This window comes from Ictidomys tridecemlineatus, chromosome 5 (assembly GCF_052094955.1).
Source record: "Ictidomys tridecemlineatus isolate mIctTri1 chromosome 5, mIctTri1.hap1, whole genome shotgun sequence".
In the NCBI taxonomy this organism is placed as follows: domain Eukaryota; kingdom Metazoa; phylum Chordata; class Mammalia; order Rodentia; family Sciuridae; genus Ictidomys; species Ictidomys tridecemlineatus.
In genome coordinates, this window is record NC_135481.1 from 76,232,457 (window position 1) to 76,376,635 (window position 144,179).

Below are 144,179 nucleotides of genomic sequence, written 5' to 3' on the forward strand. Positions count from 1 at the left end.
CTAAGTCAGACCTAATAAAGCTAAATGCAAAGGTTGGCTCTGTGTTTTCTATACCTTTAAGCAACCCTGTTAGTCTCAAGTATTAATGCATATAAGAGTCATATGAAATAAATTGTAAAAAGCTTAGTTCATAATTATATCCTTTCTCTATTTTTTTCCCCAGTACTAGGGATGAAACCCACGGAAACTCTATCTCTGAGCCATATCTTCAACTTTTCTTATTTTTATTTATTTATTTAAAATTTTGAGACAGGTCCTTGATAAGTTGTTTAGGGCATTGCTAATTGTTGTGGTTGGCCTGGAACTTGTGAGCCTCCTGCCTCAGCCTCCCAACTTTCTGGGATTACATGTGTGTGTCACCACTCTATTTTTGTTGTGCTTGGAGTCTAGTGGACAGGGAGACATGTTTTTGTTGATTTTTTAAAAAAAATTTTGGTACTGGAGATTGAACTCAGGGGTACTTAACCACTGAGCCACATCCCTATCCCTTTTTATATTTTATTTAGAGACAGGGGTCTCGCTAAATTGCTGAGCTGGCTCCAAACCTGCACTCCTCCTGCCTCAGCCTCTGGAAGCTGCTGAGATTACAGGTGTGAGCCACTACATCTGGCTGGGGAAACATTTTAAACATTAACTGGGGAAAGTACCACTACAGAAAGGTTCAAGAGGGTCTTTCTGCATAGAAAATAAATGAAAACCATATGAGAAAAAAGACTATTCAGAGCTTCCTATAAGGAGTCAATCACTACTACCATGTACTGTTTAGTAGAAATCAAAAACAGATAGGGGAATAGGAAAAACTTGTAGTGGAAAAAGGAAAAGTTTCATGAAGAAGCCATAGGTTGGCACTATGGTTTGAATGTACCCCCTGACATGTGTTGGAAACTACCCCAAATTCATTTTAATGGTATTTGGAGGTGGACCCCCATAGTGATATTTACTTATTTATTATTATTATTATTTTTGGTTGTTCTGGGAATTGAACCCAGGGCCTTGTGCGTGTGAGGCAAGCATTCTACCAACTGAGCTATATCCTCAGTCCTCCATAGCGATATTAACGTCTTTATAAAAAGAGAGATGTTTGGGCTGGGTTGTGGCTCAGTGGTAGAGTGCTTGCCTGGCATGTGTGAGGTCCTGGGCTCCATCCTCAGCACTGCATGCATATAAATAAATTTTTAAAAAGACCCATTGAAAATAAAAAAAAAAAATTTTAAAGAAAAAGAAAAAGAAATGTTTTACTCAGTTTTTTCACTGCTGTGACTAAAGGACTCGACCACCAAAACCTTAAAGGTGGAAAGTTCATTTGAGGGCTCACAGTTTCAGAGGTCTTAGTTCAAAGAAGTCCCGAACCAGGCCTCCAGGCTCCAGGTGAGGCTGAGCTTCACAGAAGTGTGTGACAGAGGGAAAAGGCTCACATAATGATCAGAAAGCATGGTCTCTCTCTCTCTCTCTCTCTCTCTCTCTCTCTCTCTCTCTCTCTCTGTCTTTCTCTCTATCTATGAATCCCATAGTCAAGCCCCCAATGAACCACTTTCAATAGTCACACCCCCACGGCCTTTAGCTACCACGCCTCCAACCACCAATCAGGGAATCAATCCATTGATTAGATTAAGACTATAATTATTTCTCTTCCAAAACTTCTTGCATTGTCTCACATGAACTTTGGAGGGACACCACCTCTAAACCATATCAAGCAGCCTGAGCTAACATATTTGCTCAAACTTGCCATGTTGAAGCCAGAATTAGGCAGGTAGGCAAGGGTTGGATCTGAGAGAATGGAGGAATTGAAATATTAATTTCTTCAGAGCCCTTCTTCCACCCTAATCAAGATAACCTGCCCCTGCTCCAACCTGCTGCTAAGGTAACCTGTCCCAGGGATTGTTCCTCTCTATAGGGAGTTGTTAATTACACCCCCTTCCTTTCTGGATTACTCCTCTCTGGCTCCTTCAGCCCACCTGTTTCCCACCTTTTGGCAATCCCATTCAAGTATTGCCTGGGCCTAGTCACATAGGCTGGATGGAGAAAGATAAGGGGAAGAGAGCAGGTGAACAAAGGAAAGATACGGGGAAGAGAGCAGGTGAGCAAAGCAAACCTATAAAAGACTTCTTGGGATGCAAGGATACCAGCTATGGTTCCCTTCTCCCTCCTGGGACAAGTCTGTGTTAACCCTTTTTAAATAAATCCTGCTTATATGCTTGCTTCCTTGTGCTTCTCTAATGTTATAATTCAACATGTGAGGAAGCAGGACCAGTAACCGGCAGTATCAATGTGATGCTCTCTGCTGTTTTATAAAGCAGAAAGAAGATCCACACTAAAAACTGAACAGACGCTAGCAGCATGGCCTTGGACTTCCCAGACTCTAGAACTTCTATTATTTATAAATTACACAGTCTGTAGTATTTTGTTGTGGCAACAGACAATAGATTAGGACAGCAGGCTAACTACATATAGGACATCCTGTATGATCGGTTAAGGGTGCATATTTGGCTTTAGTTAGTTAGTTAGTTCTAAATTGGAATTGCAGAAAAATTAGGAAAACTATCAAATATTAATCAAATCCAAGATATTTTGTACTGATTATTATATATATATATGTATATATATATATATATATATATTTTTTTTTTTTTTTAAACTTTCTGGGTTGTTGCTAGAGTTAGTATTCTAACTTGCTATAGTCTATCTTATAGCAGGCTGTTTTCCCAGGTTGGTTATTGTAGATGACAGATTGGGATTATGGTTTGGATATGAAGTAGCCCCCAAAGACTCTTGTGTTGAAGGCTTTGTCTCCAACTCAGCAATGTTCAGAGGTGTAGGACCTTTGGGAAGTGATTGGAGCATGAGGATTTTAATTTCATTGATGCCAATGATGGAATCATATCTAAATGGATTATTGGGACGTGGTGGAAACTGTAGGAGGTGGAACCTATAATACTGCCGGTTGCTGGTGATAGTGAGTTCCATTTCCCCAGATGTTCAAGATTGAACACTGGAGAAATGGGAGAAACGAAGAGACTAGCATAGAAACAAGTTTACTTAAAGACTAGAAACAGACTGCTGGGCTGGAGGCGGGGAAGAAGAAGGCCATATCTAGTATCCAAGGAAGTGGGAGTGTCCTGCCCCTTTTATACATCTCAGATTTTCTTTGTTCTCATGCCCTCCTTCCCATCTTGCCTACATGACCAGTGGCCAGGGTAAGCAAAATGGTGAAAGCCAAATGGGCAAGGGAAGGGCCAAATGGTGGAGTGATCCATGCAGTATGGTAATATCCAGGAGATATTACTTAATAACTCTTACAACTTCCTGCAGAGAGGAACAATTCCTGGGGCAGATTACCTTAGCAACAGGTTGGAGCAGGAGCAGGGGGAAGGGCTTTGGAAGGAGGCAGGGGAAAGGACAGCATTTGATTTTCTTTCTAACTAGCCACCACCTTCCTGATCAGACCCAATTATTTGTTACCTATATTGACTGTCTTTTTGTCCCCCAGCTTCACCTAGTTGAAAGGAGTGGGTCCTTGGGGGTGTGCTTTTGGGGACTATATCTTGTTTTCTGTCCTTCTACTCTTGCTCTTTGCTTCTGGCCACCATGAAGTAAGCAGCTTTGCTCTGCCATGCGTTTCTGCCATGATATTCTGTCTCACCACAGGTTGATCATAACAATGGCCAGCTGGCATCAACTGAAACATCTGGAATTGTGAGGCAAAATAAACTTTTCTACCCTTATTTTTTAATTTTTTCCAGGTATTTTGTTATAGAAAAACTCCAAAGCAACAAATTCCAGGGAAAGTTCTGTGAGCTTTTAATGACCCACTGGTAAAAAAAATCAGAGATAGTCGATGAAGATATATGCAGAGAGCTCTAATTTGCTTCCTAGAGCACATGTGCTCTGAGTATGAGCAATCTTGTTATTCTTGCTGAGAGTGCTGTCCTCAGGCTCTAGGTGCAGATCTAAAGAGGGATTGAAAGCTGACCTGATGTCTGAAAATCAAGGTAATGTCTAATTTAATCACAGAATCCCAAACAAAAACTTTAATCCTCTTTCAAAGTAAAAATACAAATCTAGTTTTTTTTCTTTAAGTGAGATTTATTTCCTTTGCTGTATAGCTTCTATAAATTCTGTGTTCTTTGCCAGGCATGGTGGTTCATGCCTGTAATCCTGGTGACTTGGGAAATTGAGGCAGAATTGCAAGTTTGAGGCCAGCCTTGGTAGCTTAGTGAAGCTCTAAGCAGTTTAGGGAGACCCCATTTCAAAATAAAAAATGGTAGGGGGTGGCTGGGGATGTAGTTCAGTGGTTAAGTGTTCCTAGGTAGTTAAATCCATGTAACACATACACACACACACAAAAAAAAAACCTATGTTCTTTTAAAAATCAAACATTAGATAAAAACAACAACAACAAAAAACTTCTGCCAGTAGATCATGTTTTGCTTCATTGGGATACTGTAAATGGTGTAAGAGATTAAAGGAACTCTTACTAATAATTCTAGAATTGGTCAATGTGGCACAACAAAGAGTCATTGGAATATTGGACACTCTGGAATAAAAACAGTTGCTATTTTAGAATTATAATTTTTTTTAAAAAAAAATATTTATTTATTTTTTTAGTTTTCGGCAGACACAACATCTTTGTATGTGGTGCTGAGGATCGAACCGGGCCGCACGCCTGCCAGGCGAGCGCACTACCGCTTGAGCCACATCCTCAGCCGTAGAATTATAATTTTTTTGATACTGAGTGTAAGCAAAAATAATGAAAAGTGGGAGTAGACCTGGGATCAGAAGCTGTCTTTATTAAGCAGCAGTGGGATGGCACATTTTCAGAGAAAATGGTGAATGGTTATAAGAAGGGTCTGTGTTTTTATAGGTCTTAATGAGAGTTAATCATAGCAGAATGTTTAGAGTGACTTAATCAATAAAGACTGAATATGTACTGGCTGGAAAGTCAGGAAACTAGTTGTGCAAGTTAAAAATCTAACTCAGAGCCATGTGCTGTGGCATACATCTGTACTCCCAGCAGCTCAGGAGGCTGAGGTGGGAGGATTTCAAATTTAAAGCCAGCCTTAGCAAAAGCGAGGCACTAAACAACTCAGTGGGACCCTGTTTCTAAATAAAATACAAAATAGGGCTGGGGATATGGTTTAGTAGTTGAGTGCCGCTGAATTCAATGCCTGGTTAACCCCCCCCCCCAAAAAAAAAAAATCTAACTCAGGAAAGCAGTTGTAAAAGCTTGAAATTCAATGCTACTGGGATAAAAGTCCAGAGCCCAGAGCCCATTGTTTGCCTTCCCCTCCTAGTCTCCTGGATCACACTGTCCTCCTTTTCTTCCTGGGGGCTGTCACTTTCCTTTCCATGGGGACGTTATTTTCCATATCCTTCCTTTCAGACTCTGAAAGGGGATAATGAATTGGGATGTGGATATCACATCTGGTTATTTCCTGCTTAGAAGGAAGAAGTATGGGGGACCCTTCCTTTCAGAGTCCTGGAAGAGAACATGGAGACCTCAGTTGCTAGGGCTGAAGAGGGGTGTATATGAAGGATCCTTGAGGTCATCATAGGCAAAGTCCCCTTTATGTGGTTTCAGAAAGTCAGATTGTGAACACAGGAGGAAAATGGCTTTGACGTGCTTCCAGGAGGCAATTTGAGCTGAGCAGATCACCTTAAAGAAACTGTTTTTGTACAAAATTAAGAATATGGGAGAAAAAAAGGTTATTACAGGAAAAATTAGTATTAGAGGGGTTAAAAGAGAGAAAAGCCAAGTAGTCCACTATTTTAGGAATCAGCTAGTTCTCACCTCCATGGTTCCAATCAGTCCTATAGTTATTTAACTTTATCCCTTACTAGTCCTGATTGATTAATATAGAAGCAACATTCTTCTCTGAAGAAGGGGGCACAGGCCATCTAATATGGCAGTAAGGAGATCTAGCCCAGATGATTCTGCAGGATGATGGATGTCAGGGATTTCTGACAGATGTTTTTTGTAAAGTCAGTACCTAATTGGTGACCTGTTGGATATTTTCAATAACCTGTGCTGACAATTTTTATAGTGAGTAGAGGTTCCTAACCCCACTGCTCCTGTGCTGATCTCAGTGGATATCTCTAGCTCTGTGAGTAAGGAAATAAAGTGAAAGGATCCCTTGTGTCTGGTGTGCATCATTATTGGGATAGATAAATTTTTGGTCCTAAGGTAAAATGTCAATTTGAGGAGTAAGGGAAGCCAAGGTACAGAGACCAGTCCAATTTTGGTAGGCAGAGGTGAATATGAGTCTCACAAAAGAAAAAAAATGCCTTAAAATTTGGGGGGCATCAGGGATGTAGGACTGAAAAAAAGTATATATCTTAAATTCTATTAAAAGAACTATTGACTTTTTCTTTTATATGTCCAGGTATGGTTGTACTTTGGTTATAACTGTTTTTGCCAAGTGTTTAAGACCAAGCTGGTCAAATTGACTATGTCCTATCTGTTATTAAGAGTCAGCTAAGTTCCCTCAGGGGTCCTTCTTGGGGGAACTTGTGAGCAGCCTCTTAGGTCCACTAGTGCCATTTGCCAAGATAGGTCAAGGTCTCGCTGACCATGTGGCTTCCTTTGGAAGCATGAGTGTTGTATTTCTTCTCCAATGACTTTCTTTTGCAACATGTGCAGTGTTGGCTTTCTTTTTCCAGGGTCCCAGTGATCTCCCTGATCGGTAGGTCATGTGACCCAGAGTTGCATATCTCTTAAAGAAGTTCCTGTGTTCCCTGAGTTCAAACTGACTCAGAGGGCAAGAACCAAATATTGGTTTTCTTGACCCTTTTATTTTAACTTTAATTTTTAAGCCTTTGACTTAAACATCCAGCAAGCCAGTCTCACCAGTCTTAAAGTAAGAGTACTGGGCCTTAACTTCAGTGTCTTTATCTTTACAGTCACTTATCCCTTTTATTTAATTGGGGTCTATATTAGTAATGGAAGTTAGCCTTATATCCTGTCTGTCTATAGATGATGGCCCATTATTTAAATTAATTTAGGTTGTTATATTGAAAGTTGTACTTCTGTAAGACCGTAACAGAGGACATTGAAAGTGGACAAAGAAAACACAAAATGAAATTTACAAGAGTTGAAACATTTTGAGTTTGTGTAATAGCTTTGAATCAAGAAATATAACTTTTTATAATTTTAAATCTTTGTAACAAAAATTTATCCTTTGAACTTTAGATGAGGTTAAGCCTAGCCTACTTTGAAATTATCTTAACATGAGTAAGGTGAAAGGCATCTTAACTCAGGCAAGGTGGGGTTCTTGATGAATCTTAGGTAAAATATTATATTTCTGAAGCTAATCTTTGCCTCTTTCTTAAATGTCATTTTATAAAGTTTACATATATTGCTTCCTGAATCTATATGAATGTTAGCTAATAATATGACATTACATCAGAAACATGAGTCAAACGAAAGCTAAGAAAGCCTTGAACTTCCTTCTGTGAGAAAGTGGCAAAATGTTTTTATGTTTCACATATTAACTTTTTAACAGATCAGGCTCTCATTATCTTTTAGAAATACATTTACATTTCTACCCCAATGTAAAAGTAGAATAAAATTCAGGTCAAGTTATGGAACATTAAATGATATAAATAAATCTCCCCAATTAAATTTATTATTTTAAAAGTCTAAAATTACCATTACTGACAACTTATATTTTGGAGAACACTAGCTTGACACAATGCTGTTTTTTTAAAGAAAATATTTTATTTATTTTTATGTGGTGTTAAGGATCGAACCCAGTGCCTCACATGTGCTAGGCAAGCACTCTACCACCAAGCCACAACCTCAGTCCCATAAAATGCTTAAACCACCTACTTTAAAATATTTGTATATCTAGAAGATATGAACACACTTAGAATGCAAAAAAGACAGTAATAGTACCACAATTACATTGATGTTTTTATATTAACCAAGTTTAGTTTTTTTAAGAAAATCTAGATTCTGTAATGTAGTATTATACTCTAAAATAACAGTTGTTGTTTATATAAATCCCAATTCCTTTAAAACCATTTGCTTTAATATTTAATCTTAGGAAAAAGCCTCGAATAGCTGTGATTAATCATGCTCTAACCACTTTAGTCACAAGCTTTTTGAAATTTACCCTTCACAAACTTTCTGCAGCTTACTTAGACATTCTACTTTACCACACAAATGACATTCTTATCCAGAAATATTTCTTATTCCTTCTACTAAAATATATTTCCATACCTAGGACCTTCTTTTTCTCTTTCCTAGTTTTTGACCACTTTTCTTAATTCACAGATCTTATGAAATTTTTGAAGGGGCTGGGGATGTGGCTCAACCGGTAGCGCGCTTGGCTGGCATGCGTGTGGACCGGGTTTGATCCTCAGCACCACATACAAACAAAGATGTTGTGTCCGCTGATAACTAAAAAATAAATATTAAAAATCTTTTTTTTTTTTTTAAACAGAGAGTAGAGAGAGTTTTAATATTTATTTTTTAGTTATCGGCGGATACAATGTCTTTGTTTTATATGTGGTGCTGAGGATCGAACCCGGGCCGCACGCATGCCAGGTGAGCGCGCTACCGCTTGATCCACATCCCCAGCCCCTTGATCCACATCCCCAGCCCCAAAAAATAAATATTAAAAATCTAAAAAAAAAAAAAAAAAAGAAATTTTTGAATTTAGGCAAAATATTTTATTTAATAAGATGAAATACTTTTATGTTTTTATGTTACTTTAATCAAAACCCAAATGAAACCTCTTACACTCTTTGTATATAAATTATACCTGATAGAATATTGACTCTTAGTAACCGTGTTTTAGTTAAGGCATAGACATAGCAATCTTAAACCTTTTTCCATTTACAAATTCATGAAAATATGCATAATGTTTAAGTGTATTACCCTGAATTCAATAAGTCAAGAATATTTGATTGTATATTTAGCAGTTAGCACTTTAACTTTATAAGTTAACCAGATGTCTCCTTAACACATTTACAAAAATTAAACCCACAGATATTAAAACCTAATTTAGTTTAACTTTATAAACCAAGATATCAAACAAGTGTATTGAATAACATTAACCATCTCTTCCTTGTTAAAGAAAAATCTTAGAAACAATGGATTTAGATAGCAACATTTTATTAGTTGTTTGACCACCTCGAAAAAAGTATGAGTTAGTCATTTAAAAATGTCTTTACTCTCATTTGTTTAGTCAATTTAAATTGAACTTTTAAAATCATGTGAATTAAAGGCATTTGGATCCATTTTTAAAATTTTAATTTATGTCACTCATTTATCTATAATGCCATGGACACAGACACATGTAGACATAACAATATACAGGTGCACACATACACAAAACAAACAAAAAAAGGCCTTGTAGCTTTTTGTAGGTAGGTCTCCATTGCAATGCTACGGATGAGAGCTAACTAACCTTTGTAAATTGGCCTTTGAACAAAACAGAGTAAAAAAAAAAAAAGCCTGTATAATTGGATAAAAATAGGACTGATCATAAAAACATATTAGTCTAGGCACACAGGACCAAAATATGAATTTCACCATAAAACCATGAGCTGAAAAATATAGAATTAAAAAAGAGAGTCCTAGGAAAAAGTGACATAGCCATTAATTATTTTAATAAAGCACCATACAGTTTACTTTTTGACTCAGGCTAGTGTGAGTTCAGGTATTGAAAGAAGGAGAAAGAAAGAAAGGGAGAGAGAGAGCCTTGAAATTATTTTTTTCTCCCTGTGCTGTAGCCAGTTGTTTTAGATCTGCCAAGGGGGCTGTTGGGATTTAGAAAGCACTTTTTCTTTTTCTTTTTTTTTTTTTCCTTCCATCTCAGATTGGTCCCCTGCTGAGCCTGCAAGCTCCTGTCATTTACATTTCATGGCAAGCCTTGGTGAGATCTGGCTGGAGCTGAGGTAAATTGCTGTTTTGAGCAGAAACATCATGCCTAGGGCATTTTAACCATTTTTTCAGCAGTTGGTAATCAGGCCAAGTTTGGATGCAGAAAATTATGAAACATCATTTCCCATTACTTTTGAGGATGAGGCTCCCCTTTTTTTGGAGGCGGGTGGCTACCAGGGATTGAACTCAGGGGCACTCAATCACTGAGTCACAGCTCCAGCCCTATCTTGTGTTTTACTTAGAGATAGAGACTCACTGAGTTTCTTAGTGCCTTGCCGTTGCTGAGGCTGGCTTCAAACTCTATCCTCCTGCCCCATCCTCCAGAGCCACTGGAATTACGGGCATGCACCACTGCGCTCAGTGAAGTTCCCCTTTTAATAAATAAAAAGAGATCAGAAATATGGGTGCCTATGATGAGGAAATTTTTTTTTTTTTTGGCTAGGGTGCAGCTCCCCAATCCCAGAGCCTCTAGGGATCAGCAATTTCTATCTTTCCTTCCATTACCTTTGCCTGGAACCTCACTCAGCGTGGAGGATACAAATTAACCTTTTTTTTTCCTTTTTCTTTTTAAAAATTTATTTATTTGTTCTAATTTGACATATATGACAGCAGAATGCATTTTATTTCATAGTACACAAATGGAGCACGATTTTTTATTTCTCTGGCTGTACACAAAGTAGAGTCATACTATTTGTGTCTTCATACATGTATACAAATCAACCTTTTGATAATTATTTTAATTTAAGGGAGGACTTTTGCCAGCCAGTTATCCCTTAAAATTTCTTACATGTTATGAACTATGATTTCATAGTTCACTTTTTTGCTCCTCAATCTGAAGTGGGAGGCAAGCTTGTTAGTGCTCTGGGTTAAGTATCCATTAGAGAAAATAAATGATTTGAATTTCTGAATTAGTACAGATGGTGGATAGTTTTACTCTAATTAAATGAGACAGTTTTTTTTTTTTTTCTTTTCCCCCACTGCCAGATGAGGATTATCTGGTCACAAAAGATTCCTCCTTCAGGGAAATTAGGTTCCTCTGATCAACAATATTTTGGGCCTGCATTTTCTCCTGCAGTGAACAGGTGGTTTGCTAAGGAATGTGACATATCCTGTCCTCAGAGGCCAGACAGGGCTGCAGGTAAATCTGGAAAATAAAGCATGTGGGGTCTTTCAGTTGGATATGAACAGGGGAATGGTGTTTAGCAATGATGGGTTGAGAGATAAGCCAGATGGTGGAGTTAATCCCAGTGAGCAAGGAATAATCAGGAGACATAAGGGGTGCAGACACTAGTTCTAGGTTAGAATGTAATATAAAGATGGTAGTGGACCTTAAAGGAGGAATGGTGATGGAGACTTGATTTGTGGAGGAGATCTCAGCCTAATAGGGGAACAGGGCAACTTGGCATGACTATAAAAGAATGAGATAATGAGAGGGATACAAATGTGCAAAAGGGGGGGGGGATAGCTTTAGTTCCAGAGATTCCCTTTAATAGTGGTTTTTGCTTTGAAAGTGAGTCCATGTCATTGAGTCAGAAGGGAAATACCCCAGTGTTGACCACAAAAGAAACTGCTTGGTTGTTCACCATCCCTATAATCTGGGAGCAGTGGAGCCCAGGTCCCCTCATTCCAGTAACTCAGTGCATGAGACTTGGGAAGTAGGCTGCACAAGCGGAGGAGTGTCATTCCCTGGGGACATCCATCTTCCAGTCCCCATCACCCATATTTCGGGAGGAAGTGGGGAGCTCAGATTAGGACAGGCTTTTTGCCCAGTGTCTAGTCTGCCCATATCAGAAACAGGATCTGGTGTGGCCACAAGCAGCAGGGGCTCTTTTAGACTATGGATGACTGAGACCAAGAGCTGATATTTAGCTTTAAGATGGTTTTCTTTCTGCTTTTTGGACTCATCTTCCCTATTGTTAAAGACCTTGAAAGCAGCATCTAGAAGTTGCTGCTGAGGAGTCTTGGGACTCTTTTCTAACTAAGTTTTTTTTTTACAGCTATCAAGTGCAGATCTGCAGATTAATTGGATATGGAGAAAGAGAGCACCAGCAGAAGTACCAAGATCAAGGGTGGTATATTTGGTAATAATTTCAGTAAATCGAGCCAAAAAGAGGACAGGGTTTTCATCAGGTCCTTGGGTGAGTTCCCTAATCTTGTCCTAATTAACCTGGGTATGAGAATTTTTTTTGTCATGCCATCAAGGAGGCAAGTAGTCATGTGTTGGATTTTAGTGAAGCCTGGCATCTTGAGATTGGTATGTCCATTAGGTTCAGCTGTAGGGATGGCAGCACATGCTGCAGGATTGGTAAAGGGGTTTTGAGTATTGGAGGAGGTCGGCATGGTCTTTAGCTGCTTGCCAGATTCAGGCACATTTATCAGGGGTCAGGGTGGAAGTTAGGATATAGTAATATATATTTGACATACTTTTGAAGCTGAAATTTCAAAATTAGAAGAATCTGAGCATTTTTTTCTAGTGAATACCTGAGAAATAATTGGCCAGTGCCTTGTTCTGTCCCCATGTAAACAAATGGAAAAGAATCCATGTTAGACAAATACTTCAAGTGCTTTATGTGTATTAGAAAACAATAAACCAAAAAGGAGAGGTGAAAGCTCCATCTGGTGGTTAACACAAAATTCCAAGAATTCACATTATCATACTTCACTTGACTGAGCAGTACTGGAATTTTCAGTTTAGAAAAAAATCTGTGTGTTCTGAAGTAGAAAGGAAACTACCAGCTGTTACATAGTATCTAATATTTAGGGTAATTAATGGTGGAAGACAAAGTCTTTCATAGGGTATTTAGAATACTTGTTCCAAGATAATTCCTGCAAAAAGTTAGAAGATCAAATATCTTTTGATAGTATACTTAAATCCCTTATTTGAAGACTCATGGGTATTAACATTAAAATCTGTGACAAGTCAAGAGCCTTATTTTATATAATTTAACTTGATGTTTCCTGACTTTATTTGACCATGGAATCTCTCCCCCCCCTTTTTTTTTTTTAATCTCTAATTTTGAAAAATGCTAGTTTGAGAACGTAATGATCTTAAGGGCATTTGCTTTATTAAAAAAAAAACTTTTTAAAAGAAGGGTCTTGAACAGACACTTCTCAGAAGATGATATACAATCAATCAACAAATATATGAAAAAATGTGGGGCTGTGGTTGTGGCTCACCGGTAGAGCGCTTGCCTAGCATGTGCAAGGTCCTGGGTTTGATCCTCAGCACCACATAAAAATAAAATAAAGATATTAAAAAAAATTAAAAAATGTTCATCATCACTAGCAATTAGAAGAATGCAAATCAAAACCACTCTAAGTTTTCATCTTACTCCAATAAGAATGGCAGCTTTTATGAAGACAAACAACAATAAGTGTTGGTGAGGATGTGGAGAAAAAGGTACACTCATACATTGTTGGTGGGACTGCAAATTGGTGCAACCAATATGGAAAGCAGTATGGAGATTTCTTGGAAAATTGGGAATGGAACCACCACTTGACCCAGCTACCGTGCTTCTTGGTTTCTAATCAAAGGACTTAAAAACAGCATACTACAGGGACACAGCCACATCAATGTTTATAGCAGCACAATTCACAATTGCTAGGCTATTGTGAATTGTGCTGCTATAAACATTGAATGGATAAAAAAAATGTGATATATATATATATATATATATATATATATATATATATATATACATACAACGGAATATTACTCAGCAATGAAAGAGAATAAAATCATGGTATTTGCAGGTAAATGGATGGTATTGGAGAAGATAATGCTAAGTGAAGTTAGCCAATCCCCCCCCCCCCCAAAAAATGCCAAATGTTTTGTCTGATATAAGGTGGCTGATTCATAGTGGGGTAGGGAGGGGGAGCATAGGAGGAGTAGACAAATTCTAGATAGGGCAGAGGGGTGGGAGGGGAAAGGAGGGGGCAGGGGGTTAGCAATTATAGTAGAATGTGATGGACATCATTATCCAAAGTACATGTATGAAGAAATGAATTGGTGTGAACATACTTTATATACAACCAGAGATATGAAAAACTGTGCTGTATATGTGTAATAAGAATTGTAATGCATTCTGTTGTCATTTATTTTTTAAAAAAATCAATTTAAAAAATGTAACAGAAAAAAAAATAAAAGAGACCTCAGAGAGTTAGCTTGCCCCTTCCATCATGTGAAGACATAGCTAGAAGGCCCTCACCACACACCTCATTATCTTGTATTTTGATCTTGTATTTCTCAATCTCCAGACTATGAGAAGTAAATTTTTGTAGTTTATGAAGTGTCCTGTTAATGATTTTTGATATAATAGGCTGAGTAGACCCAGATGTGTATCTATTTACCCTATTTATTCTTGGATCTTATTTTTTTGGGTGAACCCCCTTATTTCAACCTTATGACATTGCCCATTGTTATTTACATGTTGTATTCAATCAAGAATCATTCTTAAATTGGTACTCTGAATCCACTTTATTTGCAGGCTTAAACTGAATTTTGGCTTTTGATTTCATTCCCTTTTTAGGCTTGTATTAAAATTTGTTAAGCAAATGTATCCTTTCCCATTTTCTAAAACACTCTTAACATGTACATTATATTTGGTTCTATCCCCTCACTCTATTACTGGGATTAAATTCAGGTCTTCACACTTGCTAGGTAAGCATTCTACTACTGAGTTATATTCCCAGCTCTGTTTGATGTTATTTCTCATGAATATAAGAATTAAAGAACTTTGATTTCTATTTTTCTAGTCCATAAAATGCTGAAAGGTCTGAGCTTTGTAGAATTTTATTGTAATCATATCTGGAACTAATTTCATGAGCAGGCCCTCATGGAAAGATGAGGTGTGCCTGATACCACCAAAATTGAATGTTTTCCCAACCTTTTCTGTCTCATTTTTTTCAGAATTTTTTTTTGAAAAAAAAGTAGCAAACTTTTCAAGAATAATCAGCCAAAGATTGTAGTGTGTGTGTGTGTGTGTGTGTGTTTGAGGCTATGGGGTAGGTGGAGATAGGTGGTAGAACTAGGAGGAAAAGAGAGATACATAGTGTGTAAATTCTGCCAGATCAGGGATTTAGGCTTATTTTGCTTCCATCATATTATCAGCATCTCAACTGGTGCGCTGCACATAGATGTTCAGTAAATATTTGTTGCATCAAGTAAAGAAGGAACTTTTCACTTTTTTTTTTTTTCCAGATGTGTGGTTTCTGGCTTTCAGAATCAATCAGGGTCCTAGAGGAGAGGATGCTCTAAAGGACGTCTTCATTTCGGTCGCCGAGGTGTCTGGAGTGCCTAGTACAGTTATCCACCCTTCCTGCGACCTGCAGGGAGTGGGCATGCCGCGGCTCCTACTTGCCCGCCCCACTCCCTTGCTCCCTTGCCAGGGTTGTTCTGGTCGACCCGCCCCTAAGGCTCCGTTCCGGTCCCCTTTCCCATTCATCCCTTTTCGTCGGGTTCCCAGCCGCACATCATTTTAACCTTTAGCTCCCGGGTCCGTGTCGCCGGGTCCCTTCAGCTCGGTACCGGCCCACTGACGCCTTTTAGCCCCGCCCCGCCGCCCCGCCCCTTCCCTGACTACTCCCCCCGCCCCCGCCTTCTTGACGTGGCAGAGGCGGCACCAGCCATGTTGGCGGGGCCGAGGTCCTCCAGGAGGTCGGGGGCGGGGCGGCGCCGGCCCTGATTGTAGTGCCACGGCTGGTCCTGCCGGGTGTAGGGGACTGACTTTGCCCGGACAAGGCTGCGACAAGCGCGGGTCTCGTAGGAGGGATAGTGTGGTAAGGACCGACTTCAAGGCCCCCCCTCCCCTCAGGTCCCCGGGGATCCGCGGGAGCTTAGCGGGAAGCCGGAGCCAGGCGGTGGCGGCAGGCCTGCGGGCGGGGGTCTCGGGATGGTCCCAGCTCTGTTTCCTGGGTGCCCCGCGTCTGGCTAGGCGCGCCGGAGGCTGCGGCCGAGTACGAGAGAGGGAGCGCTGATCCCTGAACCTGTCATCCTCACCCACCGCCCTCTGCTTCGTTCTCCTGGGGCCTGGCGACCCGGCCCGCTCACCCAGCTTCCCTGGATTAGGTGGGAAGAGGGGAGTCGGGTGAAGAGTGGCAGTTCGAGTATCTGGCCCTGCACCCACCCCCACTTCCTGGGCGACCCGCCTTCCCTACCCCAGCGCCACGCTTGCGGGCTCTGGGGCCCTTGGGTTCATTGCTGGCTGATCTGATGTGCCCTAGACTTTGAACCGAGGTGACTTTATCACCTGTAAATCGGCCTTGTTGTTAAATAGGTTTAGGAGAAAAGTGCCAGGTAAAGCTAATGCCTTGGGCCTTGATTACTAATAGAGTTCAGTTTTCAGACCGGACCGTCCTATACCGTTGGGCTTCCAAGCTGCCAGTTTTGTCTTTCCTTTCGGGTGGGAAAGGAAAAGTCTTGGTAAATCTACAAATAATCACTGCGGCGAGATGTTCAGTTCATGTTCTCTTATGAACTTCCTTGACACCTACCCACCCGGTCCCCCAAAGCCATGAGTAATTAGCTAATTTGGTTAAAGAAGTTTTACATTTAAATATAGATGTAAACCTAAATGTTTAAACCTTCTGCTTTTCTCCAGTAGTATAATTAACATCATTTCAGAAGTTCATCCATTTTTAATCAATTCATTATAATATGGTGTGTGAATGATTTTATTTGGTTTTATGTTTTTCTGTAAATATGTTAATATTTATGGGATAGAGTGCTTGACAAATAATGCTGTTTTGTGGAAAGCTAGTTTGTAAAAGGACTTTTGTATTAAAATTAGTGATTAAAATTTTTTTTTTTTAGTTGTAAACGGGTCTTTTATTTTATTTATGTGTTTATATGTGGTGCTGAGGATGGAACCCAGGGCCTCACAAAGGCCAGGCAAGTGCTCTACCACTGAGCCACAACTCCAGTCCCTCAAATTAGTGATTTTTTTTTTAAGAGAGAGATAATTTTTTAATATATATATATATTTTTTAGTTCTTGGCAGACACAACATCTTTGTTTGTATGTGATGCTGAGGATCGAACCTGGGATGCAGGCATGCCAGGCGAGTGCCCTACCGCTTGAGCCACATCCCCAGCCCCAAATTAGTGATTTTTAAGATTGAACAGTTCCTCCTTTTGAGGGAGGTGTGGTGGATGACTATATAATTTGACCAATTAAGAAAAAACAGGTGGGACTTCAAACTTTGCTGTGAAGTGAGAATCTAAGAAATATAATGGATGTGACTTAGCAAACTAAGAATCTTAGATGCGAGATTAAGAGAAAAAAATGTGAGAAAGAAGAGGGTTTGTGCTCAGATATCACTCAGATGTTATTTAATATGTTTTAATAAAAAAAGTAATGCTGTGAAGTTATAATCCAGCCTCTTACCTGTTACAGAAACTTAAACCTGCTTATAGCCTGTATGTGAATGTCTTCCTGCTAAAACTCTTAGACCTTTCTCAGTGATGTTACATAGTAGTCCTAAAATGGTGGTGCTGAGAACCCCATTGTACTCTTAAACTTTATTGAGAATCCAAAGAAAAACAACTTTCTTAATAAAAGGCAGCTAGGTTTTCATATATACTTCTGCAGTCTGTTGAGATGTTTTGGTTGAGTTGTATGAAGGAAATCTAGCTTCATATAGGTAGTTAGAAGAAGAGATACCTTAATAATGTTTTCAGATAATTATGTGTATTCTTCTTTGAGACTACATAAAAACTCAATAGTTTTAGTTAAGAAATTAAAGGTTAATTCCAGTACAGAATCTGAAACCTTAGAAGTGTGTGTGTTTTTTTTTTTTTAATTCTTAAAACCCATTGGTTTAACTTTCACTTTGAATGAGTCATCTACCATGCACAATATTGTAATATCATGAATTGACCATTTAGGAGGACTGACCATTGGAAGTAATATATATCTTCCAAATGTTGAAATGTTTTATTATACAATGCCAAAGAAAATTACTTTAATATGATTGCTGGTCTTATCAGATTTGTTTTTCATGTTTTAGGAAGCTCTCAAACTTCTGATATGGATATACATTTAAAAAAATTTTAACATTTGTTTGCAAGCTCAAGTTTTATCATTGGCAACAAATATTGTCATGTTGTTTTCCATGAAATATAGCCTCAAGCTCATTTTATCTTTTTATTTCTTCTTTTTTTTTAGACTAGGGACTGAACAGAGGACTTTGTGAATGCTATGCAAGTGCTCTACCACTGAGCTACATCCTCAGCCCTTTTTAAAATTTTTATTTTGATCCAGTTGGTCTTGAACATGTGATCTTCCTGCCTCAACCTTCCTGGTAGGAGGGATTGCAAATAAGCACATGCCACCATCCCCAGATCATTTTTACATTTTTAAGAAAATGTCTGGCCGGGCACAGTGTCATACACCTGTAATCCCAGTGGGTCGGGAGGCTGAGACAGGAGGATCATGGGTTCAAAGCCACCTCAGCAATGGTGAGTCTCCTAGCAACTCAGTGAGATCCTATCTCTAAATAAAATACAAAACAGGGCTGGGAATGTGGCTCATTGGTTGAGTGCCTCTGAGTTCAATTCCCAGTATCAAAAAAAAAGTTATGTACTATCCTTGAGAGAACTGAGAAGAGTAGTCACTCAAAGCAGTATTAGGGGGTTGGGGATTTAGCTCAGTGTAAGAGTGTGTACCTAGAATATGTTAAGCCCTGGTTTCAATTCATAGAGCTGCAAAAACAAAAGCCATTTTTATGCTTTATGTTTCAGAGAAACGGCCATGATTGGTGTCTGGGGTGTTTTAGTTATTTTAATGCTTTTTGGAGATTTGTTTTAAATTATAGGCATAATTAAGTAATAAACAGATAACATCATTTGCTTCCATATTTTATAAAAATAATGCAAAGATAGTATAGTCCTAGAATGCAAATTAACAAATGTATGTGAATACATTTGTAACCTGGAAGATGTTTTTAAAACTGGATTTCTGGGGCTGGGGATGTGGCTCAAGCGGTAGCGCGCTCGCCCGGGTTCGATCCTCAGCATCACATACAAACAAAGATGTTGTGTCCGCCAAAAACTAAAAAATAAATATTAAAAAAATTCTCTCTCTCTCTCTCTCTCTCTCTCTCTCTCTTAAAAAAACAAAAACAAAAACTGGATTTCTCCTGGAGGGGGTTGTTTTTCTCTTATTGTTGCTTATTGTTAGAAGCATCTTCTAATTCCCATCTCACTATCCCAGATCTTTGTTTTATCATTATCTTTCAATAGCCATGTTTCCGTGAAAACTCAAAACCATCCTCTCAAAACTGTTTCCTGTATTTACCTTCAAGATAGTTTAATCTTATTTTAGGATTACTCTTTACTCTTTATACATGTTTGAAAATCCACATCTCTTTTGATTAGCATAATATTCTCAAGTTGTCTCCCAACTTTTGGGCATGATAGGAGGAAGTACAGTTTTTCTTTAATTTTTATTATTTGTGTGTGTGTGTGTGTGTGTGTGTGTGTGTGAGAGAGAGAGAGAGAGAGAGAGAGAGAGAGAGAGAGAGAGACTGGGGATTGTACCACTGAGATATATCCCCAGCCGTTTTTTTTTTTTTTTTTTTGTACCAGGGATCAAGGATTGAACCCAGGGGCTTTTTACCCACTGAACTGCATCCCCAGCCTTTTAAAAAAATTTTATTTAGAGACAGGTTCTTACTGAGTTGCTTATTAGGGCCTTACTAAGTTGCTGAGGCTGGCCTTGAACTTGTGATCCTCCTACCTCAGCCTCCTGAGCCACTGGAATTCAGGTGTGTGCCACAGCACCTGGCCCCATCCCCTGACCCCATCCCTAGCCTTTTTTACTTTAAGACAGAGTCTTGGTAAGTTTCCCAGTCTGTCCTTGAATTTACAGTCCTCTCACCTCAGCCTTGCAAGTCACTGGGATTACAGGCATGTGCCACTGTGCTTGGTTTATTTTATTTCTTTTTAAGAGAAAAAGAGTTTTTAGCTGCTTGAAACACTTAGGTTGTTAAGCTTCACTTTTTGTAATTTGTATTATCAAAGTTTATTTGAAAAATTTTCTAAAATTAATCTTGTTATATCTAATAGATTTATATTTAAATTATATGTCCCTTTCCCTCTCTTATTTTAGAATAAATTTCTTGTCCCACTATCTTTCTTAGCAACTTTAACATCCATATTGGTTCTTCTGATACCTTAGGATCATAATTCTTCAGTTCTTTTAACTTGTCTTCATCTCTGCCACAGAGCACTTCAGTCTCTTTATCCTTCTGCATTCTTTTAAGTTTATCAACTTCTTTGCATGAATAACTGTTGTGCAGCTTGATAACATGAGATAGAATAGAACTGATGGATAGGTAAGAAAACTGGCACAGTAGGTAGGCAATTAGAGAATAATGAAATGGAGATATCTTCTGACACTGGATCCTCCCTAATTGCATCCTCTTCTTCCTAGAAATAAACTTAAATTATTATATTGAAAAAATATATCTCAAATTAGAGTGTAAAATGCTTCCATAAGTTAGAATGTTAAAAATTTTCTCAAGTTTCAGCAAGAGGTTATATCATCTGTCAATCATAGGAAACACCATTTAACAAGTGTTTTGCTTGTTGTGCCATGATATCCTGGATTTGCACAATAAAAATTACCTGTCTAATTCAGAAGTATCTAGTTTTATTTTTTATTTTTTTGAGAATGGGGGGGGGGGGAGAGAGAGAGAGAGAGAGAGAATTTTATTATTTATTTTTTAGTTATTGGCGGACACAACATCTTTGTTTTGTATGTGGTGCTGAGGAACCAACCCGGGCCGCATGCATGCCAGGCAAGCGCGCTACCACTTGAGCCACATCCCCAGCCCAAGTATCTAGTTTTAGAAAAATTTTTTTTAATGTGCTATTAACACATTTGCTTTTATAAAGTTTAGTAGGAAGCTGTCATTTTATAGATAGAAAATGATGTGAGTTTTAGAATTTTATAATTTTGGTGTCTTTTTGTTGTGACAATATATAATTTACAAAACTGATACAGAAACCATAGGATTTAGATTTAGCACCCCTCCAACTTGTTCCTTTTCTATATGCTTTTAAATAAGTAGAAAGACAATGTTTTTTTTTTTTTTGGCCATAGTTTTTAAAAGGGTGAATAAAAAGAGAACAAAATATCTCTTACTGGGCATTGGGGTCTGTAGAGCCTTATTTTGTAATAAGTAGTTGTTGTTGCTTGTTAATTCTTTACTGAGATAAATACTTTTATTTGGTCATGATTTGTAATGTGTTAATATTGCTGAATGTGGGAAAAACACACTTATTTTGAATCTTCATAAAAGGATAAAAATTTTTAATTTTGTTACAGCAATAACAATCAAGCTTTACAATGACAACCTATTTGGAATTCATCCAACAAAATGAAGAACGAGATGGAGTTCGATTTAGTTGGAATGTTTGGCCATCAAGTCGACTGGAAGCTACAAGAATGGTTGTTCCAGTTGCAGCCCTCTTTACACCACTGAAGGAAAGGCCTGATTTACCACCCATTCAATATGAACCTGTTCTGTGTAGTAGGACTACTTGCCGTGCAGTTTTGAATCCTTTATGGTAATTAAAATATATTGACAGAACTAATGTAGTAGTACAATTCAAACACGTAGTTTCTTTATGTTCACTTTTGTAAAAATGTCTTTGTTTTGTTCATAGTAATTTTTTCAGACTCCAGTAGTTCAAGAAATCCAAAGAACTGTTAAGTTTTACGATCATTCTAGTTGTAGTGAGTTAATCATATAAAGATATCAGATATAAAAGTATCACCATAAAAACTGTTAAAGCCTATCAGTGTTTTCTGGATACTGATGCTGGCTGTATATCAAGGCATCTTTTGTCATTGGAAAAGTCATAATTGAATACTATGGTATTTTAAAAAAATGTTATGATACATAGCTTTTTAGGGGTAGAGGGTGGGTACCTGGGATTAAACTCAGGGGCACTTGGTCACTGAGCCACAACCCTAGCCCATTTTTGTATTTTCTTTAGAGACAGGGGTCTCACTGAGTTGCTTACCACCTCACTTTTTGCTGAGGCTGGCTCTGAACTTTCGATCTTCCTGCCTTAGCCTCCCAAGCTGCTGGGGTTACAGGCATGTGCCACCATGCCCTGCTTATTATGTTTTTTAATTAATTTATTTTTTTAAGAATCTTCCCATTTCATGTCAGTCCAAATCACATTTTTTTGTGTGTGTACTGGGGATTGACTCCAGGGTGTTTTTACCTCTGAGTTACATCCCCAGACCTTTTTTATTTTTAATTTTGGGACAGGGTCTCACTGAGTTGCTTAGCGCCTTGCTTTTGCTGAGGCTGGCTTTGAACTTGCAATCCTCCTGCCTCAGTCTTCCAAGCTGCTGGGATTACAGGCATGCACCACCATGCCCACATAGCTTTTTTTAAAAAAATTTTTTAGTTGTAGAAGAACACAATACTTTTATTTTGTTTATTTATTTTTATGTGGTGCTGAGGATCGAACCCAGTGCCTCACACATGCTAGGCAAGTGCTCTACCACTGAGCTACAACCTCAGCCCCCAAAATACATAGGTTTTAAAGATCATTTTGACTATTAATTTGAATGCATTCGTTTTATAGAGATAAATTAATTTTATTGAAATTAGGATCTTTATAAAATTGAACTGAAATATAAACTGATATATCTTTTCTTAAAACAGTCAAGTGGATTATCGAGCAAAACTCTGGGCTTGCAACTTTTGTTATCAAAGGAATCAGGTAAGAAAATCCCCGTTATAGATATTAATGCTATAATACAAGTCACATAGAAAAATGAATATTTAAGAAAGATAAAATATGGGCTGGGGTTGTGGCTCAGTGGTAGAGCACTTGCCTAGCATGTGTGAGGCACTGGGTTCCATCCTCAGCACCGCATATAAATAAATGAATAAAATAAAGGTCCATCAGCATCTAAAAAAATTTTTTTTTAAAGAAGAAGATAAAATAGTTATCTTTCATGTAATGAAATGTCTTTTTTACTAATTAAATAATTAAAAAGTAATTATTTTTTGAGTTTAAAATTTTATTGATTTTTCTTGCAAATAATTTGTTAAAAATTTTTATGTATTTCTCTCTATAGTTTCCACCTACTTATGCTGGGATATCTGAACTGAATCAGCCTGCTGAACTTTTACCTCAGTTTTCTAGCATTGAATATGTAGTTCTGGTAAGAACATAAGAACAAATATTTAAGAAAATTTTAAATATCCAGTTTGTTATATTAGGATAATTGTTAATTTGAGATAACTTAAAAGGGATCATCACACATTAAGTTGGTGGGGCATTTCAATGGTAAGAGCTGTTAGAGTCAATTTGAGAAAGGTAATTTCTTTATTATAGTTATTTGTTGGGTGGTCAGGTACTGGGTAGGGTGGGGTGATTTGCTATGTTGAGTAAAACAATCAAAAATAAAGTATCAATCTTGTTTTGTAATTGGAACATCAGTTTACAAATAGTTGGCCAATATAACTCTGAGGTCTGCTAATTTATCCCCATGTCTAATTAATAAAAATATTTTTGCTTTGGAAAATAATTTTTCTTCCCTTTCTGGACAGTTTTACATAGTTATTTATAAGTTTAAGTGTGGAAATGATAATATGAATATTGTAGAGAAAATGGAATTATGGTTCATTTGAGCCAGTCAGTAATTTGTTTAGCTTGGCTCATTTTTGGGTCTCTGAAAATCCACTTCAAGTCTGGATAGTTGTTTTATTTATTTATTTATTTATTTATTTTTAAAAGACAGAGGGGGTGGGAGGGAGAGGAAGAGAGAATTTTTTTAATATTTATTTTTTAGTTATTGGCAGACACAACACCTTTGTTGGTATGTGGTGCTGAGGATCGAACCTAGGCCGCACGCATGCCAGGCGAGAGAGCTACCACTTGAGCCACATCCCCAGCCCCGGATAGTTGTTTTATAAAAATCACTTCACTTTGTTTTTAAACTCTATATTTGTTATTTTATTATTTTAAAATTAATAAGTACTTATTATTAGCAAAATAAGCCAGACTTAGAAAGTCAAGGTTGAGTTAGGTGTGAGTTGGACATAGTGTAATTTGGTAGATTTCATTTCAAGTACTTTCCCATTTCCTCCCCTCCTTCTCAATCCCTTTTCTCTACTCTATTGGTCTCCCTTCTGTTTTCATGAGATTCCTTTCTTAGCTCTTTTTTTCCCCCTTTAACTTCCACCTATGAGAGAAAACATTCAATCTTGACTTTCTTTTTTATTGTCATTTTTGGTACTAGGAATTGAACCCAGGGATGGGTTCGACTGAGCTATATCACAGCCCTTTTTATTTGTCGTTTTGAGACAGGGTCTCACTAAGTTGTTTAGGGCCTCACTAAATTGCTAAATATGTCCTTGAACTTTTGATCAGAAGGATCTTAGTCTCCCAAGTTGCTGAGATTATAGGTATGTGCCACCATGCCCAGCTGAATCCCACATTTGTGATTAATTATAATGTTCTGATTAAAATAATAATAATAATAATAATGATAGATGGAAGATCAGTAGAGCAGAGCAAGTGGATTGGGGGGAGAGAGGAGGGGAGGGTAAGGAAAAGTACTAGGAAATGAAGTTGATCAAATTATGTGCATGTATGAATATGACATAATGAATCCATTATTATGTATAGTTATAATGCATCAATTAAAATGTAGTATAGAAAGCAAAAAACAAGAGAAATGAACCCTCCTGTAATGAAATAAAATGGAAATTGAAAGTGCCCTCCAAGAAACTATGTAGAATGTTTTTAAACTTAATTTTTCCCTTGATGCTGTGTCTTGGATGGCTCTTCATGACATATATATAACCTGTTTCATTTCTGTAATGGCTATAATAGAACTCTATCATATGCATGTATTAGGATTCCATTGTATGCATTATTTAATTAGTCCCTTATCGACTGTCTTAAAATTTGTGCTGAAGTGTTAATACTTTTAAAAAACCTTATTTTTCTTACTACTGCAAAATTATTTTAAAAGCGTGGTCCACAGATGCCTTTGATATTCCTCTATGTGGTTGATACTTGCATGGAAGATGAAGATTTACAAGCCTTGAAAGAATCAATGCAGATGTCATTAAGTCTCTTACCACCTACAGCTTTGGTTGGACTTATTACTTTTGGGAGGATGGTGCAGGTTCATGAACTTGGATGTGAAGGCATTTCAAAAAGCTATGTCTTTAGGGGAACAAAAGATCTCTCTGCCAAACAACTGCAGGTAAGTAAGAATAGTAGTTTTCAACTTGTGAATGTTATTTCATGTAAGGCATATGCCTTTGGATATGTTTCTAAAAAAATTATGAATGATTAATATAAATGTGTTACAACAAAAGTTTTAAATTTAGTGTTGTCATCACTTTTTTTTTTCATATTCCTTAAATTGCTGTTAGGCAGATTAAAGATCTTTTACTTTTAACTGTATTCTTTTGTTTTTTAATTCCATATGTGTTAGGGATCAAACTGAGACACTTGCACATGCTAAGCAAATATTGTACCTTTGAAACACATCCCCAGCCCCTAAATGTATCTTTAAAATTTAAAGTGAAACTGAAGATATTTTACTAGAGATTTGAAGGGCTTATAGAAGAGAAATGCTGAAGGCTAGGAGAGAGCAATCACACAATATTAGCTTTTTTTCCCCTCCCTCTTCCTCCTCCTTTACCTTTTTTTTTTTTTTTTAAAGCAATACTAGCTTTTGCTTCTAGACATTTCACTTAGAGATTTTGATAGCCCATAAAAAAGTAAGTGAATGTTTATTTGTATTGGGAGATGACTGGGTTGTTCATGTATGTATTTTGAAAAAAATTTCTAAGTGATTCTAGTACAATTCCATTTGAAAACATTTCCTCTGGAAGATAATAGATAAACCTGGAATAAAGCCAACACGCATGAAGTCAAACTTTGGAAGCATCCAGGTTAACCCAAATGAAAAAGAAAGGAAGAAAAGATTTTTGAGGATGACTCTTAATCTGAAGCTTGGCAGATTGGTATAGTGGTACTAAAGTTAATTGAAAACATTCTAGAGGAGCTTGCAGGTTTGGATAAATAAATAGGATTTGAGGAAGTAAAGAAAAGTCTGTTTTGGGGAGGAGGGGTGGAATAATACCCTGTGGCACTCTGTTGCTGTACCACATCCCAGCCCTTTTTTTTTTTTTTCTTTTTAATTTTGAGGCTGGGTTTCATTAAGTTGCTAAGACTGGTCTTGAACTTGCTGTCCTCCTGCCTCAAGCTTTCTGCATTTCAGGGATTCCACCAATAGGCTACGTTTATTGTTTTAAGAGGTTTGTTGTTGAAAATAAGAAAGGAGACAATCTGGGAATTTGAGCAAGAACCAAATTTAAGATGATTACTTTAGGAGGAGAGACACTGTATACACAGAAGGGAAAGACATTGAAGAGTGAATGCAAGCAAGAATTAGATGAGCAGAGTGAGGTTTCAAAAGACATGACAGGAATTTTTTAGGAAGCAGAATGTCTTGGAAGGGGGGATCATCTGTTTCCATGAGACAGGAGATAAAGTGGTCAAGTTTTAACCTCTCTGTGCTTTTCATCTGTAGAATGGAGATACAGGGTGAGTTCCTTTATCCAAAATTCTTGGTGCCAATGAAGTAGTAAAAATGTATAACAGGCAATCAAAAATTCTGAAAACCTGATGACTGAATTAATTCCTTTCTCTTTCTGGAGTTAAATTTCCATGAATGCAGGGACTATTCATTTTTTCACCATTTTATTCCTGGTACATAGTAGGTATTTAATATATAGTTACTGAAAGGGATGAATGAATATGTTATTTATTTTGACTATTAAATTAGAAATAATGTATTTGAGTTAATATCCTTTCTCTTTGCTCCCATAAAATCTTGTCCTTTGCTTCCTCATGACGATTATTTCACTGGACTGTTAATGTTTTTCTGAAACTCTTAAATTGGACTCTTGCCCACAAGCAAAAAAGAGATCTTGCTTGTGCCCTTTATTTTTTTGAACCTACTTTCTAGCATAGCACCTTTCACATTATAAATAGTTGACAAGTTTTTGTAGAATTAAGTGCATGTTACTCAACTAATCTTTTTACAGGAGATGCTGGGACTCTCTAAAGTACCAGTCACCCAAGCAACACGAGGTCCTCAGGTACAGCAGCCACCTCCTTCCAATAGGTAATATTCAAATATGACAATCAGAATTTTGCAATTTATGCAGCTATTTTAAGCATCTCATACCCTTGAGCCTTTTTTTTTCTTCATTGTGGTACTAATGGTCGAATCTAAGGCCTCATGCTTTCATGCTAGGAAAGCACTCTACCTACCACTGAGCTACGCTTCGGCCCAGCTCATATCCTTAACTTGAACATAGGCATTCAACAATACTATATTGTTAAATATTTTTAGGAATTTAATGGGTTTAATTAGACTACTTGTATTTTTTATTTTATTTTATTTTGATATAGAGTTTTATTAAGTTGCTTAGGGTCTTTCTAAGTTGCTAAAGCTGGCCTCAAATTCGTTATCCTCCTTCATCCCGAGTTACTGGGATCACAGGTGTGCACCACCATGCTTGACATGATTATACTTTTTAAAGAATTGAGACAGAATCATATCACTGAAAATTTTTTTAATCACTACAATGTAAAGAGTTTAGTTTTTATATATTGTTGATTTTCTATTTTTAAGTTCATATAAATTTAATTTTTGTGGTTTGAGGGCAATCCAACAAAAGTAGGACCTCAAAAACTTTTTATTTTGTTTTTTTCAACTTTAGAGGTAGCTTTTTCTCTTGAATTTTATAATTTTTATAACTGGATGTGATATTACTTTTTTTTAGGGGGGATACCAGGGATTGAACTCAGGGGTGCTTGACCATTCAGCCACATCCCCACTGTATTTTGTATTTTGTTTAGAGACAGGGTCTCACTGAGTTGCTTAGCATCTCACCAATGCTGAGGCTGGCTTTGAACTCAGGATCCTTCTGTCTCAGCCTCCCAAGCAGCTGGGATTACAGGTGTGAGCCACTGCTCCCAGCCCTGGAAGTGATAAAGTGATATTACTAAAATTGAGTTGATGTTGCTTCTCATAATTATTTCAATAACTTAAAACTTACTAGATGAAAAATGAAAAATCTTGATGAAGTGCTTGGTTTGAGTGTTTTGTTTATAGCAGTTATATTATACTGGACCATTAACATAAGTAGCATCTGGGATCTTGTATGAAATGTAAATTTTTGGCTCACCTCTGCTTTCTACTGAAATGAACTTTAGAATTGGGGCCCAGTAATCTGTTTTAAAAAAAAAAAATTCTGATGCCTGGGAAATTATTATTATTATTTTTTTTAAAGAGAGAATGTGTGAGAGAGAGAGAGGGAGAGAGGGAGAATTTTTTTTTTAATATTTATTTTTTAGTTTTCGGCGGACACAATATCTTTGTTTGTATGTGCTGCTGAGGATCGAACCTGGGCCGCACCGCACGCATGCCAGGCGAGCGCTACCGCTTGAGCCACATCCCCAGCCCCAACCTGGGAAAATTTTAAAACTGTTGGTTTACTGTATATTCAAAGTAATGGTTTCTCTATTTTTAGGAAAGTTTCTTAAACTCTCAATAACCCAAATGACTTAAATTTTTTTTTTGGCAGATTTTTACAGCCAGTACAGAAAATAGACATGAATCTCACAGATCTCCTGGGAGAACTTCAGCGAGACCCTTGGCCTGTGCCACAGGGAAAGAGACCTTTGCGTTCCTCGGGAGTGGCACTTTCCATAGCTGTAGGACTACTTGAGGTAGTGATGATGAATTTTTTTTTTTTTTAAATGTAAATGTGGGTGTGTCTGTGAGGGTATGGAATTACAAGGGTATAGGGAAAAAAACAAAAACAAACCAAAGTGCTTTTCCTTATTCTGTCACTCAGTAATCAATAGATAATACTTCTGTTACCTTAGGGGAGTGTGTTTGTGTTTTAACCTACATAGCAATCAAGCAGTCCTGCAGTGGACGCCAGCTAGATGTTCTTTAATTCAATTGAATTTTTTTTAAATATTTATTTTTTAGTTGTAGTTGCACACAATACCTTTATTTTATTTATTTATATCTATGTGGTGCTGAGGATTGAACCCAGTGCCTCGCATGTGCAAGGCGAGTGCTCTACCGCTGAGCCACAACCCCGGCCCATAATTCAATTTAATTCTGACACTGTCTACCTATAGGTAGCATCACATCTTATGGATTAAGGGCTTGATTTCACAAGACTGCTCCCCCATTTCAGATACCAATTGCAGGTATTAAGTTGTTACTTGTAATTTTGACTGACCAGCTCTAAATTGGGGGTTTTCACAACTCCATTTCAGGTTTGATTAATTTGCTAGAGGGGCTCACAGAACTTGGGGAAAACACTTTACTTAGGTTTACCTATTTTATTACATTTTGAGACAGGGTTTTGCTAAGTTGCTTAGGGCCTGGCTAAGTTGAATTTTGTGATCCTCCTATGTCAACTTTCTGAGCCACTGGGGTTATAGGCATGTGTCACCATGCCCGGCTTATCTCTTTACTTCTTTATTTCATTTTCATTCTCTTGGTTATCTTCTAGTTCTTCTTTAATGTTCCTTATTAAGTTTTTATTTGAATCCGGCTGTTCTAGGTCTGTTGTTGGCTTCCTTCTTTTTTCTTCCTGTTTTTACCCATTTCTCCAAATTACCTTTGCTCTTTGTGAATACTGCAGTGAAAGGATGTAATGATCAGTGGAATTTACTGCCTTTTTTTTTTAATTTATAGGAATTTTGAAGTTTGAATGTTATTTGTGCTTTAGTTTTATAAAAGTGTTTGTGTGTATTTTAATTTGTTCTTGTTCTTCCTTTTTTCATTTTTATATGACTGTTTTTATTTTAGATTACCAAAATGAAAATTACTTTTGTTTATTAGTTTGAGAAAGTTATGGAAGTAACAAACATGATTTCATTCAAATAATATCTAAGAATGCATAAAAATGAAAACTAAAAAGTAGTTTTAGCTACATCCTCAGCCCTTTACTTTTGTTTTCTGTGGGGCTGGGGCTGGGGCTGTAATTTTATAGTAGAACACTTGCCTACCATGTACGAGGCCCTGGGTTTGATCCCCTGCACTGGGTTGGACAGAAAAGATATGTCTTCTGTGTTTCTTTCTACTTCTCTGGGACTAGTTAAGCAGGTGAAATGTATTTGTTAATAGGCATTAGGGTTATAGGTTATTTTAAAATTAGTAATGCACTACTATTTAGAAGAGAATTTCAAAAGAAACTTCAAACATCTGGTTTTTAATTTCATTTTAAACATTATTTTACTTCTTAGAAAATACATTCTTCCCACTTTTCTTTAAATAACATCAGAATTTGTATATCTATATCTTTCTCATTTTCCTTTAAACTCTTTTGATGAGTTTCTCTTTTCCAATAGTGTACTTTCCCCAACACTGGTGCTCGTATCATGATGTTCATTGGTGGTCCTGCTACTCAGGGACCTGGAATGGTGGTTGGAGACGAATTGAAGACACCTATAAGATCATGGCATGACATTGAAAAAGACAATGCCAAATATGTTAAAAAGGGAACCAAGGTAATTTTTGTTTTTAAGTTTTATTACCTTATTAGAAGGTACTAAGTTGTTTTGATGTATTGTTTTGATGATTTCTGTAGAAATCTTATGTCATGAAGTCTGATATTATAACTGCTATTCAGAACTGAGGAAATAGTCTTTTTTTTTTTTTTTTTTGCCTTGAAAGTTGTAACAGTTTTTCTGGTTTTAAATATTTAAAATTTAATTGTAGCCAGGCATGGTGGTGTACACCTGTAATCCTAGTAAATCTGGAGGTTGAGACAGGAGGATCACAAGTTTTTGGCCACCTTGGGCAAATTAGTGAGACTGTCTCAAAATTAAAAAAAATGATTTTTAAAATTTTGAGACAGGGTCTTGCTCAGTTGTTTGGGCCTTGAAAAGTTTCTGAGGCTGACCTCAAACTTGGACTCCTTCTGACTCAGAGAAGTCTGGGATTATAGGCATGTGCCACCACGACTGACCGAAATGTTTCCTCTTGATAAGTACATTGTTTGTAGTTTGAATGTTTCATATTTTCTTGTGAGTTACTTTTTGTTCATCTGACTTCATTTTGTTTTTTGATTTTGTGCAAATCCCCAGGCCTTTTACTTTAGTTTTTTGAGACAGGGTCTGGACTCTGTTATATTGCCTTTTTTTTTTTTTTTTTCAATTCTCTAGAGTTCAGTTTTAGCTTAGTTGTGTTGTATTATCTCATATTTTTTGGATAGTCACTGTTAATTTTTTTTTGGGGGGGTACAGGGATGGAACACAGGGGCTCTTGACCACTGAGCCATATCCCCAGTCCTATTTTGTATTTTTAATTTAGAGACAGATGTCTGTCTCATTGAGTTGCTTAGTGCCTCACTTTTGCTGAAGCTGGCTTTGAATTCCTGATCCTCCTGCCTTAGCTTCTTGAGCTGCTGGGATTACAGGCGTGTGCCACCACGCCCACCAACTTTTTTTTTTTTAATTTCTAGTTGTATGTGGGCACAATACCTTTATTTATTTATTATATGGTGCTAGGATTGAACCCAGTGCCTCACATGTGCTAGGCAAATGCTCTACCACTGAGCCACAACCCCAGCCCTTGGCCAAATTTATAAAAGTAACTAATGACATTATTTTTGTCATTGTTAATAGATTTTTTTTTCCTGACAACTAATTTTCTTTCTTTCTTTCTTTTTTTTTTTTTTTTAAATGTTTCTGTACTGGGGATTGAATCCAGGGGCACTTTACCACTGAGCTACATCCCCAGGCCTTTTTACTTTATTTTTTGAGACAGGGTCTTGTGAAGTTGTCCAGGCTGCTGTCAAACCTAAGATCCTCCTGCCTTGGCCTCTTGAGTAGCCGGGATTACAGCTGTATGACAACTGTACCCAGCCCAATTTCCCTTTTGAGCTTCCAAGTTTTCTTGGTTAGAGCTACAAAAAATGTTTTCTTTATCTTTTTGCTTTTGGAATTGTCTATTTTCGTTACTTGCATGTGAACTTAACCAGGAAAAAGAATTAAAGAATCTGTCTTATTCTACTCTTTTTTTTTTTTTTTTTTGTGGTGTCAGGGATTGAACCCAGTTCCTTATGTATGCAAGGCAAACACATCTACCAACTGAGCTATGTCCCCAGCCCTTGTCCTACTCTTTTGACAGATGAATAGCAAGATGTTTGGTATACCTTTCTTTAAATTTTGCTTCATTTAGGGATTTATTTAGAACTAGTGGCTTTTAAATAAAATAATATGAAAATGTCAGACTTCTAGAAGTTATTGTATCATTTTTGTGAGATATTCTAGAAAAGTAAGAATAAATCATACTTAAATTATGAATTCTTTTAATCTTAAAATCATTTTGATTTGGTAATAGAAAAATATTTGTAGAATGACTAATTTTGTATGTTAGATTTCATTCAAAAATCTTTTATAGCATTTTGAAGCACTGGCTAATCGAGCTGCTACAACTGGTCATGTTATTGACATCTACGCGTGTGCATTAGATCAGACAGGTCTCCTGGAGATGAAATGCTGTCCCAACCTTACTGGGTATGAATTTAAATTTGTATATTTTTTGAAATTCTAAATTCATGATGACAGTTTACAAATACAAACCAAATAATGACTATTTAGGAAAATAAAAGAATCATTGTCTTATCACTTCAGGGCAATATCTTAACAGTTTCGATGTTTCTTATGTAAATACACTTTACATTTTTGTCTAAAATATAATGTTGTTATATGCAATAGTTCTGTCTGTTGAACTCTACTATTGAAAGGGCCTATGAGCAATCATGGTCCAGTAGCAGTGAGAACACCCAGTACCCAGATCTTCGTGTCTACTAAAAGTAATCAAGGGTTCTAATAGAATTGGCTGATTCTAGAATTTGGACAGAGAAAATACAAGGTGAGCCTGAAGCTATGAATCTGTGTTGGTTCCTCACTGTCACAGTGTGCCACAATAATGTGGATTGTTAACAGCAGAGGAAATTGGGTACAAGTTATACAGAACTCTCTTTGCAACTTCTCTGTAAATATAAAACTATTCTAACATAAATTTTTTTTTTAGTTTTATTGATTTTATTTTTTTAAATACATGACAGTGGAGTGCATTACAATTCTTATTATACATATAGAGTTCAATTTTTTATCTTTGTATATAGAGTGTGTTCACGCCAATTCATGCCTTTATACATGTACTTTGGTTATTTTTTTTTTGCATTACAATTCTTATTACACAAGTATACCACAATTTTTCATAACTCTGTTTATATGTAAAGTATGTTGACACCCAATTCGATTCTTCATACATGTACTTTGGATAATGATCTCCATCACACTCCACAGCCCTTGCTAATCTTCTTCTCCCTCCCCCCTTCCCTATCTAGAATTCATCTAATCCTCCCATGCTCCCCCTTCCTACCTCACTATGAGTCAGCCTCCTTATATCAGAGAAAACATTAAGTATTTGATTTTTTTGGGATTGGCTAACTTCACTTGGCATTATCTTCTCCAACACCATCCACTTGCCTGCAAATGCCATAATTTTATTCTCTTTTAATGCTGAGTAAAATTCCATTGTATATATATGCCCCATTTTTTTTTTTATCCATTCATCCACTGAAGGACATCTATGTTGGTTCCACAGTTTACCTATTGTGAATTGTGCTGCTATAAACATTGATGTGGCTATGTCCCTGGAGTATGCTGTTTTTAAGTCCTTTGGGTATAGTCCGAGGAGAGGGTCTAACATAAATTTGTTATAAAAAACTGTAAACAAGTATGGCAATTCAAATAAATTTTCACCATTGAAAACATAAGTAATAATGTCTTCTAAAATTATAAACATGTATTTAATATTATATATAATTAAATAATATGTAAAATAATAAATATAAACATACAATTATGTTGAATTGTATATAATTAAAATATACAACAATAATAACATTAAAAGAGGTGGTAAAGGAATTAAGATACTTTTAAATCCTTGCATTATCTGGGAAATTATAAAAATGTTCACTTATATTACATTTTCATGAATCAGGAAAAAAATTAAAAAAAATATAGTGTTATAAAGTTGCCAGTTCTGTTTAAGAATCTCATTTTGATATCTTGAAATCATTATTTTGTTATTTTAGCAGTGTTTTCATACATAATTCACATTACCATAAAACTATTTAAAATGTACAGTGGTGGTTTTTTATGTTTACACATTGCACAGCCATTGCCATAATTTAATTTTAGAACATTTGCATTACTCTAGAGACACTACCCATTAGAGGTCCCCCGTTTCTTCTTCCTTCTCATTCTCACCTACTTTCTGAGCCTTAGGCAGCCATGAATTGCATATTCTGAATAATTTATATAAATGAAATAATATAATATGTCGTCTTCATTTAGCATAATGTTTCAAGTTTCATATTTATGATGTAACAGTATTTTTTTGGCAGTACTGGGGATTGAACCAAGGACCTCACACATCTTGGCAAGAACTCTACTACAGAGCTACATCTCTAATCCTTTTTCTAAATTTTATTTTGGTTTTGAAACAAGGTCTTGCTAAGTTGTCTAGGCTATCTTCAAATTTGAGATGCTTATTCTTCAGCCTATTAGCATGTACCACCACATCCAGCTTTATTTCCTTATTATTGTATAATAAAAAGGGAAGAAGGAGGTTCAACTTCATTTAACAATATTCCATTGTATGGATATACCACATTTTATCAATCTACATTGAACATTTCATTGCCATTTTTTGATTATTATGGATCATGCTAATTTGAACATTGTGGGAACATTGGGTAAATATTGTGCTTTGAAGTTTCTCTTAGATACATATGTAGGAGTGAAGTTGATTTTGTTAGCTTTTTGAATTCTTGATACATTCTGGAACTTAACCCCTTGTCAGAGGAATAGCTGGCAAAGATTTTCTTCTATTCTGCAGGCTTTGTCTTCAAACTCTTAATTGTTTACTTTGCTGTGCAGAAGCTTTTAATTTGGTGCCATTCCACTTATTGATTCTTGGTTTTATTTCTTGAGCTTTAGGAGTCTTGTTAAGGAAGTTTTGGTGCCTGCAGCTGTATGATGGAGTGCTGACCTTGTGTTTTCTTCTAGCAGTTGCAGGATTTCTAGTCTAATTCCTAAGCCTTTGATCCACTTTAATTTGATATTGTACAGGGTGAGAGAGGGGGATCCAGTTTCATTCTTCTACATATATATATCCAGTTTTCCCAGCACCATTTCTTAAAAAGACTGTCTTTTCACCAACATGTATTTTTGGCACCTTTGTCAAGTACTAGGTGGCTGTAAGTATATGGGTTTGTCTCTGTGTCTTCTATTCTATTCCACTGGTCTTCATGTTTGTGTGAATGCCAATACCTTGCTGTTTTTGTTCCTATAGCTCTGTAGTATAATTTGAGATCTGGTATTGTGATCCCTCTTGTATCACTCTTCTTGCTCAGGATTGCTTTGGATATTCTGGGTCTTTAATTTATCCAAATGAATTTAAGGACTGTTGTTTTTCTTTTCCTAGTTCTGTGAAGAATGTCATTGGTATTTTGATGGGGCTGCATTGAATCTGTATATTGCTTTTGGTAGTATGGCCATTTTGAAAGTATTAATTCTGCCTGTCCAAGAACATGAGAGATCTTTTCATCTTCTAAAGTGTTCTTCAATTTTTTTTCTTCAGTGTTCTGTAATTTTTTTTTATATCTTTATTTTATTTTTATGTGGTGTTGAGGATTGAACCCAGCGCCCCATGCATGTCAGGTGAGCACGCTACCGCTTGTAGTGTTCTATAATTTTAATTGCAGAGATCTTTACATCCCCAGCCCGTAGTGTTCTATAATTTTAATTGCAGAGATCTTTATTTCCTTGGTTAGATTGATTCCCAAGTTGTTTTTCTTTCTTTCTTTCTTTTTTTTTTTTGAGGTTATTGTGAATGGGATGATTTTCCTGATTTCTTTTTCAACAGAATCACTGTTGGAGTACAGGAAAGCTATTGATTTATGAGTATTGATCTTGCTTCTTTGCTGAATTTATTTATCAGCTCTAGAAGTCTTCTGGTACAGTTTTTTGGGTCTTGTAGATATAGGATTTTGTCATCAGCAAACAGATAATATAACTTCTTTTCCTATTTGTGTTCCTTTAATTTCTTTGAGAGTACTGTTAGCTTAAATATTGTTTTACCTGTGAACATAGAATGTCTTTCTATTTTTTTAAGATCTTTTAAAATTTCTTTGAAGTATTCTATAGGTTTCAGTGAACCAGTTTTATAGTTTTGTTAAATTTATATTCTTAAATATTTTATTTTTTAATATTATTATAAATGGAATCAATTTCTTAATTCTGTTCTCATGTTGTTTATTCAGTTTTTCTTTTTAAATAAATTTTTTAGTTGTAGATAGACACAGTACCTTTATTTATGGTGGTGCTGAGGATTGAATCCAGTGCCTGACACCTGCTAGGCAAGCACTGTACCACTGAGCCATTATCCCAGCCCATAATCAGTTTTTTTTTTTTTAAATATTTTTTAGTTGTCAATGAACCTTTATTTTATTCATTTGTATGTGGTGCTGAGAATCGAGCCAGTCCCCCACAATCTTGTGTATGACAGTCTTGCTGAACCTTTGTATTAGTTTTAATTTTTTTTGTGGATTTCTTAGAAATTCCTATATGTAAGACCATGTCACTTCTTCCTATCTAATCACTCTGGATAGAATGTACAACACAATGTTGAATAAAAAAAGTGATAGTGGACTTCTTGTGTTGTTTTTAATCTTAGAGGGAAATAATTTAATCTTTTCATAATATGATGAAGATGTATTTTCATACTAGATGAAAATCATAATATGAAAAGATTAAATTTCTCCCACCAGTCTCCCTCCTCCTCTACTCTACTAACATCATCAAATCCAGGGCCTTATGCATAGTAGGCATGCACTTTACTACTGAGCTATAACTTCATCCCCTGATGTTTGTTTGTTAAGTCTACCTTACATTCCTGGGTTGAACCTCATGTGGTCATGGTCACATAACCCTTTTAATAGTCAGATTCAATTTCTAGTATTTTCTTGAGGATTCTTGTATCTATCTTCATAGGGCATATTAAGCTATAGATTTCTTATGATGTCTTTTGTTTTGTGTTAGCTTCATAGGATAAATTGGGACATGTTTCCTCTTCTTCCATTAGAGGTTATTACTTTTGAAATAATTTTATTAAGTTTTAAGAAACTCAGGTATATCAATTTATTTTTCAGGTTTATTTAATTAGTTCATCTAATAAATATTAATGAGCACCAACTTTGTAGCAAACAGTTTTTTTTTTTTTGTTTTCATTGCAGTGCTAGGGATTGAACCTGGGGCTTTGTGTATGCTAGGCAAGTGTTTCACTGACCTCTATCCTGGCAAACTGTTCAAGGAACTAGAAATACAGCAATGAACGAAACATAAAATATCTGTTGTCATGGAACTTATCTTCTGTGTGGGGCTCTTAAGTATAATTTTCCAACTTATATTCTGTGTTCTATGTGCTACCAAAGTGAGAAATTTAAACAATGCCTAAGTGTATAAAGTGAAAATGTTCCATTAATACTTCCTTCTATTTTTAAGAATGAGAATGCCTTGGGCGTGGTGGTACATGTGTGTAATCCCAGCAATTTGGGAGACTGAGGCAGGAGGATCACAAGTTCAAGACCAGCCTGGGCAATTTAGCAAGACCCTGTCTTAAACAAAGAAAAGGCTGGGCATATAACTCAGTGGTTAAGCGCTGCTGGGTTCTATTCCCAGTACTGCCAAACAAACAAACAAATAAACAAACAAACAAAAGAATGAAAATGTATGCTATAAAATGTCAGGTATTTTCACCAATATGCAGAATTGAGAGGCAGGGCCAGTAGAAACACATTTGTCACTGTATAGCATTTGTGTGTGTGTGTGTGTGTGTGTGTGTGTGTGTGTGTGTGTGTGTGTGTGGTGCTGGGGATTGAACCCAGGGCCTTGGGCATGCGAGACAAGCACCAAGCACTCTACTAACTGAGCTACATCCCCAGCTCCACTTAATAGCATGTTGTGCCTTTTGAATTTTTAATGTTTGAATGTGTTGCTATTTAAGGCAAAATTTTTTAAAAAATTGCTGAGGACAGATTGTAAGTGTTGGGGGCATGCAGATACACTCAGAATTAAGATTATTTGTAGAGTGAGGATATTTTCATATATATATCAGTCTTAAACACTAACGGTAGTAATACAGCACATTTTGGGAGATATCTTTAAAATTTATTGGTAGTCTTGAGAGGTATTCATTTTCTGGTAACACATGAACCCATTTTAATGTACCTCATGCATTGTTTCGTTTTTTCCATGCAGTGGATACATGGTCATGGGTGATTCTTTCAACACTTCTTTATTCAAACAAACTTTTCAAAGAGTCTTTACCAAAGATATGCATGGACAGTTTAAAATGGGCTTTGGTGGTACATTAGAAATAAAGGTAAGAACCAAAACTTCCCGTGTATGATATGTTTATCAAGAGAGAAATTGTAGGCTTGATCATAATTTTAAAATATCATTAATAAAATTCAATGTATGCTTTAAAAATAGTGAAATAGTGGTTATTTTATATTGAATTTTTTTTTTGTTTTCATTTTGTTTTTGTGGTGCTGGGGATAGAATCCAGGGCCTTATATATGCTAGTCAAATGCTCTGCCAATGAACTACATCCCTAGCTCTTCTATCGAAATCTCGAATTAGAGATTTTGTTCACTTGAAGAGATTGAGCATTTTTGAACAATTATTAGAAAGTAGAATTATGTGAGTAAATTTCTTTTACCTTTCTATTGTTTCTATATGTTTTAATTTTTAAAGTATGGTTTATCTTTTTAGTGCTAAATTTATTTATTTTAGTGCCAGAATTTTTAATGGAGCAATTATCTAACTTAAGATAAACTATTTTGTGTTATTTAAGATTTGACATAGAATAATTTTGTGGTTAGTTGTTATAAAATTCTATTATTCATTTCAAATTTGCATTTAAAAAACCTAAAGGGTTTGTTAGTTACATGTATATTATAAGCATGATTTTGAATATTAATTAAAGATTAATATTGTTATTATATTGAGTTCTTGCTGTATATCCAGCATAATGCTAGAAAATTATAGAGATGTTGAGAGATGGTTTGGGGATTTAGCTCAGTGGCAGAGTCCTTGCCTAGTATGCACAAGGCAAGTTTGTTCTTTACTCTGAAAAAAAAAAAAAGTGAGGTGTCAAGAATATCTAAGGTGTAGTCTTGTCATAAGGATAGAAAGACAAGACTAACTAATTAAAGACAAGACTAACTAATTAACTAACTAAAGACAAGACTAATTCTAATGTGATAGAATTGAATAGCAGATACAGAGTTTAGGGAAGAAAAATGAATGCATGTAGGGCACAATGTATCCTAGGGGAGTGTCATAGTTTTTGAAAGATGGGAGGAGAATGCATTTTACTCAGGAGCCCAGTGAGGAGAGAGGCAGAGAGGTGAGAATCAATATGAAATATTTGAGAAAAATGTCCAGTGAGAGTATATGATTTGTATTGGAATATAGGAGAAATAATTTTAATTATGTGGGTTGGTTGTAGTTTGGAGAGGCTTTTGTCTGCAAAAGTCATTGTAGTATAGTGAATAACTGTGTTAGGTAAAATTTGTCTATTTAGGATAAGTCATGAAAAAGAAGCTCAAGTAAGAAAATAAATAGGCTTTCTATTTTTTTTTAGATAGAAGATAATGTGATAGGTTAAATTTGGTGACAGTAGAGATTAGAGAGAGTCCATCTGGACAGATTTTTTTTTTTTTTTTTTTTTTTAGTACTGGGAATTGAACTCAGAGGCAGTCAACCACTGAAACACATCCCAGCCCCGGGCTATTTTGTATTTAGAGATAGGTCTCATTGAGTTGCTTAGTGCCTCACTAAGTTGCTGATGCTGGCTTTGAACTTGGGATCCTGTCTCAGCCTCCCTAGCCGCTGAGATTATAGGCCTGCATCCCCACGCCTGGCTGAACAAGATTTTTATGTGGGAGGAAAACTATGGTTTTGGATTAATGCGTATTAATTTTGGGCATGGTGTAAGTTTCTATTCAGGGTAATATTTCCAAAGGGAGACCTCCTATAGGTTGATAGAAAAGAGAAATAAAATTAAGTTTGAGCTGTATTTTATTTATTTATTTTTTTTTTTATTTTTTTTTTTTAAAGAGAGAGTGAGAGAGAGAGGGGGACAGAGAGAGAGAGAGAGAGAGAGAATTTTAACATTTATTTATTTTTTCTTAGTTCTTGGCGGACACAACATCTTTGTTGGTATGTGGTGCTGCTGAGGATCGAACCCGGGCCGCACGCATGCTAGGCGAGCGCGCTACCGCTTGAGCCACATCCCCAGCCCCCTGAGCTGTATTTTAAATATGGGAGTTATCAGCATTAAAGTACTCAGTGCTGAATTATTTTTAATGTTAGTGTATTTTTGTTGGGTTTTTAGTTTTAAATATGAAGAATATCTTAACATTCTTATATACTTTGAAATTAACATATAAGCTTATCTTTGAGGAAACCAGACTGTATTCTTGTTTTGCAGACTTCAAGGGAAATAAAGATTTCAGGAGCAATTGGACCCTGTGTGTCTCTCAATTCCAAAGGACCTTGTGTATCTGAAAATGTAAGTCACTTTTGTTCTTTTTTTCTTCTAAAATTTTTTTTTTTTTAGTTGTCAATGGACCTTTATTGTACTTTATTTATATGCAGTGCTGAGAATTGAAACCAGTGCTTCACACATGCTAGGCTAGCTCTCTACTACTGAGCTACAACCAACACTTTAAAAAATTTTTTTAGTTGTAGATGGACACATCACCTTTATTTTATTTATTTTTATGTTGTGCCCGGGAGTGAACCCAGTGCCTCATGCATGCTAGGCAAGTGCTCTACCACTGAGCCACAACCTCTGCCTGAGCCCAGTCACTTTTATTCTTAAAAAGAAATACAGTTGATTCTTGGGCAGCAAGATTTGGTGTGACATTCCTTTTTAAATTATTGTATGCTCTGTTTTATGTGGTTTATTTTCTTCTGATATGCTTCTGTTTATGTTCTGTGCTCTTTTCACATACCCTTTCCCATCCATTCTTAAGTTAAAACTTTTTTTTTTTTCGTACTGGGAATTGAACTCAGGAGCAATTAACCACTGAGCCATATCTCCAGCTCTTTTTTGTATTTTATTTAGAGACAGGATCTCACTGAATTGCTTAGTGCCTCTCTTTTGCTGAGGCTGGCTTTGAATTTATAATCCTCCTGCCTCAGCCTCCCAGACTGCTGGGATTACAGGTGTGTGTGCGCCCACTCATGATATGGTCTTAAAAAATTCTTGAGCTTTTTTTTTTTTTTAAATTTTGATATAGGATCTTGCTAAATTTAAGTTGCTGGCCTTGAATTTGTGAACCTCCTGTTTTAGCCTCCTGAGTCACTAGGATTACAGGTCCAGCAACTCTTAAGTTTTTAACATGCAGTGAGTTGGTTTGAAAATTGAAATATTTTTTCTTACTGGAGATTTTTTTGTCCTTACTTTATATTAATAAATTATGTTCTCTGGCTTTCAAGCATACTATATTTTGTTTTTACAGGAGATAGGAACGGGTGGCACTTGTCAATGGAAGATATGTGGACTCAGTCCCACTACAACCTTAGCTATATATTTTGAGGTTGTTAATCAGGTATGACTTTCTGTATTTGAATATTTAAAAGTGTGTTTAATTTAGGTCATGAATATTTTATATGAATTTTAGGATTTTTTTTTCTAGTTCTGTGAAGGATATTATTGGTATTTTGAGGAATTGAAATGGATCTGTAGATAGCCTTGGGTAGCATGGACATTTTAATGATATTAGTTCTTCTAGTCCAGGAACACAGTTGTCTTTCCATTTGTTTTAGCTTGTTTAATTTCTTTCATCAACATTTTATGGTTTTCATTGTAAAAATCTTTCACCTCTTTGATAAAATGAATTCATAAGTATTTTATTTTCTTTGTAGCTGTTATTGTAAATGGAATTGCTTTCTACTTCTTTTTATTTATTTTTTTATGCTGCTGGGGATTGAAACCAGGGCCTTGTGCATGCTAGAAAAGTACTCTACCATGAGCTACATCCCTAGCCCTTGATTTCTATAATCTGCCATTGATGTATAGCAGTGCTACTGAATTTTGCATTTTAATTTTGTATCCTGCAACTTTGCTGAATTTGTTTATTATTTCTAATCGTTTTTTAGTGGAGTAATTAGGATTTTCTGCACTTGAGAAAGATTGTGGTGTTTGTTGAAAGTTACACTTTGATTCCTCATTTCCAATTTGAATGCCCTTGATTTCCTTATCTTGCCTAATTGCTTCTAGGTAGTACTTCTAATATTGTGTTGAATAAAAATGTGAAAGTGGGCATCCTTATCTCATTATAGATCTTAGAAAACTTTTACCTTTCCCCCTTTATGTTGAAGTATGTTCCTTCTATATCTAACTTGTTTAGTGTTTTTACTATAAAGGGATTAAAATTTTTTTTGGTTGTACATAGACAAAATACCTTTATTTTATTTTATTTTTTTATATTATTAGTTGTTCAAAACATTACATAGCTCTTAACATATCATATTTCATACATTTGATTCAAGTGGGTTATGAACTCCCATTTTTACCCTGTATACAGATTGCAGAATCACATTGGTTACACATCCATGTTTTTACATACTGCCTTACTAGTGTCTGTTGTATTCTGCTGCCTTTCCTATCCTCTACTATCCCCCTTCCCCTCCCCTCCCCTCCCATCTTCTCTCTCTACCCCATCTACTGTAATTCATTTCTCCCCCTTGTTTTTTTCCCTTTCCTCTCACTTCCTCTTATATGTAATTTTGTATAACGATGAGGGTCTCCTTCCATTTCCATGCAATTTCCCTTCTCTCTCCCTTTCCCTCCCACCTCTGGTCCCTGTTTAATGTTAATCTTCTTCTCATACTCTTCCTCCCTGCTCTGTTCTTAGTTGCTCTCCTTATATCAAAGAAGACATTTGGCATTTGTTTTTTAGGGATTGGCTAGCTTCACTTAGCATAATCTGCTCTAGTACCATCCATTTCCCTGCAAATGCCATGATTTTGTCATTTTTTAGTGCTGAGTAATACTCCATTGTGTATACATGCTACTTTTTTTTTTTATCCATTCATCTATTGAAGGGCATCTAGGTTGGTTCCACAGTCTAGCTATTGTGAATTGTGTTGCTATGAACATCGATGTAGCAGTATCCCTATAGTACGCTCTTTTAAGGTCTTTAGGGAATAGACCAGAAGGGGAATAACTGGGTCAAATGGTGGTTCCATTCCCAGCTTTCCAAGGAATCTCCATACTGCTTTCCAAATTGGCCACACCAATGTACAAGTGTACCCTTTCCCCACATCCTTGCAAGCACTTGTTGTTGTTTGACTTCATAATGGCTGCCAATCTTACTGGAGTGAGATGGTATCTTAGGGTGATTTTGATTTGCATTTCTCTGACTGCTAGAGATGATGAGCATTTTTTCATGTACTTGTTGATTGATTGTATATCCTCCTCTGAGAAGTGTCTGTTCAGGTCCTTGGCCCTTTTATTGATTGTGTTATTTGTTTTCTTTTATTTATTTACTTGTGGTGCTGGGGATTGAACCCAGTGCCTGTGCATGTGAGGCAAGTACTCTACCAACTGAGCTATGTCCCCAGCCCTATAAATGGATTTTCAGTTTTATCAAATTGCCTTTTCTTCATCTATCAAGATGATCATATAGTTTTTAATTATTCATTCTATTGATTACATTTATTTATTTGTTTATGTTGAGCCAGTTCATGCATTTCTGAGAAGAATTCTACTTGATCATGGTGAATAATCTTTTTAATTTGCTTTTTTTTCTTTTTGGTACTGGGGTTTGAACGTAAGGGCAGTCAACCACTGAGCCACATTCCCATCCCTTTTTTAATACTTTATTTAGAGACAGAGTTTTGCCCAGTTGTTTAGGGCCTCGCTAAGTTGCTAAGGTTGGCTTTGAACTTGTGATCTTCCTGCCTTAGCCTCCTTAGCTGCTAGGATTGTAAGTGTGTGCCATCATGCTTGGCTTTACTTTGTTCTTGAATTTGGTTTGCTGTTATTTTGTTTAGAATTTTTGCATCAGTGTTCATTATGGACATTGACCTATAGTTATCTATTTTTGTTGCAACCTTGTTTGGTTTTGTTATCAGGGCAATGTTGGTCTCAGTTTGGAAGAGTTCTTTCCTCTTTAGTTTTTTGGAATATTTTGAGAAGAATTGGTTAATACTAGTAGTTCTTCTTTAGATGTTTGTTAGGATTGAGCAGTGAAGCTGTCTGGTCCTGGCTTTTGCTTGATGGGAGACTTTTTAATTTTTGAATGAATTTTATTTGAATTTTATTACTACTAGAGAATATGTAGTCTATGATAATAACATAGTAAATTTTGTTTAGTTTTTACTCATTTGTTTTTACATAGCATAATGCTCCAATTCCTCAAGGAGGACGTGGTGCAATCCAGTTTGTGACCCAGTATCAGCATTCAAGTGGGCAGAGGCGCATCCGGGTGACTACCATTGCTAGGAAGTAAGTTATGTACATTTTTTTTTTTTTTTGTGGTGCTAGGATCAAACCTAGGGCCTTGGGTGTGCTAAGCAAGTGCTCTACTACTGAGCTATATTCCTAGCCTGTAAATTTTATTTGTTAGAGATTTCATTTACATATCAAAACTATTATAGGTCATAATTCCAAATTGGATTCCCATTTTGGGAGACACAAGTAGAAAGTGAACATTTACAATTAACAGCATTTTATTTTTTTCAAACCCACTTTGTTTGTTAGACTATTGATTGATAATAACTGTAATCTATTTTTAAAAAGTATTCCTGAGATCCACTCTTCAAAATATTTTTATTTACCTCATAACAATGAAAGAGGAGAGGGAAAAATCAAACATTTTCCTTTAATAGGCAGTAATATCTATATCTTTATATAAAATCTATATCTTTCTATGTACCTATATACATATATAAATTAGTATATATTATATATATATATATACACACACACACACAACATACACATACATGTGTATATATATATATATATATATATATATATATACATGTGTATACCTTATATATAATGTAGTGAATTAGTAGCATTATTTTTCAGTGGATGATAAAATTCTTAACTGTTTTTTTCAAGTGTTATTAGTTATTTAATTCATTTTTTACATCTTTGTTCAGCTTCTGTTTTGTGGAACTGTTAGAGGAGAGTGTGAATGAAAGAGACTTGAATATACTTGGTCTTTATATGATGGTGGAGGCTCATCATCATATGGGCTGGTCTTTAAATAATCTATGCTAAAAGGCCAGTTGTGTTTTTTGTCTTCGAATCCTTTGGGAATGAATGCTTTTATTAAATATAATAAAATTGAATTACTAGGAAAAGTAGATTTTAAAAAGCCATTCAAAACACAGTTTCTATTTTTTATTAGTAGATTCATTAGACATAAAATTATTTTGTTGAGTTGCTCAAAATTTTCTGAAATTTTTAGTTTGTATTCTTATCTCATGGGAAATGAGACCTGGTTCATATACCACACTTTGACTAGCACCTATTAAGACCACACAAGGTAAAGTCTCTAGTAGTTTAGATTATAGGATAGTGTTTGGGTAACATGATCTTGTCTGATTGTATTGATGCAGGCAAAATCTTCAGAGGGGAATAGTTAGGCATAACATGGGGAGGCGGCCAGTGCCAACTTAAGCTCAAGGGGATTCTTCTTCCTGCTAAGGAGGGTGTAAGCTACCTAAGAAATTAGTCTAGAATAATTAGTCAAAACAAAAAGACAAAGTTGGAAAGACAGTTTCAAAAAGGTGGAGCCCTGTAGATTCAGTACTCACAGGACCTGGAGCTAGACAATTAGAAAAAGTCTTCTGTGGTTTATTCAAGGTGGTACATCAAAGGCAGTGATAAGGTTTCAGGGGTGGAGTCTTTTCTTCATTTACTAGAAACATGACTTTAGGGGCCTAGACAAGTGTTTATGTTAAGTAAATAAGCAATGAGGAAGTAAAAACTCTGCCTCCAGAGAACATAATCATAGTTACCCTATTTTTTCATATAGAAAATAACTTGGATCTGCAAAGTTTGGCTTCAAACTAGTAAGAATCATTGTGAAGGGATATTGGCAACACAGAAGAGAGATTTTTACAGTGTCGGAAATGTTGGGCTTTCTGGGTGAAATAATTAACATGTTATAATTAGCATGTTTTCATTGTGTTTACTTGCTAATATATTTCTGTTGTTGAACCATTGTATTTTTACAAGAAAAAATGTCACCTTTATGGTTATCAGTTGGGAAAGTCTTGATTTAAACAATTTTGTTTTTAATTCTTTGATTTTTTGAAAACAAATATTAAATAATTAGTACTTAAGCTAAACTATTCATATAGTCACTGTACATAAATTTCATTAAAAATAATTTTCAAAATTTTCAGTGCCCTTTTTTATTTATTCTCAGAAAACTATAACAATAGAAGAAGAAGGAAGAAGAACTTTAAAGATTTTACTACCCAAATTCCCTTGGGATTGGTCTTGTGTGTAAAATTGGTTCAACATTTATTTTCAGAAAGTTCATAAATATTTCCAGTCTTGCTCAAAGTGAGGTACTTCGGAACTAGGATCATCTGAAATAATATAAAACTGCACCTTTGGGCTGGGGATGTGGCTCAAGCGGTAATGTGCTCTCCTGGCATGCGCGGGGCACTGGGTTCAATCCTCAGCACCATATAAAAATAAAATAAAGATGTTGTGTCCACCCAAAACTGAAAAATAAATATTAAAAAATTCTCTCTCTCTCTCTCTCTCTCTTTAAGAAAAAAAAACAAAAATTGCACCTTTGAAATATAACATAAACAAATATAAACAAAGATAGCCCAGCAATAGTTTTACTGAATTGCATTTATAGAACATGTGAATTTAATAAATTATGCTATTTTATGCATAATATCAAATTAATTCCTCAGGTTGAAATTCTCATGTAACTTTTTATTTTAGTCAGTATACTAAATTGGAGAGAAAAGAATATAAAGTAATTTAATTATATGATTTTTTTTATCACTAATGATTAAAATGATATCACTAGTGAGAAAAAATTCTGTTGTTTTATTTTCCAGTTTAGGCTTAGAGAAAATCTTTATTTTTATATTTCCATTTTTCTGCTTATTTTCCCCTTTGCTCTAGGGAGTGAACTGGGGAAGTATAATGGGGTCTCACACATGCTGTGAAAATGCTTTACCACTGAACTAGGGAATGAACTGGGGCCTCACACATGCTGTAAAAATGCTTTACCAAAGCTATTTCCAAAGCCCCTTTTCTGTTTTTATAAAATTGAAGAAATAAAATCCTAACGTCTGATAGATTCATGTATCTGTGTGTGTGTGTGTGTGTGTGTGTGTGTGTGTGTGTGTATATTATATATATATACATTTGCATATTATTATGTTTACTTGTAAAAATATTATTGTTTTCAGAATTGTGCATATATGCCTTTACAGTTTACTTTAGAGAATTTTTTTAGGTTTGATTATATTTTTGTGATAACAATGCTGTAGTGAAACAAGTATTAGTGATTTCTTTTTAAAAAATGTGGTAGGTCTGGGAATGTAGTTCAGTGGTTGTATGCTTGCCTAGCTTGTATGAAGTCCTGCATTCAATCCCCGCTATCACCGAAGCAAAACAACTCAAACAACCAAAAAAAGCTTCTGCCCCCCTCCCCAAATCTAATTTGTCTATATAGTGTTGGAATTTGAAATATTAAAGTAGTTTTCTTCATTTTTCAAATTTAAATCTGTGTGGTGGCCAAGTATGATAATGTGAATATAATTCAGCAACATTTCTGTACTTTCTTATTTCTTTAGCTGGGCAGATGCTCAAACTCAAATCCAAAACATCGCTGCATCTTTTGACCAGGAGGCAGCTGCCATTCTTATGGCCCGACTAGCAATATATAGAGCAGAAACAGAGGAAGGACCAGATGTGCTCAGATGGCTGGACAGACAGCTCATTCGACTGGTAAATAAACATTGTGCTTTTCTAATAAACATATGTTTTCATTTGTAATTTGTTTGCTGTATCTCCTTAAAAGTACTTAACAGTGACCCTGAAATACTATATGAGGAATTCCTATTCAAATTACTGAGACAATACCATAGTAATGATAGTAAAATTCAGTAATAACTTCCAGTAAAAGTGAATTCCTTTTTTTCCTTAACATGAAAAAATGGCAAGTATGTAACCTATATTTTTCTATTGATTTTAGTTGGTATGAAATTAGTTTGAAATTTAATTAGATATTACGATAACTGCTCTTACTATTTTTTTGTGTATTCATTGCTATGGTGTTAGTTTTATTTCTGTTTTATATTGAATGGAACTTCATATTGTAAGTACATCTTTTAAAAGTAAGTGAAGTATGTATAAGTTATACATATTAAATATAGAAATATAGGCAAGTGTCAATTACAAATTACATAGATTACAAATATATGCTAGTAAAATGATTGGTGTTGATTTACTTGATTTTGTAAACATACCAGGAACCCATTTCTCACATTGTGACCTAGAAGACTTTATTTTATTTATTTAACTTTTTTTTATATATATATAAAATATATATATATTTATATATAAAATATATATGTTTTATACACACACACACACACACACACACACACATATATATATTTATTTTTTTAGGTGTAAATGGATACAACACAATGCCTTTATTTTTATGTGGTGCTGAGGATCAAACCTGGATCCCGCCTGTGCTAGGGGAGTACTCTACTGCTGAGCCACAATCCCAGCCCCAAGAAGGCTTTATTAATGTTCTACTTTTCTTCGCTGGCCTGTCATTTCCATGAAAGTACTTCTGCATTCCCTCTTCAGCTTGAATATCCTATGGAGAGCTCTGTTAAGCTATTAAGTACAAGAGACAGCTAACTTGCTTTTAAACTATCAAATAGGTTGTGCTTTATTTCATGTAGTTTTAAAAATAGTCTTGAGTGAACTAGCCTTTGTTTAGTAAAGTTAGTCTCTCTCTCTTTTTTTTTTTGCAGTACTTGGGATAGTATTAATTACCTTACACATGTTAGGCTAGTGCTCTACCACTGAGCTACATCCCAGCTCTTTTTTATTTTTTATTTTTGATACAGAGTTTGGCTGGGTTGCCCAGGCTGGCCTTGTTCTCCTCCCTCAGCTCCTGAGTAGCTAGAATTGTGGATGTATGCCACCACATCTAGCATTAGCTATTTTTTTTCACTTTCATCTTTATTTATAGAACATGTGAATTTAATAAATTATTTTATGCAAAATATCAAATTAATCCCTCAGACTGAAATTCTTACTCAACTTTTGGTTTTAGTCAATATATTAATGTAGAGCAAAAAGAACACAAAGTAATTTTAATTATGTGATTTTTTACAACTAAGGTTGAATTAAAGACCAAGGAGAAAAAAAATTCTGTGAAGCACCTCTCTGTAGAAAACAGTGTTATGACAGTATTAGTGTATCTTTTTTTTTTTTTTTTAAAAAAAAAACAGAGATTTAACTTCTTATAGAGTCAGCCATTGATGGGACACTGTCAGTACAAATGCCAACACAGTTCTTCAGAAGTAGACCTTTCATTCCAGATAGGAAGATAAATCATTAAATATATTTTGACCTTTATTTGTTTTGGGCAATAGAGAAGATTATCTTTGCAGTAGCAAAATTTTCTGGAATTTTACTATCATTTAAAAACCTGCCATGACACTGGTGAAACCTGTAAACTTGTCATTCTGAATAGGGAAATTGTTATTTACCTTATTACACAAACTTCTTTAGCATTATGTGAAATATCATCAATTCTTTGGCTGATACTGTTTTATAATGAAACCTGTGTTTTGGAGTGCTGAATATTGAACCCAAGGCCTTTTGTACACTAAGTACATGTTATACCACTGAACTACTCTCCCAACCCTCTAAAATGGAATTTTTTGATTTCCCCAGATTGCATTCTGTCCTAACATTTTATTTACTATTCTTTTACATGTTGGCATTGCTAGTTTCTTACCAATTCTTGTAAGATTGAGAAAAATAGGATAATTGCTAGAGTTGCCCTGTACTCAGGGAAATGGAAAACTTCATAGTTTATAGTTTTGGTATATGAATCTGTGTAGCCTTTATAAACATCTTTATAACCATGTGTGTCAAGGAAGTTGTTGACTACATCAAAAACTTAAAAACTATATTTTACTTAGAAATATCTCAGAATTTATTCTAAAATTATAATAGGATAAATGAAGATGCCAATAATGAGGGATTGATTCGTTACGATAGTTATGGTGTATGTCAGTATTGCAATGCTAGTCAGGCATTAAAATTGTAGTAGTAATAAGAGTATTTAATGACATGAAAGAAATGCTCACAATTAAAGCAGAAATTTTTGGCGTAAGTATCAGATACTTCCAACTCTGGGATTTTTTTTTTTTTTTTTTGGTATTGGGGATTGAACTCAAAGGTGTTCTATCACTAAACTATTGTCCCAGCCCTTCTTTTTTTTAAATTTTGAGACAAGGTCTTGCTAAATTGCTGAGGCTGGCTTTAAATTTGTAATTCTCCTGCCTCAGTCTCCTGAGTAGCTGGGATTACAGGCATGTTCCCACTGTGCCCAGCTCAGTAATCCTTTGTTTCCCTCATTATTATAACATCAGGTTTGCCTAATACATTATTTTAACAGAATTTGGGGCACATTTTGACAGGTGTATGGTTAATATTGTGGCTGATAGCCTGACATACTGAATTTTTCACAAAATCTATTCAATATACTTAGTATTCTAGATTTTTTCAAGTATATATGATATTCTATCATCACTATCCAGAAGTTTACAAATGTTAGAAATGCACTATTACAGAACTGGTACCCACATGTAGCTAATCAACACTTGAAATTTGGCTAGTGCAATTGAGGAACTGACTTTCTAATTTTTATTTGATTTTAATTAATTTAAATTGCCACATGTAGCTAGTGGCTATCATTGGGCAATGACGAATTTATTAATTTGCCAGTGAGGGAAAATTAAAGATAGCAATGCTCTTATTCTCAGATCCAGAGTGTTTTTTTTTTTCAAGGATTAACTCTATTACTATGGCTTCTTTCCTTCTTGCCTGCCTGCCTGGGATTGAACCCAGGGCCTCTCACATGATAGGCAAATAGCTGGGTGTGGTGTTTGTTTCATGCCTGTAATCCCAGTGACTTGGGATGCTGAGGCAAGAAGAACACATGTTTGAGATCAGCCTCAGCAATTTAGCAAGACCCTCAGCAACTTAGAGAAACCCTCTCAAAATTAAAAAAGGACTGGTTTCCTCAGTGGTAAAGGGGCCCTGGGTTTAATTCCTAATGCCAAACAAAGCAGAACGAAAAATAGGCAAGTGCTCTGTAACTGAGTCTCCATCTATAACTTTTTTATCCTTGGATAACTCTGATTCTGAAATGATTTTTTCCTGGAAGCTAAAATTAGATTAAGCCAAATATGCCTTTTACTTTCTTTGTAGGCACAAATAAATGATAGAGCTGAACATTCCAGGTAGCAAAAGTCCTGCACAACGCCTAGCAACGAACCTTTTGTTACTTTTTGCTTATTACATTTTGCCTGTTGTTTTTGTCCTTAACTCATATGCAACTATGGTAAACATTTCCAGAAGATAGAAAGTTACATAAGTCTTAAAAACTTTTCTTTTATGGCATTTGCATGTGAATGGATGGAACTAGAGAACATCATGATAAGTGAAATAAGCCAATTCCAAAAAACCAAAGGCCAAATGTTTTCTCTGATAAGAGAATGCTGATCCATGGATGGGGCCGAGGGGTGGGGTGGGGTGGTAGGGAAGATTGAAAGAACTTTGGATTGTGCAGAGGGGAAGGGTGGGGCAATGGGGATAAGGATGATAGAATAAGACAGACTTTATTACCCTATATACATGTATGGTTGATGTGATTTTCTGCACCAGGTACAGCCAGAGGAATGAGAAGTTATGCTCCATTTCTGTACAATGTGTCAAAATACATTCTATTCTCATGTATAATTAATTAGAACAAATTTTAAAAAAAGTAGAAGGGAGACCAGTAGAATAGAAGAAGGGGATCAGGGGGAAAGAGATATGGGTGGGAAAGGGGAGGTACTGGAAAATGAAATTGATCAAATTATACTGTTTTATTGTGTGCATGTATGAATATATTATCACCCCCCCCCCCAAAAAAAAAAACCAAAACCTTTTCAGGGCAGAGACTTTTTACTCAAGAATAAGAAAAGTTATGATTTATTGAGTGCTTTAGTAAGTGCCAGTCATTGTGCTAGGCAGTTTGTCTTATAGATAATCTTACTTAATTCCCTAGATGCCTTTTGTTATGTTATCATAGCCTACTTCTCTGTTGCCAATGTATGTCCCTCTTTACATTTTCTAATTTCTGCCTTTTTTCTTTATCAGATTTCCTGTTGGTCTTTCTGATTTTCTTTTCCTCACCTCTTCTTTCTTTATGGTATTTCTGATATATCAAATTTTGTACCAGCAATGTACTTTTATAGCTACTCTGGTATTTTGATAGGCATCTTTCCTTTAGTTGGCTAATATCTTTTTTGGTTAAGTGTTAGGGAATTTTTTTGGCCATTGTCTAGGAGTTCTTTATTTATTAAATAAACAGAGATACTTACTTAAACAAATCCAAACATTTTAGGGTGAGTTGTTACTATACTATTATTGTTTCTGAAATTCAAATGTTTTCTTTTTGTTGTAATCGGTCTCTTGCTAAATGTATATGTAATATTCCAATTTTATCCTATATCAAGTATCTACCTCCTAAAAAGTAGTAACTTCTTGTAAATAGAATATATAGAGGCAACAAGTTTTGGCTCTGATATCAGAAATTCATTACTAACATATTATATTTTATTTTTTTTAGTGTCAGAAATTTGGAGAGTATCACAAAGATGATCCAAGTTCCTTTAGATTTTCGGAAACTTTCTCTCTTTATCCACAGGTAAGTAGATAAAATTCTTGTCTTGCATTGCCAGCAGCATTTTGTCTTTGTTTTTTTTTTTTTTAATACCAGGGATTGAACCCATGGGTGCTTAATCTCTAAGCCATATCCCCAGCCTTTTTTATTTTGAGACAGGGTCTCGCTAAGTTGCTTAGGGCCTTATGAAGTTGCTTAGGCTGGCTTTGAACTTGCAATTTTCCTACCTCAGCCTTCTGAGCTGCTAGGATTAAAGGAATGTGTCACCATGCCCAGCTATTATTCATCTTTTATTACTCATCTTATAAGACCTATTTTTTTTGGAAATATTTTTTTTAGTTGTCATTGGACCTTTATTGATACATGGTGCTGAGAATCGAACCCAGTGCCTCACACATGCTAGGCAAGTGCTCTGCCACCGAGCTACAACCCCAGCCCCATAGGACCTATTTTTATTGAGTTATTCTTTTGATTAGATAACTTTTGGAATAGCTAAGTAATTAATACTATGTGGTCAGTACTGAATGAAAAGTCTATAGTGTTTTTATATTTTGCTCTTACAAATAGTCATTTATTTGTGGAATACAGATTTATAATGAAACCCTACTGTTACTACAATTGGTGTAAGTGATTAGCTTTCCATCTGATATAACAGGTTCTAATTGCAGTGATACCACAAGGACCTTTTTTTTTTTTCTTTTTGTGTTGCTGGGGGTTGAACCCAGGGCCTTGTGCATGCAAGGCAAACACTCTACCAACTGAGCTATATCCCCTCCCCCTACAAGGACTTTTTGTGAGGTAATTTTACCAATTAGTTAGACTTACAGCATGTTATTGTCACCTCGGAACAGTTTTGTGGGGCCATACCAGGTAAAGAAACTAACTTGATTTACCTTATGAACCTTTTCCACTGGGCATAGTGGAATCTGTCCCCTTATCTATAAACTCTAGGTTGCTTATATAATAAATAACAGATCATTTATTCAACTGAGTACTGAAGAAATGATGATGATGACCTGGATCCCACTTTGAAGGAGCTTCAGTCTAAAGGGTAAAATCTGATATATACCCAAACAACAAAGAAGAAAAAGTGAGAAATGCTATGAAAGGCATACAGAATTTAAAGACAACTTAAAGAAATTCTTTCAAATGAATGGTTTGATACATCTTTATAGAGGGTGTCATTTCAGCTCAACCTAGAGGGATGATAGATATTGAGATATGGAAATTCAAGTTTTTGCCCTTAAAAAATTTGTGTGAAAGCTAGATTCTGGGGCTGGGATTGTGGCTCAGTGGTAGAGTATTTGCCTCACCTGTGTGAGGTACTTGGTTCAATCCTCAGCACTACATAAAAATAAATAAAGATTAAAAAAAAAAACAGAGCAATAATGCATTGCTATGCTTAATTGTGTTAATAATGTCCAAGTCAAAATAAAACTCATTTAAAAAAAAAAGCTAGATCCTTTGTTGATTTGTGATCCAGAAACTCCATTTTTTTTTTTTTTAAACAAAGGGAGACTTTTTTAAACTAATGAGGTTTCAGAGAATTAAGGAAAAAAGCAGGATCTATGTGTCTTAAGGCATGCAAAGTCCTTTCTGTTTTGGGAATTCTGAGGCCTTATCTTTGTTACTGAAAAAAAAAAAAAGCAAAATGAATGTGGGCATTAGCCTATATGTTAGACTAAGTTTTTCAGTTTCCTTTCTTCTTTTGTCCTTACTCTAAGACTTCTCTTAAGAATTTTAGATGTTCAGAGTAATCCCACCAATCTCCTTTTTTCCCTTCTGCTGGAAGTAGGAAGCAGAAAACTCGTTTTTCCTTAGGTTTTTCAAAACCTGAGGATCTTCTGTAAAGGTGCCAGAGGCATGTGCATAGGCACACTCTGGGAATCCAGTGACTTAATAGACTCAGGCAGAGGGATTTAGTGAGATCCTGTCTCCAAGTAAAAATTCAAAGGAATTAGGATGTATCTCAGTTAAGTGCCTCTGGGTTCAAACTCCAGTAACAAGAATGAATAGATAGATAGATAGATAGATAGATAGATGAATGAAAGTGGCATTCATTAAATTCAAGGCAAGTCTTTATCCCCCAAATATTTACCTAAGAATTTAATAATTAGACATCTTGTAAGTAAACAGGAATGATTCAAATGATAAAGGGGTGAGAGAGCCTCTCCAGTGTATTATGGATCACTGAAAAAGGAAAAGGAAGGAGAATTTCACTGGGTGCCATGTGTTGGGAGAGAACTGTGAAGTAACAAGCAGAAGGAACATGCAGGCACTTGAGACCTCAGGACTGAAAGAATTTAAGAGACATGATGAAAGACAAGTGGGAGTACTTTGGGGCTGATCCTGCCAATTTTAGGAAAGATCTAATATAGCTATTCTTTATTTAGGCCTGCCTCTCTCCTTTTTTTTTTTTTTTAAAATCTGTTTTATTTGAGGGGGGAGGAGAAAAAGGAGAAAGAAGCTGTAAAACAAAGTAAAAGGAGAAAGAAGCTGTAAAACAAAGTCTGGAGGATGTTTCCTAGGGATGGGGAAGACCTAAATATTAGATAACAATATGGGTATAGATAGTTTTTTTTCTCTTTTGGAAACTAATGCAGACTCTTGCTAGCCCAATTTTTTAGATGTATGCCCAAAATAAAAAGTATTTTAATCTACTTTTGTTTTTTTGAGAGCCTTTTGATGTAGTAATGAAAAAATCCAGAGTTGTGGTCAGAGGGATGAGGGATAAAAACAGAGAATGCTGGGACTAGGGTAGTGGCTCAGTGGTAGAGCACTTGCCTAGCATGTGTGAGGCACTGAGTTCGATTCTTAGCACTGCATACAAATAAATAAAATAAACATCCACTGACAGCTAAAAATATATATATGTTAAAAAACAAAAAACAAATAACAACAGAGAAGCTGATAAAACACTACCTGGCATCAGCTTCAGAAGAATGGATTTGAACAAGAAATTTTTTTCCTACTTTTATACTTTGGAGTTATTTCTCATTTAATTTTTTTCTCTTCATAGAATTATATTTTTAAGCAGCTGATAAATAGCATGAATTTCTGAGGAATATTGTTTAGAATGTTCTCAACGTAAATTGTTTATTGTATTGTTTATAGTTGTAATCAAATGCTTTTCTTGATTGTAAACTGCTGTCCTGATATTAAAATCAGTAACAATATCTCATATTTTATTTTACAGTTTATGTTTCATTTAAGACGATCTCCTTTCTTGCAAGTTTTTAACAATAGTCCAGATGAAAGTTCGTATTATCGTCATCATTTTATGCGTCAAGATCTTACCCAGTCTCTAATCATGATTCAGCCTATTCTGTATGCATATTCTTTTAGTGGACCACCAGAGGTAAGAGGAACACACACACAAATGTTCATTGGTCTTACTACTGTGATGTTTGGCATTAAAATAGAACAGTTAATTTAAAAAATATATAATTATTATATACAAGAATTGAATTACTTATTCACTTAAAAATATTTATGAGAGCTTTTTTTATACTAGATATCTTGGATAGGAATAGTGAAAGATCGTTAAAAATAATATAAAAATATTGTAGAAGAGACTTTCACATGATTTTGTCTGACCATTTGGTTGACCAAATCCTGTAACACCTATGATCATTCTTGTTTTTGGTACCAGGAATTGAACCCATGGGTGTTTAACCCATGAGCCACATCTCCAACCTGTATTGTATTTTATTTTTAGAAAGGGTCTTGCTAAGTTGCTTAGGGCCACGCTAAGTTGCTGAGGCTAGCTTTGAACTTGTGATCCTCCTGCCTCAGTCTCCCGAGCTGCTGGGATTTAGGTGTGTGCAACCATTCCTGGCTTATGATTATACTTCATATCTTTTAACAATGTTCAAATGTGATTGTGATTCTGTAGTACTCAGCTTATTTCAAAATTTAGTGTCAGATAGTTACAGTATTCTGTCTAAACATAGTCTCATTTTCCTTTGGTCCTTTGAGAACATAAGACACAGTTGCCATATTTAAGACATATTTAGAAGAATAATGGCTTAACTTCCTTATCAAACTGTCCCATTTACTTTAACCTGTTATCAGTGAACAGTTTTTCTGTTCTATATTCTGAATTGTCTGTTTTACCACTTATAAAAATGTGTAATGACTATATTTGAAAGTAATACTTGAAGAAGGGTCACTATAGAGAATACTTGTGATTTCTATTTGTTAGTGATCCTTCATGATACCTCATGTCTTATAAAATAGTAGGAAATATTTTATTTTGTTAGTGTAATTTTTAAACAATTTGTCAAATAGTTTCTACTAGGAAAATACATTTTTAAAATATGTTGGTTTGGCTATGTATTTTAATTTTGTAACTCTTTGAATCAAGAAAATAAATTTTGTAAGTAACTTCTTGTTTCAGAGTAATGTATATAAACTGTAGACACTGGAAAAATGTAGAATAGTGTCTAGAAGAAAATTGGAATCCCAGCATCCCTAGTCCCTGCTCCTATCAAATTCCAACCATTTCATTTAATACATGAATCCCATTAACCTCATTTTCCTAAGGCTTTGCTTTGGAAATTATTTCTTTCTCTCCTGCATCACCACTTTTGTGTCTATCTATATCATTCTCATTAACCTAGAAACTTTAACAGCAGTCAGGTTAAAAAGAAAACTATCAAAACCCTCATCCTTTCCTTACATTTTCTCTAATTATCATCCATTTCTCTGCTCACAACTAAATTCAGAAAAGTTATTTATTGTCTACACTTTCTCACTTCACATTCTCATCACATGTCATACATTTCCCTCTTTATAAAATACGGGTTGAACATGTCATATATTCTGAATCAGTTTTTGTCCCTAACATTATATTAAAATGGCTCTTATCAAGACCACCATTATTCCACAACTTGCTTCAACAAGCTATTCACAGTATTTGCTAATAAGGACTCTCTTCTCAAAAACCTTATGCTTTAGTCTTTTCTGACTCCTACTGTTCTCACCTGGTATCCCCTTACTCATGAAGGTTCCTTCTAAATATTGGCATGCTTTTAGGTTCAATCTTTTGTTTTCCTTATCTTCTCCCCTTTCTAGGTGATGCAATCTAATCCCATGGTTTTAATTACCATCTTTGGGCATATGATACCCAAATTTATATCATCAGTTTGGTCCACTCCTTTTTATTCATATATGGAAATTTGCTCTATCCCAAGCCTTTCCATTTCATTTATTGCTGCCACTATTTAGCTTAAGAGTCATCCTTGATTTCTTCTTGACTCTATTTTTTGTTACCTCAATTTGTAAAGATTTCTTAGAAAATTAAATTAAAATACACTGCAAGAATTTTTTAATAGTAAGAGCTTTTAAGTAATAAAAAATTTCAGAATCAAAAACTATCCTGGAGCTGAGTGTAGTGCTACATGCCTGTAATATCAGCAACTTGGGATGCTGAGGCAGGAGAATACCAAGTTCGAGGCCAACTTGGGCAACTTAGTGAGACCCTTCCTCAAAATAAAAAATTTTAAGCAGGGCTGGAGGTGTAGATCAGTGGTAGAATGCTCCTGGATTAAACTACCATTTCCACAATTAAAAAGAAAATCCTGGAAAGATCCATTTTGTATCTTTAAGTAGTTAATTTTTTCATACCTCTCATTGTTTTCTCCATGTTAGCCGGTTCTTCTTGATAGCAGCAGCATTCTTGCAGATCGTATTCTTCTTATGGACACATTCTTCCAGATTTTGATTTATCATGGTGAGGTAAGATCCTATAGCCATTTAAGGCTATGCATGTAAAGTCTTTTTTACTCAAGGAAGGTTTTTAACTCCTATATTAAATATAGCTAGTGTTCATCTCTGATAATACACTTTGATTTCCCTGTTTATAAAATATAGGTTGAGCATGCCTAATCCAAAACTCCAAATCTGAAATACTCCAAAATCTGATACTTTGTACACTGACATGAGACGAGTAGAAAATTCCACCATGAAACTTTGCGTCATGCTCAAAGTTATTAAAAATATTATGGAAAAACTAACTTCAGATTGTATTTGTAATAACTATATATAACATAATGAATTTTTGTTTAGATTGGGCTTCCACCCCCCCAAGATATTTCATTATGTGTATGCACATATTTAAAAATCTGAAAAAAAAATATGAAGTCCGTAACACTTCTGGTTCCAAGGATCTCAAATAAGGAATGCTCAACCTGTGTGTATATAATGTGATTCTTCTTAATTTAGCTTTTGAGGTTTCAATCACAATTGACCCTCCTCTGTTTTTTTGTTGTTGCTCATTTGTCTATGCGTGTTTGTACAAATAGATTTTATACAAATCAAGTGCTGTGAATGTAAAAACATTGACATGTGCATAGATATATGAGATTTTTGGGTTTTACCTTGAAGAGAGGGTAAAAGCCAGCCTTTGTCAGGAGACAAATTTTTTTTTTTCATTATTTCATGTGATCATTATAAGTTATTTTAAAAAGTGTCTCACATGATCTTGAAAAGTTCATTTAAGGCATAAATGAATTAAAATTTATAACTTAATTAGAATGGTAAATGATTGAAAAGAGTAGAATATTTGAGAAACCATTAAGCTTTAACTCAGGTATTTAGCAGAACTCTATTCTTACTGAATTTATCCAGCCAATATTTAAGTACATCCACTGTATAAAAAAGTAGCATACTCTGGATGCTTTAGAAGAGATTGATTTTTCACAGACCTGCACTCAAGCTTATAGTCTAGTGTTTTAGTAACTTATACAGATTTATTTTTAAATTTTCTTTTATTGTAAATTATTTTAGATTTGCATTAGAATAGTAAAGATGCTACTCAAAATATCCTTTTAAGTAATACTCTAGGATTTTAAAAGGTTTATTCATTATTATTATTTGATTATTTTTAATTGATTCCACTCACATCTCATAAACTTTTATTTTGTTTTTCTTTTAAAGGAGAAGAAATCTCCTAATTTTTTATTTGTTTACTTAAGAATATTTTATCTACTGAAATTAGTATTTTTAACTTTAAAAAATTGAGATAAATGGAATACTTTTCTGTCACTTTCTGAATATTACCTCCTTTGAAAAAAATCATAAGATTTTTAGTGGGCAAGAAATTTAAAGTTATTCCTTCACTTCTTTTAAAACTAGACTATAGCACAGTGGCGGAAGTCAGGATACCAAGACATGCCAGAATATGAAAATTTCCGTCACCTTCTGCAAGCCCCAGTAGATGATGCACAGGAGATCCTTCACTCCAGATTTCCAATGCCAAGATATATTGACACCGAACATGGGGGCAGCCAGGTAAGTAGTGTAATTTTTTTGTGTATGGTTGTTGATAGGTTTGCAATGAAGTATACTTACTTGTCTTATGACTTTAGTTTGAATAGATTGCTTTACAAGACAGAAAGAGGAGAAGACAGGAATGCTTTTGCAATAACTTTGAGAGCAAAGCATTAAGATGATGACCAGTTGCCTAAAGCTACCAGTTTTCTCCATCTTCTGTTTCCAGTTCAGCTCTCATAACAAAGTTAGGATGGCATTGCAGTGGTTATGTCAGCTTTAATTGAGCTGACATATGTGAACAATATATGAACAGCTGGGGAAATAATTTAGTGTACCTTTCTAAAAACTGTGATTTTACTGATAAAGTCTATGAACATGAAGTTTGTGTTAACTTACTTTTTCATTTTTCTCATTCTGTCATTCCAGTTTCTAGAAAATAAATTGTCAATTTAAAGGAAAGTTTTGTGGTATTAAAAGAAACTGTGGTTTTTTTGAACTGTGAGGATTAAACAAAATATATATGCATATGCATGTCTCATTTGATCCCTTCAAAAGGCTAGATTAGATGCCCTTAGCATACCTACATTTGTAAAACAGTTCTTATTTCTTCCTTGTGATTCTGTTTTAAGTTACAATAAATTGCTGGGCATGGTGGTGCATGATGCTGATAATTCCAGCTTCAGGGAAGTTGAGGCAGGTGATTCCATGAGACAAGTTCAAGGCCAACTGTGGCAACTTAGATCCCTTCAAAATAAAATAAAAAGGACTGAGAATGTTTCCCAATGGTAAAGCACTCTGAATTCAATCCCCATTACTAAAGAAAAGAAGAGTTATGATAAATTAATTTTAAGTTATTATAAGTTTGTTTCATTACTCCTTAAAGGCAGGGATTATGCTTTGTTTATTGCTGTAACCTCAGCATGTAGCAAGTATTACAAAAAAGGTAGCAGATATCAGTAACAATTATTATCAGAGATGATAACAATTATTGTTAGTGTTTTACTGTATTTATAGTAGGAATTATCAGGTAATGAGAATTTGCAAGGCAATTTACACTCCTTATAAGATCTTCATAAGAAATCTGTTGTAATATCCATTTTTATAGGAGACTTTGGTTACTTGTGGCCAAGGAAATGGTAAATGGAGGATCTGGGGTTTGAATTCTGGAGTTCTGGCCAGTTTAAGGACCAGTGCTCTTGACTGTAATATGTGAATACTTAAAGAATAGAAAGAAATTTTTGAAATTTGAAAGATATGACTGCCCATGTTCTAGTCTCATTGATATCTCACTATGCATATTACTACTTTCCTCTTCTGTTCTGATTTTTTTCATGATGTAAACCATAGTGGGAAGATGGGTAAAATGTTGGGTAAGTTGTCTCATAGAATCACCTGTGATTTAAGAAAGTTTGAAATCATTGTTTAAAGAATACAAGATTTTCTTGTTTTTAATTTGTATTATTATTTGGGATTTTGAATTTCCAAAACTGTTACAGACCAAGCATTCGTTGATTTTATACTAACCTTGTCATAAATGTTGTACACACAATTTTTATATGCTGAGTTTTAGACACAACAATTTGTTATAGAGATTATAAATGTATGATTTAGAGAAGTGGATATATTTATTATTTATATATAACATAGTAGCCTACACATTTCAAAATTTAGTTAATCTTTTTAAATGTTACATTTTGATAAAGTTAATTTTACCAACATATTAAATAAAATTGGTTTTAGATGGCATAATGTATTTATTCAGCTTATATTTACTTAAGCTATTTCTGATGGATAATATTATTCTTTGTTTTTAAGGCTCGTTTCCTGCTTTCCAAAGTCAACCCTTCACAGACTCATAATAATATGTATGCCTGGGGGCAGGTAAGTATAAATGGCAGTCTTGGAAATTATTTCTTTATGTAGTCATAGTTTGTTATTTTAGTTTCATGAAAGCTTCATTTTTTTTCTCTGTGTATTTACTGATGATTTCTGTTGAAAAAGTAATAAAAAAAATAGAATTAGTATTTGATGACACAATAAAAAAATAAATAAATTATCCTATCTAATAGGCAAAATCCCTTTATATTTCAATTCAGTATCACACCCACAAGCCAAAAAGCAATAAAGTACGAAAGCTAGGAAGTAATGATTGATGTTTAATGTGAGGCCATGAACCACAAAAAGCCACCCTAAGCCAGGAGAGGCCAGGGATTATACTTGAGTAGCAGAGTCAGGAAGCCTAGGAACCATTATTGACATATTTTAACTTTGTAGAAGTCTATCTCTTGATATAACATGTCAGTATTTATTAAGTGTCCAATAAGAGCAGGACTCTGTATTGGTACTTCAGGGTATGTGATTGCTATTTCTGTCTGCCTTAAAAGAGTTTTTGTAGTCTGGTATTAGAGATAAGACACATACCTCGGTAAAGTACAGGCAGAATATGGTAAATGTGCCTTTAGAAAAATATAAAGTAATACAATGGGTAGAAGAGGAAGAGGAGAAGAAGTCATGTGGTGGCAGCAGGAAAGGGTGGGTGATCAGAAAACAGTTCAGGGAAAAGGGATGTTTAATTTAGAGAATAATTATAATTTCAATATGTGGAAACTATGAGGAAGGGAATTCTATTTAAAGGATAGTATGGGTTAAAATAATAGAGTATGTGTAGAGATGAATAGTAGAACACAAAATTGGAAATGTGTTGTGTGACCAAATTGTGGAGGATCTTGAATGCCAGGTTGAAGACCTTGTTTGGTAAGCAGTAGAAAGTTGTTGAAGTTTTTGGACAAAGGGGCAAATTTGAGTCCTATTGTGGTTGAAACTTAAGAAATGGGAGCAATCTGTCAGTTGAAACTGTATTTATTGAAATAATTCAAGTGATGAGGCATAAAGATGATATTTCGAAGATGGACTCAATGGAACTTGATTGGAAATTGTAGGAAAGTAGCTATATACAAAAATCTAAATTCTGATTGGATCTTGAGCTAGGGAGATAACAATTATAAGGAATATAATTGGGAGGATTTTTGATATTGGAATATAGACTATATCAGATAATTAGACAATATTATTATTTTTTTAAATATGATAATAGAGTTGTGGTATATAGGAGTTTGTTGATGATCATGGGAGATACATGCTGACTTATTTAGGGGTCAAATGTCATGATGTCTTCAACTTGCAGAAATGAGCCAACAAAAAGAAGTAAAAAGAAAAGGAAAAATGTCTAAAATATATAGAAACAAAGCAAATGTGGCAAAATGCTAATCAGTGAAATTAGGTATACTATATACATCCTCAACTTTTCTGTAGGTTTGAATTTTTAAAATATAAGAAATTAAGGGAAAACAAGGGGTTTTGAGCCTAGGTATCTAGGAAAATGTGTACTAGTAAGTGGGAGTTGGGTGGAGAGAAAATGTTTGATTCTAGACACTGAGTTTGAGATGTCATCTAGATGACCATATTGGGTAAGTTGTTGGAAATTTTGATTTGTGGTGAGGCAAGGATATGAAGGCTGATTCTGGACAGGTGATACTTAAAGTCATTACAGTAAATGCTTATCTGAGAGTAGAAAATGAGACAAAGCACAATGAGACAAAACCTGGAGCAAGTACATGTGATAGGAGTATTTATAAATAATCAGAGGTAGAAGGAGATTGAAAAGAATCCTTTGTCATAAAGGGAAGAACTTTAGGGAAGAAGAAGAGGGTAATGGACACTGAAATGCTACAGGCAATTGAAGGAAAATACAAAGAGTTTGATAAGGAAGTCATTTGTAGCCTTCAGTAGACAGTTTTAATATAGTGTTTGGATAGAAAAGAGATCATAAGGAAAATAGATTACAAAACAGATTAGAGTGGGTGGTAAAAAGGTAGAAATTATAAGTATAAATGATCCTTTCATAAATTTAGCCTGAGGGCAAATGGAAGGATTATTGTTATTAGTGTAAGAACACAGAATTTATTTGTAGACGAAGGTGACAATCTGGGGATGAAAAAAAAAAAAGACAGATTTAAGATATAATCACAAGCACTATACAAGCATTGGTAAGGAGGCAGGACATTTATTTTTGCCAAAGAAAAAGGTGAGAGGAAGGGTGAAGATAGATTTTTGAAGTGGAGAGAAAGTTCACATAACTGCCTGTTGCTTTTCAGATTATTTGCTAAAATGAGACAGACTAGAAAAAAGGAAAGATTAAAAACAATTGTGAGGAATAGAAGACAACAGGATAAAAATGATCTTTTATAGCAGTGGCGAGGGCCCATTTTATTTACTAATAATTTCTAACAAGCTCCCATCATGTTCTTTAACCATACTTTGTAGTTTAGACAATGTATTAAAGATGAAAGATTTTGGGTGATTGAGGATGAAGAAGAGAAAAGGATGTAGAATTTTTAGAGCAATGTTAATTGAGTAACAATGGGGTCCCATCTGGGTAGAAGACAAATGATACCATAATTGAGTTAGGGTCCTTTGAGTATAGAGTTGTCTCAAAAATTTTTCCTTGATTTCTCTACGTTCACTGTTTCTTTTGATGATTGCTTCCACTCTTACAGTGGAAGCAATCATTTGTCTCATTTTCTACTCTCAGCTTTTATGTGAAGGCTTACTTGCCAATTTCCTTCTTTTGTTTAGCTTCACACTGAGCTATAGACTTTAATTTTTTGAACTGCCTACTTGAATTTCCTGTAGATATTTCACAAGCAGAATGTCCCAACCTTACCTTTCTTTTTAAACTATCTTGTTCTTCCTGATTTCCTGTTTTTAACAGAAGGCCTCACTATTCCCTGAATTCCCAAGGCTTCAAACTTTAGTCATTTATAGTTTCTCCTTTCTGCTCCTAATCACTAGGATTATAAGTATGTGCTACCTGGCCTGGCTTTGCCCTATTTCTTCTATCCATTTTCAATCTCCATGTCATTATCCAAAGTCAGGTAGTGTTTACTTTTCACATGGACTGTTGGAATTCCCTACTAACTGGTTTTAGTGCTTCAGCTTTTTTCCTCCATTTTGTCAGTGGCCAATTAGTCTCCTTAATGTAGTAGTCCTGAATATCAGTTCTAAAATTCTCAATAATTCCATATTAAATTACATAAGAACCCTTTGTATTGTCACTGAGAGCCTTTCTGGTATTACCCACATTATCTTTTTCCACTGTTAGCCACCACCACTGAGGTATTTTAGCCAAACTAGACTTCTACTATTTTTTTTTGGCAGTACTGGGGATTATACTCAGTGGTGTTTTACAAGCTACATTCCCAGCCCTTTTAATTTTTTATTTAGAGAACAGGGTCTTGCTAACTTGCCAAGGCTGGCTTGAATTTGTAATCCTCCAGCCTTAGTTCTGAGTTTTATTATAGCTGTGCCAGCACTATGCCTGAATTTTGACTCTACTTTGAATATAATGAACATGTTCTTATCTCTTTGTGATTTTTGTCCTCATCACCATTTAGATACATCACATTCATTCCTCCAATCTCAGTTCATAGTTCACTCCATGAAACCTTTTATGTGATTGTATAACTGGATTTGTGTAATATCCTTGCCCCAACATCCCTTTTTCCCCATTTGTTTCCTATTGCACTTATTTCACATGTTAGAGTATAAATTACTCAAGGGCAACAATTCTGTTATTTTCATTTTTAACTTCCCCTGGTACCTTAAAAACATAGTACATGTTGAATATGATAGATTTGTACAGAAGAGTAGAGATGGGAGTGTGGGAGATCTGAGGAGATGGTTAGCAGTTAATGAGATTTTGTAGTATAGATGAATAAGTTAAATTTAAGGTCCAAAAGTCTTGAAATTTTGGGGAGATTTGTATAACAGGCGAAGGACCATAATCTTGGAAGTATGGAAAGGGTTGGATCACATATGAAAAAAAAATTTATGCCTAAATAATGCATATACGTATATAACCTCAGTATCACTTCACTCTGCTTCTTTGCTGGGGGAACAAAAAGCCAGATGTAATAATATGGTATAGAAGAGGTTAAGGAAACTTTAAAATAGTATTTGTGAGGGTTTGCACATCTAATGTCCACAAGAGCCAGGTAAGTAACAAAGTGGCTAGATGTAAAAAAAAAAAAAAAAAAAAAAAAAAAAACAAAAAACCCTGATGCTCAGTGTTAAGAAGCAATACTTAGGAGTGGGGTGGTCTATGGTAAACTAAGGTTTGTGGAAAGAATACACATTTCTTCTTTAAAGGAGGTAGCTGCTTTCCCCCATCCTTATTATCTTTCACATAATTCAGTTAAAAAAAAAGTGGGAGTCTACACTTTGCAGACCAAATAAAATATACTCTATATAGCTGGATTTTTCATACAAAAGTATGGCTTAGTCCATGGAACTAAATAATTCATGGAAATGATGACTTCTCATTTCTGTTTTTTTCTGGGTTAAATTACAACATGGAGATATACTTTTGGTAGACTTTTTTTTTTTTTGGTACCGGGGATTGAACCTAGGGGTTCTTAACCACTGAGCTACATCCCCAGCCCTTTTTATTTTTTCTCTTAAGCTAGGGTCTTGCTAAGTTGCTTAGGGCCTCATGAAGTTGCTGAGGCTGGCTTTGAATTCATGATCCCTAAGTGAAATCCAGAGTTGCTGGGATTACATGCATGAGCATCCATGCCTGGCTGTTTTGGTAAACTCTTAATAAAGGAAAGAGCTTGTCCAATTAAATATGGAAAAGCATCATTCTGAAATGGTAATGAGAATGTAGATTTTGCCAGTTGCCTAAGTTTTCTTTGTCTGCAATTTCTTGTCTACAGAGTTTTAATAATAGCCCTTGCTTGCTGTACTCTGTAAATATTAGCTATTAGTTTTCAGTGTTAATCATTGGGAAAAAGTCTTTCCCTAAAGATATTTAACATAGGAAAGAAAGCCTAATTTCAACTTTGAAGTTTAATTAATTCTATCTGAAAGTAGGGCAATTAGAAGCATAAACAAGAGCCTTCACGTCTTCCTTGACCTATAATTTTTATAAGAGTAATTGTTAGTATTTTAATAATCATAAGTTGAGCAGTAGTATGTTTTAGTCACAGTGCTTTAGGTTTTCATCTCCTTTACCCCATTTGAATTATGAAGAGGAAATTGAAATATCATAGTTTTCTTTTTGTCAGAAATCGAGAACATAGTGATAAGTATTATATGTGAATGTCCTGAAGAGGGCACCACTGCAATACTGCTTTCTGTGGCATTCGGGACCTCTATTGGTGTAATGCTTCATATGCTAAATGTTGTAAAGCTTGGACCTTTCTGTAATTTAAAGAGAAAAAAGACCCATTTGAAAAATGAGCTAACTACTGATTTTTGATATAATTTGAGTTTAGCCTTAGTTTTTATAATTTCAAATAGGATCTCTGCAGTGTATAAATTAGGCAATCTGTATCATTTATCTTGAATGGAAGAAATAGATCTAGAATTGGGTGAATTGAGGTGAAAAACATTTAAAATGAAAAAAAAAATCATAGGAAGAGAACAAGCAAGAACCACCAGGTTATTATTAGTTTGGGTCACATTTTAGGGGCTTCTGATAACTCTGAATGTAGAAGAAGGAAAAATGTTTTTGTGGATACAAAGTAATAGCTTTTTCAAATGAAGCAATGGTGAAAATAGCTAAAACATATATGTCTATTGTATGGCACAGATTTTTCTGTTTGCTTTATACTACTTCACTCATTGAATCTTTTCAAGAGCTGTTCGAGATAGACCCTGTTATCCTTATTTGACAAATGTAGAAACTAAGACACAGGTCAAATCACTTCCTCAAAGTCACATGAATACTAAGTGGCAGAACCAGAATTTGAGCTCAGGCATTCTGGCTCCAAGTTCTGTACCCATAAGCTCAGCACTTTAATCCCTCCCCTCATTGCCAAGTTTCTCAAGTTCTTATAAATTAACATGACTTATTCAGAAGAGGTAATAACATGTCTGCGGCTTTGCCAGGCTAGACCCACAGGAGCAATAAATTCATATCTAACATTTGCTACTATCTTGCTGATCTCCTCTGAAATTACTTTGTGTTAGACTCTTTCCATTTATTAATAAATGGAATTTGAGTATGAGGATATTTCTAAAAATTCAGATATAAAATCCACAAATACTTTCTCTTACAGTAAAATTTCATTGTTAATGGATTAGGTTTTCAAGGTCATTTTGTCAGTACATTTTTTGTTAAAATATTAAGAATTTTGGGGGCTGGGGTTGTGGCTCAGTGGCAGAGCGCTTGCCTTGCACGTGTGAGGCACTGAGTTCGATCCTCAGCACCACATAAAAATAAACAAATACCAAAAATAAATAAATAAATAAATAAATAAAAGAATTTTGGTAATTCTGGTTAATTTCTTGAAACTTACAGAAATCAATTCAATGACTTGAAAACTTAGTAAGCATAGTTTATTTTAAAAATGATGCCGTGAATTTGCTTCCTTCTAACTGGTGTTTCTGTTAAAATGCCAGGGAGAGGGATTTTGGAGGTCAGGCTGTTTTAAAGCCCTAATCCTCTAATCACCTCTCAGTCCTCTTGATAACTAGTCTCCATCCTGAGACCTCTCATTTTCTAGCATAAACTGAGATGTGATGGGAATAGTCCATGAATCACAAAGACAATCAGGAAATTTTGAGGACTTAGATAAGAATTTCCCTCTCAGAAACCAGGAGCATAGGCATTCTTCTGATTAAAATGATTCCCTTGTCTATTTTAAACATTTTCTTATACAGTCCAAGGTATCACTCTGTGTTTTAATCATAGCGCATACTTCTCTTTTCCTCTAGGAGTCTGGAGCACCCATCCTCACAGATGATGTTAGTTTACAAGTGTTTATGGATCACTTGAAGAAACTTGCTGTGTCAAGTGCTGCTTGACATATGAAACATGTTAAAGACACTTAAGAAGATGAAATATTTCAGTTTCATTTTTTTCCCTTTTTCAGTTTGTCTGTGGAAACCAACAGATCTCTCTAGACTTTTTTTTTTGTATCAGTATGGTTTGAGAAAACATAAAAATGTTCACGTTTGTAGATAAAGCTGGAATATAATGAGAGCATTGAGAACAAATTTGTTTTGCTTGCCACAGTATTATAACTGGTTTTAGAATTTCAAAGTCTTTATAACTTAATTATGTTTAAGAGTAAAAATAGAGTCTGCCTTGTACAACAGATATAACTTATTTGTATATTGCAGACAAATCCAAGGTGGCACTGAATATCCTCACTGACCTTTTAAAAACTTATTTAATTTTAGCCAGAAAGGAACAAATCAATAGTTGTGATAAATGTGAACATTTTTTCTTATTTGTTGAATTTTTTTTAGTGATTTTCAGCATTTATGCATACACTTTTTCCTGTAGTTTTTCTGGTAAGGCAGATTTATTCTATGATTTGTTTAGAAATTATCTGACTTTATAATGGCAATTTTCATGAAGATAATTTAATGTTTTTGATTATTTGGAAAAATTATTTAGAGATGAAAAATTTTGGTGGGGGTAACATTCCCACAAATGACAATAAATGTGAAATTCCTACAAAGTACCTAACTTATGTGACTAACCACAATAATTTCTTTTTAAAAAGGATACAGAAAATAAAGCATTTGGTTAGAGTGCATAAAGAAAGCCTTTGCAGTAAAATGACTATTGTAACTACTAAACCAAATTTGGTTTTCACTACTCATTTTGTTGTTTTCCCTTCTTTTTCTGTGGTAAATTTTACATCATATCCTTCAGTATTTTAACACTATTTTGGGAGTTTACATTTCTTATTTCTGCTTCCTTTGTGTGAACTTTATTAAGTTGTGGTTCTTATTGAAACAGTATTATATAATGTTTAATTATGTCACGTGATGATACTTAGTTCTATTTTGATTTATTCATCAGTAACATTCGCTTTTACCTTTTAAAGTTTACTTATAGCAGATGTTTACATTGCTAAAGCCAGATATGTTTTGACAATGAAATTTACATATCAAGTACTGCAAACGAAAGGTGGTGCGCTGATATGTGCTTAGAAAGATAGTTCTGATGATTGTTACTTGCATGAACACAATCATATGATGGTAAAACTTATAATTGTTATATTCAGTTTGCTTAAGTAAGTTCCATTTTATTTGAATTGAACTGTGCTAGACCAAAATGCCAATAAAATATACTTTTCTCTGTGTTTCTGGTTATCTTGAAATCTAGTAAAACCTAAGAAGCCTGTTGTAACATTAGGGCACTTAAAAGATATTTTGACTTAACACTTAGTAATTGTGTGTATTTATGGGGTACAGTGTGATAATTTCATTCATGAATATAATATGTAATAATCAAATTAAGGTAATTAGCATTTTCATCCCCTTAAAATTCATGATTTGTGTTGGGACACTTTGAACTCTCTTTTAGTTCTTAATAAAATATATAGTAAATGGTTGTAAACTACAGTCACTCAACTGTGCTGTGGAACACTGGAATGTGTTCTTTCTATTTAACTGCGTTTTGATGACTATTATCCAATCTCCCTCCATCCCCTCTTCCTAACTTCCTAACTTCTAGTGACTAACTTCCTAACTTCTAGTGACTACTATTTAGGTTTCCACATGTGAATAAGAATGTGTGGTATTTGTCCATCTTGTCTGCTTTATTTTGTTTAAAATGTCCTCCAGTTTCATCCATGTTGCTATAAATGATAAGACTTCATTATTTTTTAAGGACTCAATAATATTTCTCTACACACACACAAAACAAAATGAGAGCATTTAAAATCTTCTGCTAGTAGAGTAAAATATTACTCATTTCAAAAATAACTATATTGATATATTTCACATATCATACAATTAACTCATTTGAATTATACAATTCAGTAATTTAAAATATTTTCATGGAATTCTATAACCATTAACACAATCAATTTTAGAGCATTTTCATCATGCCAAAAATAGTTATTCATTCTTTATGTAAGACAAGTATGCTTCAGTGTTTTTTTAGACTGAGGAAAGATGTTGTAATAAAAACACCTGCTTTTTTGCTTGTACCTTCAACTTCTGTTCATTAAGAATGCTCTTGTATTTTGTCTTAGTGAAAAGATGGTATTTTAGCCCTAAGTGGTTCTTAATGTCTAAATCAAGTACAGGTTAAATGCTAAAGTGCCTCTGTATTTAAGGATAAATGATGAACAGATATATCATCATACCCATTTAGCTTGCTATTTAAAAGAAATCATTTTTGTGTGTATTTAAGTTATTAGTAAATTTCTAGATATTCAGATGGATGGTTGAAAAAATGTTTAATCCTTTGTTTTTGTTTGGTCTGTTTTAACAAAGTACAGTAGATTATATATAATAAACAACAGAAATGTATTTATTAGAGTTTGGGGAGTTTAGACGCTAGATGATACACCTTTTTGCTGTGTCCTAATGAGGCAAGAGGCTATCCAGCTCCCTCAGGCCTCTTTTTATAAGGCCACTTCATTGACAAGGGTACAGCCCTTATGCACTAATCAATTTATAACATCCTATCTCTTAACCACATTGGAGATTAAGTCTCAAATAGGAGTTTTGAGGAGGTTCCCAACATTCAGACCAAAGCACACATTTGTTTATATTTTTATTTAAAAAATATTTTTAAAAAATTTATGTGTTCCTTTTAGTTATACATGACAGTAGAATGTACTTTGACATATCATACATACATGGAGTATAACCATTTTTGTGGATGTACATGTGTAGTTATACTGGTAACTTTATAGTTACACTGGTAACTTTATAGTTTCATATATGAACATAGGAAAGTTATGTCTGATTTTACTGTCTTTCTCATTTCCAATTTTCTTTCTCTTCTCCCCACTCCCCTCCATCCAAACCGATGAACCTCCACTCCTCACTTCCCCCTGACCATTTGTGAGTCGGTATCTGCATATCAGAGAGAACATTCGGCCTTTGGATTTTTTGGGATTGGGCTTATTTCATTTAACATGATAGTTTCCAGTTCCATCCATTTTCCAACAAATGCCATACTTTCATTCTTTATGGCTGAGTAATATTCCATTGTGTATATGTACCGTGTTTTCTTTATCCATTAATTTGGTGAAGGGTACCTAGTTTGGTCCCATAGCTTAGCTATTATGAATTGGGTTGCTATGAACATTGATATGAATGTATCACTAGAGGACTCTGATTTTAAGTCCTTTGGGTATATGCTAAGGAGTGGGATAACTGGGCCAAATGGTGGTTTATTCCAAGTTTTCTGAGAAATCTCCATACTGCTTTCTGGAGTGATTGCACAATTTGCAGTCCCACCAGCAATGTATGAGTGTGCCTTTTCCCCCACATCCTTGCCAACATTTTTTTTTAAAGGTCTTTTTTTTTTTTTGGAGAGAGAGAGAGAGAATTTTTTAATATTTATTTTCTAGTTATCGGCAGACACAACACCTTTGTTTGTATGTGGTGCTGAGGATCGAACCCGGGCCGCATGCATGCCAGGCGATCGAGCTACCACTTGAGCCACATCCCCAGCCCCCTTGCCAACATTTATTGTTACTTATATTCTCTCTCTCCCTCTCTTTTTTTTTTTTTTTTTTGTGGTGCTGGGGATTGAACCCAGGGCCTTGTGCATGCAAGGCAAGCACTCTTACCAACTGAGCTATATCCCCAACCCTGTTACTTGTATTGTTGATATTTGCCATGCTGACTAGAGTCAGATGAAATCTCAGTGTAGCTTTAATTTGCATTTCTCTAATTGCCTGTGATGTTGAACATTTTTTCTTATATTTGTTGACCGATTGTATTACTTCTATGAAGTGTCTGTTCAGTTCCTTTGCCCATTTATTGATTAGGCTTTTTTTTGGGGGGGGGTATTAAGTTTTCTGAGTTCTTTATATATCCTGGAAATTAATGCTCTATTTGAAGTGTAGGTGACAAAGATTTTCTCCCATTCTGTAGGCTCTCTGCTTACATTCTTGATTGTTTCCTTTGCTATGAAGAAGCTTTGTGGTTTGGTATTATCCCATATATTGATTCTTGATTTTATTTGTTGTGCTTTAGGAGTCTCGTTGAGGAAGTCGGTTCCTGAGCTGATGTAATGGGCCGACTTTTTCTTCTATTATGTGCAGGGTCTCTGGTCTAATACCTAGGTCCTTGATCTACTTTGAGTTAAGTTTTGTGCAGGGTGAGAGATAAGGGTCTAATTTCATTTTGTTATATGTGGATTTCCAGTTTTCCCAGCACCATTTGTTAAAGAGGCTATCTTTTCTCCAATGTATGTTTATGGTTATGGTGCCTTTGTCTAGTATGAGATAACTGTATTTATGTGGGTTTACCTCTGTGTCTTCTATTTTGGTCTTCATGACTGTTTTGGTGCCAATAAAGATTGGCTGTTAGTGGAAGAAAAGAAGAAGAAGAAGGGAAACAGGTAAAAGAAAAAATATATATAAAGTAAAAATTAAAAACAGGCTGGATTTGTGGCTCAGTGGTAGAGCGCTCACCTAGCATGTGTGAGGTGCTGGGTTTGATCCTCTGCACCACATAAAAATAAATGTATAAGAAATTAAAAACAAAAAGAATACAAAACTAAAATATACTTATCAATCGTCCTAGTCCTAAAAAAACTGATCCCTGAAAAATATGCTAGAAATGAGAAAAAAAATGAGTATATATAAATGTTCATGTACCATTAAGATCATAAATCAATGAAATTTATATTTATAATTGAAAATGAAAGTATTACATGTGAAAACTTATAGTATGAGAAAAAGGTTTATTGTATAGACATGTTATTTTAAATGCAACTGGAGGAAAGGGTAGAAAAGACATTTTCACTCAACCTTAGAAAATAACAGGACTACAAATGAACCTAAAGAAATAAAGGGAGGGCTGGGGATGTGGCTCACGCGGTAACATGCTTGCCTGGCATGTGCGGGGCGCTGGTTTTGATCTTTAGCAGCACATAAAAATAAAAAATGATGCTGTATCACTGAACAAATTAAAAAATTCTCTGTCTCTTTAAAAAAAAGAAATAAAAGGAAAAGAAATAATGATAAAATTAGAATTTTAAGGAGATGGAAAACAAAATCATTCAAGGGAAATATTTTGTAAAACCCCAAAGTCCAAAGTTTGAAAGTTTCTGTAATGGTAAAATAAGTGCCTTAAAAAAATAACAGAACGGGCTGGGGCCATGGCTCAGCGATAGCGCACTTGCCTGGCATGTTGTGAGGAGGCACTGGGTTCAATTCTCAGCACCACATATAAATAAAGGTCCATCAACAACTAAAAAAATTGTTAAAAAAAGTAAACAGAAGCATTAAAAGATATTTTTTTTTTTGGTCTAAGCTAGTTAAGAATCATAATTATTTAGTTGTTTAATGTCTAACTCATCTAAAACTTCACCTTTAATGAACTTCAGGGAAGACTTGATAGTATTACAGTCATACATGTGAAATAAAAGTAGTTACAGAGTTGAGAAATTAAGGAATTTTGAAGCTTAAAGGATCCATTGAGGTCATAAAGTCCTATCTTCTTAACCCAGTTCATGAATTCCCCAACTATGTCATTGATGGTTATCTAATCGCTGTAGATGGCTTTAACTGTTAAACAAGACAGGTGTAGGTTGCTGAATGCTAGAGTATCTTTCCAAAACATACTGAATTGGGAAGGATTCATATGACATCAAAGCAAGCTCTGACCAGGGTTTTATGGAGAAATATTTAAATTTGTTTTACAGAACACATACTGAGGGACCATAACTATTAGCCTACAAAGATGTCTGGTACTCTGATATTGTCATTAAAAGAAATCAGGGCAGCCTGTTGGGCAGGTGTTTGCTGGTTAGAAAAATGCCTCCAACTGGGACATCTTATACCACTGTCCACAGAACTGTATTTTTCCTAACTAGGGAATTTAGGCAGGGAAAATTATACTGTAGGGCCTGGTGTTAACAATCTGTCTCCTATGGGGAATGTGGCCTGCTCTGCTGGAAGAGATGCTATTTCTGAACTATGAGAAGATACTGCTCAGCTGCCTTAACAGGCAGAAGCATCCATCCACACAAAGATCCTGTGTATACATTTAACCTATTCTGGGGATGGCACTGTTTGTTTTGGCAAAATAGAGAAATCCATAAAATCAATAATTTTCTAAGGGATTAGAATTTTTTCTAAGAATAACAAATCTGGAGATTACTGATGAATAAAGATTACTTATGAGTAAAGATGTCACTTTGAAGTGATAAGTCTGCTGATTAAAGAACCTCCAATAAGGAAGGATCACATTTTGCTCTATTTAGTGGCTTAGTGCCCTTTCTTCAAGGCAATTTAAAAATAACTTAATCTGCAGAGGTTTAAAAATTAATCTTCATGAAATCCTTGTGAGGTTAAGTATTCTGTAGGTTTGAAAACATTTGTGAAAAAGTAAAATTCAACAGAGATGAGGGAATCCAAGGGCAGTGCTTTTCAAACCCGAACAAGCATAGGAACAGTGAGGGATAGTGATTAAATTATTTGGGTCACAAGGCCTGAGATTTTTGCATTTCTAACAAACTCTAAAGTGATACCAGTGTTGGTGCTGTGGACCACGACTTAAACGATAATGTCGGCTAAGAACAATATTGCTATGTTTGGGGACATTCATAGGAAGTCCAGCAGTGAGTGGAAAATATGCATTTTGGAGTTGGGAGGCTCAGGTTTGGGAACCACAAGCATGGAATTGATAGATGAAGTTATGGGACTAGTGAAATCACTCTTTAATTATTTACTAAGTACTAACGAGATAAATATGGACCTCAGAGTTAGAGACAGCCTTTCTCCATTAAGCATGGATTATGCCATCATATGTGGGCTCTTGCAATGTTTAATTCTAAAATTCTATTTTTAATGAGAACATTAAGCCTACTGATTTATCAAATATATCTTTTTCCGTAAGGAAGTATTTCTATTAAAAAGGCTATCAAGTTGCTGAAATATTAATGGTAATACAGTATCCTGTAATGGAAGAGAATGTTTTTGTTGAATTCTGGGATTTGATAATGCCCAGAATTAGGTTCTGTATTTTAATAGATATTGAGAAAAAAAAAGACCCTGAGTAATAAATTGTGAAATGGCCCCCAAACTATCTTTAGTTTCTTTAAGAACTACCTCCCATTTTGGGGGCTGGGAAAAAGTTTGCCAAGGCATATTATGAATTGTTTCTAATTAGATATGTTTATTAGTTGATTCGATGATCATTACAGAATAGACATGGCTCCACCTGTAGTTAGAGAAATAAATTTGACAGTTTCTGAGCAAACTTTGGACCATACACTTCTGTTTTATGTTTGCTGTACGGTGGCTCTTCTCATTTTCTTATATATTTACAGTGGGCCTTTTCAATTATATTAATTTATTGAGTGCTGTATACCCTCCTGACATGGCTCACAGTAAATGACTTTAATGATTAGTTTCCATTTGGAGTCTAAAGTCCAGCATGGTTTCAGAGAGCTAATATTTTATTATTGTGGGCTCTCTGACAGGAACATTTCAGCACGCCTGCTGTGCTTACTCAGCTTATATGGCGACAGCTACATCTGCTTCTCCATCTGCACCTTTCAGATCTAAGTTTATATCATTAGCTGTCTGTAATGCTTAAGAATCTGCCTGTATCTGCTGAAGAGAACTAACTGGATTGAAAAATGTTCACCTTTCTGCAAGACAAAATAACAGTTATGTGCATTGACGTGAGGATTAAATAGACTATTGAAATTGATTGTCAAATAGAGATGTTTAAATATGTGCAGAACCTTTTATTTATTAAGGATATAATTACAATATATGGTGTAGCTATGCTATGTTATATACCACTCTTTTCCTGTAATAGATAAAGTCTGTTAATGAATAAAACCTAAAGTTATCTGTTCAGAGTAAAAAGCCCCACATTTCAACATAGGATACTAGACAGTTCAGTCATGATGCGTATGTTCTCCCACTTGTTGCTCTGCTGAGCTGAACAGCCAACCTCACTCAGTCTCTTCCTAAAGCAAAGGTGGAGTCAAGTTTCCCAGGGGCAGTCTAATTCACAGACTGGCTGCTGTCCATGAAACAACTTGACATGGAAAATTTCTAAGCCAGGTACAGTAGCATGTGCCTATAATCCCAGCTACTTGGGAGGGTAAGGATCACCAAGTTTAAGGCCAGCCTGGGCAATTCAGTGAGACCCTGTCTCAAAACCAAAACAAACCAAAACAAAACAAACCTCCCCTCCTAAACCCGCCCCCAAAACTGGGTTGTACAAAAATCAAAACAAAACAAAAACAAGTTTTTGTAATAAGGATAATAGTAATTGATTAATTATATAATTGAGAGATAGGAACATTCAGAAAGCATGAGCCAATCTTTTTTTTAATGGGGAGTACTGGGGATTGAACTCAGGGGCACTCAACCATTGAGCCACTTCAACAGCCCTATTTTGTATTTTATTTAGAGACAGGTCTCACTGAGTTGCTTAGTGCATCACTTTTACTGAGGCTGGCTTTGAACTGTGATCCTCCTGCCTCAGCCTCCAGAGCCGCTGGGATTACAGGCATGAACCACTGCACTGGCAGTCATTCTTTAATGAGAAGAAAAAAGACAAAATGAAGAAACAGGAGCGGAAGAGGTGAACTAATGGTGGAACATTAGGGTGCAGGTCCACAGCTTCTGCTGCTGGAGTTGGTTGCCTTGAATGCCGAACATGGCTATTTCTGGGATCATTTCACTCTTAATCCCAAACATAACTCCCCATTCTAAAAGTTCAATTTACATGCAGAACAAAGGTTACAGTTACCCTTTGACTTGTCTATATTGCAAAGAATATAGATCCAATATTCAGAGAACAAGTCAGAAATGAAATAGGCAGCACACTGGGACAGAGTTTCTTTTACTTGTTTACTCAAAGTAGGTAAGATTCACTAGGTCTAGGTGTCTTTCTAAAAATATCCAGCAGGATTTCTAATTTACAGCTTTCTAAAAACAGCAGAAGACCTTATAGAGTATGGGAGTTACACATGATTCACTACACCTTTGTGACTAGTGCACTGAATGAGCAAGAACTGTGGCTATAATTATGAAAGTGATTCTGTGTGTGTGTGTGTGTGTGTGTGTGTGTGTGTGTGCGCGCGCGCGCGCTGGGCCTTGTGCTTACCAGATACGCATTCACTGAGCCTGGATGAAAGCTATTACATTTCTCTCTACAAATGTCCTTTTAAACTAGCATAATATGTGTAGCTTGTCAATTCTAACAATCCTTTGATGATTTAGGGGTCACTTAAAGGCCTCTCTGTGATAGACAGAACCCCACTTTAACAATGGCCTTGTCTTGCACTAGGTGGGAAATACCTCATCCACATTTGCCCATGGTGTTTATCTCATAGCTCACTGTTATCTCCACATCTTAGTTTAAGCCATTTGTTGTATGTTTATCCACCAGAAGAGTACAAATGATACACAAAGAATTCCATTGTCATTCTCTGGTTCTTATGGAGACTTCTGAATCAGTGTTTCTCGGGGTTCCTTTCTCCCATATGTTCTTCACCAAGGACTTAGGGATTTTCTCTTGGGACTCACCCACTCCGCTCTTGCCTGGGATATCTGGTTCTTCAGAACTTTTATTCCTAATCACAGAATTTGCTTATAAACTTTAAGAGTTGAATCTTCTAAAAAAATTGACATTATTGTGCATATTTGTGGAATACAGTGTGCTATTTTGATCATGTGTACAACATACAAGGGCTGAATCTTTATCAATTAATTTTAATGAAAGGCAATGCCTCCCTCTAAAATATTGGTCAGGCCATCTGCTCTTTTTAATGAAGAATGTGACATGATGGGGTGACATGATGCTGCAGCTTTCTTTGGAATGTGATGTGTTCATTTCTTTTGCCCACTGAGCTGCTTTGCAGTGTGGGATTCTTGTGGGCTGTAGCTACAGGAAGGGTATTTAAGTCCTTTCTTGCTTGGAGTCTGAGCGAAGGACAGACCCTCCATTGCACAACTCTGTGTAACATCGGTTCAGTGTTTCTTTGGCAGTTCTAGCTAAAAAATAGCTCAGGGATATTATCATTTAATCATTTTATATGCAATACTGTGTAGGTTAGATAGTGCTGATAGACTAGAGATAAAAATGACTTATAGAGCAGTGTCTTGTGCTAAAAATATCAGTTGCTGATGATTCTAGAAAGTTAGAAATAGAACTAACCTACCAGTCAGATATTTGCAAGGACAGAGGCATAAGGTATTTAATAATTTATCCTCCCCAAAAAACTCTCTGGAAAGAAAAATCATAATTTTATTTCAAATAATCAATGCAAGATTTTTTTTTTAATGTTAGGTGACTCATGCATTAGAGTGCATCATCCCCCCCCATCCTTTGATTTAATCAAATTAATGCTGCAATTTTATTCCTAGTCAAGTCTTTATTATTAAATTTAGAAGAGTTATGAAATAAAACTTGACAAGACACAAATTATTCTATGTTCTTTTCTTCTGTTGGGAGATACGTCATTACATTTTTCTATATTATTTTCAATGACTACTTCTTTGAAATAGCTCTTGAATGTAGTGAATGCTTTAATTCACTCCTTTTTAAAAAATATTATTAAGCCTTCGTTGAACACAAGATATAATTACTAAAGAAAATGAAGAATAACCCACTGAACACAAAGATGAAACCACTTAAGAGTAACATATCAGTGCATGCTGAAGGTAAATCAAACTTCAATCAAGTTGAACACAATTTGAAGGCACTGACACATTTTCACCACCGGGTGGCAGTAGCTACTACATAACAGGAAACCCGCTCCTTAATCTCTTCTTCCCTTGAAATTCTCCACTTTTCTAATTCTATATGTGATTTTTTTCTATCAACACCCATGCTTTGATAGTCTTTGATTTTTGAAAGCTAATCCCTGTTTCTGTGTGAAATAATTGGATCCCGAAAGTAAGAAATAGTTTGCTGAAAGGGTACAAAATGTGAAAATACTCTTAATTCCACATCATGCATTTAAAGCTTTCAAAGTCTGAGTTTCCTGAAAAAAATAAAAATTCATGAATTTTTAAATTTGCTGTGTGAGTCAATTCTTTTAAAAGTAGCAATTGTGGGCTCCATTGTACAAGAAAGGCTGGGTGGGATTTGAGGGTTACATCATCTTCTCATCTCCAGATGTAAACGTATTTTTGACTCATAATTTCTTATAAAATATTTAATATTGTCTTTACAACCTAAGTATAGATTTAAGATGTGGTGATACTCTTTATTCAGAGCAAAAATGCAACCGCCAAACCCAGGGGAATTTATTTCCAAAAATTATATTTTGTGGAAGATTCTAAAGAGTTAAAAATTCTCACTCTTACTCACTTTCCATGCTTGAGTGAATTACTTATCATGGATCATCTGTGCAGATGAACAGTTTTGGTAAATTTTAGAAATACTGGTTGTCTCAGATTTTTCCAACCATCAAGTTCTGAGTATTTGCTTACTCAGTAGGGGTAATCCTTAGTTGGATTCAGAGATTTTTTTTTTAAGTCTATTTTCATTCAGCAAGGATGGAAGAGTAAATATAGTCCATATCTTTCTTTTTTTATTTTTTAAATTTGTTTTAATTAGTTACACATGATAGTACAATGACCTTGACATATCATATATTTGAATCAGATGGGATATAATTTCTCATTATTCTGAGTGTACAGGTTGCAGAATCACATTGGTCATGAATTAGTCCATATCTTTCAAGGAAAAAAAAATCCATAGATACTGATTTTAAACACAAGCACAAAGAGCAAAGGAGTGTAATGTGAAGCGCATGGGTCCAAGGCCCAGGTTGGTCACCCCCGATGAGTTACTTCTGGGCATGTTCTTTAACCTCTTTGGGTTCTGTTTCCTCAGCTTCATGGCACCTATCTCATGGAGGTGTGTGAGGACTGAATGACTGAGTGCCTGTAATATGCGTACGGCACTGTCTGGCACTTAAAAAATGTCCCTTAAGAGTTGACTGCTGCTAGGCAAGGTAGCACATGGCTGTAAATCCCAGCAACTCTGGAGGCTGAGGCAGGAGGATCACCAGTTCAAAGCCAGCCTCAGCAATTTAGTGAGGCCCTAAGCAACTTAGTGAAACTCTGTCTCTAAATAAAAAGGGCTGGGGATGTGGCTTAAACATTGATATTAAAAAAAAAAAAAAAGAGTTGACTGCCACCGCTGTTATGGGAGTCCTTGCTCTGATTCTTAATTGCCTTTTGGGTACCCCAGATTATTAGGTGCCTTTTACAGAGAAATAAACAAAGGCTAGAACACCTTATGAAAGTTTGCACACTTGGTAGGTAGTTAGGCCCACAGATAACACTATGCAGATTGTATACAAATGCATTGTGAAGTGGAAACTCACAATGTCTTTAATAGTAACTGATAACATGAATTGAGTACTCAGTCTGTCCTGGGTGCTGTTCTATGTGCTCAGGATAACCTCTGAGAGAGGCACCATTATTACTCCCATTTCATCAATGAGGAGGTTAAGATACAGAGTGAGTAAGTAACTAAAGATCACAGAGCTGTTGAGCAGTAGACTCTAGCTGTAAGCCCAGGTGTTTGCTCCAGAAACCATGGAGGTTTTTCTGGAGGGCGACCAAAACTCTTGCACGTGGTTCCCCACTGGCATTTGGCCCTCACAGGTTTCTGCTGTCTCCTTTACTGTAGCTACCTGTGGGTACAATAGAGCTCCAGACAGGAAGCAGGATCCACACTCCTTTTGATTGGGAATTTCCATATTTACCCAGAATCTCTATGACTTCTCTCCCCCTTGTCGCCTCTTGATGTAGGATTGAGACTTTAGGTCTCACACTCATGTCCCAAGTCTCTTACCACTACCTGCTTCTTCCGCCTCTTCTTCTCCTAAGGCTCCAAATCCCTTCCTTTACAGTGGAGGCACAGTCCATTCACAGAGCCTGGTTCCCATCAGCATCATCACTGTCACTGAAAGTTCACAGGCTCTGGATTAGTACTTGGAAGAAAAATCTAAAATAATTCACTAGCAGGAGTCTAGGAGCTCATTCCAATTGGTTAATTTTTGCTTCTCCCAATTAATACACAGGGTTATTTAGGCAAGGGGGATGATGTTTAGGGGAGATAAGTGGAAGAGAAAGGATCTGGAGATTGGTTGGGAAGGTGGAAGAGAGAGGCTGGTCTTCTTGGGGTCATCTCACTTAGAAAACTTTACTTAGAAAACTCTCTTACTTTCTCTTTTCTTCTCTTACTCTTAGGGATACCTTCCCAGTGACGCCTTCTCTGTTTTCCCAGGGCTTGCTTCTAAGATAGATTAGGGAGACCCTGATCCTCAGCAAAGGTTCTCTTCCAACACACGACTTCTGTTAGTACAGAATGCCCCTATATAACCTCGCTAGGGTGGGAGGCGGAGCCTAGATAACCCAATGCACATGTACAGAACACCAGGTCAAGTGCAAATGGTGCCAGGAGCAAAAGACGATGGAATGTGTGAGGAAATCCCAGATCATGTGCAACAACCGCCAGTGTGCCTATGCAAGGCGGTGGCCAGGCTGTGAAAGCTTCACTAATGCCTCCTCAGAGAGCCAGTCCAGAACCCCCTCCTGCGTGCTGTCTCCCTTTTGCTGAAGCATAAGCCCCCATAAAGCCTGGTTGGGTTGGTAGTGCTTGTCTCATGGTGATTTATTTTATTTCTTTCTTTAAAACAAAAAGAACCTCTAATGGTGCTTCAAATTTTAAACCCAAAATACTGACTTCAAAGAAATCCACTGATAAATGCTTTTTGAGGCCAAGCATCTGTTTCTCCTTAACTTTCTACAACTATGTATATACACATTAATAACGATTTCAATTTACAATCACTACAGTCCCATCTATACATGACATTACACCCAGACCACCTAAGCTGAAGTTCAAATGTTCTTAGTTATACCCCAAGTTTACTAGTTGCCAAATTTTTTTTTTTTTTGGATGATCTCAGACTCAAATTCCTTGCCTATTTTTGAAGATGAAACCCAAAGAATTCTTAAATGATTCTATTTGGGGGAGATTGACTTAAAGGTGTTAGCAGAAGCAGGGCTGTGTGGATCCTGTCTGGAAGCACTGGAAGAGAACCTCCCAGTTTGCACAGAAGAGAAAGGAAGTCTGTGTCCACTTCAAGGCTTCTGGCAAAGCAGCTTACAGATCGTCACTTAGAAGATACATGAGAGAGAGTTCCTTGGGGTTCAGGTTCATGGTGGCTGCCACAATGTGACTGTAAAAGAACCTTTTTTCAGCTATAGAAACTGAGGCTGAGATGCACCATTTATAAAAATTTCATCACAGAGGTCCTTAAGCTCAATATTTTAAGATGATGAGTTTCACATGACTTTCTTCTAAGTCCACAGCCAACACCTTCGATTGTCAACGTGCGCTCACAGTTGAATTTAACTTCCGAAAAAGGTATGGGGTGGATTTGACAGGGCATTACACACATCTCTGCTTTCTCATTTATGGTGACTACCCAGATCCTGCTTGCATCCATCTTTACTAATTTTGGGGTTCCATCTATTACTTTTAAACTGTGGTCTACACAGTTTAAGATGTGTTTCGCATCTCTGCAGACGACAGAGGAAGGCCATCACCTAAAACCTGGGGCTGCTAAGAGGTTTTGCACCAACAGAAGCTGCTATGCCTTCCAGACATGCAGCTGACCATGGAAAGCCTCTTGGTGATTTTTGTTTCCAGTTGAGCAAAAGACCCCTGTGCTGATGGTAATGCTTTCCTACCTGCTTTTGCATAGTCAATATTAGAAATCTCTTTTTCACTGTATCTTCCTTTCCCATGTCTTTCCACTGAGACCGATTTTGTCCCAGTGTCAGGATATCATATTTGCCTAATGTCTGACTTATTGGATGGCTTATATATGTAAAAGGTAGTGTGTTTTCCCAGTTTCCTATTTGTAGGACAATCTGTATTTTCATTCTTAATGTTAATAAAGGACATATAAGCTCTGGATTATGATTCCCAATCCATTTTAATGCATCTGTATCAATTTTGTTAAAATATTCATGGAATTGAAAACTTGGGACTTAATATGTTTGAAGGCTATTATTTTTGCCCAGAGTTTTTGTATTCCCAGGTTTATTACATTGTGTGGCACATAAAATGCTGTCAAATATTTATTGAATGAAGTGAGAGAATTAATTTTAAAAAAAAAGTGAGGAGAGTTGTGGGTGTTAACCTGTGAAAGATTATGGCCAAGTCTTTGTACAAAACTCCCCTGGGTAGACATAAATGGAGAGCTCCTAGAGCCTGCACTGCAGACAAGGGACATTGCTCCAGGGTTGGTACAATAAGAATGTCAAGTCCCAGAATCTGAACATTAGGCATGGGCAACTGGGCTTCTTGAGCAGCAAAAGTTGTTTCTGAATTTTAATGTATTTGGGGGATTAAAAATCAGGGAGCCTTTCATTGTATGCTCCTCTCACCTGGTGTGCTGCCATGAAATGCAAGACAAGCAATGGACAGTCATGTACACACCTGCATCTCAGGTGGACATCCTCGGCACTACCTGATTGCTGCCTTGATAGAGCATTGTTTAATGACATAAGTTGCTTTACTTGCCTGTCCTTAAAACCAAAGTTTTCTGTAGTCTAGCTTAGCGCATCCAATTATATATGTGTAGCACTTGCTATTGGCTAGATTTTAGTGATTTTTGTTAGACTAATTTGTGTGAAATTGTATTTCATTGTTTGGCCCAGATTTTTCAAATATTTTAAAAAATATTTTCATATCTGAATTCCTATTTCTCTATGAATACTTATTTTGCTTCCTGATTAGATTCAGCAGAAATTTGCCTGTTTTATCAATTCTTTCAGAGAATCATCTTCTGGAGTTACTTATCAATTCTAGTATTTTTGTTTGTTTTCTTATTCTTTTATTTATTTCTTCCTTGTGCTTTCCCTTAACTTGCTTTATTGCTTTTTTTTTTTTAACAAATGCTTAATTCATTTATTTTGATACTTTCTTGTCTAATTTAAAGTATTTGTGAATGTTTTTCTCTGAGTGTCTTATTGATATCATGTTCTTTTACAATTAGGGTTCTCACTTGGTTATTTCTTTTTTTCATTGATTATTTCTAAATTGATCCTAATAGTAGTTTTGATTTTCCCCCTTTTACTTAGAAGAATTTAGGAATTGTTTTTTGGTTCATGGGATACATAATTAGATTACCATTAGATATTTATAATAATTTAAGGCTGAGGCAGGAGAATCTTGAGTTCAAAGCCAGCCTCAGCAAAAGCTAGACTCTCGGGGCTGGGGTTGTAACTCAGTGGTAAAACACTTGGCTCACACGCATGAGGCACTGGGTCTAATCCTCATCACCACATAAAAATAAGTAAATAAAATAAAGACATTGTGTCTATCTACAAAAAAAAAAAAAAAAAGCTAGACCCTTTCTCTAAATAAAATAGAAAATAGGGTTGGGGATGTGGCTCAGTGGCCAAATGCTTCTGAGATCAATCCCCTATACCCCCGCCCCTGCCAAAAAAAAAAAAAAAAAAGCTAGATTACTATTAGTTTGATCATTTTTTCTTTCTTTATTTTCCATACTGGGATTGAACCTGGGCTTACTTTCACTGAGTTACATCCTTACCCTTCTTCTATTTTTCATTTTGATATGGGGTCTCACTAAGATGCTGAGTCTGACCTGCCTTAGTCTCCCAAAATGTTGGAATTATAGGCATGCACCACCATGCCTGGCTGTTATATATTTCTTAAAACATTGCCCTTGTTTACTTTTTGCCTACTTGATTTGTTGAAATGGAGACTATGTCAAAGATTCCACTACTGTTGCATTACTGAAAATGTACACTGGTATTTAAAAAATGCCTGCCTATATTTCATTATAATTATCATCAGCATACCGAGATATGACTGCTATTGTGGTACTAAGGAGAATGCCACTCATTAATGTAATAGAAATGGCCCTTTTTGCTAATACATGATGCTTCTGGCCTTTAATTTCTCTTAATCTGATAGTATTTTCATTGCTGTTTCATTGCTTGTTTTCTTCCTGTATTTTCCTCTTACTTTTTTCTCATTCATGTCATTTTATATTCGATGGATCTCAAAAACACCAGCTTTGCACTCAATCTGCAGTTCTTGGACTTTAGTATGTGTGGATTTACTTGTCATTTTGTTTCATGTGGTGTTTTCATATTTCTTTGCATTTCCATTGTTTTGAAATATGAATCTCATTTTCTTTGCTTTCATCTTCCTTTGGAGATAAACACATACACACAAACTTAAATTCTTCTAGTAGTACTTAGTTTTCAAAGTTTCTCTAAAGCATTCCTTAACTTGTATTTCTCTGTCAAGATGAAAAACCATATCTTCATCATGTTTGAGCAGATTGACTCACCTTTCATTTTCTTATTGCTCATTGTTCCTCCCCACCCAATTTTTGTTAATGTAATTTTTTAATATTTATTTTTTAGTTGTAAGTGGACACACAATATCTTTATTTCATTTTTATGTGGTGCTGAGAATAGAACCCAGTGCCTCACATGTGCTAGGTGAGCACTCTACCACTGAGCCACAACTCCAGCCCTTGTAAATGTAATCTTGTTTTTTTAAAAAATATATTTTTTAGATGTAGATGAATACAATAACTTTATTTTATTTATTTATATTTTTATGTGGTGCTGAGGATCGAATCCAGTGCCTCACACATGCTAGGCAAGTGCTGTACCACTGAGCCACAACCCCAACCCATAATCTTGGTTTTAAAAATATAGATTATTGTAAAAAATTTAAAAAAATTATCTCCATCAAGAATGTTTTGATACTGGGCTGGGGTTGTGGCTCAGTGGTAGAGTGCTTGACTAACATGTGTGAGGCACTGGGATCGATCCTCAGCATCACATAAATATAAATAAATAAAAATAAAGGTACTGTGTCTACCTACAACTAAAAATATTTTTAAAGAAAGAATGTTTTGATATTGATTCAACTTTCTTTTCTGACGGTTCCAATAATATTTAAATCTATCTTTATTTCAGTCATTTTTGGAGCTCTGGGACAATACTTCTATGTCATTACTTCTTTATTTTCATCTCAGGTTTCTTCTTTTGTTCAATCGAAATATGACTCCAGTTTTTTTTTTTTGGAAAAAAAATTAAGTGGGTACATTTTCTGAAATATCTGAGTTTATTTCTTTATCTTGAGCTCCAGTTCTTCTGTGAATTGGAGAAACTTTTCTGTTATTTGTCAGGTACCCAGTCTTTTTTACCCTCACAGTCCAAATGGACTAAGGCAGATGTTTAGTCAGCTTTCTATCTCTGGGACCAAAAGATCTGACAAGAAAAATTTTAGAGGAGGAAAAGTTTATTTGGTGGCTCATGGTTTCAGAGGTCTCAGTCCATTGACAGCTGGCTTAGAGATGAGTTTGAACATCATGGCAGAAGAGTGTGGTGGAGGAAAATGTCTCAGGACATGGTACCAGGAAGCAGAGAGAGGGAAAAATTCCCCTCACCACAGACAAAATATAAACCCCAATGGCACACACCTATCAACCCAGCTTTCCCAGCCACTCCCTACCTTCCCACAGTTATGACTCAGTTAACAGGTGATCAATGCACTGGTTAAGGCTCTCATAACCCAATTATTTCACCTCTGAACTTTTCTTTTTTTTTTTTGTAATGAGTGTTCATTTATTGATCACTGGGAAAATACAGCCTATTGAGACTACATGGCATGCATTTGAGGGAGAAATTAACTAAATCTGCTCTGAAGCCATTTAATAATCTTGCTATGAAGTATGTAAGGTAGCACAGACCAGCTCTAAGGACATGGGAGGGATGACTTAGCCAGCCAGTCAGTTTTGTTAAGATTCAAACTGTCAAATTCTTTTGGAACATATTTTTAATTTTAAAAATTGCCGGGAGAGAAGGAAGCTCCGTCTTCCCCTTTATCTTAAACTAATGCTATGAAGGATGTTGTCAATCATTTAAATATCACACCTCTCCCCAACAATTATGTTCACTATAAATTTTAAGGCGATTCCACTTTTACAAATTCTTCCATATCAAATCATATGCCTCAAAATTAAAAGCAGTTATGTGGATTCAGAAAAGATTAACTGATGTCAAACAATGTACTCATTAGATTCCAGAATCTACTGCTGAGGTACACTCCAACACTAGCAAATCTTTATGTGCACACTGCAAACTGCCCCCACAGATGTGTTTTAAATCACTGATACAATAAAATGAGACAAATTAAAGAATTCCAATTACATTTAAAAGTACAGAAAGATTAAGCTTTAAAATTTTTTTTTTAGGATACCTTACACAATAATTGAAAACTGTTTAATTATGTATGGCATATTTAACACAATTGCTATAACTGGATAAAATGCTGAAATGTATCCACAACTACAGAGTTACATGCCACATATTTTCCCCAGACTTTGTAGTATTTTTTTTATATCATTTTAGGAAAAAATATACTACAGACTTTGTAGTATATTTTTTCTTAAAATGATATCAATGTCCCCTGATGTTCAAATAATGTGGACTACTTTTTATGGTTTTATGGTATCTGGGAATAAAAAACAGAAAGCTATACTCCAATGGAATAAACATGGGACAATTTGGCATTTTGTTCCTTTTTTTTTTGTATTGGTTCTTTTTTTTTTATTGGTTGTTCAAAACATTACAAAGCTCATGATATATCATCTTTCATACATTTGACTCAATTGGGTTATGAACTCCCATTTTTACCCCAAATACAAATTTCAGAATCACATCGGTTACACACTCACATTTTTACATAATGGCATATTAGTGACTGTTGTATTCTGCTACCTTTCCTATCCCCTACTATCCCCCCCTCCCCTCCCCTCCCATCTTCCCTCTCTACCTCATTTGCTGTTGTTCAGTTCTCTCCCTTGTTTCCCCACTTTCCCCTCACAACCTCTTATATGTAATTTTGTGTAACATTGAGGGTCTCCTACCATTTCCATATGCTTTCCCTTCTCTCTCCCTTTCTCTCCCCCCAGTCGTCTCTGTTTAGTGTTAATCTTTTCCTCATGCTCTTCCTCCCTGTTCTGTTCTTAGTTGCTCTCTTTATATCAAAGAAGACATTTGGCATTTGTTTTTTAAGGATTGGCTAGCTTTGCTTAGCATAATCTGTTCTAATGCCATCCATTTCCCTGCAAATTCCATGATTTTGTCATTTTTTAGTGCTGCGTAATACTCCATTGTGTATAGATGCCACATTTTTTTTTCCATTCATCTATTGAAGGGCATCTAGGTTGGTTCCACAGTCTAGCTATTGTGAATTGTACCGCTATGATCATTGATGTGGCAGTATCCCTATAGTATGCTCTTTTAAGATCATCAGGGAATAGTCTGAGAAGGGCGACAGCTGGGTCAAATGATGGATCCATTCCCAGCTTTCCCAGGAATCTCCATACTGCTTTCCAAATTGGCCTCACCAATTTGCAGTCCCACCAGCAGTGTACAAGTGTACCCTTTTCCCCACATCCTCGCCAACACTTATTGTTGTTTGACTTCATAATGGCTGCCAATCTTACTGGAGTGAGATGGTATCTTAGGGTGGTTTTGATTTGCATTTCTCTGACTGCTAGAGATGGTGAGCATTTTTTCATGTACTTGTTGATTGATTGTATGTCCTCCTGTCTGTTCAGGTCCTTGGTTCATTTGTTGATTGGGTTATTTGTTATCTTATTGTTTAATTTTTTGAGTTCTTTGTATATTCTGGATATTAGGGCTCTATCTGAAGTGTGAGGAGTAAAAATTTGTTCCCAGGATGTAGGCTCCCTATTTACCTCTCTTATTGTTTCTCTTGCTGAGAAAAAACTTTTTAGTTTAAGTAAGTCCCATTTGTTTATTCTTGTTATTAACTCTTGGGCTATGGGTGTCCTATTAAGGAATTTGGAGCCCGACCCCACAGTATGTAGATCGTAGCCAACTTTTTCTTCTATCAGATGCAGTGTCTCTGATTTGATATCTAGCTGCTTGATCAATTTTGAGTTAACTTTTGTGCATGGCGAGAGAAAGGGATTCAGTTTCATTTTGTTGCATATGGATTTCCAGTTTTCCCAGCACCATTTGTTGAAGATGCTATCCTTCCTCCATTGCATGCTTTTAGACCCTTTATCAAATATAAGTTGTACTTTTGTGGATTGGTTTCTGTGTCCTCTATTCTTTACCATTGGTCCACCCACCTGTTTTGGTACCAGTACCATGCTGTTTTTGTCACTATTGCTCTATAGTACAGTTTGAACTCTGGTATTGCTATACCTCCAGATTCACACTTCCTGCTTAGAATTGCTTTTGATATTCTGAGTCTTTTGTTTTTCCATATGAATTTCATGATTGCTTTATCTATTTCTACAAGAAATGCCCTTGGGATTTTGATTGGCATCACATTAAACCTGTAGAGAACTTTGGGTAATATCGCCATTTTGATGATGTTAGTTCTACCTATCCATGAACAGGGTAAATTTTTCCATCTTCCAAGATCTTCTTCTATCTCTCTCTTTAGGGTTCTGTAGTTTTCATTGTATAAATCTTTCACCTCTTTTGTTAGGTTGATTCCCAAGTATCTTATTTTTTTGGAGGATATTGTGAATGGAGTGTTTTTCCTCATTTCCGTTTCAGAAGTTTTGTTACTGATATACAGAAATGCCTTTGATTTATGCGTGTTAATTTTATATCCTGCCACTTTGCTGAATTCATTTATTAACTCTTAGCAGTTTCTTTGTAGACCCTTTTGGGTCTGTTAAATATATTATCATGTCATCCGCAAATAGCAATAATTTAAGTTCTTCTTTTCCTATTTTTATGCCTTTAATTTCTTTTGTCTGTCTAATTGCTCTGGCTAGTATTTCAAGAACTAAATTGAATAGAAGTGGTGATAGAGGGCATCCCTGTCTTGTTCCAGATTTTAGAGGAAATGCCTTCAGTTTTTCTCCATTTAGGATGATGCTAGCCTGAGGTTTAGCATATATAGCTTTTACCATGTTGAGGTAAGTTCCTGTTATCCCTAGTTTTTCTAGTGTTTTTAACATAAAGGGATGCTGTACTTTGTTGAATGCTTTTTCTGCATCTATCGAGATGATCATATGGTTCTTGTCTTTAAGTCTATTGATGTGGTGGATTACATTTATTGATTTCCGTATATTGAACCAGCCTTGCATCCCAGGGATGAATCCTACTTGATCATGATGCACAATTTTTTTGATATGCCTTTGTATTCGATTTGCCAGGATTTTATTGAGAATTTTTGCATCCAAGTTCATTAGAGATATTGGTCTGTAGTTTTCTTTCTTTGAAGTGTTTTTGTCTGGTTTCGGGATCAGGGTGATGTTGGCCTCATAGAATGAATTTGGAAGAACTCCTTCTTTTTCTATTTCTTGAAATAGCTTGAAAAGTATTGGTATTAATTCTTCTTTGAAGGTTTTGTAGAACTCCGCTGTATACCCATCTGGTCCAGGGCTTTTTTTGGTTGGTAGTCTTTTGATGGCTTCTTCTATTTCTTCCTTTGTTACTGGTCTGTTTAAATTGTATGTGTCTTCCTGACTCAATCTGAGCAGATCATACGTATGACTTAAGAAATTTATCGATATCTTCACTATCTTCTATTTTATTGGAATATAGGGTTTCAAAATACTTTCTAATTATCTTCTGTATTTCTGTAGTGTCTGTTCTGATATTGCCTTTTGCCGCAGTCTGGCTGGGCACAATTCAGGAGCCACTTGTCAAAAGAAAAGAACTTTATTTTTAGAACTACAAACGCCAAACAAAACAGCTCCTCAGGAAAAAACCCTCAGAGCCCAACTGCCACCACCTGCTTCCCATAAGCCTCTCACCCCCACACAAACCTCACCACCTCCCAATATCCTCCTGCTCTTTCTTTTTTTAAAGAGAGAGTGAGAGAGGAGAGAGAGAGAGAATTTTTTTTAATGTTTATTTTTTTTTTAGTTCTCGGCGGACACAACATCTTTGTTGGTATGTGGTGCTGAGGATCGAACCCCGGGCTGCACGCATGCCAGGCCAGCGTGCTACCACTTGAGCCACATCCCCAGCCCTATCTTCCTGCTCTTGAGGCCATTTGGCTGGGTCGTGTGGGCAGAGCCAAAGAAGTCCCCCAATGAGCAGCTCCGTGGTCTGAAAGGGCAGGGAAACAGCCCAATGAGCAGCTCCGTGGAGGAGCCAATCAGCTAGATGTTGCTGGGGCCGCTGTGAGCCAATCATCAGCCGGCAGTATGAAGGGCAGGGAAACAGCCCAATGAACATCACCGCAGAGGAGCCAATCAGCTAGATGTTGCTGGGGCTGCTGTGAGCCAATCATCAGCTGGCAGCTGGAAGTTTGCTGGCAGCTGAAAGTTTGCTAGGGCCCCTTTGACTGTGGCTCTCAACAACCTTTTTCATCCTATATGTTAGTAATTTGAGTTCTCTCTCTTCTTCTCTTCATTAGCATGGCTAAGGGCCTGTCAAACTTATTTATTTTTTCAAAGAACCAACTCTTAGTTTTTTCAATTTTTTCAATGGTTTTTTTTTGTGTCAATTTCGTTGATTTCTGCTCTAATTTTAATTATTTCTTGTCTTCTACTACATTTGCTGTTGTTTTGCTCTTCCTTTTCTAGGTTTTTGAGGTGTAATGTGAGTTCATTTATTTGTTGGTTTTTTCTTTTTTTGAGGAAAGAACTCCAAGAAATGAATTTCCCTCTTAAAACTGCTTTCATTGTGTCCCATACATTCTGGTATGTTGTGTCTGTATTGTCATTTGTCTCTAAGAATTTTTTTATCTCCTCCTTTATGTCTTCTGTAACCCATTGATCATTCAGTAACATATTGTTCATTTTCCATGTGATATAGGATTTTCCCTTCCTTCTTTTATCATTGATTTCCAGTTTCATTCCATTATGATCAGATATGGTGCATGGTATTGTCTCCACACCTTTATATCTACTAAGAGTTGCCCTATGGCATAATATATGGTCTATCTTTGAGTAGGATCCATGTGCTGCTGAGAAGAACGTGTATCCACTTGATGACGGTTGATATATTCTATATATGTCGGTTAAGTCTAGGTTATTGATTGTGCTATTGAGTTCTATAGTGTCTTTTTAAATTTTTTTTTATTTTTATCTATTTATTTTTTTATTGGTTGTTCACAATATTACAAAGCTCTTGACATATCATATTTCATACATTAGATTGAAGTGGGTTATGAACTCCCAATTTTTACCCCAAATGCAGATTGCAGAATCACATCGGTTATACATCCACATTTTTACATAATGCCATATTAGTAACTGTTGTATTCTGCTACCTTTCCTATCCCCTACTATCCCCCCTCCCCTCCCCTCCCATCTTCTCTCTTTACCCCATCTACTGTAATTCATTTTTCTCTTTGTTTATTTTCCCATTCCCCTCACAACCTCTTATATGTAATTTTGTATAGCAATGAGGGTCTCCCTTCATTTCCATGCAATTTCCCTTATCTCTCCCTTTCCCTCCCATCTCATGTCTCTGTTTAAAGTTAATCTTTTTTTTTTCCTGCTTTTCCTCCCTACTCTGTTCATAGTTGCTCTCATTATATCAAAGAAGACATTTGGTATTTGTTTTTTAGGGATTGGCTAGCTTCACTAAGCATAATCTGCTCTATTGCCATCCATTTCCCTGCAAATTCCATGATTTTGTCATTTTTTAGTGCTGCGTAATATTCTATAGTGTATAAATGCCACATTTTTTTTTTATCCATTCATCTATTGAAGGGCATCTGGGTTGGTTCCACAGTCTAGCTATTGTGAATTGTGCTGCTATGAACATCGATGTGGCAGTATCCCTGTAGCATGCTCTTTTAAGGTCTTCAGGGAATAATCCAAGAAGGGCAATAGCAGGGTCAAATGGTGGTTCCATTCCCAGCTTTCCCAGGAATCTCCAAACTGCTTTCCAAATTGGCCACACCAATTTGCAGTCCCACCAGCAATGCACAAGTGTACCCTTTTCTCCACATCCTCGCCAGCACTTGTTGTTGTTTGACTTCATAGTGGCTGCCAATCTTACTGGAGTGAGATGGTATCTTGGGGTGGTTTTGATTTGCATTTCTCTGACTGCTAGACATGGTGAGCATTTTTCCATGTACTTGTTGATTGATTGTATATCCTCCTCTGAGAAGTGTCTGTTCAGGTCCTTGGTTCATTTGTTGATTGGGTTATTTGTTATCTTATCATCTAATTTTTTGAGTTCTTTGTATACTCTGGATATTAGGGCTCTATCTGAAGTGTGAGGAGTAAAAATTTGTTCCCAGGATGTAGGCTCCCTATTTACCTCTCTTATTGTTTCTCTTGCTGAGAAAAAACTTTTTAGTTTAAGTAAGTCCCATTTGTTTATTCTTGTTATTAACTCTTGGGCTATGGGTGTCCTATTAAGGAATTTGGAGCCCGACCCCACAATATGTAGATCGTAGCCAAATTTTTTTTCTATCAGACGAAGAGTCTCTGATTTGATATCTAGCTGCTTGATCCATTTTGAGTTAACTTTTGTGCATGGCGAGAGAAAGGGATTCAGTTTCATTTTGTTGCATATGGATTTCCAGTTTTCCCAACACCATTTGTTGAAGATGCTATCCTTCCTCCATTGCATGCTTTTAGACCCTTTATCAAATATAAGAGAGTTGTAACTTTGAGGATTAGTCTCTGTGTCCTCTATTCTATACTATTGGTCCACCCGCCTGTTTTGGTACCAGTACCATGCTGTTTTTGTCACTATTGCTCTGTAATATAGTTTGAAATCTGGTATCGCTATACCGCCTGATTCACACTTCCTGCTTAGAATTGCTTTTGCTATTCTGGGTCTTTTATTTTTCCCTATGTATTTCATGATTGCTTTATCTATTTCTACAAGAATTGCCATTGGAATTTTGATTGGCATTGCATTAAACCTATAGAGAACTTTTGGTAATATCGTCATTTTGATAATGTTAGTTCTGCCTATCCATGAACAGGGTACATTTTTCCATCTTCTGAGATCTTCTTCTACTTCTCTCTTTAGGGTTCTGTAGTTTTCATTGTATAAATCTTTCACCTCTTTTGTTAGGTTGATTCCCAAGTATCTTATTTTTTTGGAGGATATTGTGAATGGAGTGTTGTTCCTCATTTCCGTTTCAGAAGTTTTGTCACTGACATACAGATATGCCTTTGATTTATGCGTGTTGATTTTATATCCTGCCAGTTTGCTGAATTCATTTATTAGTTCTAGTAGTTTCTTTGTAGACCCTTTTGGGTCTGCTAGGTATAGAATCATGTCATCTGCAAATAGTGATAATTTAAGTTATTCATTTCCTATTTTTATGCCTTTAATTTCTTTCATCTGTCTAATTGCTCTGGCCAGTGTTTCGAGAACTATATTGAATAGAAGTGGTGATAGAGGGCATCCCTGTCTTGTTCCAGATTTTAGAGGGAATGCCTTCAACTTTTGTCCATTCAGAATGATGCTAGCCTGAGGCTTAGCATAGATAGCTTTTACAATGTCAAGGTACGTTCCTGTTATCCCTAGTTTTTCAAGTGTTTTGAACATAAAGGGATGCTGTACTTTGTCGAATGCTTTCTCTGAGTCTATTGAGATGATCATATGGTTCTTATCTTTAAGTCTATTGATGTGGTGAATAACATTTATTGATTTCCGTATATTGAACCAGCCTTGCATACCAGGGATGAATCCTACTTGATCATGGTGCACAATTTTTTTGATGTGTCTTTGTATTCGATTCGCCAGAATTTTATTGAGGATTTTTGCATCTAGGTTCATTAGAGATATTGGTCTGTAGTTTTCTTTCTTTGAGGTGTCTTTGTCTGGTTTCAGAATCAGGGTGATGTTGGCCTCATAGAATGAATTTGGAAGAGCTCCCTCTTTTTCTATTTCCTGAAATAACTTGAAAAGTATTGGTATTAATTCTTCTTTAAAGGTTTTGTAAAACTCCGCTGTATACCCATCCGGTCCTGGGCTTTTCTTGGTTGGTAGTCTTTTGATGGCTTCTTCAATTTCATCCATTGATATTGGTCTGTTCAAATTGTGTGTATCCTCCTGACTCAGTCTGGGAAAATAATATGACTTAAGAATATTATCGATGTCTTCACTATCTTCTATTTTATTGGAATATAGGTTTTCAAAATAATTTCTAATTGTCTTCTGTATTTCTGTAGCATCTGTTGTGATATTGCCTTTTTCATCCCGTATGTTAGTAATTTGAGTTCTCTCTCTTCTTCTCTTTGTTAGCATGGCTAAAGGTCTGTCAATCGTATTTATTTTTTCGAAGAAGCAACTTTTAGTTTTGTTAATTTTTTCAATAGTTTCTTTTGTTTCAATTTCATTGATTTCTGCTCTGATTTTAATTATTTCTTGTCTTCTACTACATTTGCTGTTGTTTTGCTCTTCCTTTTCTAGGGCTTTGCGATGAAGTGTGAGCTCATTTATTTGTTGGTTTTTTTCTTTTTTTGAGGAATGACCACCAGGCGATGAATTTTCCTCTTAAAACTGCTTTCATTGTGTCCCATAGATTCCGATATGTTGTGTCTGTATTTTCATTTATCTTTAAGAATTTTTTGATTTCCTCCTTTGTGTCTTCTGTAACCCATTGATCATTCAGTAACATATTGTTCACTTTCCATGTGATGTAGGATTTTTCCTTCCTTCTTTTATCATTGATTTCCAGTTACATTCCATTATGATCAGATAAAATGCATGGTATTATCTTCACCCCTGTATATTTACTGAGGGTTGCCCTATGGCATAATATATGGTCTATTTTTGAGAAGGATCCATGTGCTGCTGAGAAAAAAGTATATCCATTTGATGATGGTTGATATATTCTATATATGTCAGTTAAGTCTAGGTTATTGATTGTGGTATTGAGTTCTATAGTTTCTTTATTCAACTTTTGCTTGGAGGATCTGTCCAATGGTGAGAGAGGTGTGTTGAAGTCACCCATAATTATTGTGTTGTGGTCTATTTGATTCTTGAACTTGAGGAGAATTTGTTTTATGAATGTCGCAGCACCATTATTTGGTGCATAAATATTGAAAATTGTTATGTCTTGTTGGTGAATGGTTCCTTTTAACAGTATATAATGTCCTTCCTTATCCTTTTTGATTAACTTAGTCTTGAAGTCGCTTTTATTCGATATGAGGATGGCCACCCCTGCTTGCTTATGAGGACTTGTGCGTGGTATATTTTTTCCCATCCTTTCACCTTCAGCCTGTGTATGTCTTTTGCAATCAAATGTGTCTCCTGGAGGCAGCATATTGTTAGATTTGTTTTTTTAATCCATGATACCAGCCTATGTCGCTTTATTGGAGAGTTTAAGCCATTAACATTCAGAGTTACTATTGATATATGGTTTGTACTTCCATCCATGTTTGATTATTTATCCTTTTTTTAAAAAAAAAATTTAGTTTGTTTCTCCATGATTATTTTTCCCCTCGCCCTCTGTCTTTACCGAGGCACTTCCCTCTGATGGTTTTGGTTATTGTTTTTCATTTCTTCCTCGTGTAGTGTTTTGCTCAAAATGCTTTGCAATGCTGGTTTTCTGGCTGCAAATTCTTTTAACTTTTGTTTATCATGAAATATTTTTATTTCGTTGTCATACCTGAAGCTTAATTTTACTGGATACAGAATTCTTGGTTGGCATCCATTGTCTTTCAGTGTTTGAAATACATTGTTCCGTGACCTTCTTGCTTTCAGTGTCTGTGATAAAAAATCCGTTGTTAACCTTATTGGTTTACCCCTAAATGTAATCTTTCTCCTTTCTCTTGTAGCTTTTAATATTTTCTTTTTGTTCTGTATATTGGATATCTTCATAACAATGTGTCTTGGCGTTGGTCTACTGTGATTTTGTGTGCTCGGTGTCCTGTATGCATCTTCAATTTGTATATCTGTTTCCTTTTTTATTTCTGGAAAGTTTTCTGTAATTATTTCATTCAGCAGGTTACTCATTCCCTTGGTTTGAATCTCTGTACCTTCTTCTATCCCGATGACTCGTAAGTTTGGCTTTTTTATGTTATCCCATAACTCTTGGATGTTTTTCTCGTGATTTTTTACCAGCCTTTCTGAGTTGGCTAGACTCTTTTCAAGATGAAATAATTTGTCTTCATTATCTGACGTTCTGGCTTCTACTTGCTCTACTCTGTTAGTGATACTCTCAATTGAGTTTTTAATTTGGTTTATAGTTTCCTTCATTTCTAAGATTATGGTTTGATTCTTTTTTATAATCTCTATCTCCTGATAAAGGTGCTTAACTTCTTTTTTTATCTGTTTGTGTAATACATTCTCAATGTGTTCTTTCACTGCTTGAATTTGCTGTCTCGTATCCTCTTTAAGGTTCCATTCCATCTGTCTAAGGTGTTCCTTGAGTTCTTTATATGACCATTTTTCTGATGACTCTAGGTCCTCCTGAATATTTAGGCTGTCCTGCATTGTTTGTACTCCTTTTCTTCCTTGCTTTTTGAAGCTGCTCATGTTACTTCTTGTTCTGTTTGACTGCTGAGTTACTGTTTTCTCCTAAAAATTTATTTGATGCTTGGGAGGAAAGGTATTAAAAGGGAAGGGAAGAAGTCACTAAAGAGAATGAGAGTAAGCAGGTGGAATTCAAGGAATGGGGGATAATAAAATTGAAAAGAAATGAAAAGACAAAAGAAGAAAAAAAAAGGAAATAAAAAAAGAAAAAAATTAAAAAAAATAATAATGAATAAAAATTAAAATTAAAATTAGAAGAAAAAAAATTGTAAAAAAATTAAAAAAATAACAAGAAAGAAAAATGAAAATGAAAGAAAAAACCCAAATCAAAAAAAAAGAGAGAAAAGAAGAAAAAAAAAAACTAATAAATGCAGTCTTAGAGTTTGATTAACTTCTCTTCCAGTAGGTGGTGCTGTGCCCACCAGGCCAAGTTTCTCCTGTCAATAGGCGGGAACCAATAACTGTGCAGCAGCTCCTCCTCCCAGACTGGGAGAGTCTCCAATCCTGAGTGCCTAGGGCCTCCTCTTGTTTCTAGTCACTCCCCCACTTTTCCTCGAGCCAGGCCCCTCTCATGGATGCCGCTCACCACAATACTGGCTACACGCCAGGTCTGGTGCTCCCAGGAGCCCTGTTTTCATGGACGATTTGGCACACTCTCCCAGTTTGCCTTTCCCTCAGACCCTAAGTTTGTAGAGCTTGGGGCTGAGAATCCTCAGCGAATATTTCTTGCCCTCCAGTAGCCACGCCCCCGGTAGCTGGTGCAAGAGACCTCAGCTGTCAGCTCTGGTGGGAGCAGTAGTTCCGCGCCACGGGTCCCGCGCCACGTCTGATTCCCTCGGTCTGTGGGAGCTGGGAGGGGCCCTTAAGTTTTCCCCGATGTGTGGAGAGGGAAGGCTAGGGAATTACACACCTGTAGTCACAGGTTTCAATGAAGTTATCTCCTCCACCGCAGTCTGATGACGTCAGTTCTCTGCCATGGTGGTATCTCTTGCAAATGGCGACAGTTTGTTTCCCTTTGTTGGGTGACCAATGCAACGGGTGGGTCCTTACTGTCTCTCCCAAGCCCCGTTTCGAACCTGTGGCCACTACCTATAAATAGGCATTTACCTCCGTGGGATCAGAGGGGCTGACCAGTTGTTTCAGCTGATGGATTAGTGCTGAGTCACAGCTGTTTGTCTGCGGGAAGCAGGCAAACGGGAGCTTGAATTCAGCCGATCTGGGCTAAGTGTGTGTTCTGAGAGGCCCAGACTGTTCGCCCCAGATCCACGTCAGCTCAGCATTGCCTAGTGATCCTGAGCAAACAGAATTTAGGTTGTTTACGACTCCCTATGCCCGCACAGCTGAAGAGGTCAGAGACTTGATCTCTCCGCGCCCGCCGCCATGTTGGAATCTCCCTCTATAGTTTCTTTATTCAGCTTTTGTCTAGAGGATCTGTCTAATGACGAGAGCGGTGTGTTGAAGTCACCCATAATTATTGTGTTGTAGTCTATTTGACTTTTGAACTTGAGGAGAGTTTGTTTTATGAACGTTGCAGCACCATTGTTTGGTGCATACAAATTGATAATTTTTATGTCTTATTGGTAGACATAGTATATAGTGTCCTTCTTTATCCCTTTGATTAACTTAGGTTTGAAGTTGATTTTATTTGATATGAGTATGGCCACTCTTGCTTGCTTCCGAGGGCCATGTGAGTGGTATGATTTTTCCTAACCTTTTACCTTTAGCCTGTGTAAGTCTTTTCCTATCATATGAGTCTCCTGAAGGCAGCATATTGTTGGATTTGTTTTTTTGATCCAGTTTACTAGCCTATGTCTCTTGATTGGTGAGTTTAGGCCATTAACATTTAAGGTTACAATTGAAATATGATTTGTACTTCCAGTCATGTTTATTTATTTATTTATTTTAGTTTGGCTAGTTTTTACTTTTTGGTTATTTTCCTCCCCCTTTACTGAGATACCTCCCGCTGTTAGTTTTGGGCACTATTTTTCAATTCCTCTTCTTGTAGTATTTTGCTCAAAATGCTTTGCAGTGCTGGTTTTCTGGCTGCCAATTCTTTTAACTTTTGTTTATCATGAAAGATTTTAATTTCGTTGTCAAATCTGAAGCTTAATTTTGCTGGATACAATATTCTTGGTTGGAATCCATTATTTTTCAGTGTTTGAAATACATTGTTCCAGGATCTTCTCGCTTTCAAAGTCTATGATGAGAAATCAGTCATTAACCTAATTGGTTTACCCCTGAATGTAATCTGCCTCCTTTCTCTCGTAGCTTTTAATATTCTCTCCTTGTTCTATACGTTGCCTATCTTCATAATTATATGTCTTGGAGTTGGTCTATTACAGTTTTGAATGTTTGGGGTCCTGTAGGCTTCCAGGATTTGGCAATCCATTTCATCTTTCATCTCTGGGAAGTTTTCTAGAGTTATTTCATTTAATAGGTTGTCCATTCCTTTGGTTTGATTCTCTATGCCTCTTCTATCCCGATGACTCTCAAATTTTTTTTTTAATGACATCCCATATCTCTTGAATAGATTGCTCGTGGGATTTAAGCATCTTTTCTGTGTTGACTATATTCTTTTCAAGTTGATAAACTGTGTCTTCATTATCTGATGTTCTGGCTTCTACTTGATCTAGTCTATTTGTAATATTCTTGTTTGAGTTTTTAATTTGGTTTATAGTTTCCTGCATTTCTAGGATTATTGTTTGATTTTTTTTAAATCACTATCTCCTGGTAAAGCTAGTTCTTTGCCATTTGAATTTGTTTGTTTAATTCATTTTCAAAATATACTTTCATTGCTTGGACTTGCTGTCTCATGTCTTCTCTAATATTCCTTTCCATCTGAGTTAGGTATGCCTTGAGTTCTTTCCCTATCCATGTTTCTGATGCTTCTAGGTCCTCCTGTAGATTTAAGTTGTCCTGCATTGTTTGTACTCCTTTTTTTCCCTTGTATTTTCATGATGTTCACGTTACTTTCCAGCTCTATTTGATTGCTGTGTTTCTGCTCTCTTCTATACATTTGTTTTGGTTTTGTATATCTCTGTTGTCTCTCCTTTGTGTTGGTAGACTATGCCTGCTAAAGTGGATTCCACTGGGAAAGAATTCCAACGGCCGAGCTCCAGTGACGTCACCTCTCTGCTATAGTGGGCCCCAGGCTCCTTGCTGGGGTGTCTGAATGGGGGGGTGGGACTGGACTGTCTCTGGTTGGTTTCAGCTCCCAGTCACCGGTGGGCGGGTGGTCTCCAGCCACCCAGTTGCACGGGCAGCAGGTGGACTGTCGCCGGCGGGCGGGCGATCTCTAGCCACCCAGTTGCATGGTCGGTCACCGTATTTTGTTCCTTTTTAATGAGGCAGTCTGTTCCTTTCATGACCATCTTTTCTTCATGCGTTAGGAGGTATCAGTTATGGCTTACAGAGCTGGACAAATTGCGGGTACAAGCATATATCTCGGGTGTGATATCTATTCAGAATCCAAGTCAGGAATCGTTCTAAGCCCAAGCTGAATCCTCCATGAGGATGTGTACCATATTTTCTCTGATCTGTGTACCAGTAAGGAGTGGGGTCAATCCCTTCCCTTTTATAACCTGCCAGCATTTCTTCACTATTCCAGATATGCATTGAGCCTCCCACAATCTCACCAACATTGGGCATCAACACGTCAACAGATTCAGTAAGGCGGGAATCCTCAGGACATGGCTGCATGTAGAAGGACTTGATCTTCACAGGAAATCGACAGAGCAAGACTGGTTCATTAATGGTGTCTGTCATCAGTCTCTCAGGAGCTTCTGGGATATCTTCTCCAAATTCATAGAAAGTCCCATCTTCTTTCTTTACATTGTGTTCTTTTAGCCACACAATAGCATCAGAGTAGTTCATCTGTTTGAAAGGCCGTTTAGGGGGTTTAAAGTTCAGATTGAGGTCATACCCTATACTTGCTGCCAGTGATTTTAAGACTCTATCTACCACTTCACAAACCAAGTCCTCCAATCTGTTCAGGAGATCCTCAAAAGGTCAGGAAAGGGCACTCAGCTTCCACATGAGTGTACTCAGCCAGGTGACTTCGTGTTCTGGATTGTTCTGCTCTGTATGACTGTGCAATACAAAAAACATCTCCCAAGGATGGAAGGCAGGTCTCCAGGTACAACTGAGAGGACTGAGTCAAAAATGCCTCTTCCCCGAAACAGTCAAGCTTGAAGAGCGTGGCACCACCTTCTACCTGTGTCTGCACCAACATTGGAGGAGTAACTTCACAGTACCCCCTATCAAAGAAGTGATCTCTGAAGCACCTGGTGATCATGGAACGTGCTTTTAGGATTTTGGACATATTTTCTCCTCGGATCATCATATGCCTATTGTTCAGCTGGACATAGACATCAGATACTTCATTGATTAAGTTATCTGCTCCTCCAGCAGGGGCCATCCCTATAAGTCCCCAGAAGTCACAATTCAGCTCGTGGCCCCCTGGAGCCTGCTTGCCCTTTGGAGTAAGATTTAGCATTCCATATACAGCAACACTACTCTCCGTAGAAAAAACTACTCCATGGTAACACTGACACAACTCATCCGACAAGACACACTGAAGATAACCCGTACCATCCAGCAACCCCAGGAACATTAGATTGCCTACGCAGCCTATGGACCCAGCCAAAAACCTTTACTCTCTGGCCTCTATATCTTTCTAATGCATGAATCTCCACACATTGTGGCTCTGGCAGACTTGGATCATTTTTAATGTAATCTTTTTTGCTTCTTCGAGGTTCTTTTCTCTTCGCAAATTATCTTCTGCCTCTTTCTTCTCTCGGGATTCACTCTTCATTTGCTCCCTATGCCACATTTTCCTAATGTTCTTCATCTGTGATTTAGACATAATGTTCCACCTCTCATTTTCTTTATGTGAATCTACATGAATGGTAGGAAATGGATCTTTTCCTACTGTCATCAAAGCTTTTAGGCCTGTTTTAAATAGCTTCTCTTTGGTTCCATCTCCCGTGGTACCATTTCCCTCTCGATCTGAGACATACAGCTCTGCTAGCACCATCCCTGAAGCCGCACTGGTCACCTCCAAGGACATGGTCCAAACACCGCCGCTGCCCAGTCATGCCAACATGTGTGAAAAGCTCACCTCTGAACTTTCTTGTGTTGTCTCACACATGAGCTTTTGGGTGACACCTGTCTCTAGCAGGGGCATGTACAATTCTGGAAGCAAAATGTAAGTTTTTCTTGAAATCTTTAAAAATGTTTTTTATATTCTCCTTTGAGTGTTACAGCATAATATATTTTAATCCAAAGAAGGAAAAATTAGGGGCAGTGTGGTGTAGTGTCTAAGAGGGCTGAATTTAGTAGCTTGCTAACAGTGACTCTTGGCTCCTCTCTATCACTTACCTTCTTATTAGTTAGTCACAAGGCCTTGGGAAAGTTAGACCTTTCCTACTATTTTAAGGAATCTAACAATGGTATTTAACCTCACAGGGTAACTGTGAAGATTCAGTGAGTCAGTTCATACAAAGTACTTGGCCTCCTACCTAAGATAGACTTCTGTTTCATTTTGGACTTTTCTTTTTTGGGAATATCAGTTGTCTAAATTTCAATCTGTCCATTATTTTTCCTTCGTGGTCATCTTCTTATCTCTCATTTTTTTTGTCCTTAGTCTTTCCCTTTATATTCTATAAGAAAATATAAATATCTCCTAAATTTTTCTTTTGCCAAACCTGCCCTTTCCTTCAACCTAGATTGTATTTCTGCTAATAGGCTTATAAAACTTTAAAAAATAATAACATATAATGCACAGGAAGAAAAGTATAATCCTAAATGTGTATCCTGAGAAATTGCAAGAGAACAATCCGTGTATCACGTTTCAGGTTAAAAAACAGAATGCATTCCAGAGGCTCCCACATGAAGCCAAACACAAACCTGAGTCTCCTCCTCAAGGTAGCACTCTTCTGGCTTTGTTGGTAATCACTGCCATACCTTTTCTTTTTTAATATCTGGTAACCTAAGTAGGCATTCCTAAACCTTGTAGGTTAGTCTTTAAATTTTATATACATGGAATCGACCAAGGACCAGACCATGGCTCCTTTTTTTTTTTTTTTTTAAACCACGATCTAGCTCCTTCCACAAGCCACTCTATTTGTGAGCTTCATCTGTGTTGTAGGCTTCTTGCCTTCCTTTCTGTGTAGTCTTCCATCATTAGTGGGTAGCACTGTATCATCCCCTCTACATCTGGGTGGTTGGGCTTTGTATGTTTTTTGGCTACTACAAACAACACTGCTATAAATGTCCTGAACTTTGAATCCTGATGCCCTGTGACATTTCTTAGGGTAAATTTCATATCCATGAAAGAGTTTCTTGGGTAATAAAGCATCCATACAATCAGTTTTAATAAGTGTTGCCAAACAGTCACCAAAACTGCGCTGTGTGCTATCGTGTTTTTAATTCCCTTAAAATCACTCATCCTTTTAACTCTCTCACTTTCAGGTCCTGCTTCTCTCTGTTACAGCCTGGGTCTTTTTATACTGAGAAGGGCAAGTACTTACTGAGAAGGGCAAGTGTGAAAATTTTCTTCTGGAATATAAAAAGAGTTTATTTTCCAAGGGTTAATTCTTTTTCTTGTTCTCTTAAATAGTTTTCTTTTCCTTGACTTGTAATCTTCAGGCCATCCTCCCAGACTTGTGTTCATTTTCTTTTTTTTTTTTTTTGCTTTTCCTTGAACAAAGTGGGTACAGACTCTGTCATCAGAGGGAGTAGACTTTTTTTCTCCCCCACACCTATATCTTTCACAGAGATATACTGATATATAGATAGGGACTCTTTTTCAGAGATGTGAAAGGTTTACACACTGAGCTTTCAACCCAATTTCCCATTTCCGAGGAGACGTTTGCTCAACTGACATGACATCTACTTCTAATGCTTGATTTTGCGATATGTGAACCACTATAAGGCACAAAAATCTCCCATCCCCAGCATTCACCCCCGCATAGCAGAAACCGCCAGCTGCCACTAGTCCCTCCTTGTGTCTCCTTCTGCCTCTGTGTGCATACTTATTGACTCCACCATTTTCTTGAATTTGTCATCTCTGCCCAGATGAAGAGATTTGGAGGAGTGAGCTGGGGAAGGACAGAGTCGTTGAGAAAAAACCCACAGAAGTACAACTGCCTTATTCCCTAGTTGCTTCACTGTTCTGCTCTGAGTCAGGGGACCAATGGTGTGGTCAGCTTGGTATTGAGGATTGATCTTAGGGGTATTCAACCACTGAGCCACATCCCCAGTCCTATTTTGTATTTTATTTAGAGACAGGGTCTCACTGAGTTGCTTAGCACCATGCTTTTGCTGAGGTTGGCTTATAAACTCATGATCCTCCTGCATCAGCCTCCTGAGCCACTGGGATTACAGGCGTGCATCATAATGACCAGCTTTGCTGTGTATTTTAATGGATCCCTTAGTGAAAACATGAAAGCAGTTTTATGGGAAGGTGTTAACCAGATTATACCTTGCTCTGACAGTCATAACATATTACATTTAATTAGCAAAGTAGAGAAATGTGAAGGCAGGGTATATATATTTCTAAATTTACTGAACTACAGTTGCATGTTGCTGGGCTTAATGATGGGTTGAGAGAGGAATACATTCTGAGAAATGTGTTCATTTTGTAGTAGTTGTGTGAACATCCTAGAGTGTACTTACACACACATACATGGTCTAGCCTACTATGCACCTAGGTTATGTGGTTCATATCATTTTGTATATGGAGCAACATTGACCAAAATGTTATTATAGGGCATATAAAAGCTGTTTCAGCTGGAAACATCATAGTAAAGATGCATTAGTCTCTTCAAAGACTAAATCCATTTTGTCATTTTATGGAGTAATGGCACTGAGATTTTATCTCACCTTTTGAGATATTAAACTAGTTTTATAAAAGTCAGCATTAAAGAATATCATTGATGACATGTAGTGAATTGAAGCTGTCAAGATAGACAATCCACATAATTAAAAATGTACCATCTTTCACATACCATCAGCATGATGGGTTCTCTGAACAGTAAAGACATTATGTTTTTCTGGAATAGTTGTATTTTTAAATGGACTGGCCTAGTGGTTTTCAAATCTGACCGTGTATCAGAATTAATTGGGGATCTTGTCAAAGTGCATACTTATTTGCTGTCATGCCCAGACTTACTGAGCCAGCATATACATGGGTGTGCTGGGATATGGGTGTGCATTTTAAAGAGGACTGGAGTACTCTCTCTCCTCTTTTTCTAGGCTTCTGGGACACTACCAGGATAGATGCACCTGGGCAAGAAGCATCACTGAATCTGATCTCAGGTATGGTCTCCTGATTCCAAGGGCTGGGGATAATGGTTGTACCTTACTGGCTGCAATGTCTATGAAGGCTATATAATGGGGAGGGGACAGCAATATGGGCATTGCAAGTAATGCACAAAGACTTGTATTTGAAGTCAAGTTTTTTTATACCTTAAAATGGATTGACCTTGACCAAGTTTACTTTCTAGAGCTTCTGTTCTCTTAACAAAGAATGTAGGAAAATATTAAAAATGTCATTGGGTTGTTGTTGAGAAATTGAAATTTTCTGAGAATCTGTTTGAGTTATTTTTTGTTGCCTATCAAACCCCAAACTTGATGGGATTAAAGCAGTAAAACTTTATTTTCTTGTGGCTCTGCAATATAGGCCCAAATGGATAGTCCTGCTAATTTCACTGATGGCCACTCCTCTGGCTTGTCAGCTTGTGGGTCAGCTGGGAGTTGGGACGATAGGGCTTCTCTCTCTCTCAGTACCTCCAAATTCCCATGGGATCAAAAGCAGAAGTTCCAGGTCACAGTGTCCTTTCTGCTGCATTCCATGTTTAAACTAGTTATGTGGTGAACCCTCAATGAAACCAGAGGCAAGCACAGTGTGAATATTGGGAATTTGGGGTCATTGGTCACTGATGTAATAGACTGTCACAACAATTCCTGCTGCAGTAGATACTGACAAAGGGGCGGGCATACAAGGGAAGAAAACTGATGTGTAAAGGTTACATTCTAGTAGGACACACTGTAAACATACAGGTACTGGTAAGTAGTAATGGAGGATATCAGGCCTCATCCAAGTGCCAAATCTCAGCTAAGAGTTCTGTTTGGGGCTAGAGTGCTTAGGCAAGGTCATGATGCATGCTGGATGAGGCTGATTCTTGAGAGAATGATCAGAGTCTCCTAGGAGGGAAGTAGTCAGTTGTGTACCTCCAGGGTCTTAAAGCTCTGTAGTATTTTATGCCCCACACCTGAGATGATTGCTGTGCCTTTGAATAGCTGCTTCATTTTAGAGTCTTTCTAGGTTACCACCACTCCCTTGATGGCATATGATGTGTTAGGCAGAGGTTAATTCAGGAGGAAAAAAAAATAGGGGCATGTGCAGAGAGTGCAGAGAGGAAAAAGCTTGGCACACCTGGGGCAAGGCTGAGGCTGTTATTTTTGGGCTGGTTACCTTTAGGGGGAATGTACTTGTATCTTCTGGAGGAGCCAGGTTGTGTTTCAATTGTCAAGGTTTTCTAAAGGCACAGGAAATGGGAGCATCTTCTGTTCCTGAAATTGCTTGCCTCATGAGATAGGATTTCCATTTTAATTCCTCTTCTGGAAAGACACAGAGAGCTTACCGTTCTATATCTGTCTTCATGTGCGGATGGTAAAATTTCAGGCATACTTGAAATTCTCAAAGGACTTGACTTTACATGCAAAAATCTTTACTAATGAGCAAGTATCCTGAAAAGGAAAAGCTCTTAGAGCCAAAATACCTAGGTTCAAGTTCTGAGTCTTCAAATCCCTGAACGTCTCTGGCTCTCTGTCTATAAACTAGGTTTACACGATTGATTCACTGAGTTAGGAGAATTAAATAATTAAATGTTACATAAATAATACAGTAATTCTCAACAATCTGACAATTTTAGAACACTATATAAATGTTATTTAGCTACCTCAATTACTTTTGTGGAATAAAGTAAAACATTCATTGCTATTGTTATCCAATATCTGGAGCATTCAGTAAATATTGATTGAATTTATACATGAATTTAGAAAAGTCCTCCTCCCATTAACCAGATATTTTGATCAATTTGGGGCTGAATAAGTGGTAATGTAATTGTACTAATTATATTATACATTAGTAGGATAAATGTGATGTAATTAAGCTGTGTATATGTTTTACTGGTGACATAATATGACTTTTAAATCTGAAGGTTTCTTTCATATTATCAAGCCTCTATGGTGTCAGTTCTAGAAAACTCCAGTGAACATGGCTAAATGGTTTTTGTAGGCCATTAGACTAAAAACAGAAAGACTTTAATGACTTTAAAGACTTCAATGTACTGTATCATGCATATTATTACTTTAATCTAAAAGGAGAAAGTTTACCTAAAACTGAAAGCATTAAACTTACCTGATGTTTTTATGTGTATGTTTTATTTTTTGGCAGTACTGGAGCTTGAGTCCAGAGTTACTCTACCACTGAGCTACATTTCCACCCAATTTTATTTTTTTATTTTGAGGCAGGGTCTTGCTAAGTTGCCTAGGCTGGCCTCAAACTTGTGATCCTCATGCCTTAGCCTCTAGAGAAGGCTGGGATAACAAGTGTGTGCCACCACACCTGGCCTCATTTAGTCTTTGCTTCCATATTATTACAATAAAGTCATAAAGTGTTAGAAAATACTGAAACCTCTATAGGAGACAGGTTGGCAAACTATGGCTCATGAACCAATTCTAGTCCACTCCCTATTGTTTGTATATAGCCTATAAACTAAGAATGTGTTTCTTGGTTTGAAATCATTGGAAAAAAAAATTCAAATAAGGCAATATTTTATGACACTTGAAAAATATGTGAAATTCAAGTTTCAGTGTCCATACATAAAGTTTTATTGAGACTCAGCCATGCTCATTGACTTATGTATTGTCTAGAGCTATTTTCACACTGTGACAGCAGAGTTGAATGCGGCAACAGAGACCACGTGGCCGACAAGGCCTAAAATATGTATTATCAGGTCTGGAAAACATTCATTGATTTCTGCTATAGACTCTTCAAAAAGGAAAACAGAACATTTGAAAGTTCCCTCACAGTATAAGACAAGGCTGGCATTTTGGGATTTCCGGATAGGGAGTTGAGAGCAGCTGAGGCCTGTCACCATCTATTACTGTCTATCATCCTGTAAGACGGGACTTCCATTGCTGTGTTTGTGGCGGTGTTCAGCCTCATAGATACTGAGGTTTTCACTGTGCTGCCTACTTTTTTTTTTTTTTGGCAAGAGGAATTTTTTTATTTACTAAATACATACATTCACTAGTGATGTGATTCATTGTGGGTCTGAAATTTAGAACCTTGTTGTATAGGCAGGTGAAGCAAGATATACACACATATCTCGGGGCAGGACAAGTGCTGAGTTGGGGGGATTTTTGTTTTGGGGGATGGTTGTGTGTGTGTCTGTCCACCATTGTTCCTTTTGGTACTAGAATTCCTCTTTTTTTGGGGGGGGGCGGGGTCCATTCTGATCCCCCTTTCAGCACATGGATTTTGGGTGGAGCTGATCTCCAGAGGTGAGCAGGGCTCACCGTAACTGAGGGCTGAACCTCTTACCATCAGACCTGGGACTTCTGCTAGGACCTGGGGAAAGAGAGTCTTCTTTTCTTGAAGTCTCCAAATGCTAGTGTTACAGAGCTAGGGTCTTTCAAGAAACTGAGGCAGTGTGGAAATCCCCCTTCAAACCCTGATTCTTGCGGTCAAGTCAGAAAGATTTCAGACATGTCACTCAGAGTAACAGGCGTGAGTTTATTGAAGGGATAGGAAAAGGAAAAGGGACACTTTTAAGGGAAAAAGTGAGTCCTCCCGGAGAGGAGATGGACAATATGCCTCTCTTGAACTATCGTTTTACTGGAGAGCCCAGGGAAGTTTCCAGAGAGTCCCCTTCAGGTCTACTTCTTGACTTTTAAAAAAATTTTTTTTTGATTTTTTTTATTGGTTGTTCAAAACATTACAAAGCTCTTGACATATCATATTTCATACAATTGATTCAAGTGGGTTATGAACTCCCATTTTTACCCCGTTTACAGATTGCAGAATCACATCGGTTACACATCCACGTTTTTACATATTGCCTTACTAGTGTCTGTTGTATTCTGCTTCCTTTCTTATCCTCTACTATCCCCTCTCCCCTCCCCTCCCCTCCCCTCCCATCTTCTCTCTCTACCCCATCTACTGTAATTCATTTCTCCCCCTTGATATTTTTTCCCCTTTCCCTTCACCTTCTCTTATATGTAATTTTGTATAACCCTGAGGGTCTCCTTCCATTTCCATGCAATTTCCCTTCTCTCTCCCTTTCCCTCCCACCTCTCGTCCCTGTTTAATGTTAATCTTTTTCTCATGCTCTTCCTCCCTGCTCTGTTTTTAGTTTGATTTGTTATATATGACAACAGAATGCATTACAATTCATATTACACATATAGAGCACATTTTTTTCATATCTCTGGTTATATACAAAGTAGAGTCACATCCTTCTTGTTTTCTTACATGTACTTAGGGTAATGATGACCATTGCATTCTACCATCTTTCCTACCCCTATGCCCTCTCCCTTCCTTTTTTCCCTTTTTGCCACTATCTAGAGTTCATTTAATCCTCCCATTCCCCCTACCCAGCATATTATGGATAAGCATCCTTAAATCAGAGAAATCTTTCGGCATTTGGTTTTTGGGGATAGGGCTAATTTCACTTAAAATTATATTCTCCAGCTTCATCCATTTACCTGAAAATGCCATGATTTTATTCTCTTTTAATGCTGAATAATATTCTATTGTGTATATATACCTCATTTTCTTTATCCATTCATCTACTGAAGGGCATCTAGGTTGGTTCCACCATATAGCTATTGTGAATTGTGCTGCTACAAACATGATGTGGCTGTGTCCCTGTAGTATGCTATTTTTAAGTCACTTCTTGAAATTTTAAAAAATACTTATCTTTTAGTTTTAGGTGGACACAATGTCTTTATTTTATATTTATGTGGTGCTGAAGATGGAACCCAGTGCCTCATGCATGCTAGGCGAGCACTCTACCACTGAGCCATAACCCCAACCCACTTCTTGACTTTTGACTGACAGCAAGAGGATATCAGACGTTTAAGTCCCCACTGCCATGGCATCTCTAGGTTACCTTGGCCCATGCTGACCCGTTCTAATTGGATTCTTTTTTTTTTTTGAATATTTTTTAGTTGTCGATGGACTTTTATTTTGTTTATATATTTATACGTGGTTCTGAGAAACTCAGTGTCTCATACATGTTAAGCAAGCGATTTACCACTGAGTCATAGCCCCAGTCCCAACCCTCTAATTGGATTTTTATTCCCTCTTTTTTGGTACTGGGGATTGAACTCAGGAGTATTCAACCATATTTCCAGTCCTATTTTGTATTTTATTTAGAGATAGGGTTTCACTGAATTGCTTAGCTTTTTGCTGAAGCTGGCTTTGAACTCACGATTCTCCTGTCTCTGCCTCCTGAGCTGGTGGGATTATGAGTGTGTACCACTATGCCTAGCTCTATTTCTAATTGGATTCTTAATCATACATTCTCACAAATTTTATGGTTAGGAGGAACTATCCTTCTCTCCTAGAGTTTCAGGATGTGGTCATAAAAGTCTCCCCCTTCAGGGTAACTTGCTTTCCTCTTATCAACATTATTTTGGGCCTGCATTTCTCCTGCAGTTAACAGGTATTTTGCCAAGTAATTAATGTGACATATCCTGTCCACTTAGGCTAGGCAGGGCTGCAGGTAAATTGCTTCTTAGGAAAGGAAGCATGTTGGGGTCAGCACAGTGGGCCCATGTTATACAATTTTCCCCTTAACCTCATGTTTCCACGGTCCTCATCTGTCTGTCCCCTAACCTTAGGATTATGTAAGTCACCTTACCAGGAGAGCTTGCCTGGGAAAGAAATTGTGCAGCAGGAGAGCAGAACCCAGAGATGGAGAGGGAGGGAGGGAATCTGATGACAGTGATTTAAATCTAGGCACAGCTATGCCTTCTTTCCTTCTATGTACTGTCATGTGAACTGATGCAGTCCCTTTATTTAGGTTTCTTGCCAATAAAAGATGAGACAATGCTGGCTTAAGTGCTAAGGTGGATGGTATGAACAGAAATACACAGGAAATCAGCAAGAGAATAGCAAGTCTGATACTGTGAAAAACACACTCACGTGTCCAAGCCCAAAGAATGCACTCAAGGAACAGCAAAAATGAGGCTTTACTTTAATGATTGTTTGCAAGCTTGGGTGCCTGGTGTTCAGGGACCCCAAGTTCATGGACAACTGGTGTTTTATCCCCTAGAGCCCAAGACCCCTGTCCCAGTTCCTCATTGGCCAAATACCACTGGGTGCACAGTTTTCCAGAATATCACCCAGGTTTTACTGTGTCCTGTTGGGTTATTTAAAGAAATATATATTTACCTGTCCCTACCTCCCTTTGTTCTTCCCTTGGACTGAGTGCCTTTTGGCGAATACACAGTTTAATCTCTGATGATCAGGTCAGGCCCCTTCCTTCTCACCTCCTCTTTATCAGGGGGCTGTGCGTTTTTACACTCTGGTGTTAACTGCTGGTGACTTTCCATTCTGCTCTCCCTCTAGCTGCCTTTTTTTTTTTTTTAAATATCCCAAGTCATTTTACATTTAAAACTAAATACTGAGTTTTGAAAATGGACCACCGGGATTTTCTATATCTCAATAACAGTGGGCAAATTGGAGACATGGATTTAGGACACTTGGACAGATGGATGTATGGGCTGGGGCGGGGTGGGGATGTGGGATGGAATGAAGGGCAGAGGGAAAGTGTGAGAAGAAAAATCTCTCTTATTATTGAAATGCAAAGAACAGTACATGAGAAAAAGTAGCTTAAAGTAATCTCAGAGCCAAGTGAAGTCTTGAAAAAGTATAAGTTAACTAGACTCCTGCTTATCCCAAATCTTGATGCTTTCAAACACTTTCTTTATAAGGGCAGACTAAATTTCTCTGAAGATAGTAGTTAAAAAAGAAAAATGAGTTGCAAAAGCAGAAGGATGGTAATTATTAATTAATTATTCCAGATAGCACTTTGTATGGTAACAAAAAGGAAAAAAAAAAGAATGATTTGCTTCATCTGGGTTGAACAGGTCACCTCTTCTGGTTTTAGTCTAGCTGATCATCACAGGCAATAAATATCAGATTTGGCTCTTAGCATTCACAGAGGGATTTGACCTTTACATTTTAAAGGAAATGAGAAACAAAGGGATTACATAATTAAAAATCTGTTTCTGCCTTTTAAAAGCAATTCGATTTAGGTCAGGAGCCAACCATCTCCCTTTCCCTCTAATTGTTTTATCTTGGCTCCTGGTACCCTGTTCTTGTTTCTCTGTGAATAGCTCATTAGTGTTGGGTAGATGTTCCCACTGAGTACACCGTGTTAATAGGGAAACAATAGAGGCAGTAGTAGGATTCGAGAAAGTTAATATTGGATGCAAAATAGAATAATGAATGAGAACATATGCCTTCTACATGCCTGATAACAAACCCTCCATGGTGGTTCATTTTCTATTTGACCTTCTTGGGTAACCTCTCCTTAAGAAGAATGGGATGAAAATATTCACCCATTCAGCTGCTAAGGGGCCGAGATGGTCCTCTTCTACCCATCCTATCTTACCATTAACATTTGAAGAGACCTAGAAGAATTGTAAAAATAAATTAACACATAAAGATCATGCATGTGGACATTGGAATATTATTAGTATTAACTTAAGACTAAACCAATGAAATCAATCACACAGTTATGTATAATCCCAGGAAAACATGATTTAAAAAAGATAATGAGATGTATAAAAGATTAAAAACTCTGTTGATGATATGGTGGATCATATCTGTAGTCCTAGCTTCTTGGGAAACTGAGGTGGAAGGATCACTTGAGCTTAAGAAATTCAGGGCAAAGTGGGCAACATAGCGAGATCCCATCTCAGAAACAAAACAGAATCGGAAACAAAAACAAAAAACAAAAAACACTTTTTTTTGGTACTATGCAATACATTCATAAATTTCAAATATCAAGAAAAATAAAATGCTATATCTTTGTTCCCTTTTGCTCAGTTCCCATTTCTTACCCATAATTACTGTTATACTTTTTAAAATTTATTCTTCCATATAATTTTTATGCACTGCTAAGCCAATCAGATATGTCATTTTTTATTTTCCTTTCTTTTGTAAACAATTGGTTGCACACTCTGTACATTTTCTGCTCATATTTTCCCATTAATAATACATGTTGGAGATGCAAAGTCTGATGATTTCAAAGGAGCACTAGAGATGGACTCCAGAGAATTGTGTACAAATCTTATCAACATATCTGTGGCAAGATATTGCCTGCTTTAAAAAATGACATAGAATAGTAAATCCTGTGTAACTACTTGAGTGATAATCTTCAGTCACAGCTACTCAGTTTTTTGACAACCTTCTTCACCTTTTTGCACTAGTAAATCATTCTTTTTAGAAAAGTTAAAAAATAGAACTAAGCAAAAAGAAAGAAATCTCCCATAATTTTCTCTCAAAAATATTCATTTTTTGATGTTTAATGAGAATCTTTCCTTCCCTGTCTCTTTGTATTACTCTCCCCATGTCTCTGTACACACCACACACACACACACACACACACACACACACACACACACTCACATCTATTTGTGTACAGAATTAAAAAGTGAAATCTCATTGTACATATAGCTCTGAAACCTGCTTTTCTCACCTAACAGTTTTCCATATCAATGAAAATGGGTCTATACCATAACTTTGAATCACAGCAAACCATTTCATCATGTGGATAGTCCATCAATTATTTAACCAATCCACTGTGGTTGAACAGTTCAGCTGCTTCAAGTATCTACAGGTAAAAACAATTCACACTCTGCAACATTCTTACATGCTTAGTGTTTCATTGACACCACATTTCCAGGTACTTCATCAAAAGACATTTCTGGTTGATACTATCTTTTCCTCCCTACCTCTCTGCCTTCCTGCCTTCTTTTCCCCTTCCACCTCTCTCTCTTTTTCTTGTTTTGGATGCATCAGGGCAGGCAGCTGGCAAGAACAATAGTTTCCAGACACCTGCACGATCTGCACGGCCATTGAGGCACAGAAGCAGCCCTGCTCTACACCTGCCTCCCAATTCAATGTATGTCATCCTTCACTGATGACACCTCTCTTGCCTTTCAGGGTTTCTCTTCAAATTTTAATGAGAATTTAATGGTATAAAAATATAGTCATGCTGGGCGTGGTGGTGCATGCCTGTAATCCCAGCAGCTTGAGAGGCTGAGGCAGGAGGATGTTGGTTTCAAAGCCAGCCTCAGCAACAGCGAGGTGCCAAGCAACTCAGTGAGACCGTGTCTCTAAATAAAATACAAAATAGGGCTGGGGATGTGGCTTAGTGATTGAGTGTCCCTGAGTTCAATTCCCCAGTTATTCCCCTCCCTGCCAAAATACAGCCATATATATTATAAAAATTTGGCCTTCTAAGGTGATTATTTAGAAAGATAAGCTTTGTTTGGATGGAGATATTCTGATATACTTGCTAAAAATAAAAACTTTCTCTTTTATGCTAATGTTAGGCATTTCACCAGGGTAGAGGCCGTGGGCTGTAAAAGGTGGGACTAGGAGGATGTTGTAAATTAAAATAAGGGCCACTTACCTGAGTCTTTTGGGGAAGAAAAATACATCTGAATAGGTTGAGAGCAGAAGTAATTACATTATGTGTTAATTTGCATCTCATCTTCCAGGCAGTTCATGCAGGAGAGCAAAAACAATTAGAATTTCATAATGTAGTGATCACATAATGTAGAAAAGCAACCCATATGTGAAAGCCAAATTAATTCACAGAATGAGGGCGCTAAACTCACAGGCACCAACTTGGGTTCAGTTTGTGCATGTTTTGTACTTCTTACACTGGGAAACAGACATGATTTCAGGGATGGGCTTCTTTCCTGTATCAGGGCCTAATCACGTCCCTTTATTAAACTCTTCTTGAATTACCATATCGGAATGTCATATTCCTTGTAGAATATGACAATTTTATGTTGACAGCAATTCAAAAGCTCACTAAAATAATTATGGAAATAACCATTACTAGATATCAATGTGTTAATTAGGAAAAAAATTAAAACCCCAAAGCCTGTGTTATCTGCAAACAGATATTTTTGTATGCAAAATACAAAATTCTTTGGTCTGTTTTTGTTGTTGGATTCTGATCCTCCTCTGTATGGGATTCTGGTTCTGAAGTTTTGGAGTATGGCCTGGGAATTTGCATGTGTATGGTTTGGAGATGAGGTATCCCCCCAAACTCCTGTTAGTACAAGAATATTTGGAGGTAAAATGGGAGCCTTATGAGAGCTGTAACCTAATCAGTCCATCCTAGTTTGAAGGAACTGACTGGGTGGTAACTATAGTCAGGTAGGGTGTGGCTGGAGGAGGTGGGTCACTAGGGGCATGGCCTGGAAGGGTGCATCTTCCCTGTGACGTCTTTTTACTTCCCTCTCTGCTTCCTGAACTCACCATGAGATGAATAGCTTTCCTGTGTTGGGCCCTTCCGCCATGAAATGTTGCTGTCACCTTAGGCCCCGAGCAACAGTGGAGTCAGCCGACTATGGACTGAAACCTCTGAAAGCGTGAGCTCCAGATAAACTTTCCCTCTTTTAAATTAGTTCTTTTCGGGAGCTTTGGTCACATCAACAAAAGAGTTGAGTAACACAGTATGTTAACAAACACCTTAAGATCAGGAAGATGAGGAAGGATAGGCAGTTAGGAATATAGATCAAGTCAAACTGATCTGGGTTAAAGGACTGACCTTCAGTTTCTGCGGGGAAAGCCTGACTGTGTTTCTTAACCTCTCTGAGCTCGTTTCCTCGTCTGGAGGACACCTACCACTTCAACCTCATTTTTTTGCCTTGTCCCCTTTGCTTATTCTTAACTGACCTCCTGACCTCCTGTTCCTGGCACTCAGTGGAGGCAAGGTCTTTTTCTTCCTCAGGGCTCTCCTCTATGCTTTCCCCTCAGTCTGCAAACCCCTCTCCCCCACCTTCTTCTAACTCCTTCTTTAGGATTTAGCTCAAATGTAACTTAGTCAGGTCTTTTTTTTTTTTTTTAAATAATCTAAATTATGTTCCTCCCTCTAAGTTTTCTCTTACATAATTTCTTTTCTTTCTTTGCCTTGTCTTTTTCCTTCTTCCCCCTGGCCCCTTCTTTCTTTCTTTCTATCTTTTTGTTCTGGGGATGACCCAGGGGTGCTTTATGACTGAGCTATGCCCCCAGCCTTTTTATTTTTTATTTTGAGACCAGGTTCTCCCTAAATTGCTGAGGCTGGCCTCAAACTTGTGATCCTCCTGCCTCAGTCTCCAGAGTCACTGGGCTTACAGGTGTGTGCATGCCTGATACCTTTCTTTCTCTTAAAACAATGCAATCTCTTCTGGACTAGACCTAAGCTCCACTAGGGCAGAAGGTTATGTGACATGAGGCCTCTTTTGTTCCGAATGATTGTTGGGGCCAAGGGGTGATTTGGGGAGGGGGGCTTATATCTTCTGTTACCTCTCTTTGCTCTTCCACAAAGTTGCTTCAATAAAATTTTCAGTCTAAATAAAAACAGTGCTCTTTTCGTAAAATATAATCTTTTTGCAAATGTAATCTTAAGAGAAATCTCCTAGGTTTCAATATTTCCCATGTTGCCTTCTTAACAGCATTCCAGGACCTCTGATTGTTGCTCCTTTATTCTCTACTCCAAGCACAGTGCCTGGCCCAGAGCACTGTATATCTGTGTGCAGATAATATCTATATGCAGATAAGGTAGACTTTGAGTTTCCAATTATTTTCTAATTAACACATTGATATCTGGTAATGGTTATTTTCCTAATTATTTTAGTAAGCTTTTTATTGCTGTCATTAAAAACAACAATATAAAATCAACAATCGTAACTTGGGTCATTCTAAATTTAATCAAGCTAATTCAATCTCTCTCTCTCTCTCTTTACAAAGAAGACAGATTAGTAATAAGACAATAATTAAAAAAAAATTGAGTAGTCTCACCTCAAACTCAATATGTTTAAAACCAAACTCACTGACTGCTCTCCAGACTGACTGTCCTCCTGAGTTTCCATGGGATTCCTATCTGTCACTGGCATTGCTACTCTTGTAGTCCAGGCAGGGGGATATTTGAGTTTATCTTAGTTCCCTCTCCTTCCCCCTATTCCTTTGTATCATTAATTATTAGGGATCCATTACCACTCTTCTGTGGACTTCATCCCTTTCCAGATAGTTCCCCAAATCTCATTGCCCTTCCCGACCAACCTTCCCATAGTTTCTTTCAGCTTAAGGAAGAGAAGTGCATTCAAAATCCCTTTAGTGGCTTCCTTTTCTACAGAAAGTTCCAGCACTTTGACCTGGTTTTCTAGGACTTTCTCAGATTAGCCCCAACCTACAATTCCATTTTCATTTCTGCCACTTTTTCTCACGTGCACCTTTTTCTTAGTTATATTTATCTATTCGTCGTTTGGAGATGCTGTGTTTACTTTCAGTGACAATAACTCACAGGATCCTTTAATACCATCTCTTCCCTCGAGGACACCTGGAAGGGCTCCCTTTGTGCACAGCCTTGTCCTAGGGTTAATGAAGATTTATAGAATGAAGCAGACATGTTCCTTGACCTTGAGGAGCTGCTGGAAAATGAGAAGAACTGGTCAGAGCTGATCTCTTTGCTTTAACTGTCTTCGTGATCAATATCTGTCTCAGGTGAATCGATTTTACGGAGCCTGGCACTGGAGTTTAAAATACCAGATGGGAGTACTGCAACCATGCTGCCTATGTCCAAGTATATTTTCCATGCTGGCTAGGGTCAGACATTCTGGGTGGTACCATTACCAGGGTTAAATATGTATCCAAGCCATCCTTGAAGTGGGTTATTATTCACAAAAGTTTTCTCAATATGAAGTAAGCACTAACTATAACTTCATTATGACTTGAGTAAAGAAAGGAGTCAGGAGCTATGGCCCAGGGACAGTATTTGTAAGACCTGGGTAAGTTTCCTTAAACTTTTATAATGTCACTTATTTTTATTGCCCTCCATATTTAATAATAACAGCATTTTTAAAAAGCAACAAAGTGGCTCTGGGCATCATCAATCATCTCTGGGAATTGGTGGTGAGTGGGTCCTGATCTAAAGCAGAGAATTCATTGTTCCTTCCCTTAGCACTTGCTTGCTTCATCACATTTCCTAAGATGGTATTTTCTTAATCTTGGTCTCTTTTCCGCTAATTCTGTGAGGAGAAGGAGCATATCTGCTTTGTTCCCTAATGAATCTCTGGAGCCCAGCGGATCCTGCCTATGTCTCCAGGAAGTTCATTTCTTCCTGTCCCCTTTTCAGATGTTTTTAGAAAAATATGGTGGGAACAGCTAAACACTATACATATTTTTGTCTGAAATAAGGTAGTGTTCTTTATTTTCCAAAAGGATACTCATTATCTTACTTGATAGTATCTTCATTCAGTTATTAGATTTTTTATTTATCATTAAGGGAGTGAGTTTGAGGTGGTTTTGCATTTAATTTTTATTTCAGCTTTATTATTTATTTACTTAGTTGATACTGGGGGTTGAACCTAGGGGTGCTCTACCACTGAGCTATATCCACACTCTTTTTTAAAACTTTATTTTGAGTCAGGTTCTCACTAAGTTGCTGAGACTGGCTTCAAACTTGTCATCCTCCTGCTTCAGCCTCCCTCATTGCTGGGATCACAGGTGTGTACCACTGCATTTGGTTATTTTTCAAATTTAATATTGAATATTACACTTATAATGCCATCGTGTGGAACAAAACCAATGCTTCATTTGAAAAAGGGGACTAATTAATTTAGTTTGCTTAAAATGCAAGCCATAACATGTATATGCTGATGACAAATATGCACATGTTTATGTATGTATTAATATGTTGAGGTAGACTCTCAGGGATTATTTTTGCAGTAAAATCCTCAGGGACATACTGTATGTTTTAAAAAATCTAATTACAGTGCAAAACTACAAGTAAATGTATTTTTTTCCAGTCAAATCAAGTGTAGCTCTCAGTTACTCTTTTCATTTTATTTCAAGATGGATTTGTTCAGCAAAGACTCAAAGGAATTATGATATATGAAAATCAGATTTTTGTTTTATTACCAAAGAGCCCAAAAGCCAAGAATCACATGTGTCTTAGTGCAAACAGTTTATTTATTTAGGCATTTTAGTCAGAGGGTATTAGTCTTGAAAGAAAATTTAAGAATGAAATAAAATATAATTTATCTTAAAGATCATATTGATACTACTGTTAAGCTTGTCACTTAACGCTTCATTTACCTGTCACTTATGCTATTAACCCCACTAATAGGAGCTTACAAAATGTATCCTCCCTGAGAAAAATCTAGATTATGACACTGATTTGCTTCCCTAGTCACTACCACAAATTGTGGTTGTCATTTTTTTAAAATTAGCTTAATGGGTTAATTTTCAAATATTTCTAATAATTTGGGCCAAATTATAAGATACCACTGAAATAAAAAGTACTTACAAGCAAGAATCAATTTTTTCTTGATTCAAAGTCTCTCTTTACTGGATTAGGATCAACAGAAATAAAATACCCAAGCCCTTGGATGAGTTGGTGTTGCTCAATGTGTGAAGGCAATTGAGCCACCAAAGATGCTCTGGGCTGGCGTAAGGAAAAACACATATGTGGCTTCCTCGATCTGGAATGCTTGTCTCCTTCTTTGTGTAGTTTTTTTTCTTGCTTTTCCTTCTGACTGACATCTAACAGGCATGTAACTGTTTTTTGAATGAGTACATTCAATAATTAGTGGGAAAGAAAGTTTCTAATTTAGCCTCAAAACATTAACAGCAACAAAAATAAAGTTGGTGTGTGTCCAATTAATGTTATGTATCGACTGTATTCAGAAAGGATAAAGTTGTTTGGAGGGCAAAGGGGGTTAGCATTGGTTATTTGTTTTGTTCAGGGTAAGAGGGGTAGCATCCGGTAACTGCCAGGGACATGGAAGGAAAAAAAAATTAGCAAAAAGTCAGGAAGTGTTAAAAACATGTGTCTCTTACCTCTTTCCCTTTCCTGCTCATTGGTGCTGACCACTGATATTGGTAAAGTTTGCTGCACAGGATCTGGATGGTAGTGTCTGGATGCAATCTCATAGCCTAGTGGGGTGTTGTTATTGATTTTGTAAATCTGCTTAATCAAATGTAATTTATTCTGTAGTAAATTTAGTGTGAATAAATTGTGAAAGAAATGTGGAAGTTGTCAGATCAAAGTGGATTCTCTTGTATCAATCCAAATAACAAAGGCAGGAGGTCATGAAGGAATGACTGCCTGATAGTAACTATTGCCAAAGACTGCTAGCTCCACAAGCTGGCACAGAGGCCACCACAGTGGTGTAAAGTAAGTACTTCTCCAGGGACATCTGCCCAGCAATTGCCTGTTCAACCTGGGACTGACACCATTCTTGTTATTAATCATTGTGGCCAAGGACTCTTGTTTCATCATATCTGATGTAATCCTCCTAATTTTTGTCTTGACAAACTTTCTCTTGCCTCCAACTCTTTAATACATCCACAGGCATGGGTTGTCCCGCTGCAGTGCTCTGTGATCCCCACGGCAGCCTTAATACCCAGTAAATATCATTATTCCTTGGAGAATCTTTCTCTGATTGCTTTTTTTTAGCTTAGATTGACAAAAATCACTTATGTTTTGTTTAAGAATGGTCAGGACCCAGTGTTTTATTCGTAGCATATGTGAATTCTGATTATATATTGGGGAGATCACCAGGCTTTGTCACCATAACTAACAGCAGTAATCTGAGGACTGGAGAAAATATTCTTAGTGAGAACTCTAATATTAAACTTAAAAACCTAAACAAAAAAGATAAATAATACTTAGGATATTAAAAAAGGCCCTAAAACCATCACTGGGTTAGATGTGATATGCATCCTGCTCCTTGATTGCACACGTAGTTGCTCCAAAAATGTCAGGTGTTTCTATTATTTCCACATGCTAAATGTTGTATTATATTTGGTTATACAATTGCAGCTTCAAAAATAACATAGTGAATATTTGTGATTTTAAAAGAACATCAACATTTTTTAAGGGAAGGGAATAAAAACAAGTCTTTAAAAATTTTTTAAATTTTAATTTGTTATATATGACAACAGAATGCATTACAATTCATAATATACATTGAGCGCAATTTTTCACATCTCTGGTTGTACACAAAATAGAGTCCCACCATTCATGTCTTCTTACATGTATTTAGGGTAATGATGACCATCCCATTCCACTGTCTTTCCTACCTCTATGTCCTCTCCCTTCCCTTTCCCCTCCCTCCCCATTTCCTCTTTGCCCTATCTAGAGTTCATTCACCCCCCTGCCCCCCAGCATATTATGAATCAGCATTCTTTAATCAGAGAAGTCATTGAGCATTTGGTTTTTTGGGACTGGCTACTTTCATTTAGCATTATATTCTCCAGCTCCATCCATTTACCTGCAAATGCTGATTTTATTCTCTTTTAATGCGGAATAATATTCCATTGTGTATATATACCACATTTTCTTTATCCATTCATCTACTGAAGGGCATCTAGACTTAACTTTATTTTCCATTCAAGTTAGATGGCCCTTTGATTATATTGGGCATCTTGAGACTATTTGTTAAACTATTTTTTGAGTAGTATAAGTGGACTCTTACTGATTGGCAGGAGGGCAGAGTGATATGGTACATTACTTTATTTTATTTTATTTTTTTTGTGCTTCTAGAGATCAAGCCAGGGCCTTGCATATGTCATGCTACTCTCTCACTGAGTTAGACCCCAACTCCCTGGTGCATAATTTTAAAATCATTTTAAAAATAGAATTTATTTATTTATTCAATTATGTATGTATCTGTGTATGTGTATATATGTTGGGGATTGAACTCAAGGGCGATTTACCACTAAGCTACATCTCCAGTCCTTATTTTTTTAATTTTGAGATGGGGTCTTGCTAAGTTGCTGAGGGTCTCCCTAAATTGCTGAGGCTGGCCTGGAACTTGCAATCCTCGTGCTTCAGCTTCTCAAGCCATGTGCCACTGTACCTGACATATGGTGTATCATTAAAAAATAAACAAACAAATAAAAAAATCTAGCCATTCTTGGATTGTGAATGGTTTATTCTCTCTTCATTTGGCTACTGCTATTACTAGAAGCATAAGCTATCTCTTGAATAAAAAGACAATTATTCTTACCTTGATGTATATTGATTTGTCTAGAAGATGTTCACTTTTGTTATAATTCACATATTGAAAGTAATAAACCCATAGACACAGAAGCAGAATTTAAAATAAAATTTCTTAAGTCCTTGGATATTAGCTTGTCATTCTTATTTGACATGATACAAAGACACCTCAGGGAAGAATGCAGATTCTGACTAATTATTAAATCTGAAAGCAGCATGGGACACAGAGGTTTGAAGCTCATATCATTTTATTATTGTCAATAGCAGTCACACAGATGGGAACACCTACTACATATCTCCTTCAATAAATTTATGAATTAATCTGAATTAATCTTTGTGAAATCCTGTGAGCCATCAACACCTGGACACCATGCCAAACAATCCATGAGAGGCCCTGTGGCTTTTTCATAATTAGAAGAGAGCTGGAACCTCATGTATTCTATACAATCATAAAAAGCTTCAGTTTATTCTGCTGTGATTAAAGCTCCAAGATATACAGAGAAAGAACAAAAAGTTCTATATTAGAATTCTCCATCGTGTTTAAGAATGACTCAAGTAGATCAAATAAATGACGTTGATTAGTTAAAAAAGAAATGTGAAGGGGCCTCAGGCTGTTGTTTAAAAGAATACAAGAGATTCAAGATGGTGGAGTAGAGGAGGGCAGCATTCCTAGTTGCCTGGTGGCTTTGGTTTAAAGCAATGAGAGTACTGCTTCTCAATGGGTAGGTGAAAAAGGAATTTCGCTATAATTTAGTATTGGCCTGTCAGAGGTTTCAGAGACTCAGAAATTTGGGTACATTAAACAAAGAAGAAAGAGTATTGGAGCCAAGCTGGTTGTGGCAGCAGCAGCAGCCATGGTGGCCCTGGTTAAGCACAGAGGGAGGGAGAACACAGAAACCCAAGAGACAGATTTGGTATGAAAAACCTGAGATGAGAAAAGCAGCCTGGACTTAGCTGATCCCTAGGCTGCAGCATGAACTGTTGTTTGAAAAGTGCACAGTATTCCCAACTGGCTGCCGAGAACTGAGGTGGGAGCCATCTTGAGGAGGCCACAGTGCAGCTATTGCTGTGGGAGCTGGGAGACCATAGCATTTGCCATATTGCCCTGGCAAGCACCTAGTGTGCAACCTAGGGTGTACTTAGCAGAATGGGAGTGAAACAGGCATAGAAAAGAGTGGGCCCCAGGGAATTCAAGTCAGAAAATGGAAAGGGAGCCAGACTCATTTTCCCTTTAGTTTGGCAGATCATGTAATCAATTGAAGCAAGTTGGGAATCTGAACAGGTGGATGTGAATCCCCTAGGAAGGTTGTGACTGTGGGCAGCAGAGTGGGTGGAGGATTGGTTCCCCTGCCCTAGCACTAGAATTCTTGGGAGACTCATGAGATCTAGACTCCTGGCAGAGATTAGCATCTGCTAGGCCCCAGGGGTGTGTGGTTCTAATCTCTCCAAAGCTGACACCACCCAACAAAGTCTTTGAGGACTGATTAGACCTAAGCCCCAGCTTCCAGAATTACCCTCATAGAAGTCTACAGTAGCCCTACCCTAGGAGTGCAGCCGTCTGGTCTGTGCAGACAACACTCCAACTGACAGTATTGCCCACTCCACCCTACCTTAGGCTAGTGAGAAGGGAGGCGGAGAGTTGTTTTAACCAGCTTCAGTCTTAGATCACTCCAACTGGCAGCTTGGTGAGCAACCTAGCCAGCCCTTGCTCTCTCTTTTCTCAGTACATAGGCTCCCCACCCCCGCCCCCATCTCTCACCTTTAGTTAGGTCATCCAGACATAAATTCAGTAAAGTCTCTTTGGATCTGAAAAATATTTTATTTTATTTTATTTTTTTTAAAAGAGAGAGTGAGAGAGGAGAGAGAGTGAGCGAGAGAGAGAGAATTTTTAATATTTATTTTTTAGTTCTCGGCAGACACAACATCTTTGTTGGTATGTGGTGCTGAGGATCGAACTTGGGCCGCATGCATGCCAGGCGAGCGCGCTACCGCTTAAGCCACATCCCCAGCCTGAAAAATATTTTAAATCAAATGAACTTAACAAACATATACAGAATATTTCATCCATCAAGAGCTGAATACACTTTCTTCTCAGGGGCTCACTGAAACTTCTCCAAAATACACCATACTCTAAGCCACAGAGCAACTCTTAGCAAATACAAAAATTGATATAATTTCTTGTATATTATTAAATTATAATGAAATTAAATTAGAAATCAATATGACAAAACCCTACAAAAACTATGTAACACATGTAGATTAAACAATATGCTTTTAAATGATGAATGGGTGATAGAATAAGTCAGGAAAGAAATTTTAAAAATTCTTAGGCTAAAATGAGAATAATGATACAACATACTAGGACCCCTGATACACTATTATGGCAGTTTTAAGAGGAAAGGTTATAACTATGAGTGCCTACATAAGAAAATCAGAAAGATCTCAAATAAATAACCTAAGGATATATCTCAAGGCTCTTGAAAAATAAGAACAAGGCAATTCCAAAACCAGCTGAAGGAAGGAAATAATTAAGATTAGAGCCTTAATCAATGAAATTGAGAATAAAAGGATAAAAAGGATCAATGAAACAAAAAGTTGGTTCTTTGAAGAGATAAACAAGATTGATAATCCTTTAGCTAAATTTACCAAAGAAAAAAAGAGAAAAGGTCCAAATTTATAAAATTAGACATGAAAAAGGAGAAATAACTATAGATATCACAGAAATCCAGTGGATCATTAGGGACTATTTCAAAACTTATACTCCAATAAGTTGGAAAACCTAGAAGAAATAGATACATCTTTCAACACAAACAATCTGCCAAAATTGAATCAAAAAGACAAAGAAAACCTAAATTGATCAATAATATGTAATGAGATAGAAGCAGTAAGTAAGAGAACAGCCTAGGACCAAATAGATTCTCAGCTGAAGAGGAAATAATACCAATATTCATCAAATTATTCCATGAAATAGAAAGGGATGAAACACTTCCTAATTCATTCTATGAAGCCAGTATCACACTTATACCAAAACCAGATAAGGAGAAATTAAGGAAAGAAAACTACAGACTTATATTTCTGATGAACTTAGATGCAAAGATTCTTAAAGCTTTAGCAAATTGTGTTCTATAACATATTGAGAAGATTATACATCACCACCAAGTTTTCTTCCTCCCCCTGGAGATGCAAGGATGGTGTAACATGTGCAAATCAATAAATGTAATTCACCACATAAATAGAATTAAATACAAAAATCACTTTAGTCATCTCAGTAGATGCAGATGCCTTTGACAAGATTCAGCTCCCATTAATGATAAAAACACTGAAGAAATGAGAGATAGAAAGAATCTACCTCAACATAATAAGACTGTATAAGAAAAACCTAAGCCTGATGCAGTGGTGTGTGCCTTAATCCCAGTGTCTCAGAGGACTGGGGCAGGAGGATCATAAGTTCAAAGCCAGCCTCAGCAAATAAGCAAGGCCCTAAGTGACTTGGTGAGAGCCTATCTCAAAATAAAAAATAGAAAGGGCTGGGATGTAACTTAGTGGTAAATTGTCCCTGGGTTTCATCCCCAGTATCAAACAAACAAAAACCAACTGAAAAACTAAAATCCAAAGCCAACTTCATAGTAAATGGGAAAAATCTTAAATGAAAGCATTTCCTTTAAAATCTGGGGCAAGACAAGGATATCCACTCTCACCAGTCCTATTTAATATAGCTCAAGAAATTTTAGCCAGAGCAAATAGGCAAGAAAATAAAAGGGATGAAAATAGGAAAGGAAGGAGTCAAATTATCACTGTTTCCAGATGGTATGATGCTATACCTACAAGATCCAAAAAACTCCACCAAATGACTGCTAGAGCTAATAAACAAATCTGATAAAGTTGCAGGTTACAAAATCAACATAACAAAAAAAGCTTTCCTATAATCTTTCTCCTATACCAACAATCAGTCTGCTGAGAAAGAAATCAGGAAAACAATTCCATTCATTTGTAATAGCCAGTCTAACTTAGATGTCCATCACATGGTACATATACACAATGAAGTTTTATTCAGCCCTCAAGAAAAATGAAATTAGGTAATTTTTAGGAAAATGGATGGAACTTGAGACCATTATGTTATGTGAAATAGGCCAAACTCAGAAGGTCAAGGGGCATATATTTTCTCTCATATGTGGAAACTCAAGAGGAGAAAGGAGAAGAAAGGTGGAGGGTGGGGATCTTATGAAAAGCAAAGGGGATCAGTAAAGGAAAGGGACCAGGGGTGGGAAGTGAAGAGGGAGAGGAGAATTACTAGAGGAATGATAAGGCCCAAATTATATTGTTATATTTTATGCCTGTATGAATACATAACGACAAATCCCACCACTATGTATACCTATAATGAATCAATAAAGAATTGTGGGAAAAGAAAAAAAATAAAGAATATGGCAGCATCAATATTTGTTTAAGGGACAGGGTACTGTGTCTAAATTATGAAGATTATGACATCAAGTTCTCTTTTACCTAAAATAAAGCCTGGGATGTAGGTGGTCTAGTAAGTATCTTTTTGGTTAAAATGCCATGAAGCCATGTCACTAGATTTTAGGGATTCTCCATTTTCTTGGGCTCTAAGCAGTCCTCGAGGAACGTCCTTCACTTCTAAGGTGTCTCCCTTTCTACCCCATTTGCAACTCTTGGAGGATTTCACCTAGATCTGTCAACTAAGTTTTGGTGTTTTTTTAAAAAAAAATCTCCCTTGAATTTTCTCTTCTAGTGGCTCCTTCTTCAGGGCCTTCTTGACCAGCTATGTTAGTAGTTTGTTCAAATGCTTGTTTTAATGTTTTACCTTTTACCTCTTCCACAATACATCTAAATTTACAGAGAATATTCTGAAATATTTACCGATGCATTTTTCCCTTTTTTTTAAATTTCCTTTGAGCTTTTCAACTTTAAAATTAGACAGTGAGGTTGAATCTTATGGCCCCATGGAAGAAAGGATTCAAAGAAAGAAAGAAGGAAAGATTTCATTTTGTTTCTAATTGAATTAACAACAACAACAAACTAGAGACAAGAGATAGAAAACTCTTGGATTTTAATGGCAAGTGCTGATTTCTGCTTCTGGTAATGGAATAACATGTTCTATCAGAGTAACTCTCCATCAAATAACTAGAACTGCACTAGAACTGCATAAAATAGAAAGCCTAACCTGCTGAAGGCATTAGCGAGCTCACCAAAACAGGCAATATGTATGTGTGTTGTATGGACATTTGTAGGAAAAAAGTAGTGCTTGTGGCTTCCTAATATCTTACAGATTTTAGCCTGAAGGGAAGTCTCAGAAGATATACTGCGAAGCTGAAACAGGGATAAAACATCCACAGACTTACCAAGGACAGAGTGTGGGGGCAATCAACCACAGCAGCTGAAAGTAATAGGATAATCCTGGAAAAGAGAACCACAAAGAGAGAGAGCCCCAGATTCTGTGTGTCAACTGCTCAAATTTCTGGCAAGATCATGACCTATACATGTACAGGAAAACTCCAATCTGCCCAGCTAATGCTAAAAGAATTACACTGAGATTTCAGATCCTGGCATTTGAGTTCCACATTTGTTGCCCAAACCAAACAAGCCAAAAAATAAATAAATAAATAAATAAAATTGGAGAAACAGAATTCATAGTCTTTATAACATTTCATTTACAGTATCTAGGATGGAATCCAAAATTGCTATATATAAAGGTAGAAGAAAATATGACCTATACTGCATAGAAAAGCCTGACCCAAAGATAACCAGATTTTTCCTTTAGCAGATAAGGATTTCAAAGCAATAATTATAACTATAATCCAAGGATATGAAAGAAAATGACTATTTAAATGAAAATTATACAAAGAACAAAATGGAAATTTTAGAACTGATAAATATAATACTTCAAACAAAAATCTACTGAAAGAGTAGATTGAAGAGAACAGAATAGGAGTTAGGGAACTTTATGATACATCAGTAGAAATTATCCAGTCTGAAAGACAGAGAAAGATTGGAAAAAATGGACAGAGCTGCAGCAACCTGTTGGCCAATATAAAAATAAATTGAAAACAAATGTGTTGGAAAAAAATATACCATGTAAATGATAAGCATTAGAAGGTTGAGTAAAGTGTATCAGTATCAGTTAAAATCTTTTTTTTTTTTTTTTTTTTTTTTTTTTTTTTTTTTTTTTAAGATAGAATGAGAGAGAGGAGAGAGAGAGAGAGAGAGAGAGAGAGAGATTTTTTTTTTTGATATTTATTTTTTAGTTATCGGCGGACACAACATCTTTGTATGTGGTGCTGAGGATCGAACCCGGGCCGCACGCATGCCAGGCAAGCGCGATACCGCTTGAGCCACATCCCCAGCCCCAGTTAAAATCTTGAGACAAAGGTTATTATACAGATTCCATGGTGTTAAAAAGATCAATACACAAGAAGACATGACAACCATAAATAAGTATGTGCCTGCTAACAGAGCTTCAAAATATGTGAAGCAAACCTCCACAGAATTAAAGCTATTGGCAAATACGAGGAACTTTAGAATTTTCCAAATCTCAAAGACTTGTTAAATGTTAGAATTGGATGGAATCAGAGAACAAAATTTGTAAAATGAACCTGAAAATAGAGAAGATGCAGGATGTGGAGATTTGTAGGGAATGAAACCAGAGAAATCTGCTAGATTTCGAAAAATCCCAGAGCATTGAGATTTGATTTTGCTTTCCAAGACCTGGTGCTGGAGGATGGAAAGCAAAAGACGAATAAGGCTGGGGCAGCTTCTCTAGGTCCTCATCTCAGCAGGGCAATAGAAAAAGTGGCTGAAATTTCCTGAGCCTGTAGGGCCAAGGACCGAGAATGAGGAGGATTCAGAGTGCACTGCCTTCAAGTTTGGCATGGTGCTGGGGCACCACCTGATCATGTGCATGTCATACACTAGTGTCTAGGCCGGGTGAGCTACACCTTTATAGATGCTAGTGAGCTGTGCACAGGTTATTACATGTGGATCAGATACCCTTCCCCAGCTGCAGGATTTCATGTAACCCCCCTGGGAAATTATATCAACTTCACAGGGGAAGGATGGTGGAGGAGAGAGAAAAAAAATCTTGAATTAATGGAATGTTTATCCAATTATACAGTTCTAAATCAAAAGTGACTGTGTTAAATTTAAGCCGAAAGACTAAGGAATTAAAAAACATTTTCTTAATGTTGAAATTGAAGATATAAAAATATTTAAGCAAAAATGCATAAAAGCTACATGTAAAGTTTAGATAAACCATCCAACTTAAGAAATGGGACAAGACAATACCTCAGAATATTCCAGAATGGTCATTCATGATCATAGTCCCCTCCCTCTATGAGGTCATCCAAAAGCTCATGTGAGAGACCATGCAAGAAGGTTTAGAGGTGAAATGATTGGGTTATGAGCACCTTGACCTAATCAGTGCATTAACGCTCTGATAGGGTTTAACTGAGTGGTAACTATAGACAGATAAGGTAGAGTGTGGCTGGAGGAAGTGAGTCACTGGGATTAGGCCTTTGGGGTATATATTTTGTTCGTGGTGAGAGGATTCTCTTTCTGCTTTCTGGTGTGATGTCCTGAGTTGCCTTCCTCTGCCATGCCCTTCTGCCATGATGTCTGGCCTCCTCTAGAGCCTGAGGAATGGAGCTGATTGTCTATGGATTGAGATTTCTGAAACCATGAGTTCCCAAATGAACATTTCTGCCTTAAAATTGTTCTTGTCAGGTTTTTGGTCACAGTGACTCCTTTCTAATGGTAACCACTGTATTGTACCTTTAAAATCTTTTTTACCACCTCCTATAAGAGCAATCGTGCCAAAATCATTCCTATGAAGGGCAATGATCACATACACACAGAATTTTATAGAATAAAACTTAGGAATGATATTACTGGGTCTTAGTATATGCATATATTTGCCTTTATTTAAAAATGTCATAATTTTCCAAGTGGTCTTTCCCATTTTCATGACCACCAATTGTGTATGAGTGCTTCTGTTGTTCCAAATCTTTGACAACTTGTTTTTATTTATTTATTTATTTTGCATCAGATGTTAATTTTTTAAACCAATAATTCTTATAATATTTTGCAGTCCTGACTCTCAGGTGCTGCTTACCTTTCCATAGCTCTGATAAGATAGGTTGGAATAGACAGGCCATGATTCCTATCACTACTTCTGCCTGCCCACCTGCATCTAGATGCCCCTCCGCTCTGCCTGTGCTTCTATTACGAAGGACGGACTGTGTGTACTCTTAGCAGAGGTGAATCATCCCACTTATGTCGTAGATTCTACCCTTTAATATTGACTCAGGGACACGGCTGCACTAATCCTCTCTGCTTTCTTCCTTGTCATCATTTCCCATCTCTGATGAACCTTTTTCACTAGCATAATGCGTGCCGTTATTTCTCTCAACTTAAAACGTAGCAAGTGGTAGTTAAAACCACTACTGTCAAGTGCCCCATTTTTCTGCTTTCCTTTACAACAAAACTTTCAGAGCTGTCTTTCCTCTGTGGGTCATATTCCTCACCTCCCATTCACTCTTAAATCCAACCCAGTTAAGTTTTCCTCCTTATTTATTTCATCAGAACTGCTCTTGTTGAAATCATTGGTCACTTGCTGGGTTGGTAAATCCAGGAGTCATTAATTAAGTCATTAATGATCTATGGCCAGCATTGGACCACCTTTCATTTTCCTTCTGGATTTCCTCCTACTTTGCTGGTTGTTCTTTCTTGGTTACCTTTGCTGGTTTCTGCTCCTCAAGTCTGATCCCTTAACATGGGATACTCCAGACCTCAGTTTTTCAATCTCCCCTTTATTTGTTCCCCCTCCGTGGATGAATTCATCCTGTCTCATGGTTTTAAACAATAAAATGAAGCTGGCAACTCCCCACTTGTATTTTCTTTCTGGATCTGTTCAGGGATGTCCAGATTTGTTTATTCAACTGCTTGACAAATTACTTGGATGTCTGTTAAATCCCTCAACATGCCTAAAACCAAACCCTTGATTTTTTTTTGAGTTGCCATAGTGTTTTTTAAAATGCTCTTCCTTCAGGCAAATGCTGCCTGTGCCAAGTGCACAGCTTGGGCTGGACACAGCCCTTTGTGGCTTCTCTGCCTCTTCACATGGCAACTCCCATCATCTTCCATTTCAGTTTGAAGTAGCTCCATCTTTCCTGCTCCACTCAAGTATTTGGAGTCACCTCTGACTTCTTTCTTCTTTCCAGTCACATCCAATTAATTCATAAGCCTTGATTGATGTGGTAGGTTGGATAATGAGGGGATTCCAGCGAAGGGAAAGGGTAGGGAGGCCAGAGTGCACGACAGGTTTGGGGAGGCAGTGTAGCTCCTCCTTGCTAACTTTCTTCATGCTATACATTTTGCTTCTTTGCTATATGTTTTGTCTGTCTTGCTTCTCACCTTCCTTCCCACCTGACTCTATTGAAATTTCTTTTATGCTGCCTTTGCATTGAACTATTCTTTTTATTACTTTTCAATCTTTGCTAAAGTTTCATTTAGCTTTTGTTTCACAGTCTGTACTGTGGTGATATTAATACTACCCAACAGAGTTTTTATGAGATTAAATTAATACTTTGAGTGCTTAGAACAGTATCTGGCACGCGGTAAAGGCAGGAAAGCAATGTTAGCCTTTTTGATAATGCTGACAATGTTACTGTCTTCCCATTAGATTGTGTGCTTCTGGAGCTCAATGAGGTGATCTGATTCATCTTTGACCATCTAACAAAGTGTCAAGTACACAGTAGATGCTCAGTAAATATTTATTGAAGAAGCAGGCTCATGGGTGAGGGATGTAGCTGGGTGGATCTACATATATGGATAAAACTGTGGAGTGTTGGAAAAAATGCTGGATTGAGAAGATTTAGTGGCAAAGCTCTGGCTCAGACGGTAGCAGTTTAATGACCTTGAACAAGCCACTTAGTTTCTTTGAACTTCAGTTTCTTCAGCTGAAATTAGAGAAAATGATATCTCTGGGTGATGTTGTAAGGATCATTTGAGATGATATACATGAAAGTTGTTGGCAATCTATAACTCATGATGCAAATAAAGGTAACTTGGTATTAAGGTTTGTAATTCAAGGTATACCTATTATATTTACAATGTAATGAGACTTATTCTAACTTGCATAAAGAAATTAGTTTTGTCCTTTTATACTTATTTCTGTTATATATGTATATGGATCTCTTTACCCTTTGAGTGGGAAGGAGAGTGCGGCTTCTGATAACTTTTTGCACATAAAACTCAGACTGTGAGAACATTTCCACACTCTGTTTTCCCAGAAGAGTTATTTTCTGGCTTGCCTGAGTCATCACAATTGCAGTCTGTTGCTCTTTGCAATACAGCCTCTTAGTCTTCTTCTGTCTTAGAAAATCAGTTTGTAAAAGATAATGTAGGGTAAATGCAATTGAACATTTTTTGAAAGTAGTGGTAGAATTAAATTTTAAAAATTCAGTCATTAGTCAGTTGGTAAATAGTTGTTTTCAAAATTAGTTGGTAAATAGTTGTTTTCATGATTAGAACTAAAACTAAAAATTCTAACTCAAAAACATTGAAAAATTGAACGGCTTTCTTTTAGGGACATTATTTATCAAGCCAGTTGTATGCATTGATGAGCGGTCAGCTTGAGATCTTAGTCAAACAGTACTTTCACCTCCCACCTTCCTCACCAGCGTAGGCTGATCTGCCTGTGCTGACATTTTTTTCAGCCAATCTCAGCTCTTAGGTCTAGAGCAGTCCTTGAGCTGAGAGAGGCTGCTTAATCAAAATTTGTGCCTACTTGTGAGGTTATGTTTTATCCCATTTGTTTGGGGTTTCTTTTGTGTCCTCTTATGAAAGTACATAAAGAGCTGTTTTTGTATTCTGCTGTGATCCATTTAAACCCAGCCACTTTGAAATGTAATAAACCGAGTTTCCATGTTATAGTATTGATTACATTTCAGACCCTGCGTATTGGTGATCTGTCTCTCGTTGAGTGTTTAGCAATATTGATGACACTATTTTAGGAGCCACGAGAGTCATCTTGGCAGCTGCAGATCTCCCCATCATTCAGTAGTTTATACATAATTGGTTTTGTCTGAAGGATATAATCTAAGCCTGAGCACCTTGCAACTCTATTAGATAATGTTTGCTTTTAAACTTATTTTGAGATTAACTGCAGCTATAACAGCCTCAAGAATGTCGTGCTGTAGAATATAACACTTAGGTGTGATCCATTTATTTCTTCGTTTTTACCTAGAAAAAGATATAGAATGATCTCTATTTATTCTATTTAAGTCACCTGATGTGACTCAATGTGTAGTTCTATATTTTAAAAATTGGGTGTAAGTTCTCATGTATTCTGATCAATTCAAATGTGTGACTGGGGAAGGCAATCTGATATCCAATTTCTGTTTATAAAGCCAAAAAAGTCCTTAGTTCATAGGAATGGTGATGGTGATGGCGGTGGTGTGTGTGTGTGTGTGTGTGTGTGTGTGTGTGTATGCTCCTTTCCCTGGGGTAAGAAAGACTACTGACCCGACAGTGAAAGAGAATAATCAAGAAAGTTATTGAGGAAAACCCTTAGTTTAGCTTTCTAAATTTGATCCCAACACATGTAATGGGAGAGGTTATTTGCTGTGCCACTGGGGCACAAAGGTAATTCTGGAAGTCTTCCTACAGGGGGTGGTGGCTTTACCTAAGTTTTGAAGGATGAGTAAGAATTAACAGGGTGCAGAAGTTGTAGGATGATACTGTTGGCTGAGAGAGCACTGTATGGAAAGAAACAGCAGGAAGTATCACACGTGATTGGGGGCAATTGGATTTGGTATGGTGAGATTGAAAAAGAGGATGTAAGGAAGTGATAGGAATGAGTTTAGCACACAATTGAGAAAAAATTAAGTTGCTGCTATTGTCATTATCATCATCATCATCATCATACCATCCTCAACTTCACCCTTACACTCGCCATCATTGTTATCATCATCTTGGCAAGTGGCATCCTGGCTTAGTAAAAGAAGTGGCAGAAAGGGAAATGTTGAGGTTGGTTGACATTTAGAATTTAGAGACCAGTATACGGGGTGAGTTATATTTAGATGTGTGGTTATGTTTAGCCTGCCTGAGGGGCATCCAATAGAGACATCAAGCTGGGATCTGGGCATTCAGGACTGAAGCTCAGCAGGGAGGTGTGGGCAGCAGGCAGACTTTGGGATTATTAGAATACAGGTACAACTTCACACTTAAAAGATCTCAGTGTTCCTTTGCAGAGAATACAGGAGCAGAAGTGAGGGAAGAGAGAGCAAACTGTATAGTTAGGGAGAGCTTGCAGAATGAACAAGTGACTGTGACACCCATTGTCTAGGTGTTGAGAGCCATGCAAGGTGAATCTGACAGAGTCCTTGTTTCTAAGGAGCTTACTGTATGTTAGTGGAGTGAAACACGAAAGTAGTTAGTAAGAAATTATATGGGGGAGAATGTGCCACAATTGGGATACACTATCTCTGACTGGGTTTGGGGAAGACTTTTTTTTTTTCTTTTGGTGGTGCTGGGGATTGAACCCAGGGCTTTGTGCATGCTAGACAAGCAGTCTAGCAACTGAGCTATATCCCCAGCCTTGGGGAAGAAATCTTTCTTGAGAAGAAGAAAACACTTGGATGGAATCTGGAATCCTGAGTGGATCATGTTTCAGTGGAGAAAGGAGAGAAGCACTTTTGGGACTGATGATAGTGCATATGTGTTTTGGACTGAATTGTGCTGCTGCCAAATTCATATGTTGAAAACCTAACTTCCAGTTTGACTGTGTTTGAAGATAGGGCTTTAAAGAGGTAATTAAGGTTAAGTGAGCTCATATGGGTGATCGCTAATAGACTGATGTCTATTGGATTAAGAGAAAGAAGACATGAAACTTACTCTGTTCCCATGTATGCACAGAGAAAAGGCCATGTGAAGACAGGGAGGAGGTGGCCGTCCGGCAGCCAGGAAGAGATCTCTCTCTCTCTCCTCTCTCTCTCCTCTCTCTCTCTCTCTCTCTCTCTCTCTCTCTCTCTCTCTCTCTCTCTCAATGGCTTAACACTGTTTTATTTTTTTTAATTAGATACACATGACAGTACAATGATCTTGACATATTATGCATTTGAATCAGATGGGGTATAATTTCTCATTTTTCTGAGTGTACAGGTTGCAGAATCATGTTGGTCATGCAGTCACGTATATACATATAGCAATAATAATGTCTATTTTATTCTGCTGTCCAGGAAGAGAGCTCTTACCAGTAACTCAATTTTCTAGCACCTTGATCTTGGACTTCTTGCCTGCAGAACCATGAGAAATTAAATTTTTGTTGTTTAAGCCGCTTTCATTATGGAAGCTGCAGCAGACTTATCTACTGAGCAAAGGTCCAGATTTGTGTTTAGGGAGAGATGAGCATCTTAAAGAGGCTGGAGACAAGGGCATGTGAGGCATGTAGTGAGAGATAATAGACCGAAGTGCATCTTTTGAGTAACTGTGGATGAACATGAAGGAAGTGGCTTCTTGGCCTAATACCTCTTTGGTTATAAATACTGGCCACAGACTCCTGCAAGTGAAAATGGAAAAATAGGGCTGGGGATGTGGCTCAAGTGGTAGCGCGTTCACCTGGCATGCGTGCGGCCCGGGTTTGATCCTCAGCACCACATACCAACAAAGATGTTGTGTCCGCCGAGAACTAAAAAATAAATATTAAAAATTCTCTCTCTCTCTCTCCTCTCTCACTCTCTCTTTAAAAAAAAAAAAAGAAAATGGAAAAATACTTGCGCTTCTTCAAGAAAGTCAGAGCTAATGATTTAGACAGATTTGTATCGCAAAGTCAATTGGGATAATCACTCCCTTATAAGGATGATCTAAAAATAAATATTCAAATAAAACATGAAGCATTTCCCACATTCACTGATAGACAAGGTCTACTGCTTGGTAGACAAGGTCTATTGCTAGTTAGACATCAGATATGATATGTTTCATGATGTGATTTCTGGCTCCTTGGTTAACAGAATTTGGAAATCACTTAGAGGGTAATGTTCAAAGAACCATCCGGCTGGCTATGTTCATTAATCTTGTTACCCTCAGTGAGCAATGCTCACACGGGCAGCTTTTCAGAACCATTGTGGAAATGTTCCTTTTCCATCTTGTTGAAACATCAAGCTTCACTGTTGATGCAATGCTGATTAATACTCGTCTGGGCCAAGTAAAGTCATGTACGATGCAGCCAGCTCCCTTGAATAATCAACTCTCATTTGGAAGGAAATGGAAAGTTGTTTCAAATTAAACACTAAAGGGAAAGTGGTGACAGATGCTTAATTGGTTGCTTTCTTGTCCTTCCTTAATGTGTGAGACGCCCTCATGAGAAGGGTTAGAGTAGGCAGATTGAATGGAAAAAGCCACTTAACTATTCTTTGCTTTCGCCCCCAGAATGATATCCATTCCTCATTTTATTTTCAATATATTTTCTGTGTTTTATAATTTTTCAGCGTCTGACTATGGACAAGGAATTGCTGCCCCCATGTTTTTGTCATTGGTTGGAAAGTTAGAGTTGAGTGAGTTTGGTACTCATCACACAGGAATTGTGCAAACACAAGAATTATGGAAAGAAGAGCTCAGCCCCAAAGAACTTTGTCTGTGTAATCCTAGACCTTTTATTCAGGAAAGCTATCATGCACACATAAGTGCATAGGTACTTACCAAAGAGCTCATTTTCTTGGTGTTCAATGAAACGCTCACAAGTTTCTTCCTTGTTTTTACTTTTCCTTTCTGACCTTTTCCAATCTCTGAAATCCATCTTTCTGTCTATGATCACTGGGCACGATTTGGTGTTTACCTGATGAACTTGTTCAACTATAGTTGTGAATAAGGGGACACTCCGATCATCTGCCCTGGTCCCGGAGGGACCTGAATGGGAGAACTGAACGTTCCAAAGGTGTCCTGAGGGGCTGCTCAAAGGGATCACATGTATAAAGTATTGAGCATCAAGCTTCGTACTAAGCTTTGTTAATTCCTTGCCACTTTTTCACCTTTAGCATTTTCACACGTCAGAAGATGATGATGGAGGAAAATTAAGATATTTATACTTTTGCGAGATGGAGACAAAATAGAAGGGAAATTTTAGACTCTGGAGTAAGCATTTTTCTCTTTCCCTCAATTCATCATAAGATATGGTATCATATTAGGTCTTCCTTCTCTGCATGGTTGCTGAGGTGGAAAATACAAATTCAATTCCAGATTCACTAGTTGTGTGTGGCCTTGAGAAAAATTATGTCATGTCTTAGTGTCTCGACTATAAAATGGAGATACAAAGGTTCCCCTTATCTAGGAAGGACATGTTCCAAGAGCTGTAGGGCATGTTTGAAACCTCGGAGAGTACTGAACCCTATGTATACTATGCTTTTTCTTTTATGTATACATCTATGATAAAGTTTAAGGGTTAGACACAGTAAGAGATTAACAGCATTAATAAAATAGAACAATTATAACTAATAAGTTGTGTGAATGTTTCTATCTCTCGAAATATCATACTTGCCCTTCTTGCGGGGTTGTGAGATGATAGAGTGCCTGCATGGTGAGATGAAGTGACGTGATAACTTAGGTGCTGCAAAGTAATGTTAGGCTACTAGTGAGCCTTCTTCCTTGAACACAAGCACTGCAGTACCAGAGTTGTTCTGATAACCCAGATGGCTGCTGAGTGACTAATGGGTGGGTCTGTGGATCTGCTGGACAATGGGATGATTCACATCCCAGGCAGGATGGCGTGGGATAGTGTGAAGTTTCATGCTACTCAGAAAAGCACACTATCTAACACTTAAAAGTTGTTTGTTTCCTGAGTTTTTCAAATATATGCATTTGAAAAGGAATCTGGAGCTAAGGAGGGGCTACTGTAATAACAGACTCTCGATAAGCACCGTAAGAGCAGTGAAATAAATCACATATAAAGCACCTAGAGACAGAGACAAGGGGCCAACAAGTGTTCAGTAAAATTAGCTGTTGCCATTAAAAGAGAAGAAAATTATGGCATTTGCAAGTAAATGGGTGGAGCTGCAGAGTATCATGCTACATGAAGTAAGACAATCCCCCCAAAACCAAAGGTCAAATGTTTTTTTCTGATAAGTGGATGCTGATCCATAATCTGGGGTGGGGGACATGGGAAGAATGGAGGAAGTTTGGATAGGGCAAAGAGGAGTGTGGGTAGGGTAGGGGACAGGGGAGAAGGAAAGATGATAGAATGAGACCGACATCATTACCCTAGGCACATGTATGAATGTGCAAATGATGTGACTCTACATCATGTACAACCAGAAAAATGAAAAGTTGTGCTCCATCTGTGTACAATGAATCACAATTCATTCTACTGTCATGTATAACTAATTAGAACAACAAAAGAGTTTAATAGCAAAAAAAAAAATTAGCTGTTGCTATTGTTGGTGTTTTCTTATTATCCATAAAAGGGCCTGGCACAGAGTAGTGTTATTATTATTGTTACTCATTTTGGTCATAGATTCTGTAGATATTATTAAATGGATTTGGAATACAGATTTGTGCATTATTAGTCTGATATTTAAATGACACACTCATTTATTCATATTTATTTACTAGATCAATTAAAAATGCAAGCTTACTCTTATTTGAGCTTTTATTTGTGGCTTGTGTTTTTCAGAACCACCAGAAGCTTTCTCTGAGACAGGTGGATCCACTTTTATCTTTGCAGCTGTGCACTAAGACTTAGCAGGCAGAATCTAACAGGCTCCTTGGATGAGACAAAGCTTGTATCAGAGTCAAATTTACATCGAAGTGCCCTGACTATTGATGCGTTGAACTGACTCATTTGTCTCTCCAGGCTTTGGGTCTCCTACTTCCTAGGACCTTTATGATTTGCTTCCTCCTACTTGTGGATTGTTCACAGGGACGACTGCTTTCCTGCCTCCCTCTCACTGAGGTTAATTGATTGCTGGCTCTTGCTTGTTGGACTTCGATCCTCTGCTATTTCTAGGTTTGAGTAATTACACGTGGCTTACCTTGGCAACCTGGAGACTGGCCATTCTGCCGTAACTTCTGATTGCTGCCTGGCCTCATATTATCAGCAATCTCCTTAGTCTGAATGTCGACCTGCTCATCGTGACCCTCCACAACTGATCTCGCCCAGGTGATCAGAGCCTTTTCTGAAAACTTGCTGTGTTTGATATGTACACCTCAGGTAAGTTGCTATTGGAAAGTATGTCTTAGAAGATTCCAGCAGAGAATTCTACACCTTGCCTCTTGTGATTCATGTAGCCTGAGCAAGTGAGTACTGCTCAGCTCCATGGATTTGAATTCCTGACCTTGAGACTGTATCCTTGTGTGGTTGGGTGGGAGAAAGGACAGCACGAGGTGACCTGGCAAATCCACACACATTCTTCTCCTTCAGGAATGGGCATTAGTTTGTTTTCTTCACAAATCAGTATAGCACTGCAATGATTTTCAACTTACTGGGAAAGTAAGTTTTGTTCATGTCACAACTCAGAGAGTCCTTGATGACATGTTGACAGGTATTGGAAATGATGGGTTTAGAGAGCTGACAGGTGACTCATGCATATGGATGTCTTCTGTGATTATCCATAGCAATCAATCTGGGATTATTTATGGTAGCATTGTCATGGTGATCAATGTGCAGTAAACAAGGCTCTCAAAGCCATGGGGAGAGTTTTTATAGCTTCCATGACCAACTATGTTTCCTCTACTTTAAAAAGCAAGTCTCCTGATAAGCTGATCAAACTGAAGAATTTACACACATAAACACACACACTTCAAAATTGTGGCAAAGTACAAAAGTCTGAGAAAATGAAAAAGAATAGGGTTTATGTTTGAAAAAGAGCCAGATTTCAGAGTACCAGGCCGCACTTACGGGTTGTGTGACCTTGGACAAACATCCATTGTGAATCTCAGTTTCCTCATTCTTTTCTTTTTCTTTTGGTACTGGGAATTGAATCCAGGGGTGCTTTGCCACTGAGCTACATCCCTGGCCTTTAAATTTTTTTTTTTTGTTGTTGTTGTTTTGAAACTTGGTCTCACTGAGTTGCTCTGGGCCTCACTAAGTTGCTGAGGCTGCCTTGAACTTGCAGTCTTCCTGCTTCAGCCTCCTGAGTTGCTCCTGAGATTATAGGGGTGTGCTTGGGGGCATAGTCTTGGTTGAATTGTTCAGGGATCAATAGCTAACTAAGTATAAATAGTAGGATACACTGTGCTTTGGTAAAGTTCTAGTTTCTTATACCTGTCAGCCGATAAGAGCAATTCCTCTGTGAGTTTGAGATCACACCCTCAGGTCTGTTTGTTCAGCTGACCCTTTCTTTTTTTTTTTTTATAATTTTTTATTTTTTATTGGTTGTTCACAACATTACAAAGCTCTTGACATATCATATTTCATACATTAGATTAAAGTGGGTTATGAACTCCCAATTTTACCCCAAATGCAGATTGCAGAATCACGTCGGTTATACATCCACAATTTTACATAATGCCCAATTAGTAATTGTTGTATTCTGCTACCTTTCCTATCCCCTACTATCCCTCCTCCCCTCCCCTCCCATCTTCTCTCTCTATCCCATCTACTGTAATTCATTACTCTCCTTGTTTATTATTCCATTCCCCTCACAACCTCTTATATGTAATTTTGTATAGCAATGAGGGTCTCCCTTCATTTCCATGCAATTTCCCTTTTCTCTCCCTTTCCCTCCCATCTCATGACTCTGTTAAATGTTAGTCTTTTCTTCCTGCTCTTCCTCCTTGCTCTGTTCATAGTTGCTCTCATTATATCAAAGAAGACATTTGGTATTTGTTTTTTAGGGATTGACTAGCTTCACTAAGCATAATCTGCTCTAGTGCCATCCATTTCCCTGCAAATTCTATGATTTTGTCATTTTTTATTGCTGCATAGTACTCCATTGTGTATAGATGCCACATTTTTTTTATCCATTCATCTATTGAAGGGCATCTGGGTTGGTTCCACAGTCTAGCTATTGTGAATTGTGCTGCTATGAACATCGATATGGCAGCATCCCTGTAGCATGCTCTTTTAAGGTCTTCAGGGAATAGTCCGAGAAGGGCAATAGCAGGGTCAAATGGTGGTTCCATTCCCATCAGCTGACCCTTTCTGTGTTCCATTCATGGTAGGACTGATTAAGATTTATCAATTTCTTTTGTTTCAAGAAATCTTTATTAATTACATTGTATTCAGACTTTGATAATGGGATTGATTTGCTCATAAACTTATTGATTTGGAGATTCTGTTTTCTTCTCTGTAAAATGCTGCTTTTGTAGGTGGCAGAAACCCAGGATTCCTGTAGGTTAGGGGTATGTGGAAATGAGGCTCTCAGCTGAAGAAGTCAAAGGTTCTCTTGGTAAGATGGTTGACCCATTCTGTGTCTTCTTCATCCCGCAGGAAGGTACACCGTGGATCCATTGGTTCATATGGTCATCATGGGTAGGCGTTCTGTGAAGCAGAGGAACTAGGAGACTTCTGATGCTTATATTTTGATCTTTTAACCCAGGAAACCCTATCTTTGTATTTTATCCCTAATCTCTGCCTCACAGCAGTGCTTTGTCTTGTGGTTGCCCATAACTCACACTTGACTTCTGGGTCACAGGAGTGGGGTATTTAGTTGAGCCACAGGGGTCAGGGCTCGCTAACTCATTGTAAAGCCCAGCCTTGGTCCCTTCCAAGCTTCAGTACTGGCCTTGACCTTCTACAATTACCAATACTGGGAATTGATGTTATAGTTTAGATGTGATGTCCCCCAAAAGCTCACGTGTGAGCCAATGCAAGAAGGTTTGAAATGATTGTAATCAGTGAATTAGTGGATTCATCTAATTAGTGAATTCACCTAATCAGTGAATTAATCCCTGATGGGATTAACTGAGTGGTAGCTGGAGGCAGGTGGCGGGTGGCTGGAGGAAGCGGTTCATTGGGGGTGTGGCTATGGAGTATGTATTTATATCTGGTGAGAAGAGTCTCTCTCTCTCTGCTTTCTGATCATCT

General features: G+C 36.7%; 1 protein-coding gene and 1 pseudogene across 2 annotated transcripts; one reads left to right on the forward strand and one right to left on the reverse strand.

Annotated features, from left to right (window-relative positions):
* The first annotated feature begins 9,818 nt into the window (after window positions 1–9,818).
* On the forward strand, window positions 9,819–70,490 carry Sec23a (SEC23 homolog A, COPII component). 2 transcript variants are annotated; one of them, XM_021724715.3, is made up of 21 exons: window positions 9,819–9,900; window positions 11,884–12,024; window positions 21,216–21,457; window positions 22,573–22,630; window positions 22,992–23,078; window positions 24,897–25,133; window positions 26,989–27,068; window positions 28,537–28,681; window positions 30,326–30,484; window positions 32,382–32,497; window positions 38,318–38,441; window positions 40,557–40,637; window positions 41,593–41,682; window positions 44,479–44,585; window positions 47,924–48,077; window positions 53,002–53,079; window positions 56,252–56,413; window positions 58,708–58,794; window positions 60,193–60,348; window positions 62,146–62,211; window positions 69,109–70,490. In XM_021724715.3, exons 3-21 carry the CDS (start codon window positions 21,237–21,239, stop codon window positions 69,196–69,198), a joined length of 2,298 nt encoding a protein of 765 aa, XP_021580390.1. In that variant the 5' UTR covers window positions 9,819–9,900; window positions 11,884–12,024; window positions 21,216–21,236; the 3' UTR covers window positions 69,199–70,490. The 2 variants fall into 2 exon arrangements, with proteins under 2 accessions (XP_021580390.1, XP_013212917.1); XM_013357463.4 differs by lacking the exons at window positions 9,819–9,900; window positions 11,884–12,024 and adding an exon at window positions 15,469–15,664.
* A 31,670-nt stretch (window positions 70,491–102,160) lies between these two features.
* LOC101972558 (asparagine--tRNA ligase, cytoplasmic pseudogene) lies at window positions 102,161–103,902 on the reverse strand (annotated as a pseudogene).
* Between the last annotated feature and the right edge of the window lie 40,277 nt (window positions 103,903–144,179).

Excerpts from the sequence above, each read along its gene's own strand:
- Sec23a (XM_021724715.3), top strand. The coding sequence starts at position 21,237 with ATGACAACCTATTTGGAATTCATCCAACAAAATGAAGAACGAGATGGA. Across the intron at positions 30,485-32,381 it reads ATGTTAAAAAGGGAACCAAG|CATTTTGAAGCACTGGCTAA; the intron begins GTAATTTTTGTT and ends AATCTTTTATAG. Across the intron at positions 53,080-56,251 it reads CTTTCTCTCTTTATCCACAG|TTTATGTTTCATTTAAGACG; the intron begins GTAAGTAGATAA and ends TTTATTTTACAG.